At 52.3% G+C, this 111,766-nt stretch overlaps 3 protein-coding genes across 6 annotated transcripts; 1 reads left to right on the top strand and 2 right to left on the bottom strand.

Moving 5' to 3' along the window:
• On the top strand, positions 17,520 to 54,039 carry ADGRA2 (adhesion G protein-coupled receptor A2). 3 transcript variants are annotated; one of them, XM_018041969.1, is made up of 20 exons: positions 17,520 to 18,420; positions 30,238 to 30,309; positions 41,741 to 41,812; positions 42,061 to 42,132; positions 42,272 to 42,343; positions 42,606 to 42,769; positions 43,112 to 43,325; positions 44,121 to 44,285; positions 44,899 to 45,097; positions 45,572 to 45,721; positions 45,842 to 46,003; positions 46,970 to 47,194; positions 47,376 to 47,592; positions 48,215 to 48,423; positions 49,398 to 49,525; positions 49,795 to 49,918; positions 50,343 to 50,488; positions 51,131 to 51,220; positions 51,415 to 51,935; positions 52,119 to 54,039. In XM_018041969.1, exons 1-20 carry the CDS (start codon positions 18,155 to 18,157, stop codon positions 52,673 to 52,675), a joined length of 3,825 nt encoding a protein of 1,274 aa, XP_017897458.1. In that variant the 5' UTR covers positions 17,520 to 18,154; the 3' UTR covers positions 52,676 to 54,039. The 3 variants fall into 3 exon arrangements, with proteins under 3 accessions (XP_017897458.1, XP_017897456.1, XP_017897455.1); XM_018041967.1 differs by having other exon boundaries at positions 47,048 to 47,194; positions 51,415 to 54,039; XM_018041966.1 differs by having other exon boundaries at positions 17,521 to 18,420; positions 51,415 to 54,039.
• On the bottom strand, positions 54,193 to 58,539 carry BRF2 (BRF2, RNA polymerase III transcription initiation factor 50 kDa subunit). The gene is made up of 4 exons (XM_005698825.3): positions 58,298 to 58,539; positions 57,548 to 57,607; positions 56,317 to 56,638; positions 54,193 to 55,508 (listed from the first exon to the last, which is right to left on the bottom strand). Exons 1-4 carry the CDS (start codon positions 58,449 to 58,451, stop codon positions 54,779 to 54,781), a joined length of 1,266 nt encoding a protein of 421 aa, XP_005698882.2. The 5' UTR covers positions 58,452 to 58,539; the 3' UTR covers positions 54,193 to 54,778.
• Positions 64,270 to 99,666, bottom strand: RAB11FIP1 (RAB11 family interacting protein 1). Of its 2 annotated transcripts, XM_018042002.1 has the most exons (6): positions 99,215 to 99,666; positions 81,177 to 81,613; positions 79,100 to 79,889; positions 76,186 to 77,916; positions 75,415 to 75,523; positions 64,270 to 67,459 (listed from the first exon to the last, which is right to left on the bottom strand). In XM_018042002.1, the coding sequence occupies exons 1-6, from the start codon at positions 99,589 to 99,591 to the stop codon at positions 67,241 to 67,243; spliced, it is 3,663 nt and encodes a 1,220-aa protein (XP_017897491.1). In that variant the 5' UTR covers positions 99,592 to 99,666; the 3' UTR covers positions 64,270 to 67,240. The 2 variants fall into 2 exon arrangements, with proteins under 2 accessions (XP_017897491.1, XP_017897492.1); XM_018042003.1 differs by lacking the exon at positions 76,186 to 77,916.

The following is a 111,766-nucleotide window of genomic DNA, read 5'->3' as shown; positions in this document are numbered from 1 at the left end:
TTTTCCAATGAGTCGGTTCTCATCAGGTGGCCAAAGTACTGCAGCTTCAGCTTCAGTGTCAGTCTTTCAATAAATATTCAGAACTAATTTCCTTTAGGATTGACTGATTGGATCTCTTTGAAGTTCAAGGGACTCTCGAGTCACAGATGCAGCCAAAGCCACACTGCAGATAAAAGGAGGGATTCTGAAGTTCAAGGCCAAAGCCTTTGACTGTGTAGATCACAATAAACTGGAAAATTCTGAAAGAGATGGGAATACCAGACCACCTGACCTGCCTCTTGAGAAACCTGTATGCAGGTCAGGAAGCAACAGTTAGAACTGGACATGGAAAAACCGACTGGTTCCAAATAGGAAAAGGAATACATCAAGGCTGTGTATTGTCACCCTGCTCATTTAACTTCTATGCAGAGTACATCATGAGAAACGCTGGGCTGGAAGAAGCACAAGCTGGAATCAAGATTGCCAGGAGAAATATCAATAACCTCAGATATGCAGATGACACCACCCTTATGGCAGAAAGTGAAGAACTAAAGAGCCTCTTGAAAGTGAAAAAGGAGAGCGAAAAAGTTGGCTTAAAACTCAGCATTCAGAAAACTAAGATCATGGCATTCAGTCTCATCACTTCATGGGAAATAGATGAGGAAACAGTGGCTGACTTTATTTTTCTGGGCTCCAAAATCACTGCAGATGGTGATTGCAGCCATGAAATTAAAAGACGCTTACTCCTTGGAAGGAAAGTTATGACCAACCTAGACAACATATTAAAAAGCAGAGATATTACTTTGCAAACAAAGGTCCATCTAGTCAAGGCTATGGTTTTTCCAGTGGTCATGTATAGATGTGAGAGTTGGACTATAAAGAAAGCTGAGTGCCAAAGAATTTATGCTTTTGAACTGTGGTGTTGGAGTAGACTCTTGAGAGTCCCTTGGACTGCAAGGAGATCCAACCAGTCCATCAAGGAGATCAGTCCTGGGTGTTCATTGGAAGGACTGATGCTGAGGCTGAAACTCCAATATTTTGGCCACCTGATGAGGAGAGCTGACTCATTTGAAAAGACCCTGATGTTGGGAGGGACTGCGAGCAGGAGGAGAAGGGGACGACAGAGGATGAGATGGCGGGATGGCATCACCGATTCAATGGACATGGGTTTGGGTGGACTCAGGGAGTTGGTGATAGACAGGGAGGCCTGGTGTGCCGTGGTTCATGAGTTTTCAAAGAGTTGGACACGACTGAGCAGCTGAACCTAACTGATTACTATAAGTTCTAAAGGCCAGAAAGTTAAACGTTCACATTTCAGGAATTATGAAGACAAAGAGGTGGCCTCTTGCTGATAAGAGACTCAGAGCTACCTGTAGGTGGCGACATTGGCTAACCTGAGGGGCAAGCATTGGGGTGCCACTGTTGGCAAATTACCCTGGGAGAGACTCATCTAGCATCACCCTGTTTTTAATAAATGTATTTATTTATCAGGAGAATGGTTTCTAATGGAGATTATTTATTTGGCTGCGTGGCATGGGAGATTTAGTTCTTTGACCAGGGATTGAACCTGGTCCCCCTGAAAGGAGAGTAGAGTCTCAGCCACTGGACCACCAGAGAAAGTCCCATCCCTTCTCTTTTTCAACTTCATCTGAGAGGGTATAGATCTGAGAGAGGAGCCAGAGTCAGGAAGGGCACCCCGCCCACCACACTCACAGCATCTGCCACCTCCCCCTGGCTGCCCTCCGGGGTTCTCCAGTCACCCCTCACCCATTCTTTTTAAGTCAAAACAGAAGCCAGGAAAGACACGGTTTTCCCAAGCGATGTGGCTGACTTCTGCAGAGTCACAAGTTTCTTCCAGATACCTCATTTTTTTGCGAACTCAGCTGAGGGTTCTGAGGGTTCCACAGAAACTTTCGGAGAGACATAGTTGGAACAAGAGACCCCTCAGGCTTGTGCGTGTCTGCAGATCAAGAAAAACTAAGGAGGGGATCCGGGGGGAACCCTGGGAGGCTGATTCAAACCCAGATCACTAAAGGAAACTGAAGTCCAATATGCCCACCGCAGGCCGGGACCTCTTGCAGAGACAGCCAAGTTGTGACTGTCTTGTGTTACGTGGGCCAGGCATGAGTATTCAGATTTCCGTCAAAACCCTGACAGCGTCCACGGCAAATTTCCTGAGCGACAACCGCACGCCATCCTGGATCACACCCACCCGTGCAGCCTGTCTCTGACGATGCTGTCCAGCCCCTGGACCTTGGTGGGCCTGGTACCCAGCCCCAGAAGGTCTGGACACGCAGAGATCCCCCAGTGAATCCTTCAAGGTTTTGTCTTGGGGAAGTTGCTCACAAATTCACCGCATCTCTTAACAGAGCAACCTCTTAATATTCAAATGGTTCTCCTCCATCCCCTTTTATAATCATTCATGTCACACAAATTACCATCCCTACATCCTCTGATTCTGCCCTCACGGCAGCCAGTAGGGTGATTTAGGCTGCTGGGCAGTGTCCCTTTGTGCATGGGGCACCAAGACCCAGGAAGCTTCTGTGTGCTCCTTCCCTGAGGTCAGAGTGGGTTGGTGGCAGGACAAGAAAGAAACTCAAGACCTTTGATTCCTGGTCCAGAGCTTGATCACCACACCAGCCTGGCCTCCTCTGCTGTCTCAGCCTTTAATAATTAGTGAGCGGCATATCCTTAGATTTATAAGCTTCATTTAGTTTATTACTGTTTTGATTTCTTTGGCTGCACTGCTCAGCTTGTGGGACCTTAGTTCCCCAACCAGGGATCGAACTGATGCCCACGGCAGTGAAAGCTCCAAGTCCTAGCCACAAGGGCCTCCCTAAAAATGTCATATAAAAGAAAATTCTTACCATGAAAGAAATGGATGTTTTCCAGCCTGCAGCCATTGTTGAGAACTGACAAGTCTTAATGCAGAACAAATTTTGGAACCCCAAGTAGAGAGGATGGGATGGGAGGGAGGGAGGGAGTGAATTAAACCCAGCCTGATTGGACTCACCCTTTGCTTTCTTTTACCCTGTTTCCCTCACGTAGATGCAAACTGTGTCACAGGCTGCAGGGCTCAGAGTGTGTGGATAGTGCCCTTTAGCCCCCATGGCCAGACAGGCGCTGAATTCTGTTCCCCAAGGCTGGGCCAGGAGGAAGGAGGTCAAGTGGGGCATTCGGAAAATAGGACATCCTTGTCCTTGAGATGAGAAGTGTCCCCAAAGCACCGAGGGTGGATGCCTCGCCCCCCTGTTCCTAGAGGGCTTCGATGAGACTAGAAGTGCAGCGGTGCAGTTGAGCTGATCTGTGCTGGGAGCCGTGGCTGTCTTTACCATGAAATCAGTTGAATGCTATTACATCAGCCTCGTGACTAAGGGCGAAAGCATCCAACCGTCCACGAGACAGTTTTTGCTAATCTGCCCTCCCCTCAAGCAGCACGTAGGTAGGGAGACGGTCTCTCTCTCTCTCTTTTTTTTTCTACCCACTTTGCCTCAACCACACCCAGTTGTACCCGGCTTTATACCCAGTTTGTAGATATCTCAGGCCGCCTGTGGCTGAGTCTTGATTCGCAAGGTCGAGTCCCTCTCTGGGAAAAAAAATCATTTCAGGGTCCCAAAAGGGACCTCAGAGCTAACATTGTCTTCTGTCAGCTCCAACAGAGGGGGCTGACACGGCACATGGTGGGTACGGAGATGGGGTGCAGGGTGACGGTGGGGGGGGGTACTGTAGGCAACTTTTCTTGTATTTAAAAATCAATACACTGTCCAGCTCCTGAGCTTTGAGACCCCAAAGGAGCAGAAGCCATCCTCCTAGTGCTGATGGCCTTCTGGAAGGTTCGCTCCGAGAGCTGGCTGGCTGCGCTCCTGCCTGGAGCTCCCCAGCTTCAGAGCTAGGCTTGACCCAGCTGCCAATCTCCAAAATAAAATCAATGTGTGACCTTATTCACCAGCTGCACCAAAGAAACTAGCGCAAACCAGGGCCAACTTTGAAGCCAAAAAGGGAAGATGAGAAGTTAGGGGAGAGAGAGAGAAAGAACGGGGGTTGGGGGGAGAGCAAAACTTGGCTGGACATGAAAGGTGTCTTGTCTGTCTGTTCCCCATTAGGCTCGATTCTCTTGCAATCTGCAGCCTCGACATAATTCTCTTGACCAGAAACTCTCCGGAGAGATAGTGTCAGAAGGAAAAACAAACAGAATAGCATCTCGGACAGCAAAGTCACTTACAAAGCTATTGGGGGGTGAAGGGCGGTAGGGAAGAGAAGTCAGCTCCCAGGGGAGGGTGCTCCTCGCAGCAGGCCGCCCATGGAGGACCACTCCCCTGGGACAGAGACCCAAGAGAGAGGGCTGGTGGGCCAGGCGAGGAGGCGAAACCCCAAGTCCTCTGCCCTCCCAGCCTCTCTGACACCTCAAAACCCACCTTGGCTGGCTTTCCCAGCTGTGCACTCAACACAAAACCCCACGGTGCTGGGCTTTTCACAGCCCGCAGCGCATGGAGGGGACTTCAGAAGGATTACCTGAGAAAAAAGTGGGCCCAGTTTGTCCTAACTCCACTTCTTGTTTCTGACTGCTGCCAGCAGCCAAAGGCTGAGAACTATAAGCTGGCAGCCAGCTCCCCAGGCTGCAAGGCCTGTTCCCCCAACCCCCTTCGACTTGCCTTTGAGCAAAGCGACTTGCCTTTGAGCCTTTGAGCAAAGCCATCGAGTGTTCCAGGCCCCACCCGCGCCTGCAGGAGCCTAGGGGGGAGGTTAGGACTTTGGAGTCAGGGAGCAGTTCTGCACTCAAGTTTCTGGGGCAGGGATCCTGTGAGAGGAGAGGGTATTGGAAGAAAGACTAATCAGAAGAAAGTAAGAGCTTTTCCCTGCCTTTCAAACTTGTTTATTGCTAGGATATCTGATTTCAGCGGAGGAAGCCGGCACTGAAGCAAGATTTTTATTGGCCCCAAGCAAGAGGCATTTGGGGTTTGCCTTTGAATTGGTTTCCCCAAACCTGGAAGGACAGAAGTGCCCTCGCTGCTTTGATGGTACAGCTCTGTCCTTTGGGGGCCCCCGGACTCCCTGTTTTCCTTAGCATCCTCTAAATGCCCCTTGGAGGATGAGGCGGGGAGCTAGGGGGCCAAGAGCGGGAGGTGGCCTCATGGATATTTCAGAGAGGAGAGTAGAAGAGGGGACAAATAATTAAAAAGTTCAGGAATTGGCTCCAGGGCTGCGCTCTCTGCCCCCCTTCCCCCGAGCAGGGACCTGGAGGAGGGAAGGTCTGGTTTGGATGAAAGCTCAGTGTCTCTAGCTGATGGGGCTAGGCGGGCTGCTCGTAGGGCCAGGCCTGATGGTTTCAATGTGTGTGGAAGATAAAGCCAGATCTGCAGAGGCAGGCCCTGCCCACGGCCCTCCTCAGCTGGGCCAGCGAGCTCCGGGGAGGGGGTTTGCCCAGCTGGGCCATAGGCTCCAGGGGCTGCTGCCGACCCCTGCCCCCTCCCTGGACTCCCCACAGATACTTTCCTGCCCAGACAGCAGCTGCTTGGGGGCTGGAGGCCCAGCTCGCCTGATCTGCCCTTGGGCACAGGCTTCCTGCCTTTCTCTGGCTTCCCAAAGGGGCATCTCCTCCCCTGGAGAAAGAGGGGGGTACACCTCCATTTGGGGGCCTCTGGGTGAGCCCAGCCAGCTCACCTTTTACCCTCTCTGCATCTGACAGCTGGCTTTCCCTGGGATTCCCCCTCATCACCCTTCCCCCTGCAAACCACAGGTGACAGGAGGGGCCCCTAAACGGAGGGCTCTAAGTGTCTTTGCAGCTTGATCCCTCCACGGGTGGGAGCTTGCTTCTAGGGGTGCCAGGATTCTGGGGTGTGCGCTGATGGTGGAGGGCAGCCCTCTGCCAGGAAAGAGCCTCTGCCCTGGTATGGCCCTCTGCCCAGTCCAGGTTGGGAGCCAGGAGGTCCACAGAGAGCCACCTTTCCCCCCACCCCCCCAAGGGCTCACAGTGTCTCTGTGTCTGTGTGATGGGTTCCTGCCCGCCCCCCCACCCCCCTAGCCCGCTCCCAGAGTGCTCTGCTCACCTGGGACACCCAGGCCCTCTTTGGCAGCCTCCGTGGCGTTTGGCGCTCTGAGCTGAGGCCCGGAGCCTCCTAGGGCAGGAGGTGGGGAGCAAGGAACAGGCCTCTCACTGTGTCCACTGCGAGGAACCCAGGGCCTCAAAAGGGTTTTATGGAGTGAGCTTGGGAACCAGCTCCCAGGGAGAGGAGCTGCAGGCATAGGAGTAGAGGGACTGCACTGGGGGAGGGGAGCTGTGTGCGTGTACACGTACTCACACACATACAGGCACACGCGTGGCCACGATGCTTGCTCCAAGACTGACACCCGTCTGTCTGGGTCCGAATCCCCAATCTGTCCCCTGCCAGCCACATTCCTTCGAGCCAAAGACTAGCCCCCGTGGTGCCTCCGTCCCCCCAACCTGTAAATCGGGCCTCATGGTGTCCTTGTGACGTTTAAATGTGATAAATCCCGTCACGTGCTCTGCACATAGTAAGTGCTCATTGAGTATCAGGGGCCAACGGTGGACCCAGCCCGGCTCGGCTTTGCAGTCTGCTAGAATCTTTGCAGAGCAATGGGGCGAGCGGAGCGCTGATGGATGGAGCAGATAACTGTGGAAGTAGGGGGGAATCGAGGCAGGGGGAACTGCCACCTTCCTTCAGAAATGAAACAGGAGCCTCTGAGGCTGAGGAAGGGGACCCTCCAAGAGGCAATTAAAGCCCTGAGAGGCCCACCGTCTCCCCTTGGGCGTCTGACACTGAGAGGGTCACGGGGGCCGTGGTAAGGCCACGTTCCCCTTCACAAGCCAGCCCAGGACAGACACCCAAGCCTCCCCTTCCAGTTCCCCTAGCTTGAAATGAAAGAGCCGGCTGGAGACTGGGGCGCGAAAACAGCAAAAGCTGCCCAGAATGAAACCAAAACTCCACACCATCTCACAGGAGAGGAAAGGAGAGAGAGAAGCACACAGAAGGGGACCTCCCTGGTGGTTCAGTGGCTAGGACCCCTGTTTCCCAAGGCAGGGGGTCCCAGGTTCAATCCTTGGTCAGGGAATGAAGGGCCCACATGCCAAAGGTCCCACAGACTGCAACGAAGATCTCAGATCTCGTGCGCCGCAGCTAAGACCCAGGGCAGCCAAATAAATACTAAAAAAAAATAAAAAGAAAGAAAGGAAGAAGAGTACAGAGAGGAACAAAGAAGCAGAGGGAGGTGACAAGACAAACACCAAAGGACCAGTTCCAGAGCCCCCTCAACCCCAGCCCCACGGGCCCACCAGGCGCCAAGAGGACAGCTGCTGCCGGAATCGAGGTTCCACGCAAAACCCAACTTTTCCAGCCAAATAGAAATCTACGGAATTCCCTGGAGGTCCAGTGGTTAACACAGCCAAGGGCCCCGGGGTTCAATCCCTGGTCAGGGAAGTTAAAAAAAGAAAAAGAAGTCCACTCTGCCAGGCTGTGTGAGTAAGGACGTTTCTCTGAGATCCCTTGTGACTGGAGGGGCTTCCCACGCGCTGCAGGCAGCGGGAAGTGACCTACGGGCAGGGGGTGGTGGCGCTGGGAGAGGGTGACAGTGACCCAGAGGATCGGGCTTGGGAATCTAAGGACCGCCTCTAGGAGGGGCCGCTCCAGAAAGCCCGCGGGTTTCCAACCCACCCCGGAGGCCTCCTTCCCAGGCTGCGTCTACAAAGAGCAGAGAAGTCAAAGGAGGACCAGGTCACAGCCGCCACTAGGAGCAGGACTGGAAAGAGGCCCTGTCTTGCTTCTCTTTACAAGCTCTTTCGCACTGCTCCACTTCTTCACCATATGCGTGTATTCCTTTGATAAAAATAATTCTTGTAAATAGTGGTGAGGGCTGGAAGCAGGCTTGGCTCTAGACAAATGTTTGAGGTTTGCCTCAACCTGGGCCTCCCTGCCACAGGCTTTGAAGAGGAAGAATCACCCCCCACGCGGCCCAGAGCCCCAGGGGGTGACCCCAGACACACCAGGCCAGCCTGGGTCGTCCTCCCCTCCACGCCTGCCAGAATAACGCCGCACCCTCCACCACCAGCCGTCTGCTCCTCTTCTGTTTGCCTCAGCCTCCCTGGGGTACGACGGCGGGGGCGGGGGGGGGGGGGCGCGGATGTGCGAGCCTCAGCCCTGGGGTGCAGAGACTGACCAGGGACTGATACCCGCCCACCACAGGGTACTGGGCGGCCGCTGTCGGGGGGGTGTCCTGAGAGCCGGGCCCACCCAGCGGCTCTGCAAAGCACCCCAGCACAGCATGGAGAGGCAGGTGGCCAGTGAGCCCTCCCCACCACACACACACACACGCTCACACACACACACTCATACACACCCAGTCACACATGCACACACACATATACTCACACACAGTCATACACACAATCACACACACATACACACTTACATACACACACAGACATACATACACTCACACACACATACACTCACATGCACTCACAAACACATATACACACACTCAACACACATACACACACACATACACACATACATACACACACATTCACTCACACATAAACACATACACATACATTCACACATATACACTCACATACACACACATACACACACATACACACACTCACACACATTCACTCACACACACATATACAAACACACTCATACATTCATACACTCACACACATACACACACATGCACTCACAAACACATACACACACACACATTCACTCTCACACATACACACACATACACACTCACACACATATATTCACAGTCACACACACACACACCCCGTCACAGACGCACACATATATACTTACACACTCATACACACAATCACACACACACACACTCACACAAGGCATACATTCACACACACTCACACACACACTCACATGTAGTCACACACACATGTACACACTCATACACACACATACACACACATACACATGCACTCACACATACACATACACACACTCATACAGTCACACACACTCAGACACACACATACACTCACACATACACACACACATTCATACACACATACACACTCACACTCATTCACACACACATTCACACATATACACACACACCCTGTCACACACACACACACTCACACACTTGTGCCCACACACATACACTCACACATATTCACACACACATACACACACACCGACATACACTCACACATACACACACTCATATACATACACACACTCACATACATACACACATACATTCACACACGCACTCACACACACATTCACACACATAATAGACTCACACACATACACACACTTGCACACACATACACACACTCACATACATATACACACTCAGACACACACTCACTCACACACACACACACACTCACACACACTCTTCTGTCCAGAGTTGCTTCTCCCCGCTCTAGGCCCTGAATACTCTGACCCTGGTAGGGCTCCGGGAGGGGTTGCCAGCCTGGGACTGGGCCCCATCCTCTTGGCGCCTCTGAGGAGAAAGGCTGTGGCTGGCGCAGCCCCTGCCTGAGGGTTGGGGAGGAGGATCTAAACAACCGTTACGGGCCACAAGGAGCCCCAGCACCAGGTGGGAAGTGAGAAGTGATGGGCACCAGGAAAGCCCCCTGAACCTTGACCTGCCAAGAGGCCCCCTGGGAGATCCCGGGCAAGAGAGGCGCAGCGTCCCCGAGCTCTGGGGCGTGCAAGAGCTCACGGGGGGCTCGAGGGCTGGCCGGAGAGAGGCAGGAGCAGGAGGGGGCCCTCGTCCACCCTCCCTGCCGCTGCTCCCCACGTGTCCTGAGCCCATGGCGCCACGCTCCTCCCAGCCCCAGGCCTGATCATCCTCCAGGCCGCTGAGCTGCCACCTCCTCAGAGGCCTGTCCTGACCCCTCAGGGTTCTCCGGCCCGTGGAGCTCCCGAAGGCCCCCTCCCCTCCCCAGCACTCGTCACGGTGTGTGATTGGACGCCCATTCGTGCCCATCCTGGCCTCTCCTAATGGGCCCATCGACTCCACGAGGGCACCAAGCTGGACTCCCCCAGCTCCAAAGAGTGATGGACCCAACACTTGATTTTCTCCCCAAATCTGACCCTTCCTGAGTCTTCTCCAGTTTCATAAACAGGATTCCATTCTCACAGCCTAAGCCAGACACCTAGGGGACCCTCCTGGACAGGTTCTTCTCACTCTGCTCACTGTGTCAGGGATCCCAGCGGACGCACTTTCCACCCACACCCCACCTCCCTCACCACCAAGGACTTCACCCACCGAACTGTCACCCCGAGCTCTGAGCGGGTCTCCAGGCCCTGTGGTCCTCCCACCAAGTCATCCTCCACACAAGAGGCAGAGAGGAGATGTGAAAGTCCATCTCGGATCAGATCATTCCTCTTTTCAAACCTTCTAGACCTCTTCTTGTTCAGAATAAAATCCAACATTCTTCCCATGACCTTCAACGTCCTACGTGATCTATAACTGAGGTCTAGGATACCATGTCCACCGCCCTCTTGCCCTCCCTCTCACTGCCGGAGGGGCGGCCACGCTGGCCGCTGGCTCTTCTTTGATGGGTCACAGCTGGGGACCTCCCACCATGCTGCCCTGTCCCCCCAAATCCCTGGGCCACTTCCTTCATTCCTTCAGAATTCTGCTCTAAGATCACCTTGTCAGAGAGGTCTTCCTCACCACTCTTTTTTTTAATTGAAGTATAATTAATGTACAATAGTATATTAGTTACAGGTGTACCATATAGTGATTCACAATTTTAAAGGTTATATTCCTTTTTTGCACGCATGCTCAGTCACTTCAGTCATGCCTGACTCTTTGCCACCCTATGGACAGTGGCCCACCTCCCCTGTCCATGGGATTCTCCAGGCGAGAATAGTGGAGTGGGTTGCCATGCCCTCTTTTGCGGGGATCTTCCTGATCCAGGGATTGAACGTGCGTCTCCTGCGTCTTCTGCATTGCAGGTACATTCTTTACTGCTGAGCCACCAGGGAAGCCCATATTCCATTTATAGTTGTTACCAAATATTAGCTATATTCCCTACATTGCATAATATATCCTCAGAGTTTCTTTTATATGTAACTGTTTGTACCTCTTACTCTTCTACCCCTATATTGACCCTCCTCCCTTCCCTCTCCCTACTACTGATAACCACTGATTTGTTCTCTCTATCTGTGAGTCTGCACCTTTTCTGTTATATTCACTATTTTGTTACATTTTTTAGATTCCACATGTAAGTGTGCTATTGTGTGGCATTTGTCTTTCTCAGTTTGATTTATTTCTCTTAGTATACTTCTCTCCAAGATCACTATGCGGTTACAAGTGGCAAAACTTCCTTCTTTTTTATGACCGAGTAGTATTCCACTGTATATATACACCTTCTTTATATACTCATCGTTTGATGGACACTTACGTTGCTTCCATTCCCCCATTATTATTTCCTTACCCTGTTTAATTTTGCTTCATTGATCTTATCCTCACCCACTAGATTAACATATTCACTGGTTTATTTACATATTATCTGGCTCCCTCTGCTATAACATTACCTCCATGAAACCATGGACTTTATCATCTATGCACTGACTGCTGTATATTCAGTGCTCAAAACAGTGTCTGGCACATAGTAAACACCCAGGAACTGTTGTTTAAATAATTAAAAACTCAGGAACACTTTGCTGAGCAAGTTAATTAAATGTCTCTTCTATTCATTGGTCACTAAAACAGGCTGGAAATCATAGAAATAAAGAAAATAATAGCCTCTTCTTGGACCTTCTGTTCTAGTGGAAGAGTGAAATAGATAAGCAGTGAACTATAACAGGACAAAACCAAGCAGGTTCCAATAAGAAACACACCAGCCGGCCCTATTGACATTGACTGAGCATGTGAATGTGTCAGGCTGGGGTGTTTTGTTTTGAATTTACTTTTATTTATTTGGCTGCATTGGGTCTTAGCTGCAGCATATGAAATCCTCAACCTTCCTTGTGGCATGTGGAATCTTTAGTTACAGCATGCAAACTCTTAGTTGTGGCCTATGGATCTGGTTCCCTGACCAGGGATGGAACCCAGGTCCCCTGCACTGGGAGTATGGAGTCTTAGCCACTGGACCACCAGGGAAGTCCCTGGGGTGTTTTCTGACTCCAGTCAACTCCCCAATTCTCCAACCCCTACTGGGAGTCCTATAATTTCATTCAACTTTGACACTGACTACTTTACACAGACCACACAAGCTAAGAGCTCAGTTCCCCAAGACTGCCTCTACTTCAGATGTCCTGGGGCGCCCATACTTCTGACCAACTGACTATAAATCAGAGATTCTCGTGACCCCCTTTTCAAGTTCTATAGTTTGCTAGAACAGCTCACGGAACTCAAGAAAACACTTTATTCACATTTGCTGGTCTGTTATAAAGGATACCACTCATAAGTATACCTATGGCTGTTTCATGTTGATATATGGCAGAAACCAACACAATATTGTAGAGCGATTATCCTTCAATTAAAAATAAATAAATTTAATTATATATATAAAAAAGGATACAACTCATCACTTCCACTTCCAGCCAAGTGGAAGCAATTCGTAGGGCAGGGGGTGGGCAAGGGGGTGGGGCATGGAGCTTCCACGCCCATCCTGGATGGGCTCCCTCCCCACCCCCGTGACTGTTCACCAACCCAGAAGCTCTCTGAATCTTGACCAGCCCCCATCCTGAGGCTAAGAGTATAACCCTCATTAGCATAAACTCAGCTGTGCCCAGAGGAATATCAGAAGATACTCCTGTCCCTCAGGAAATGCCAAGGGTTTTAGGAGCTGGGGGTCAGGAATGGGTGGGGATGAAGACCAAACACAGTACTTCACTGGTGTCCAGTGGTTAAGAATCCACCTGCCAATGCAGGGGACACGGGTCCCATCACTGGTCGGGAAGATCACACAGGCCGTGGAGCGGGAGCCGCAACAACTGAGTCCACGCTCTGGAGCCTGTGCTCTGCATCAAGAGAAGCCACCACAGCAAGCAGCCCACGCACCACAACCAGAGAATAGACCCCCGCACCTAGAGGAAGCCCTCACTCAGCAACAAAGGCCCAGCTCAGACAAGAAAATAAAATTCATTCATTCATTTCTTTAAAAGACTAAATCTATTTTTATAGTATATCACACAGGCACCTTTGACAAGTAACTGACATCATCAACACAGCCCTCTGAAGTAAATATTTTTTCACCCCATTGCACAGATGAGAAAACTGAGGCCAAGGCAGATTAAGTGAGTTGCCCAAAGTCTCAAGACCAATAAAATGGAGAGCCTGGGATTTGCATCTAGCTTCATTTTCATGCTCTTAAGCATGATCATCATGGTGCAGAAACTCATCCATCATTTCACTTAAAGGGTGAGTCAGGTTTTTATGGAGACAGAGATTATGAGTCCCTCCTGTGGGAGGGTCTAAAGTATACACAGGCACCTCGTAGGGGGCGATGTCTGATCTCTGAAGGGAAGTCCTTAGAGGTCCAGATACTTATCTGGGTAGCTTCCCACAGTTCCTATTCATTCCTCCTGGTTGAGGCATGAGCACTCTGCTATGAACCCTCAGTGTCACAGTTCCAACAGGATGGGCGGCTTAGCAGAGTCCCCACGGGGAAGTTCAGGACAGGAAAGAGAGGACAGAGCTCAGAGGACCACCCCAGAGAGCCTTCCTGGTGGGGAGGTGGGATAAAGGTGTAGTGTTCACGGGCTCTGAGCCTCCATGTCTCTAAATTAATGGCGCCCTGGAAAAAAGTCATGCTGGCATTATCGATCCAATTATGGGCCATGACCTCATCCACTGTTATCCTGGGTCTGTGTTAGGATCCTGCCTCTGGCATGAGAAGGCACAGAGGGAACTGGAAAAACTAACAATTAAATTCAGACATCCCGAGTGGGGCCTCTGACGGCCGGGAGAAGAAACCAGGGCCTGGAACCGGGAGGTGCTGGATATTGTGAGCTCTGATTCTGTATGTGTTTATAATCTCTCATAGCCTTTTTTTTTAATTTATATATTTTTATCTTTTGGACAGGCTGCGAGGCTTGTGGGATCTTGGTTCCCTGATCAGAGATCAAACCCAAGTCCCCCTGCATGGGCAACTCAGAGTCTTAACCACTGGACTGCCAGGAAAGTCTCTCTCATAGTCTTTAGAGACTATTCTCTTCTAGCCACGGTGTGGAGCTCCTCGGGAAAGTCTCTGTCTCCCTTAACTCTGCTAGAAGAATAAGGACTGGGGATCCCTGTTCCACCACTAGCTATGGTTTGAGGGGTAGATGTCTGTAAAGGTTCAGCTCAGAGAGGGCCAGAAAATAAAAATGAGACAACCTTAAGCAGAAGTGAGGGGATTTCTTGGGGTGATTACTGAGGGCGCCTTCCTACCCCAGAAATTATAAAGCTCAGTGGTTAAAACCGGACTCTAGGACTTCCCTAGTGGTCCAGTTGTTAAGAATCCACCTGCCGGGACTTCTCTCGTGCTCCGGTGGCTAAGACTCTGAGCTCCCAATGCAGGGGACCCAAGTGCAATCCCTGATCAGGGAACAAGATCTCACATGCTACCGCTAAGACGTGGTGCAGCCAAATAAATAAAATAAAATAAAATTTTAATTAAAAATAGTTAAAAAAAAAAAAAAGAATCCACCTGCCAATGCAGGGGGGCATGGATTTGATCCCTGGTCTGGGAAGATTCCACATGCCACGGAGCAACTAAATTCCTGTGCACAACTAAAGAGCCCGTGCTCACGAGCCTTGGAAACGTAACTACTGAAGCGCCAAAAGCCCGTCCTCCACAACAAGAGAAGACACCGCCCGCTAGAGAGTGGTCCCCCTGCTACGACTAGAGAAAAGCCCACGTGGCAGTGAAGACCCAGCACAGCCAAAACAAGTAGATAAATACATTCATATTTAAAAATCCTGATTTCCATCACTTCCGGGCTGTGTATCCTCGGGTAAATTTACTATTCAGGGTGCCTCTTCCCCTTTTGTCCATTAAAACAGCCATCCTCACCCTGGTATGAGGACAAAATGAGCTAATTCTCGTAAAATGTAGTCGCAAGTGCCCGGCACATAACAAGCCCTCAGTAAACGCTGGCTGCCCTGTGCTAGCTCTGGTCTGCTCTGGGCTTGGAGGAAGGGGACACGGATCGTGACCCCCCCATCTCCCACTCTCAGCTGCCCCCAATGGAGGGTCTGGTCAATCGTGGGAAAAGAGCCCCCCCAGCCACTGCCTGACGAAGGGGAATGGATCAGCATTGCGGGTGGAAGCAAGAGAGAGGCTAGCCAAGCAGCTGGCACCCAGCAAAGGCACACTTTTTCTTTTCTTTTTGGACATTTTTTTCCTCTATTTGTTTATTTGGTTGAGTCGGGTCTTCGTGGCAGCACGCAGAATCTTTGTGGCGCCTCACGGACTCTGTCTTTGCAGCACTCAGATTTAGTTGCTCTGAAGCACGTTGGATTCTAGTTCCCCTACCAGGGATCAAGCCAGGAAGTCCCGAGGAAAGCTTCTTTAGAGAGGGCTTAGAGGATGCGAGCCCCAGGGCCCTTAAGGGGACAACAATGGTCTAGTAAATTCAGGTGAGTTACATTTCTGCCCTAGATTGGACTAACATTTTTGATCAGGCCTCCCCCACCCCCACCCCCACCCCCACCCCATTTTGTTTCAGGCAGGATTAATTCAGCCTCCTCCCTGTATCACGCTACCTTATCCCGAGTTCACTGAAGAGGTTATCCCACATGATCAGGGCCCAGCTTCCTAACCAGATGTCTTGAGGGTGGGAACTCAGCTTGAGTCATCTTTCTATCCCAAACAAACTTCAACACATGCAGGCAACTCATTCATTCCAGCCTGTATCTCTGAGAACAGATAACCAGGAAGGTTTTTCATGAGGAAAGCTTTGAGTGGCTCAGAGAAAACAGCATGCAGAAAAAGGAAGCGGAGGATAAGTCCCCAACACTGTCTCTACCGCTCATCCATCACCTTTCTGGATGCGAAGAGAGATCAAAAGGGATGACCAGCAGGATAGGACAGCATTTTGCAAATGTTTCCTCCCCGCGCCTCATTCCCACCTGTGAGGAATCACTGCCTCATTAAATGTCATTTGGCCTCGATTCAGCCTCAGAAAGTGGCTGTTGCAGTGGAATTCCTTTCCAGACTTAGAGTGTCTCCGCTGAGCAAAAAAAAAAAGAAAGAAATGACAGGAGAGCTGTGTGACCCAGGACTGAGGCGTCCCCTGCTCTCCTCTCTGAGAAGTTCCCTGGCCTGGGAACAGGAGGGCCGGGTGGCAGACCTGCCCGTGGGCCGTGGCTCTGTGACGACCCTTCCTAGGAATGCAGGCCTGGCCCCTGCGCCCGCCCTGAGGAGGGCTCCTGCTGGGGGGAGGGGGCCGTCCCCTTCTCCCTTGCTCCATTTGCAATCACTATTTATTTATCTTTGGAAGTTGAAGGAACCAGAGCCTGCAACTGGGAGAGGCTTGTGGAGCCAGAAGAAGTCCGTGTCTGGGCTCAGCGTCTGCCGCCCACACAAGGGAAAGAAACCCTTCCCAGGAAAGGGGGTGGGTGGGGGGAACCCGGCTGAAAGGTCACCGTGCTGGAAAAGGTACCACACACACCCGCGGCACCCAAGAAGGCGGCAGTCATCAGACCACTTTGGTGGCCCAATGGAGGAGGGGGAAAGGGGGCTTGCCTCAGGGGTCCCCCAAACCCCAGCAGCCTGCATCTTCACCGCAAAAGTGCTATTAAGTGGCAGAAAAGGCCGCCTTCGTGGGGAAACTGAGGAAGTAGGCACACTGGGCCACACCTCACTCTACCCTCTGTCCCCAGCCGGGTTCCTAGCCTGCATTCCAGCCCATCTAAGACCTACTGAGAGTTTTCATAGCCACCAGGAGTGGCCCCCGCCCACTCACTCATTCTCAGGCCAAAACTTGCAACTGGGTCACAAACTAGGGGGTGGAAGGGCCCCTTTGGACTGCGGAGATTTGACACCCCAGGATGTTAGGGACTGTGTCCTTAGTCAGAGCCGCCCAGACCGGGCCCTCCTGACTCAGTGCAGCGCTCTTCTCACAGCCAGCGGGAATCCCTGCTTTTGCCTTCTCAGTTCTGCTCATTCCCACCCACCCACGCCCCCCCTGCACACGCGCGCCTGCTCGTGTGGATGTGGAAAAGATAGGCCCCTAGATCAGATCTGTCTCGGCCTTTGACCCCTCCTGGCCCAATGACATGCAACCCCCGCTGGGCGAGGTCACCCGGAGGATCCGAGAGCCTCCTTCGTCTCCAGCTCGTTTATATCCTGCACTGACTGGAGCAGGGCTGCGAGAGTGAGCGCCGGGCTTCTAGGCTGGCCCACCAGGTCAGGGGTCAGGGGTCAGGGGGAGCCGAGCCTCAGCAACCCCAAAGAGGGGTGCAAAGTTCATTACCGCCCAGGGACATCTCTGGTCAAGCCCGCGGGTCGATGAAAGCCCCAGAAGCGTCGGGGTGCAGGCTGGAAGGGCAAGAGTGAGGCAGGATTCCGTGGGAAGTGCTAGCGGTTGGCTGGGGCTGTGGAGAGGAAGAACCTCGGCTCCGGGGAGAGGGGCGGCCGGGAAACGTCCAGGGGTCAGGGCGGGCGCGGAGAACGCGCGGTGCCTCCCGCCGGCGGGCCGGCTGCGACTTGGAGGAGGGAAGCGGCCTGGCCGCGCATCGGGAGGCGCTAGGGCCTCGCGGACGGACGAGCTGGCGAGGGGAGGGCGCCCTCTCCGGAGGGCGGGCGGGGACTGGAGGCGGCGGCAGCGGCGCCGCGCCGAGCTGCCTCCATCCATGGCACGGAGAGGCGGCGGCAGCGGCGGCGGCGGCAGGAGCCCGGCGCGATCCGCTAGGTCCCAGCCCCGCGCAGAGCGAGCAGGCGACGCGGAGGGGCCCGGCCTCATCCAGCCCGGGCGCACGGCGCCGAAAGTCGGGCCGCGCCGCCGGGAGCCGCCAGCGCCGCGCTGACAGCCGCGCCCGCGTCCTCCCCGCCGGGGCGCTCGCCGGACATGCCCCCGGGGCGCGGCGGCGGGGACCCCGGGGCTCGCCTCCGCCCAGGGCCCCCCGCCCCGCCCTCGGGCGCCCCGGGCCCCCGCTGAGCACGCCTCCCGCCCGCCCGGATCCCTCCGGCCGGCGCGCAGACGGGCCCTGGCGCTGTGGGTCCCCGCGGGGAGATGGGCTGATGGGCGCCGCGGGACGCAGGATGCGGGGGGTGCCCGCGCGCCTGCTGCTGCCGCTGCTGCTGCCGTGGCTGCTGCTTTTGACGCCCGAGACTCGGGGCGCGCCCGGCTGCCCGGTCCCCATCCGCAGCTGCAAGTGCTCGGGGGAGCGGCCCAAGGGGCTCAGCGGCGGCGCCCCCAACCCGGCACGCAGGAGGGTGGTGTGCGGCGGCGGGGACCTCCCGGAGCCTCCCGATCCCGGCCTTCTGCCGAACAGCACCGTTACCCTGTGAGTACCCTATTCGGCCCGGCCGGGCCCCAGTCCCGACGAGGGCACGACAGGAGACCAGACGGGAGGGCTGGGGAATGGGGGACAGAGACGATGCCACCACTTCAGAGACTTCGGGCCTGAGTCCAGAAGCCGAGAAGGGAGGCTTGGGAGAAGCAGGGGAAAGATCAAGGCTCCAGGCGTGGAAGGAGGAAGGAAGGAGCACTGGGGACGGATGCGCCCCAAAGAGAGGCACCAAGGGGCGCCCACTCACCTGCACAGGTGAAGGGGAACGCGCGCTGGCGGGACGCCCAGACCCCTTGGCTTTCTAGCCCTGGCTGGTGTTGCGGACTTTGGGGACCTGAGATGGGTGGGATGGGAGGAAGGCTCAGCGGAGATGGACGCCTGCGGCCCAGTAGGTGCCTGTGGTCGTCACCACCGCGGACGCGTCCCTGGCCGCACTGGGGGAGTTTCCCGGGTTCAGCCCGCCGGCCTGGATCCTCCAGATGGGGGCGCCCCATCCGACCCCGGGGCCTGCCAGCCCCGCTGGCAGCCCGTCTCTCTAGCTCAGATAGCAGGGTTGGTTCGGAAAAATGTCTATCCTTGGGGTGCAGGCGCTTCTGATGTGAACGAGACCCCCCCGGCGTCCCAATTCCTCTTGGGCCCCTGTCCCGCCGCGCGCATCTGTGAATTGACCTGTGCTTCTAGTCCTGCATCCCTTCCTCCTCCCTTCCTCCTCGGATGTGAAGACGAACTTTGGCCGTTTCTCGATTGACTTCTTCGCGCAGATTGCAGAGAAGGAAACCTGGCGGAGGGGAAGGAGGCTGCCTCCCAACCTCCCTCCGTCATCCCGTCGTTCCCTTCTCAGCCCGGGCCTTATTAAGCCCTCATTGGCAACCGGCTCTGCCCGCTGCGCCACAGCCCGACCCCCAGCCTCCCCAATGAGGGTCCGAGCCAGCCCGCAGGAGAATTACGGACCGCTCCCCACCGCAGCGATTTCCTGCGCGGACCACGTGCTCGGAGCTCCACGCATGCCGTGGAGTGGGGGGTCCGGCCCTGGCGGCGGCCCCTTCCTGTCCTGTCCTAGACCCAGCCTCCAAGCCGCTTCCCCTTCCCTGTCCTCCTGACCCCGGTGGCGACCGTTTCCCCACCACCCCTTGCCCCGGAGTTGGAGCTGGCTCAGGGTCTATCCGATTGTGTCCAGAACAATACAGTAACGACTCTGGTTGGGTGAGTTCAGAGGCTGTGCGCTTCCTGACAGGACACGACTGGTCAGCCTCTGACGTTGGCCGCCTGGCCTGCATTCTCCCCAGCCTGGGGTGGGTGTGTGCCTGTGTGTATTAGCGCGGTGGAAGCCGTGTCCCTCTGCTCTCTCCCGGGTTCCCGCCGCCTAGGGGACAGGGCCATGGCCTGGGAAGACAGCTGTGGCATCTGATTCCCATCCCCCTGAGAGTCCACTGGTGTGGAAGTGTCCAGACAGGCCTGGGCATTCCCCAGCCCACTCAGTTCTGGAGGAGAAAAATACTTGCTGTGTGGAATGATTGGGCCAGTGTGTCTGTGTGAGTCCCTGCTGGGCAATGAGAATTGAGCTCCAAGAGGGGGTGTGTGTGTGTGTGTGTGTGTGTGTGTGTGTGTGTGTGTGTGTGTGTGCGCGCCCTGGATCTTTCAGCCCTGCTCACACACATATGCTGAGATTAGGACATCCTAACGTACTGACGACGGCAGAAAGAAGGGGAAAAACATTAAAGGTGGTTTTGCAGTACATCTTAGAATGATTTGGCAACTAATGCTTTCCAGCCACAGCTAATTCCCATGGATGCCACTCCAAGGAGACAGAGTGGGGTGAGAAGATACATTCTCAGCAAGAGAGACGCTGGGTGAAAAGATATGAGGACAGGGTGGCAGCCAACAGGACCCCTAGCTCACCTTCCCATCCTTAACCATCCCCAGAGGAAGGGCCGCCCCCCTTTTGTTCCAGGCCACTGACCTACCTGGCCCAAGATACCTTCCAAAGAACAGCCCCCCATCCCTCAGCCTGGCCAGACATCTCAGCCCGTCAGCCCGCCCCGGGGTAAGACTGGGACCTGCTGTGGACATTTGCTTCAGAGACCACCCAACAGACTCCACCTAATCCAGATCCAGACTGCAACCCTCCCCCAAGCTGGCTTCTAAAGGGAAAGAGCCCACATTCTCCTTCAGCAGGAGCTGTGCACGGATTCTCTTCTGGGGGCTCAGTCCCCCCAGTAAACCCATCCCTAGCCAGCATGCATCTCGAGGGAAGAAGGGCTGGGAAGGGGCTTCGGCCACTCCAGTCTGGCTGCAAATGGAGACTGAGAGTGCGGAAACCACACCCTTCCAAACACTTCCCTCCTTTATTATTATTTTTTTCCCCCCAAATTTCTCCTTTCCCCATTCTGCCCATGACCTAGGGCAAACAATGGACGCGGGCCAGTAGCCTTTGCATTATAGCTTTCCCCTCTCTCCTCCTGTTTTCCTCCAGAATGGGCCGCCAGCTGTCAGTCCCCTCCATGCACCGCCCTGCCCATGTGGGTCCTGGGTGGGCAGGGGGAAAGTCAGGCCTCCACCTTGGGAAGTCTGGCAGGCTCTCCAGGCAGAGAAAGTGCTAGATAAGGTGCCCGTCTGCAGCCAGCCTCCAGGCTGATCAGGGGCAACCCTGTCAACAGAGCCGCTCACCTCAGGGAAAACCCTTCCGCTCCCACCCTGTTATCTGCAGTCCCGCCTTCTGTTTTGCAGGCCCCTCTCCACCCTTGGCTTTTTTTTTTTTTTTCTTTCCTCTAATGGATTTTCATTCGAAGTTTTTCCAGGAAAGTAGAACTCTTGGCTTTCTTCCTGATCTGTCTGCCCACCCCACCCCCCTAGTCTCCCAGCTGGACCAGGGGGCAGCTGTGGGCATGTCCCTGCCACCCCACCCCCTCCCCAGCCCAGAGCAGGAGCCTTTATGGGCCTCCCTTGAGCGGCAAGTTCTCATGGGGGAGAGTGGCTTATCACAGGCAGGGGATGGAGACACAGACCACTGTGAGCCCCCCGCTCACCCCTGGGCAGCAGCTGATGGGCCTGTCCTCTGATCCTGGGCTCTGGGAGTTACAGAGATGGGGACAGTGGAGAGGGGATATTCAGGGATTCCACGAAGAGACTGACCAATGGGTAACTCTAGAAGGAAATCTCCCCTGAGGACCTCCCAGGACCTCTGAGCAGGCCCTCAGAAGATACCGGGCAGTGTCATAAGTTTCTGGGGCCCCTGGACCAAAAAGGGCCTTAGAGACCAGCGGGTCCAGCCTCTACATGAATATCTTACAGCTGAGCAAACTGAGGCCAGATGGGGAGAAGGCCATGTCTTGCTCCAGAGCCGCACAGCTTAGCTGGCTGATGCCAGCGTCAGGATTAGCTGGTGGGGTTCCCCTCGTGTTCCTTTCAGGTAAGAGAGTCAGTGTTCACCTGGCTGGACTTGGGAGCCAATGGACACAAAGGCTGATTTAGAAAACCTGGTTCCTTCCCAGCAGGACCCAGGCCCCTTTGACCTGGGAACATTCCAAGGCTGGGTGGGGATGGGAGGCAGGCATGGATGAACCCTCATCCACTCAGTCTGGGGGGCTGCCCACCACATAGGCTGCCCCCACAGGAGAGAAGGAGCTTGGGCCCTTTGCTGTGACTTTAGTGGTCTTCAGAGCACCATGGGGGAGGGAGGCCCCTTCCCAGCCCTCCCCCCACTCCCCTTGTGCCCTCCCTTCAGCGTTCCTCGCCCCAGCTGTGGGGTCCAGTTGGGGGAGCTGGGGGCAAAGTGTGCCAACGGCCTGCAAGGAGGGGAGGGGAGAGATGCCGACTGAAGGGGCGGGCCCACGCGGCCTCCCCACCCCCTTCCCTTCCACCCTCTTTCCCCCATATGGTTCTCATAAGGTCTGGGCTCAGAGACAGCAGCCAGAGGAAGTGGCTGTGTACAGAGAGCTTTTGTGCGGGAGAGGAGGGGGAGGGGGAGGGAGAGAGGAGAAAGGAGGGAAGGAAGGAAAGGAGGGAAGAGGCCCGGGACTCCAGCACACTCTTGCCCTCAGCGGGGCTCTGGGACCCCCCGCTTGTCTGAAGTGAGGAGCCCTGAATCCACGTGCCTCCCTGACTCCCCCAACCACCTCCTGGCGTTGCTGGAGGCCACCAGAGCCCAGGTTCCTGGACTCATCAGCCCTTCCTGGAGGTGTTAGGAACCCTGCCCGTAGGTGCAGGGCCCAGGGTTTCATCTCAGAAGCACTAGGCAGACAGCAGAGCCCTCCATGCTTCCCTGGGTTGAGTCCTTCTTGCATCCGAGACAGTGGACCTAAAATTCAACCCCCATTCATCCCGAGTCGGGCCAGGACCCAGAATGGGTTATTTGCAGAATTATTCAGAACCCATGCAAGAACCCAGCCACTCCTGACCCCCCAAGGAAGTCTGTTTTTGCTACTACAGCTCACCCCTCTGGGCTGGGCTTTGGGGGAGTGGGGAGTGGGCTGGGATGCAATCTTCAGTCCTGGTAAGTCTGAGAATTTCCCCCAAAGGCACAGGCAAACCAGTGTAATTTGAACCTCACCATAAATTGACCCTTAAATTTGGGGTCATGTGTTTAAAGGGAGCGAGTGTTCCTAAGTTTATGCCACATGGGAGTCATTGGGGTAAGAACTCTTTCCTGAAGGAGAAAAAGTTCCAGCCACCTCTGAGTTGATCTCCATCCTTCCATTCTGGCAAGCATGTCATCCCCAAAGCCCAGAGAGGGGAGGCGAGTTCCCCAAGGCCACACAGCATGGACTAAGACCCCCCTTCACTCCCCCATTCCACCCCCTGCCCCCCACCCCGAGGTAGAGCCTTGGCCTCCAGGGCCCCAGACGGAGAGCAGGGGAGGGGAGGGGAGGGAAATGGCCCTGGGCTGGGGAACCAGAAGGAAAATCCGGTTGACGGCTAAGACGGGGCTGTTCAGAGGGGCTGTTTATTTTCATTCCCCCAGCCCAGCCGCTCTGTTCTATTTAGAGCTCAGACACTGACAGGACAAAGCTGCCTCCTCCCCTTCCTCCCTCCTCCTCCTCGGGGTGGGGGTGAGGGGCCCATCCTTCCCAAACTCCAGAACATTCCTTTGCTTTTAGGACTGGGTGATGGGGGTGGGGGAGCAGAGACGCTGCGGAGTGTAGCTAACGCCCGGCGGCCTCCCAGGACCCCGCTTTCCCAGCCCTGGGAGTGGGGAGAGGCCGCCTGGGGGAGACGGGTGTGCAAGATGGATGGGGCCAGGTGAGGGGCAGGGGACAGTCTGTCACGGTGGAGCAGGGAACCGGCTGGAGGGAGCAGCCCGGGAGGCAGTTCCAGCCTGAGCTCGAAGGCCCAGACGTCTCCCAGCTGGAAAGCAAAGAGGAGGTCGCGAGCCCCCACCTCCCGCTTCTCTCCCTCCCGCTCCGCACCAACCCCCCCCCCCCCCCGCCCCCAGGGCGCTTCGCCTGCTGGGAGTTGTGTGTTGGAGCAGAAATTCTAGATTTCAGGAGACTCAGGGTGCGAAAAGCCATCACACTAAGGAGTGGGCGTTTCCAGTCCAGACCCTTCTTTTCCTAAGAAGGCACCCCATTGCGGCTGACCTGCCCAAGGTCACCCAACTCCCAGCCAGATCCCTTGACTCCAGCTCCTGGTAAACCCCCTGTTCCCACACTGACCAATCGGAGCCGTCCTCCCTGGGGACCGGGCAGGGAGATAATCAATCTGCTTCCTCCACGTGGATAGTGAGCCAGGAAGAGAGGCCCCCACCCACACTGTGCTTAGGGGACCACTGTGCAACATCACTGCACAGAAGACTTGGTGGGGAAGTGGAGGCAAAGAGGAAACTACCTCCTGACTTGGGAAAACTGGGGGTTCGTGGACCACCCCCACTTCCCCTGGAGCTGTACCCCACCAGACTCCCGCCCACCCACCCAGTCCTGCAATTGCCTGTGCTGTGTGTCTTGCCTCCACTGCCAGGAGGCCATAGAGAGCTGGTCTCTGCCCTCAGGGGGCCATGCAGTCTCTCGGTGAAGGCTGGATACAGGCTCACAAAGAAGGAAGGAAGGGGAGCCTCCAAGTTCCCAAGGAAAATCTCGAGTGGAAGGATTAAAGGACTAATTTATGCTTAGGTGTAAAAGATTGATAACAGATCCTTTCAGGTTTATTTGTATTTTAAAAAGAAAAAAACCACTTTATTTGCCTAAAAGTCTGAGTCCCCAGTGGTGAGATTTTAGGCCGTGTCTGCAGGAAGTGTGACTGGGAGTAAGTTCCCAGCTTCCTGAAACCAGGTGGACACAGCTACACAAATAGTCCACCCTGTCTGACACACATTCTTCCACCTTGCCTGAGTGGGAAATGGTAGACACCAGGTCTCATTTGTGTTTGCAGTGCTGGTGTGTTCGCCCAGCACACAGTAAGTGTCCACGTAGGACTGAATAATGAGTGAGTGGATGCCCAGGGGTGAATGCTCACAACAGACTCAATTCCAGTGCTGGGGGCTCCCACATCCCAGTCAAGGCATATCAACTACCCACCATGAACAGCTGCAGGTTCGCCTTCTCCAGTTTCTTGGTTTCTGCCTGCTGATCGCCCAGATGCAGTGCCCCTGCAGAGAGGGCAGGTTAGAGAAGAGGACCGCGGGAAGGCCCCGTGTGTAGGAGCCATTGCAAGACAATTTTCCCTCTTTACCTTGACCTTAGGCCCTGCCTGGACAGCTCAGCTTCAAGGCTGAGGTCAGAGGCTATCTCAGGACATGGCCCTCTAAAGCCTGGGGAGAAGAGGCCCCACCTGGGTGACCTCCTAACCAGTAGGTGTTCAGGGCTGACCGGACAGTCTTCCAGCCAAGGGAAGGATGGCAGGAGGTCTGGGAGTGCTGTGTCCTCTCCAGCATTTCTGTGCCCCGCAGTCAGGCTCAGTGGACATGGGCACAGCCTTTAGGCAAAGGTGTGTGTTAGAGCCAGGCCCATGGACCAGAGGCAGTCTCACGTTTGGAGGCCCCATTGTCCTATCAGTCATGCTAAACCGCACCCACATCCTTCATGAAACTGAACGATGATTGCTAATTGGCAATAATATGACATTTAGTAGTTCTGTAGTTAAACTTTCATTAATTTACACTTGCAGCATCTATATTCAGTAGTGATTTTTTTTTTTTTTTTTTGGTTTCAGATGCCCTTGTGGGCCTGGAAATGCTCCAAGGCCATGGGTACTGTGCCCACGGGAGGGGACTTAGGGGAGAACAGTCTCACATTGATGGTTATGAGCCTGGGGCTCTTCTTGAGTCAGCAAGCAGACCACCCTGCTCCCCGCACTGACAGTCTCCCAAAGACACAGCCAAGGTGCCAGCAGCAGGTGTTGGCGACGGGGCCCTCCCAGCCCAGAGGACCCTGGCAGCAGCCTGCATTCCAGGCTCAGGATTCCTGGAGAGCGTGGGGCCCTGGCATGTGTGTGTCTGCTGGGTTGGGTGGGGGCTGGGAGGGCGACACGTGTGACTCTTCCAGCACGTGTGAGGCCCCTTTGGTGCAGGCATGCGCTGGTCCCACGCCCCACTGAGCAGGTCCTGCGGGACCCCTACAAGGGTCATCTTGGACATCAGGCCAGGATCTGGCGAGTTCTTGCGGCTGCCCGGAGGCCACAGGGCCCCAGCCGACACCAGCTACTCGCTCCTGTGGCCTCCAGCCTCGTTAGCAGTAATGCTGCTTGCTCCTCTTCCCTAAAATAGGACCTGGGCGCGGACAGAGTTCTGGAATGGACGCTGTGCGTCCCCTCTCCTTGGCCAGGTTTCAAATTCTGGAGTAGAGAACAGGGGCCTCCAGAGACTGGCCCCCTCTTCCTGTGAAAATGTGACCCTGGGTGGTAGTCGGGGGCGGGGGGAGGGAGGAAGATGTTGAGGATGCTGGGCTGGGCCAGCTGGAGAGGCAAGTGGCATGGTTGGGAAGAAAACCCACCTGGTGGGTACACTGTGCTGGGGCTGGGAAGGCTGCTGCTGCTGAGGCTCTTGGGAGAGCAGGGTGGCTGAGGGTATTAGGAAGAAGGGGTCAAGACTGCACCGTGTCTGCTACTCTGGACAGAAGCTTGGGGCCGCCCTGCCTGTTTGCCTCCCATGGGAGCTGAGTGTGGTGGGAACATTTTGCTTCCTAATGGGTGAGGCTGTGTGTGTGTGTGTTTCATTTACCCCCATGAGCAGCCTTGTGATTGCCAGCTTCCTACCTCCCCCAAACGCTGTCCCAAATTCCTGGCCAGACACACAAGGGGCACCTCCAAAGAACTGAACCCGCAGGCACCATTATCTCATTCCCCACACTCTGGGACAGAAATAAAATCTCCTCAGCCCAGTCTAGGTTGTTAAGACCAAAAGATCCAATTTTGGGTACTTGGGGGCTAAACCATAATGGTATCGGTGACATCTTTCCAAGAACTGGAGATGTGGAAAGAAGGGGTCCATTGGAGGGGGAAGATGCAGTGATGTTGGCCTGGGGTCCCCACTTCTGTGAGTGGCTTAGAGGGTAGGGGATCGGGAGAGCATGTTCTCAAACACAAGAGGAAAAAAAACAATCTCATTTCAAGACTCTCTGGGCTGGGAGTTTGCACTGGGGCCGGCAGCTGCGTGGGCTGCAGCCGACCCCTCTCCCACGCCGCTGTGCCCTCTCCTCCCCAGCCCACAGAGCCCGCTTCAGAGTGGGGCGGGAGCCAGGAAGGAGCTCTCCTGGACCAGAGGCTCAGCCTCACCTGCCTCGGGTGCTGGGCCCCATCCTTTGTGCTGCTCCCAGGCCCCACGGACACAGACACACACAGACACACACAGACACACAGACATACACACACACACACACACAGCACCCCGGCTGCCTCGGGATCTCCCCGGCAGCCCAGACTTCCTCATGGGGGCCAGTGCTGGCTACAAGCAGACTAGGTCAGGGATGAGGGTTAAGGTCACCAGCCCCATGTGACATCCGAGTACTTGCAGTGTGGCTGGTCTAAATTAAGTTGTGCTGGAAGAGAACAGTGCACACCAAATTCCAAGACAGCACAAAAAGAAGGAACATAGCTCGTTCATAATTTTTGTTATGTATATAATTTATATTGTGTATTTATAATATATAAGCGTATATAATATATGTAATGTTTTCTATTTATAATATAATTATATATTTATAATACATAAAAACATATGTATTACATGTTAAAATGATAACATTTTGGATATACTGGGATAAGGTCTATTATTAACTTAATTTTTAACTTCTAAAAAGTGTGGCTGCTAGAACATTCCATTACATATGCAGCTGGCTTTGTATTTCTATTGAGTGACTCTGGGTTAAATTTGGGGCATGTGAAAGGTGTTCAAGGGTTAAAGGCTAAAGAGTCTGGGGAATGTGGGGTACCTACTCCCCAGCACTACCTCTAGACGTGTCTGGATGGGGTTCTCCAGTTACGATCCTGAGTTTTAATATCAGGGATTTGGGAGTTGGAGACTTTTTTAATTTTCTGTTTTCAGTTCAGCGATCTGTAAACAAAAATCTTTTAATGATAATTTTGAGATAATTTTTTCTTAGAAGGTATTTATTTTCATTCCTGAGGTCAGTGTTTCTCGAACTGGGATCCACAGATATATTTGCAGGAGATAAAGCAGCTTTCCCCTCCCTTTAACAGGTCCATACGCCACTCAAGTTTGGCAGTGTTCTTAGGCTTCCCCCTTGGTGCTCTGGGCTGTGATAACCTGGCTCCCCCATTCCTCTGTCCTTCCATACCCCTGACCCCTCTCTGTGCCCCCAACCCCCATCAGCATCCTAATCTGTCTTCCTCCCAAGACCCAGGCACGAGTCATCTCTCGAGAGACCTTGGGGTGGGGGAGGCTGAAACAGATGCCCTTTCTCACCCTTCCTCCTGGTATTTCAGGATCTTTCCCCCACATAAGGATACTGAGGGTCCTCTCACCTTTTTTTTTGACAATTAATGCAACCTCTGAGCCTCAGGCCCTGAGGCTGTATGAAGAAATGAGGTGCAAATGATGAGGGGCAGGTTTGGATTTAAAACTCACACCATCAGGAGCCTGTCACCACCAAGGGGGCAACCTCAGCCCCACCAGACCCTTAGAGCTGTAAGAACTGACAATATTATTTACAATCAGCCACCATAGGTAATGGGAAACAAAACTGTCCTCGGGAAGATCGCCTGGAGGAGGAAATGGCAACCCACTCCAGTATTCTTGCCTGGAAAATCCCATGGACAGAGAAGCCTGGTGGGCTACAGTCTGTGGAATCGCAAAGAGTTGGACACGCCTTGGTGACTAAATGGAACAAGAACAAAACGCATAAAATGAGAATAAAGGGGTTCAAGAAAGTTCTAAGTATTCATATGATGACTACTGTGATGTGCTTTTTGAAATATCAAGGTGTGTGTGTGTGTGTGTGTATGTGTGTGAAGCACTTTGGAAACAGCACTTCCCCGGAACCTGTGCACACAGTCACTGTGGATGATGAGATGGAGAGACAGTGAGGTGGGGTCCAGGAGGGGAGGAGGGGCCTCTCTGCAGAGCGGAGAAAGCGGAGAAGGAGATGAGCTGTCCACCTCTTTCCCTTGACCCACAAAGCCCTTCCCGTCCATGCCTCCATCTGGCCACAGTCTATCCTCCACGTGCCCCTTGAACTTGGAGTAGCGCAGGTGTCTGGGGTCCTCTCACTGTTGGGCTGGTGAGTGCACCCATCCACTTCCAGGAGGCTTTGCGCAGAGCTCCGACAGCCCCTCTCATGCCCAGTCCCTGCCCCCTGCCCTCTCTCTTACTGTCCAGCCCTGAGGCTGCCCACTGGAGAGGAGGCTGGAGGCCTGCCCCTCTGGCCTTCCCAGGTCTGCTCTCCACCACGCTGAGCAAAGATGGGAAACCCTTTGCAAGAGCTTGAGCTGAGAGGCTCATTAAAGCCTTTTTTTTTTTTTGGTCTCACATGGCATGTAGGATCTTAGTTCCCCGACGAGGGATCGAACCCACGCCCCCTATAGTGGAAGCGTGAGTCTTAAACTCTGGACCACCAGGGAAGTCCCTCATTAAAGCTTTTTAATAAGCAATTAACTCAAGGGATGAGCCCTTTGACTGGTCTGGATCTCTCTCCTCCCAGCGGGGAGCCTGGCAGAGAAAGACTGAGTGGGTGGGCAGAGTGGGTTCTGTCAGGAGCTTGGGGCCCCCTTTCGGCCTCCTGCCAGTACAAACGAATAAATAAACAAAGACTCAGAGGCAAAGCCTGAGGCTTGGGCTCCCTGGGGGGGGCCCAGGACTCCATCAGTTTCTGGTCAAAGTTGTAGACAGGGACACATGGGCACTCTGTTCCTCTGAGTTGGGGGCCTTTGAGGGCAGGGAAGGAGGGGTCACCTTCTGGTGAGGCCCTGAGCTCCCAGAATGATGAAGACCCCAAGGAAGGGCAATCCCTTCCACTTGCCCCCACACCTACTGGGTTTCTTGTTCTACTTGCTAGACCCTTCTCCCCATCACTGTCCTCAGGTCAAGGCTGATAGCTTGAGCAAGACAGAGCTATTGGGGCTGGGTAGGGGGGAAGAAAGGGCGGGCTGTGGGCGTGGCCCTGTGATTCCCAGGTGGAAACGGGGTGGCGTGCCTGCTTATATGGAGCCCAAGTCAGATCCAGGCGTGGGATCCCGGGCAGGTTGACACGGCCGGCCGAGCTGGGGCTCAGGGGGCTGACTATATTCTGCCTGAGCTATTGGCTGGCTCCTCCCCATGGTCTCCTGGAGCCCAGGGTGGGGCTGCTCCTTGCACAACCTCAGGGGGCGCCACTTACACGGAAGGCAAGTGTTCTTCTCCCATCTGTGTTCTCCCCGGTCCTCCAGGCTCTTGAGCAACAACAAGATCACCGGCCTCCGGAGCAGAGCCTTCCTGGGACTGTCCCTGCTGGAGAAATTGTAAGTGCTTGGGCAGGGTGGGCCAGGGAGGATGAGGGTTGCTAACTGCCAAGGGGCACCTCGACCCAGAACCTGCTGGCGGAGCAGGTCCCACAGTCAGACTTGACCACCAAGTGGAGGGGCTGCTCTGGGAAAGAGAGACCCGCTCCCTCCCCGGGGACAGCAGAGAGGCCTGAGGACACCTCGCTGGTCCAGGCAGGGATGGGGCTGTGGGAAGCTCATTAACGCTCTTTAATGAGCAATTAGCTCCAAGGGCCGAGCCCCTTAACTGGCCAGAAGCCACCGCCCCCTCCCAGCTGGGGGCCCAGCAGACCTGGCAGAGGGAGGGTTTAGTGTGACTGGGGCCTCTTTCCTGCTTCCCTAAACACCAATAACCAAGCTCCCAGGGGCCAGAGTCCCGGCCAAGGATGGGGACAGCGGGTCACATCCGATTCTTCTGCCCCCTGTTCCCCCACCACCCTGATTACTGTTGCATCAGCTGCCCTGTGGGGCTGGAGGTTGGTGGTGGGGCATTAGGTTGACAAGGGTCCTGCTAGCCTGAGAGAAGCTCCTTCCCCGAGTTGGGGACCTGCCTCCATCACGGGTAAAAGAGGGGATTGAGTCGAGCCCTCTCTCAGTTCCCCGTTCAGTTGGCAGCTTCTGATCCACGGCCTGTACAACAGCTTTGGGTCCTGTCTTCTCCACGGGACACCTGGGCCTCCTGTCCCCGCTGGAGCCGGACCCTCTCTAGCTCCCCCACCTCCAAGCCCTCCGCCGCCATCTCCCATCTCTGCTTCCACCCACTGGGCATTCCCAAGTCCTCCAGCAGGGCCCTGTCCCCTCCAGTACCCTTTTGCCTAAAAAGCTTAGATCAGAGCGATGGAGGCTATTCAAGGATAAGGCGGACGCCTGCTCTCAAAGAGCCAAAGAGATTACCGTCTCGTGAGACCACAGACCATGCCATATATGGAAAAATGAAGCAGGTCAGTCAGGGTTTCTGTGAAGTCCAAAGGAGGGCTCAGGGAAGGCTAGAAAGTTCAAGGGTAGTAGAGAAGCAGTATCTACGTGACATCTTTAACTGGGACAACAATCTCATGAGGTTGTCTCTATGATGCCCACTTCCCAGGAGAAGGGCAAGCCCCTCTCCCAGTCCCCCTGGGGCTCGGGGAGAGCTTGGTGGCCACCTGGCTGGGTTCGTTGGGGTGGCAAGGCAGAGGATGTTCCGTGTGATCCGGGCATCTTGGAGTTGGAAGGGGTCCCGGGCTTGCTGGCCGTGAACACACACAGCCATGACCACTCCTGCTGACCATCTGCTCCAACAGGGAGGAAGGGCTGCCACCAAACTCCTTTTTAAAAGACTCATTACGGACTTCCCTGGCAGTCCAAGTGGTTGAGACTCTGAGCGTCCACTGCAGGGGGCATGGATATGACCCCTGATCAGGGAAGTAAGATCCCACATGCCAAGTGACGCAGCCAAAAATTAAAAATAACTTAAAAAAAAAAACATTTGTGGAGATAGAAATGGAAACCCACTCCCCTGTTCTTGCCTAGGAAATCTCATGGACAGAAGAGCCTGGCAGGGTAGAGTCCATGGGGGTCTCAAAGAGTTGGATATGACTTAGCAACTAAAAGATAACAAGTTTGCATTTTATAGTTATTTTTTCACACAGAGTATTTTTTTAAAAACAAAACATTTTATTAATTAAAAAAAAACTTTGTATAAAAGCAAAAAAAAAAAAAAAAAAACCGACAAAAAACCACTCGGTAGGTACAAACAAAAAGGGAAAGATTTTCTCTCCCAGGAGCAGCTAAGCACTCGGGAGCTATAATTCCTGCACTCAGCCCAGGTCTTAGAGGGCTGAATTGCCAGAAACCAGGTGCTCCCTCCAGGGATCTTTTGGAGAAAGACTAACCGCAGAAGCCTCTAGAAGCCTCTAGGACATCCTTCCAGCTTTACCATCTTGCCTCATCAGCCCCAGACATGCTAGGTCTGCCCACTTGCTGGGTCTGCCGGGTCATCCTTCAGTCCCAGGAGGGTAGATTTTCTGATGAAGATGAGAAGATGGCCCTCTCCCCCCTACCCCATGCAAACCTATAGTACCCGCAGGGACCTGAATCGCTGCACTGCAGGTGTATTCAAACCACGGTGAAAGTGAAAGTGAAGTTGCTCAGTTGTGTCCGACTCTTTGCGACCCCATAGACTGTAGCCCGCCAGGCTCCTCCGTCCATGGGTTTCTCCAGGCAAGAGTACTGGAGTGGGTTGCCATTTCCTTCTCCAGGGGATCTTCCCGACACAGGGATCAAACCCTGGTCTCCCGCACTGCGGGCAGAATCTTTACCGTTTTGAGTCGCCAGGGGCGCCTGTCAAACCATGGAGGCAGGCAGAGAACAGTGGGACGGGAGTTGGGAGTAATGACTAAATGCTCCTGCCCTGTTAGGAACCACCTAGTCGTCCGCTCCCGAGATATTTCTTGAGCCCCCTCTGTGTGCCAGGCTGCATGCTGGGCATCAAGAATGAACACAGCAGGCCAGGTGCCTGCCCCATGGAACTCACCTGCCACGGACAGGACCCAGAAAATAGCCAAGAACTGAACAATAGATCGGGAGACCAGGAATGCTGCAGAGAAAAACAACCAGCTGGGGAAGGGGGACAGAAAGCACTGGAGTGGAGATGCTATTTGATGTAGTGAGGTTAAGGCCACGCTGGAGGTGATGGAGTTTGAGCGCGTGGGAGGGAGGAAGCTGACCTGCAGGTAGCCGTCTGGAGGCAGAGGCAGAGGCAGCAGCAGGTAGGAAGGCCCTGGGGTCCAGTCTGGCTGGTTTAAGTTTGAGGCGCCGAAAGAGGGCAGCATGACTGGGGAGTGGTGCGAGGTGGGGTCAGATGGAGCCTTAGGTTTGCTCGATGGTTAAAAGTGGAGAGACAGGGTGGTTTCTAAAGTGCCTTCTGGATTTTAAACTCTATGATCCTTGGGTGTGGGCGATACCCACGGTGTTGCAGGAGAAGGAAAAAATATAAAAGAGCCCAGTGACACGGCCATCTGGGCTTTCAGAGGAGGGGAAGCAGAGCGGGTGCTGCGTTCAGCAGGCGCCCGCACTTCCCCGGGATGGAGAGGCAGTGCGGGGCTGGAGGAGCCCAGGGCCTCGAGCCTGGCTGAGCACCACTGTATCAGTCAGCCTTCTGCAGAGAGACGGCACTGAAAGGAGGTGGATGTGTGTGTCTTTCTATAAATAGGCAAAGAAATTAGTCAGTTGGACTTCCCAGGTGGCACTAGTGGTAAAGAATTCACCTGCCAGTGTAGGAGATGCAAGAGCCACAGGGTCAATTCCTGGACTGCGAAGACTCCCTGGAGAAAGAAATGGCAACCTCCTCCAGTATTCTTGCCTGAAAAATTCCATGGACAGAGGAGCCTGGCAGGCTGCAGTCCATGAGGTTGCAAGGAGTCAGACATGTCTGAGCCTGCACACATACATTTAGTTAGTAGTTACATTTTTTAGCTGTGCAGCAAAACTTTCTAGATCTTAGCTCCCTGACCAGGGATTGAACTCAGCCCCATGGTAGTAAAAGTGCCAAGTCCTAACCACTGGACTGCCAGGCATTCTAAGAAATTATTTCTTTATCCACCTGCTAATGCAGGAGACTTCTGTCAAAGTGGATTCGATCCCTCGGTCAGAAAGAGCCCCTGGAGAAGGAAATGGCAACTCACTCCAGTATTCTTGCCTGGAAAATCCCACGGACAGAGAATCCTGATGGGCTACAGTCCATGGGGGTCTCAGAGTTGGATGCAACTTAGTGACTGAACAACAACATAAAGAAATTTACTTTAAGACAATGGCTCATGTAATTGTGTGTGTGCGTGTGCATGCGCTCAGCTGTGTCTGACTCTGTGATCCCATGGACTGTAGTGTTAATTGTGGGGGCTAGCAAATCCAAAATCTGTAGGACCGGTCAGTAGGTTGGAGAGTCAGGTAGGAATGGATGCTGCAGTCTGAAGGCAGAACTTCTCTGGAAAACCTGGGTTTTACTCTCAGGGCCTTCAAATGGCTGGATGAGGCCCACCCATGTTAGCAAAGTCATCTCCTTTATTTAAAGTCAACCAATAGATTCATCAGTAGATGTTAAAACCACATCTTCAAAATACCTCCACAGCAGCACCTAGATTAGTGACTGATTAAGTCACTGGGTGCTATAGTCCAGCAGTCCCCAACTCTTTTAGGTACCAGTTTTGTGGAAGACAAATTTTCCACGGACAGGGTGGGGGGTGGTTTCTGGATGATTTACATGCATTACATTTATTGTGCACTTTATTTCTATGTAGTGGCAATCTCAGGATATTCCACCTTGATTTTAGGGTGAGGGTTTATGCTCCTATGAGAATCTAACGCTGCCACCGCTGATCCGAGAGGAGGCGGAGCTCAGGCAGTAATGCAGGTGATGGAGAGCAGCCATAAACACAGATGGAGCTTCAGTTGCTCACCTGCCGCTCACCTCCTCATGTGCAGCCTGGTTCCTATGGGCCACGGATTGGTACCAGTCTGTGGCCCTGGGTTAGGGACCGCGGCTACAGTCTGACACATAAAGTGATCATCACAGTCACTCCCCAGAGGTGGAGAGAGGCCCTGGGCCCTGGTCCTGGAGATGCTACTGATCAGGTCAGCAAGGGCCTGGGAATCGCTGACAAGGTAGGCAGGCGATTCTCATGCTCGTCGGGGTTGGGAACCAGCGGACCAGATGACCCCTACACTGTGAGCCTATTCATTGCAAATGAGACGCCATGGCCTGGTGTGCAGTTGGTGCCAGGAAACACTGATCTCTCTGTCCTCTCGGACTGGGCCGTCCAGGCTGCCTTGGTGAATCCAGTGGCAGCTTCACATCCCACGGGCCGGGCAGCAAGTCCGATAACTCAGTTACATAACTCCCATAATTCAAGTCCTGTAACTCCACCTGGTAACTCAGTCTGTGCTGCTCCAGAAAGTGCCAGAATTGCCTGCCCGTGCCAAGTGCCCCTCTGGCCTCTGCGGATGGGTGGGGTGTAAGGGGCCCCTGTTTTGCAGTGCAGAGCCCCGAGGTAGGAGAGTGGACACAGAAAGGGCACCCCAAGGGAACGTGCCTGAGACGATCCCATGGGTGGACCTGTGGCCCAGGGAGGGGTAGGGTGGGGTGGGGTGGGGAGACACACCTTTATCAGCTAGGCAGGCTGGACAGGAGAACCTGAAATAGCTTGGCAGAGTTCAAGGATAGTCCAGGCCTGCGGCTGAAGAGCCCAGACTTCTGACGCCCTGCCTCTGAGCCCCATGGCCCACTGCCCCTCAGCGTGGACTAGACTGTTGTCCAGGGGAAAGACCTTTGGGTGAAGGGACGGATGATGAAAGGGCACAGGACTTTGCCCTGGAGTGAAAAGAGACTGGGATGGAATTGCCCCTCCATCCTTCACCTTCCGGGTGCCTGTGCAAGCCGTGGGCTTCTCGCATGGATCAAGGGGCCAGGCGCGGCTCCCTGATGGGCGATCACGGAGGTAAGAGGCTCTCACCCAGCAAGACAGCAGGGGGACACTTCAGGCTCTCAGTACAGGTGGTCCCCTGCTCCTCAGAAGAGTTATAAGTGGCAAGATGTCACACCAGCCGCTCCTGATCGCTTGATTCATCCGCAGCCCCCAGCCCCGGGCATGCGGTGGTGGAGACGAAGTGTCTGCGCGAAAAGGTCTCGCCGGCGATCGGATCATTTCTCGGGTCCCGCGCATCTCCGTGCCTTCAGCAGGGACCCGGCCACCGGACTTTCCCAGCAGACCCAAGCGGGCCACGGGGCAGACAGTCCCCCCGGGGGGTGGGGTGAAGGCCGAGGGAGCCCCGGACTGGGCGTGCGGGCCTGCGTGTGGGTCCGCGTGGATGCGCGCACGGCCCCAGTGGCCTGAGCACGCCTGGAGCCGAGGGCCCGGGGTGGGAGCCTGGAGCCGAGGCCCGGGATGATTTGTCGTTGCCTAATGAGATTAATGAGCCCCGGGGGCTGGTATGCGGCGGCGCTGGGGCTCTCATTAGACGCGGATGTTCACGGGAACGGTGGGGGGCGGGCGGGGGGCTGAGGCTCCCCAGCCAGGTGGCTTCCATTAATCTATGGGCGGGGCCGGGGGCCGGGCTCTGGCGTACCCCCCTCCCCCACTGCCCTCCCGGCCGCGCGGCCGCCGGAGAGGAACGCGGTGCAGAGGCTGCCCGAGGGCCCGAGCAGGGAGGCTAATGGGTCCGGGGACAGCCCTCCTGCTCGCTGCTGTAGGCCCAAGGCCTGGCACGGGGTATGTGCTCCATAAATACCTATTGGATGAGGTCAGAGACAAGAGGGGCCCGGGGCGCGCGGGTGGGAGGGAGCCTCGGACCGTCTGGGTTTCCCTCCTGGCCCCCAAGACCTCTGCCTTTCCCCGCCCGCCTCCCCTGGACAACCTCTGTACCTGCAGGGGTGTCGTACCCACTCCGCAGCCAGCCCTCCCCCCCCCCCCCCCCGGCCCACTTTCTAAGGAACCCTGAAAGTCCTGGAGGGCCCAAGGGAGCTGCTCTGCGGCCTCCAAACCTATAATTTGGTTTTCAAACCCACAAGCAGGGAGGTCTGTGGGGGCCAGAGGGAGCCAGCTTCGTGCTGCCCCACCCTGTCCGAGTGTGGGTACACACTCACACACATACACACACACACTCAAATACATACTGTCATACAAGCTCACACACTCAGTAGTTTAGTGAGACCTAATTTACATACCATAACGTTCATCCGTTTAAAGGGTAAGATCCAGTGGTTTTTGAGTACACTTACAGCTATGCATTCATCATCATAATCTAATTTTAGAACATTTTCATCATCCCCTAAAGCAACCTTGAATCTTAGCAATCACTTCCCCCATCCTCCACCTTCTGTATTTCCCAGCCCTGAGCAAACGCTGGGCTTCCCAGGTGGCTCAGTGGTAAAGAATCCGCCTGCTAATGCAGGAGACTCTCTGGGTCAGGAAGATCCCCTGGAGAAGGAAATGGCAACCCACTCTAGTATTCTTGCCTGGGAAATCCCATGGACAGAGGCACCTGGAGGGCTACAGTCCATGGGGTCCCATAAGAGTCGGACACAACTTAGTGACTCAAACAACAAGTAACTACTAAGCTACTTTCTGTCTCCGTAGATTTGCCTGGACCACACCGTATGTGATCTTTGGTAACCGCATTCTTTCAGGAAGCATAGTGTTTTCCAAGTTCATCCATATAGCATGTATTAGCCAAGTTCATCCATATAGCATGTATTAGCACATCATTCTTTCAGGTTTATTTCATTATTATCTTTGGCTGCATTGTGTCTTAGTTGTGGCACACGGGATCTTTGTTGTGGTGCGTGGGCTTAGTTAACCCACGGCATGTGGGATTTTAGTTCCCTGACCAAGGATTGAACCTGTGTCCCATGCATTGGCAGGCAGGTTCTTAACCACTGGACCACTAGGGAAGTCTCTACATCATTCTTGTTTTATGGCCAAATACTGTTCCATTGTATAAAGATACCATATTTTATTTCTTCATAAGGTGATAGACATTTGCGGTGTTTCCACTTGGGGCTTATGAATAGTGCTGCTATGAATATTCCTGTGTATGTTCTTGTGTGCGTGTGTGTTCACTTCTCTTGGATGTGTGCCAAGGAGTGGAATTGCTGGGTCATGTAGGGCTTCCCTGGTGGCTCAGTGGTCAAGAATTCGCCTGTTAATGCAGGAGACACAAGTTCAATCCCTGGGTCGGGAAGATCCCCTGGAGAAGGAAATGCAACCCACTCCAGTATTCTTGCCTGGGAAATCCCATGGACAGAGGAGTCTGGCAGGTTCCAGTCCATGGGGTTCCACAAGAGTCAGACACAACTTAGCATCTAAACAACAAGACAACAACAAACAATGGTAGCTTTAACTGCCAAGCTGTTTTCCAAAGTGGCTGTGCCATTTTACACTCCCATCAATAACATATAAGGATTCCAATCTCTGTTTTTTAAATTATAACCATCTTAGTGGACAAGTATTTCCCTAATGGTGTTGAGCACCTCTTCATGCATTCATTGGTCATTTGATTTGCAAATATTTTCTCTCATCCCATGGGTTGCCCTTTCTTGGGTGATATACTTTCAAGAGCAAAGCTTTAAAATTTTCAAGTCCAACCTATCAATCGATCTGCTGTTTTATTGCTTGTGCTCACACAGTCTTACACACACAGCTCCTTGAGCTCCTTTTTCCCAAGAAGGGTATAGGGTGAGATTTGTTCCCAGGAGTCCCCTGCCCCCAACTTCTGCCATAGGGGGATCCTGCTCCTCCATGTGGGCACAGATAGGGGGAGAGGGATATGTCTGGAGGCGGGGAGCCTGGTCTGGGTTAAGCGTGGTGAGAGGGTGGAGAGGGAGGTTCCACACATGAGCTGCCTTTTCTCCAGGTTCCAGGACCAGGGAGGGCCCTGTGGAAGCAGACAGGGGTGGGAGATTACAGAAGGATGCACATCATGGACGAGTCCGTGCGTCCTTGTGACCTCACCTAAGAGATGAAGGGGTCGGATGAGAAAGACCAGAGCAGGGGTTTGTAACCTGGGTTCCACGAGCCTCTGAAATCAGGTGCATAGTACTGGGGGGTAGTGTATTCTTCTGGGGCGGGACTCCATAGCCTGCAGCAGATACTCAAAAAAGGATTCCGCTCAGCCAGGAAGGTGCTGAACCACCAACCAACCGGTAGGGGCCTCAGAGGCCCACAGAAATACCCAAGTTCTACCTGAGCATCTCCTCCTACCACTTGGGAGGGTACAGCCCCAGAGCTGTGCCCCTACCTTGGGGACCAGGAGGCCTGAGCTGCTGGGGGTGGAGGGGGGCAGCCCGCATCGGGCTATCAGTTCAGTGCAGGGAGCTGCCCCTGACCCTTGCTCCCCTCCCCCTGGAGAGGACCGGGACTGGTAGATCCAGGCCAACTCTGAGGGCACTCTGTCCGAGGGCTGCCTTGCCCACCCCGGAAGCTGCTCTGCGGGTGTGAGACTAGGGGGTCAGGACTGCAGATACTCGCTGGAAGCTCCCCTTTCTGAAGGCCCTGGTGGCTGGCGGGGGCTGCAGGAAACCCGGGGCAGGAAGGGGCTGGGCCCAAGCCGCCTGCCTTGCTCCCATCTGTGGAGCATCAGTGGGGCAGCTGGGTGGGGGTTCTTGGGGGGGGCAGGGAGGAAATGAGAATAAACACAGTGAGCAGAGGGGGAAGGGGCGGGGGGCTGCGGCCGGGCCCCTTGGCAGCCCATGAAGGGAAGTGACACAATGAGGAATGTGTTTCCCCCGCGCGGGGTGGGAGGCAGAGCCCTGAGAACGGCCAGACCCCCAGAGGGGCCAGGGGGCACAGGCCGAGCTGCGGGCTGTGCGGGTGGGGCTCTGGGCAGCAAGGGGGGCGGGGAGCGGGCAGGAAGGGCAGCTCGGGGTGGGGGCCATCCCCATCTCCAGACTCCACCCTGGAGGAGCCTTCTGGGCCCTGCGTTCTCGCACATTCCCTGCCTGCGCCCTGGGGGTGGAAGTCACCCCGTGGGACCCACCCTGGTGGCTGCCTCTTCTTTCTCAAGGGGCGCAGGGTTAGGAGGCCAGGTCCTCGGTGGGAGAGGGCGAGGAGGTGTGAGGCCCCCGGGCCAGGGGCAGGGCTGGGCAGGGGACATGTTCCATTTCTCTGTGTTTGTCTGTCTCTCTCTCTTTTTATGTCTTTGTCTCTCTCTGTTATTGCCTGTCTCCATCTCCCTGTCTCTTTCTGTCTGTGTCTGTCTGACTCCATCTCTCTGTCTCTCTGTCTCTCTGTCTCTCTGTCTCTCTCTCTCTCTGTTATTGTCTGTCTCTCTCTCTCTCCCTCTCTCTCTGTCTCTCTCTGGGTGTTTTTGTCCCCAGCTGGGCTGGCCTGTGTGAAAACAGGCCCCTTAGTGGGAAGGCGCCTCCCCATCCTGGACACCCATTTCCTCTCCCCCAGCAGGGAGCTGGCTCAGTTAACCCCCTCCTGCCCAGAATCCAGAGGTGCCCCCGAGGCTTTGGCCTGCAAAGCCAAGAGCCCCTTCCTGGAGCTGGGGCTGGGGGTGGCCAGGCCTTAGAAAGCAGGTTGGCCCCACTGGCCGAGCTAGTTCAGTTACTCCAGGAACACCACTGCACCCCCGGCCCCCAGCCATGCTCACCTCTCTCCTGGGCGTTCCGGGGGGCCTGAGAGGATACTGGAGAGCAGGAAGCAGAGTGGAGAGCCTGCAGCCCCCTCCCAGTGGGTAGTGAGGCCTCCTGGTGGGGTCTCTGTGAGCCCTGAGCCTGTGCTGGTTTGGTTCAAGAAAGACCCAGGTGGGCCTCGGGGATCGTAGGCAAGAGGCTGGTCCGGCCAGCCCCTCTCCCGCTGCTGTGACTGCACAGAGGATGCGGTGCTGACGCAAGCCAGGGGCCAGCCCTCACCTTGGTGGTCCCAGAGGGCTGCCGGGCCTGGTGGGGGTGCTGGGACCAGGTGGGCACTGGCTGGTCCCCAGGGATGGCCTCTCCAGTTTCTGCCGCCCCTCTGGGACGTGACGGAGGGGAGGGAGAGTGACACTCTGGCCCTGCGGTTAAGTCTGAGCCGCAGACTCGGCCACCCTGCAGGTCACTCCTCCTGGGGGGTGCCCCTTGGCCCTGGGGAGCCCCGGGGGCGGTCACCATCTTTCCTTCCATCCAGTCTGTGACCTGCTGGAGGCCAGCCTGAGGTGACACTTCCCCTGGCGCCTTCTGTCTGCACTGGGGGCTCCGAGGAGACCTGGCGGAAGCTGGCCCGTGGCCCCCGTGGCCTCAGCTTCTCCAGCTGAGGGCTGAGGGGTGCGGCCGGGTGATGGATAGCAGGCAGCATCCCGCAGCAGCCAGCCAGCCGGGGACTCTTCCTCACCTGCCAGGAGGAGAGGGCCACAGGATTAACTCCAGAATACCTCCCTGCAGCCAGGCTCGAGGAGACTGTACCTTTGTGTGGCAGATCCCCGTGGTCGGAGGAGGAGCCCGGCGGGCTACAGTCTGTGGGGTCACAGAGAGTCGGACACAACTAGGGGACTGAGCGCGGCACGGCAGCCCACAGAGGACTGTCATGCCCGTTTTCAAATGATACAACAGCAGCCCTGAGAGATGGAGAAACTCGGGGCAGCTCGTGGCAGCTGGGGCCTCCTGACACCAAGCTCGGGGCCCTCCCCTCCCATTTCCACAGGGTTTGCCGCCTCGTTCGTCCATCCAAGGCCCTTCTGCACCCTCCCTGCGCTGGTCTGACCTGGGAGCCGGGGAGGCCTCGGGCACCCATCTGAGGGGCCAGGTCCTTCAAGCAGCCTCCTGGCCGCCACTGAGGACACCAGGGATTTCGAGGGCAACGGAGACCCCAGCCCCGACTAGGGCAAGAGCTGCCCACCCAGGTGGGCCGTGTGCCCCCGAGTGGGCGAGGTGTCAGGGCCCTCCGCTTGTCTTCCGCAGGGACCTGAGAAACAACGTCATCAGCACGGTGCAGCCCGGCGCCTTCCTGGGTCTGGGGGAGCTGAAGCGCTTGTGAGTGGTGTGTCCTGACCACCGTGCCCCCAGGCCCCGCATACCTGAAGGAGGTCCCGTGGATCCCAGTCACCCACCGTCCCTCTTCACCATACATACGGGGTGGGGGGGCAGACGCTTCATGCCCCAACCCCATCCCCTTTTTCTCCGCTCCCCACACAAGCCCCAGCCTCACACGTGTGTCCCTCATGGGTGGACCCATGTGCTGCCACGTGGCCAATGTGCTGAGGGTCTGCGTGTCTCTCCAGGGACCTCTCCAACAACCGGATCGGCTGTCTCACCTCCGGGACCTTCCAGGGCCTCCCCAGGCTTCTCCGGCTGTGAGTGCGGGGCAGGGAAGGCCGGGGCAGAGGGTGGGGTGTGAGGGAAGGCTCCCCAGACCCTCATGGGCCCTGCATTCTAAGGGCTCACCCCCAGCCCAGGGAGAACCTAAGATCCCGTCTCCCTGTTCCACTGCAGAAACATATCTGGAAACATCTTCTCCAGTCTGCAACCTGGGGTCTTTGATGAGCTGCCAGCCCTTAAGGTGGTGTGAGTATCCTTTCCCCAGGCCCCTGCTTCCTTCCTCGGCCAGGAGGGGGACACATAAACACTGCAACCACGTGGCCAGCCTTCTGAGGAGGCGGGGCAGACGATGGGCTGGGCGAAGCCCCACCGTCTGCGGTGATGCAGGGCGCAGGCTCGCACGCAGAGTTTGCCCTCTCCAGCCTCAGTCTCTCCCTGGGGCTCCATCCCCACCCCGGGAGCCCAGGGAACCCCTCTGCTCTACCCTGGGTCCCTCCACCCTCTGCAGGGACTTCGGCACCGAGTTCCTGACCTGCGATTGCCGCCTGCGCTGGCTGCTTCCCTGGGCCCGCAACCGCTCCCTGCAGCTGTCGGAGCGCACGCTCTGTGCCTACCCCAGCGCCCTGCATGCCCAGGCCCTGGCCGGCCTCCAAGAGGCCCAGCTGCGCTGTGGTGAGCTGACCCGAGCCCTCAAGGCTCCCGAGGCGGGGGGCTTGGTCTCCAGGGCGTCCTCTCCCTTAGACCCCACTGGGGACCCGTCCTCCATCTGATTTTCTAAACTTCCTGGGGGAGCGCTGCTTGGTTCATGTTTTTCATCTGGTCCCACCTCTTGGGGTGACAAAGCATGCTATGGAAAGATGCACTTTTACTCGTTCAAAACCTGCCTGCTCCTCTTTTCTGCTTTAATCTCTGGAGACACTCCAGCCCCCTTTTTCTGAACTAGGGTGGGCTCCAGACAGAGGGGCCTGGTCCTCACCTGACACTCAGGCTCACTCCCGGTGTCCTCGCCCACAGAGGGGGCCCTGGAGCTCCACACACTCCACCTCATCCCATCCCTCCGCCAAGTGGTCTTCCAGGGCGACCGGCTGCCCTTCCAGTGCTCGGCCAGCTACCTGGGCAACGACACCCGCATCCGCTGGTACCACAACCGGGCCCCCGTGGAGGGCGACGAGCAGGCGGGCGTCCTGCTGGCTGACAGCCTGGTCCACGACTGCACCTTCATCACCAGGTACAGGCCCTGCAGCCCCTTCTCAGCCCAGAGCACGGGCAGGGGGAGCCAGAACCCTCACCCACCCACCCACCCCCGAGAGGAGCTGGTCTGCTCCTGGGAATACCTGTGGGCGCGTTTATGCAGATCCAGAACTAAGTCAGACATGGTCCTCGTGAGGGATACAAATTGAATTGTTGTTTTAGTCACTAAGTCATGTCCGACTCTTCTGCAACCCCATGGACTGTAGCTGCCAGGCTCCTCTGTCCATGGGATTTCCCAAACAAGAATACTGGAGTGGGTTACTGTTTCCTTCTCCAGGGGATCTTCCCGACCCAGGGATCCAATCAGTCTCCTGCAGTGGCAGGTGGATTCTTAACCACTGAGCCACCTGGGAAGCCCTACAGATTGCCTGATAGGAAAAAAGCTGATTAAATCTGACATTTCTTCAGTACCTTTACAAGGATACAGAGGGTCTCACCTGTATTGTTGGACTTGCTCTCTGCAAACGTCTTGCAAGAGAGGCTTTATTACCTCCATGATGAGGGTGGGGAGATTGAAGCCCAGAAAAACACTATCGTAAGGCCAGCATTAAAGGAGTATGAGCCTGTACCCTTGGCTCAGAGCCTGGGGGACTTCCTTGGTGATCCAATGCCGGGGGGCCCAGGTTCCATCTCCGGTGGGGGAACTAAGATCTTGCATGATTCAACTGAAAAAAAAAAAGAAAAGAGCTGGCACCCGGCCGCTCAGGGAGGGTGGCGTGGCCGCCAGGAGCGCCTCCAGCCAGCCCTCACCCGCCTGCCCACCCGCCCGCAGCGAGCTGACCCTGTCTCACATCGGCGTGTGGGCCTCAGGCGAATGGGAGTGCTCCGTGTCCACGGTCCAGGGAAATGCCAGCAAGAAGGTGGAGATCGTGGTGCTGGAGACCTCGGCTTCCTACTGCCCCGCTGAGCGTGTCGCCAACAACCGCGGGGACTTCAGGTTTGGGACCACCCCTGGCCGTCCCCCGCTCCCCACCCAAGCCTCTGCGATGCGAGTGAACAGTGCCCCCACCTGCTCTAAGATGGAGAAAACACTTCCTCTTGTCATTCAGCTCCGAGTCCCGTTGGTGTGTTTAGAGACCATATATCCTTTTGTATAAAATCACCCTTCAAGATGTGCTGTGCAGAACAAACAGGGGTTTGGGGTTTTTTTGGGGGGTGGGGGGGCGGCAGTTGCTTCCCTACGTGGATAGTTGACAAAACTCTCCCATGAGAGATGTCACATTTTAATATCCCAGGGGCCTCTCCCTTAGTCAGGACAGGTGTTATTCTCCCATCCTATAGTTGAGAAGACTGAGGCCCAGAAAATATAAGTGACCTGAAGTCAGGACTCCAAGGCCAGCCTCACAGCAGTGACAGCACTGTCCCAACAAACACAGCTTAAGAACTCAGGGGGAGCTTGGGAAGCCCTTGAAGTCCAGTCCACACGGCCTCTTCTGGACCCTGCCTCCAGCTCCCAAGGGGTCTGGCCTCACAGTTGTCAGGGCAGGGAAGGGACGGACCCTGGCCCTGAGGAGCCTGGGTCATCGGCAACTCTCCACCTCTGCCCCCAGGTGGCCGCGAACTCTAGCTGGCATCACAGCCTACCAGTCCTGCCTGCAGTACCCCTTCACCTCGGTGCCCCTGAGCGGGGGAGCCCCTGGCACCCGAGCCTCCCGCCGGTGCGACCGCGCTGGCCGCTGGGAGCCGGGGGACTACTCCCACTGTCTGTACACCAATGACATCACCCGGGTGCTCTACACCTTTGTGCTGGTGAGGCCGGGGCGGGGGTGGAGGCCATGGGGAAGGGGAAGGGGAGAAGCTGGCTGGCCCCACGGGGCTGGGGCCCCTGTGTCCTTGGGAGGCACGGCGAGGAGCCACAGGGCCAGCGCTGTGTCTCACACTCATCTCCTTTTCCTGGGGATTCAGACTCCCCAGGGCCACACTCGGGACGGGAGGGCCACCCCGATCATCTTTGTCCCCCAGTACAGCAAGGTCCGCCTTAAGAGGAAAGCGTGAGGTCATCCCATTGTCCTTAGGGGTGGCGCAGCTGGAGGGTGGCCCTGAGTCGTGCAGACCTCTCTTTACATCTGCCTCTCCCATCGGGATCAGACTCAGGCGTGGGCAGGACCCTGCTCCCCAGGCCCCATCGCCGAGCGACAGCCCAGAGAAGGGGGCTCCTGGGGGGCATTTTGGGGGAGAAGGAGCCAGATTGGATGGTGTCCTTTCCTCCCCTCTCCAACTCAGATGCCCATCAACGCCTCCAACGCGCTGACCCTGGCCCACCAGCTTCGAGTGTACACGGCCGAGGCCGCCAGCTTCTCCGACATGATGGACGTCGTCTATGTGGCTCAGATGATCCAGAAGTTTCTGGGTTATGTTGACCAGATCAAAGAGGTGAGATTCAGTCGGGCCTCTGGGTCCCTTGGAAGTCACCCACCCGCCTTCAACTGCTCAAGCCTCTGTCGCCCCAGCCCTGCTCCTGCCCGCCGTGACTCCCGCCCCTCCTGCCCCCAGCTGGTTGAGGTGATGGTGGACATGGCCAGCAACCTGATGCTTGTGGACGAGCACCTTCTGTGGCTGGCCCAGCGCGAGGACAAGGCCTGCAGTGGCATCGTGGGCGCCCTGGAGCGCATCGGGGGAGCTGCGCTGAGCGCCCACGCCCAGCACATCTCCGTGGTACCGTGGGCCAGCTGGGAGGCCGCCCCAACCGGGGAGGCACAGGGAGGGGCCTTAGAGGTGACAGGGGTCAGCCCCAGCCCTCATCATCCAAGTTCAAGTGTGGGCCGGGCGTGTGCCCGATTTATCAAGAACCCGAACATGACTAGGGTCCCATCCCGGTCATGTGGCATCAAATTCCAGCTTGTCAGGGGCAGTGCAGAGGAGAGGGTAGGCCAGTGACACCACAGCAGTTACCCAAGGCTTCGTGCGGGGAACCGAGTTGAAAGGCTGTGTCGTTGTTTAGTCACTAAGGTGTGTCCGACTCTTTGCAACCACATGGACCGTAGCCCGCCGGGCTCCACTGTCCATGGGATTCTCCAGGCAAGAATACTGGAGGGGGTTGCCATTTCCTTCTCCAGGGGCTCTTCCCTGCCCAGGGGTTGAACCCACCTCTCCTGCCTTGGCAGGAGGATTCTTAACCACTGAGCTACCTGGGAAAACCCTGAGTTGAAGGGCTAGACGGATGGAAACACACAAGAAGGGGCAAGGAGGAGGAGAAGAACCAGGAGGAGGGTTTGGAAGCAGAGGGCAGCACTGGGATCGAGTGGGACCTAATGGAGACTTCAGATCCCCAAGAAGAGGGGACGTGTCCAGTGAAGGGTGGGGAACTATTAACAGTCAAAAAGGAGGCCACCACATCTTCTCTGGGCACCGGGGCTGGGGGGATACGAGGAGGTGGCACATGGCCCCTGCTCTCCGGCTTAGCTGGGGCAGGAGGACCAGGGCGTGTGGGGAGCTGAGCGGGCTGCAAGGTGGGGGGTGAGTGAGCGGGAGGGAGGGCGGAGCAGCACTGGGGGGACTCCACAGCCGACTCGGGGCTCCCAGGCCCTGGGCGACGGGCAAGGGACCAGGGGTCGGTCGGAGCAGGTCTGTGGTCTCGAGCAGGAGCAGGCCAGGAGAGGGTGACGGGGTCCCTGTCCCTAGAACTCGAGGAACGTGGCCTTGGAGGCCTACCTCATCAAGCCACACAGCTATGTGGGCCTGACCTGCACGGCCTTCCAGAGGCAGGAGGCGGGCATGCCCGGCACGCGGCACGCGGGCCCCGGTCAGAGCCCGTCGCCGGAGCCGGAGCCCCTGGCCGACCAGCAGCTCCGCTTCCGCTGCACCACCGGCAGGCCCAACGTGTCTCTGTCAGCCTTCCACATCAAGGTGGGCGCTGGGGAGGCAGGGTGCTGAGCAGGTGGGGGGCGGGTGGGAGGCGAGGTGCCTAGAGGGGGCAGGGGGTGTGAGGGGATGCAGGCAGGGGAGGGGACACGTGGAGATGGCCCTGGGGGCCAGCAGAGTCCCGGGGACCCCAGGCGTCTCTGAGGAACTCCCGTGTCCCCCCCAGAACAGCGTGGCCCTGGCCTCCATCCAGCTGCCGCCCAGTCTGTTCTCGACACCCCCGGCGGCCCTGGCCCCTCCGGTGCCCCCAGACTGCACCCTCCAGCTGCTCATCTTCCGCAACGGGCGCCTCTTCCGCACTCTGGGCAACACCTCCCGCCCCGGAGCCACGGGGCCTGGGAGGAGGCGCGGCGTGGCCACCCCTGTCATCTTTGCGGGGACCAGTAAGGGCCTGCGCCCCGCCCTACACCACTGTAGGGGCGGCCGGGCCCCCGCCCTGCCTGGCCTTGCCCTCACCCCTGGAGGCAGGGGACGGTGGCTCCCGCACCGTTTCTGAGGACGATGCTGGACAGGGGCGTCCCGTGAAGGAAGGGATGGGTGGAGAAAAGGCTCCAGGCACCCAGGGTTTCACATCCCAGACTCGTCACATTTCCGAAGGGCTCCAAGCACAGACCTTCCACCCGCATGGGCCTCCCTCTCCTCCCCGTCATCACCTGGTGCCAGCTGCCCCCGCAGGGTGCCTGCCCTCCGGTATCCTCCCTTCACTCTGGCTTTTGCTCCCTTGGTGTCACCTTCCCCCTTCTTGTCCCCGACCCCGAGTCCTCCCTTCCTAGCCAAGTCACCACTCCCTTCCTAGCCAAGTCACCACGACCCCTTTGGCACTAAGGAGGGCCACCAGCTCGCCGTGCCTTTGTTTTGATTCATCCTTGCAGCTCCCCAGTTAGGCTGAGGCTCCGGGGTAGGGGGCGGGCCTGCATGTGGCATCTAAGTCTATCCCCCAGGTCCCCCCAAGCCCCCACACACCCACCCAGGCCTGAGTGGACCCCCATCCCCTTCCCACCCTAGGTGGCTGTGGCGTGGGGAACCTGACCGAGCCAGTGGCTGTCTCACTGCGGCACTGGGCTGAGGGGGCCGAGCCCGTGGCGGCCTGGTGGAGCCAGGAGGGGCCAGGGGGGCCCGGGGGCTGGCGCTCTGAAGGCTGCCAGCTGCGCTCCAGCCAGCCCAACGTCAGCTCCCTGCACTGCCAGCACCTGGGCAACGTGGCCGTGCTCATGGTGAGCCGAGTGGGCACTGGGGGTGGAGGGTGGCGGGGCACCCTGACCGCCTGGGGCCACAGGGAAATACGGAAAGAATGGTGGCCTGATCGGGCCTCGTGATGGGGAGGACTCGCAGGGACCTGTCCCTCTGGTCTGCCCCACACCTCTTCATCTCGCAGGAGACAGGGAGGTCCTCAGGCCCTCTATCAGGAAAGTGAACATGTTAGTTGCTAACTTGTGTTTGATTCTTTGCGACCCCATGGACTGTAGCCCGCCAGGCTCCCCTGTCCATGGGGATTTTCCAGGCAAGAATACTGGAGTGGGTCATCATTCCCTTCTCCAGGGGATCTTCCTGACCCAGGGATCAAACCCAGGGGCTCCTGCATTGTGGGTGGATTCTTTACCGTCTGAGCCACCAGGGAAGCCCCAGACCCTTTTGTGGGGGGAAAAAAAGGAAAAAAGCCCCACAGCCTTTTGGGGGGGAAAAGGAAAAAAAGAAGATAGACAGGGAGGTCTTCTATTCCCATGTCTAGAGAGATGGCTCAGGAACCACCAGGGGGGGGTCTCCACATCCTCTGACACCCAGGTTGTTAAAGTGAAAAATGAACCTGGGCATGTCTGCCCTCTGTCCCCCTCCCCGCCCAGCCCTGTCCAGCCCCTCACCTCCTGCACTACACTTCGTAGCCCGAACTCCCGGATCCTGAGCAGGTGTGTGGCTGTACCATGCATAGTACCTTCTTTCTCTTTCCTCATCTCTGATTTTCAGGCTGAGAACCTGCAAAGCTCCCAGAAAGGCAGGTCAGAAATGCCACCTAGACCAAATGTGGTGGTGCTTCCATCTTTGCTACCCGGATAGCAAAGGGCCAAAGTTGGAGCCCAAGGCTGACTGGGCTTGGGAGGGGAGAACCGGCCTGGGGGACCGGGCTGGACCCCACAGAGGGGCCTCGCGGCCCCTGGCTTCCTGTTGCTCACTCCCTGTCCTGTCTTTCCAGGAGCTGAGCGCCTTCCCCAGGGAGGCGGGGGGCTCCGGGGCGGGGCTACACCCCGTCGTGTACCCCTGCACGGCCCTGCTGCTGCTCTGCCTCTTCTCCACCATCATCACCTACATCCTCAACCACAGGTGAGCTCCTGCAGGGGGAGCGGGTGTGCGGGGAAGGCCAAGCGGGTCGCTCAGCCCTGGTGAGTGTCCCTTCCCCAGGCTCCTGCCCAGCATTTCCTGCAAGCGTTCTGAGGTTGAAAAACACGTCTGGGGCTTAAGGTGTCTGTCCCGTTTCACACACGCACACCAAAGTCTGCCTTCTTCTCTTCGACTCTACTGGTGGTCTTGAGGGCCCAAGGGCCCGACCTTGGGTTGTGCGGTCCACTAACTTGAGACTGTTTCTGCGGCAGCTCCATCCATGTGTCCCGGAAGGGCTGGCACATGCTGCTGAACCTGTGCTTCCACATGGCCATGACCTCTGCCGTATTTGCGGGAGGCATCACGCTCACCAACTACCAGATGGTCTGCCAGGCGGTAAGCAAAGGAAGGGCTGGGGTCTCCAGGATGGGTGCCATTAGCCTGGGCACAGAGGAGGGAGGCACACAGGCCGGAAATGGGAGTGGGCCATGGGCTCCAGCTCCACGGTTCTGAGTCCAGCCTTGTTTTGGAGGGCGGGGGGTGAGAAGCAGAGACACTAGGAGCAGGGGTGAAGTGCAGGGTGGGGGGCCTGCGATGGAAGAGCAGTCGGGGACGAGGCCGGTAGCAACGACAGCCACCCTGACGCATGGAGAGCCCTGGGCTGGAAGTAGAGAGGGTAACAGCAGGAACGCAACCCTGGGGAGGGTCTGGGTGGAGCTGGGGGCGGGGCACGTGGGAGGCAGGGGAGAACACTGTAGGGGCTGAGGCTTCAGGGTGGCCGGCCCGCCGGCCCCCCAGCCCTCAGCCCTTGACCCCACAGGTGGGCATCACCCTGCACTACTCTTCGCTGTCTACACTCCTCTGGATGGGCGTGAAGGCCCGCGTCCTCCACAAGGAGCTCACCTGGAGGGCGCCCCCTCCACCAGAAGGGGACGCTGCCCCGCCTGCCCCCCGACCCATGCTGCGGTAGGCACTTCCATCTGTCAGCTTTGCGGTGGGGAAGGGCTCCGGGGGTGCGGGAAAGACATCAAAGGCTGTTCTCCCAGGGTGGATGCGGGGTGGATCCAAGGTCCTGGGAGATCACACTCCCAAGACACAAGAGGAGGTGGGGGGCTTCCCTGTCAGTCAAGTGGTTAGGACTTGGTGCTTTCACTACCATGGCCTGAGTCCGGTTGCTAATTGGGGAACTAAGACCCTGTGGCCATTAAAAAAAAAAAAAGGCAGGAGAGGCAAGGGCCTAGGTGGCACCAGGTTTGCCCAGTGCCATGGAGGGGGTGCCTCCTTGGGGTTTTGAGGCATACCACAGCAAGGAAGTAAGCAACTTTGCAGGGCACTGGGCAGGGATCCTGGGAACCAGAGCGGCACTGGGTTCTGTGCTGTTTAGAGGGACAGAAAGCAAATCTGGCCTCTGTCTCTTAGAGCAGTCTTGGCCAAATCCCTTAGGGACCTATGACCTGCCCTAGAGGGGCCTTGCATCCCTGGAAAAAAAAACTCGAACACGACTTTCCGGGGAAGGAGAATGGGGCGGAGACCCCTCGGTGAGGGTTCTGAGTACCAGGTCCCCTCCTTGTTCCCCATCTCTCTGACCCCCAAACCCCCTCTCTCCAGGTTCTATCTGATCGCGGGAGGGATCCCACTCATTATCTGTGGCATCACGGCCGCTGTCAACATCCAGAACTACCGGGACCACAGCCCCTAGTGAGCGTCTTGCCCCCGCCACTGACCTCCCTGCTTGGCGGGGTGCCTCCTACTCCTCATCACGAGGGGGGGGTGGGGGTAGCACCCACCTGCCCAGCCAGTCACCCAGCCCCAACCCCTGCATGTGGCCCGAGCCGCCTCCCCACCCACCCGGCCTCGGGGCCCCACCTCATACACGCCGTGTCTCCCCGCAGCTGCTGGCTGGTGTGGCGCCCAAGCCTAGGCGCCTTCTACATCCCGGTGGCTTTGATTCTGCTCATCACCTGGATCTATTTCCTGTGCGCAGGGCTACGCTTACGGGGTCCCCTGGCACAGAGCCCAAAGGGGGGCACCGGCCGGGTCTCTCTGGAGCCAAGGGAGGAGCTGAGGGGTTCCACCAGGCTCAGGAGCAGCGGCCCCCTCCTGAGTGACTCAGGTTCCCTCCTGGCGGCTGGAAGCACAGGGATGGTGACGCCCGGGCCCCCGGAGGACGGCGACGGCCTCTATTCTCCGGGAGTCCAGCTGGGGGCGCTGGTGACCACGCATTTCCTCTACCTGGCCACGTGGGCCTGCGGGGCGCTGACGGTGTCGCAGCGCTGGCTGCCCCGGGTTGTGTGCAGCTGTCTGTACGGCGTGGCGGCCTCCGCCCTGGGTCTCTTCGTCTTCACCCACCACTGTGCCAGGCGCAGGGACGTCAGGGCCTCCTGGCGCGCCTGCCGGCCCTCGGCCTCGGGATCCCGCGCCTCCCCGCGGGCCGTGCCTGCCGGCCCCGAAGACGGGTCCCCGGTGTTCGGAGAAGGACCCCCGTCTCTCAAGTCGTCCCCAAGCGGCAGCAGCGGCCACGCGCCGCCCCCGGGGCCCTGCAAGCTCACCAACCTGCAGCTGGCGCAGAGCCAGGCATGCGAGGCGGAGGCAGCGGCCCGCGGGGAGGGGGAGCCCGAGACCCCGGGTCCCCGGGCCGGCCTCGGCCAGCGCCATCCCAATAACCTGCACCACGGCCGCCGGGGCCACAAGAGCCGCGCCAAGGGGCACCGCGCTGGGGAGGCCGGGGGCAAGAACCGGCTCCGGGCGCTGCGCGGGGGCGCGGCCGGGGCGGCCGAGCTACAGTCAAGCGAGAGTGGCAGCCCGCACCACAGCCCGTCCGAGAGCTACCTGGGCAGCAGCCGCCACAGCCCGGGCGCCGGGCCCCGGCTCGAGGGCGAGACCGCGCTCACGCTGTCCGAGGGCAGCGACACGAGCGCAGCGCCGCCCCCCGAGGCCGGCCGGCCGGGCCAGCGCCGCAGCGCCAGCCGCGACAACCTCCGGGGCGGCGCGCTGGAGAAGGAGAGCAAGCGCCGCTCGTACCCGCTCAACTCGGCCAGCCTCAACGGCGCTCCCAAGGGCGGCAAGTACGATGACGTCCCCTCGAGCGGCGCGGAGGCGGCCGGCGGCGGCTGCATGAAGACTGGCCTCTGGAAAAGCGAGACCACCGTCTAGGGTGGGCGCGGGCGCCGCTTCGGCACGAGTTGGCCGTGCGGGCTCCTGACCCCGCTTCTCGCGGAGGGGCGGGGGGCGCCCCAGAGACGTCGATCGGTACGCCCCCAGGTTGGAGTGGAGGTGCCTCGCTGCACCTGGGCTCTCCAGCTGTAGTCCTGGAGGCCGGGGGAGGGAAAGGCGCAGGCCCACCACTACGGGGCGGGCCCCCCCGGCGTAGCGACAGACAATCCCTGGACCGCGGGCGGGGTAGGTTTCCGTCCCGGCCCAGGCCGGTTTTCGGCAGCACCTGCCATCCAGGCTTGCGGGCTAAAGTCCTGCCGGTCTGCGGTGCGACCGAGAGTGGCGGGGACAGCTCGGGCGGGCCCCTTCTAAGGTACACCCGCCTCACTGGCGGCATCCGCCTTACTGGGAACACTGTGATGGAGCCTGAGTGAGGCGTTCTTGCCTAACCGCCCTCCTCTTAAGTCTCCCCTCTGTGCCCACACCCCAGAGCCTCTCTCCCACCCCGACTCTGGCTAACTAGGGAGCCTAGCAGATGAGCCAGGTGACCAGGACAAGCCAGAGGGAACAAGGTGCTGCTTTTTGGAATTAACTATGCAAAAGGAGAAGGCGGGCCGCGTGAAAGGCAGCTGGGACCAACCAGCTCTCTGGAAGGGAGGGGGCAAGTGGAAGGAGGGGTACAGGATTAGGGCTGCAGGCCATTCCCACAGGACCGGGACAAGACCCACACGGGAGCGCTCAGGGGGCATTTCAGGACAAAGCTAAGGTCTTACACCTAAGACGCTGACTGCCAGGTACCTGGGGAGGACAGCAGAGCTAGTACTTCGATTTGGGGCTGAAGGTAGTCCTGCCTCAAACCTAGTCCTACTGAAAAAAACGCTCTGAAAAGGGGCACCGCTGCCAGGCTTCAGGTGGTGCTGGAAAAGCATTACTGTTAATGGCACAGCCTTCCACCTCCCAGGGACTAAGAGGCCTCCCCACCTCCACGAGGCCAGACAGGAGAATCATCAATGATCTGATGTCTAGGTCCATATCAGAAACCTTCAAAAAAATAAAACCAGCTTCCTGCCCCACTGAAGCCCAAACCAAATCCCCAAGGCAAAGGGTAGGATCCCTGCAAATCACCTGGGACCTGTGCCTTCACTACTTTTAAACTCCAACACTCATATTTTCCCCAACCTAAAGAGCAACCACCAGCCTTTGATTACCGCACATGACCAAAGCGGAGGGAAACTCAGCCCAGTCTCCATATCATTCCAGCCTGATAGCCAAGGGGAGAGCAGACAGACAGGGGAAAGGGAGAAAACCCACACGCCCTGAGATGGATCCTGTTATTTATGCTTGCTGCACAGACAATATTAGAAGAAAAAAAAAAAGGCAAAAAAAAAAGCTTCATATTATTCTTCCACGTATGCTGGCTGCTGTTTACATACCCCGCCAATGCCTTAGCACTGGAGAGCTTTTTGCAATATGCTGGGGAAAGGGGAGGGAGGGGATGAAAAGTGCCAAAGAAAACATGTTTTTAAAAGCTCGGGTTTTATACAATAGAATGTTTTCTAGCAGATGCCTCTTGTTTTAATATATTAAAATTTTGCAAAGCCCTTTGAGCTATGACCTTACTCCTCCACCCACGGTCCTTTTGTGATGAGAGAGGATCTTTAACACTGTACACATAAGCCCACAGGGTCTGTGAACAAACACAGGGCCGAGGGTTGCTCAGTTCCCATCCTCTGAGGGCTGGTAATGCTGGGAATACCCACGATCCACACCAGCATAGGTTCCACCAGCCCCGCGGCAGCCATGTATCCAATCCAATCCAGGAGCGGAAGAGCCCCTGACGCTGCCCCAACAGCCCGAGAGAAAGCCAGCCCACAGAACCTGGAGGGAGGCAAGCCGCTCTCTTGGACCAAGGGATGGGACTCTCTCCAACCCGGGCGTCCCCACGCTCCTTCTGACTTCACCTCTGGGATGCACAACCCCTCTTGGGTCCCTTAAATCAGAATGGAAACACCCGAGGGCTTGTGGACAGTGATTCCTCTGGCTGTATCAGGCCAGTTAGCAAGTCATCAGATGAGGGGAAGCACCCTCAATGCCCAATGTGCATCAGGTGGGGTTTGGAACACTCTGGGCGGCTTGTCTAGCTGCCTGGGCCTTCTGGAAGTCCCTAATTTCCTGAGGGGTACGCAAATACTGCTCGATTTCACTATCAGAAATGTCCTCATCTCCAGTGACCGTGGAGACAGGGGGGATGGGGCAGACTCGCTTTGGGGGCTTCAACATGCAGGGTGGGAGGAGGAGGGCGGGGCTGGCGGGCCGCTTGCCCGCAGGCAGCTCTAAAGAGCTACTCCCCACATCCCCATCTCCCAGTCCTTGCCCCTGCCCCTGGCCCTGCGGTTCCTTCTCCCCAGCATCCATCTCAGCTGTTCCGTCCCGAAAGGCCTTGCGGACCAGCATGTGGCGGTGCTGGAGGAGGTCGCCGATGTGCTTGACCACAGACCGTTTGTCAAGCTTCAGAACCTGCAACCAGGGCAGCTGCTCGGCCATCCGCAGCAGCACAGCCAGCAGCTCCTGCAGGCGGGAGGAAGCGGGGTAGGGCAGGTCTACATTTGCCAATTTACAAAATCGGGCAAGGGAACAGGTCAGCCGATCTGAAGGCCGCAGGGACTGCCACGCCAGGAAAGTGGCGGCAGTGATGACGGGCAAGGGGTGCCGCCCAGTCACCAGCCACGTCTCATCGGCCAGCTCCACCAACTGCAGTGTTCGAGACAGCATCTTCTCTTTGTCTTCCACGTACTTGGCTGGCACAGATGGGGAGGCTTCAAACAGCTTGAAGCTGAAATAACCAAAATGAGGGTCTGGTCTCAGTACCTCAGGGAGACAGCTCTTTCAAAGCGCAGAAGATAGGCAAGCTATGCTAGTCTTTCAGGAACACACAAGCCTGCTGGGTAGCAACTTTATTCAGGTACCAAGAGAGATCAGGGAGAGTCTCCTGCAGGAGAGGTGAAGGGCAAGAGAGTGCGGAAGGGCACTAACGTCTACTGACAACCCTGCCCGCCCCACCATCAGCCCTCATTCTGAGTGAGTGCTTTACAAAATGTTCTTTAATCTACTCAACAGCCTGTTACGTGCATTTAAGAGTCGAAAAAACTTGCCCACAGTCATCCACCTTAGAAGTGACCAAGCTTCAAACTCAAGGTCATTCGACACTGACAGCCTTTGCTTTCTACCATATTTGTCAGAACAAAAAGAAAAGAACACAGCTACTTATTAAATAAAAAAATTAACTTCTAACTCCAGCTCTGTCAGTTTGCTCATACTCTTTCAGCTCTAATCACACACAATGTGATCCTGCTGAGGCAGGGCTGTGGCATTTAGTCAAGCAGGCCTGAGTGGTAGAACCCAGAAGCCCCATGCCAAAGCTGATACTTAACCCTCCTACAGCATCAGGCTGCTATGACAGCGAAGGGGTTTGAAAATGATACAACATTCTAGAAACGTAAAATGGGATTCACCCGACCAGCGCCAGGCATAGGAGGAGAAGTCCATCCTCGTAGAATGGACTTGGTCAAAAAGAGACAGCCAGAAGTAAAAGGATTCAGGTCTGAACCCATGCCACCCCCGTGTCTCCCCCAGGCAGGTACCTGCTACAGTAGGTCTTTACCAGATCCACCAAGCACAGAGATGGCACATCCAGCCCCAGGAGCTTCACTATCTGCATGTAGGTTCCAGAAAACACATCCAGATCTGCATACAGCAGGGTGCAGATGGTCCCCATGGTCAGGGGCCAGTTACGCTGCCGGCAGGTGATTAGGACGCAGCAACCAGCCAGCACCTCCTTCTTCTGCAGCCTGGCTGTGCGGATGCCAGCGAGCTGGTGTGCCTGTTGGTAGTAGGCAACTGCCGTGTCCTCAAATGTTGGTGGCAGCTGCAGCACTCGACAGAGGTCTCTCACTCGGCGAAGACCTAGGAAAACCCACGGCAGGAGTTAGAGACATTTCCAACAATATGTTAACAGGATCAGACAACTGGATTGAGTGGGGTTTATCCCAGGGATGCAAAGATCAGTGTGATACACCACATGAACAAACTGAGAATAAGCCATATGATCATTTCAATACATGCAGAACAAGTTTTTGATAAAATGCAACATCCATTTACAATAATAATAATAATAATAATATCTCCAGAATGTGGGTCTAGAGGGAACAACATATAATAAAGGTCATATACGACAAACTCACACTAACATCATACTCAATGGTGAAAAGCTGAAAGCATTTCCTATAAGATTAAGAACAAGACAAAGATGCCCACACTCGTCACTTTTATTCAACATAGCTTTGGAAGGTCTAGCCATAGCAAACAGAGAGGAAAACTAAAAGGAATCTAAATTACAAAGGAAGTAAAAACGTCACTTCATATCATGTTTGCAGATGACATGATATTATACGTGAAGGAGTCAAAGGAGCTCCCAGCAAGTTCTGTTAAACTCACCTCAGATACCACATGCACAAATAATGGACCTTTCTACAATGATAAGAGTGACACTTGGTAAGGCCATTGGAAAAGCACAAAGACATTTGTGGAAAGAAGTCAACACTTCAGTGCCTCATCTTTTGGAAGCTGGTTTGATTTGTGACCAAGCTTTGACCTGGGTTCCTCGAATCTACCTCAAACATACGCAAGCAGACTTAAACCTTCCACCTAACTGCTACCTCTCTTAGAACCACCTCAATCCTTTATTTCTAATTACCATTCTCTTCTTCTCTACCTTTACATAATAATGCTGAAAACAGAAAAGACAAGCAGACGAGCTGGACCATAAGGAGAATTTTCTTTAAAGCCACTGTGTCATAAAAGGTAGATTCTCACCTCGTTGCTGGCTTCGACTAACTTGTTCGTTTTCCCCGGTGCTTCGAGAATATGTTACTTCTGTAAGATAATGGACAAAAAATAGCTTGTTTAGTCTCTATTCACCCACCCCTGCCCTCCCACCACACAAAACCAGGGAGCAGAATCCAAATCATCAAATATCCACTCCCCAGCTCACAGAAGGTGCTCATCTTTGCAGGTAAAAGGTCCATCTGGTTTTCTATAACCACAAGCAGTACCAAATACACAGAAAGCTTTAGAAGATTAGGACTAGCATTAAAGCAGTTCCAAGTGTTCCAAATTTCCAGCCACCCCTCCTGTACATTCAATTCAGGCAATTTTCCTGCCTGTAGATTTTGAGGGCTGCACTGGTCAGGGACTTTGAACACAAATGAAAAAAAGAAAAGTAAGTTTTTGCCATTTAGTTTTCAAAACTGCTTCGGGGTAGTAGTATTTCCCGCATTCTCACAACACTGACCTATTGATATAATGCTTCCAAATAGGCAAATTAGGTAAATTCAGTGGAACTTTGTTTCTCTCTGTTTCATTTACTACATGTAACAGATATGGTGCTAAGAAAACAGATAATGGCAGCCCCTGATCTGCAGTTCACTCGTTCACTTTCACTGTTTTCTCCCATATCTAAGTGTGCTCATGACAGGGAGACGGCAAGAGATAAGAAGCATCTGACGTCAATCCCTCCATCGCCCCAGGCTGTATCCATGGCCTCCGAAAAGCCCTCACAGGTACCTCGGAGATTGCCCTCGTCACTGAAGGTGGTCGTAAGAACGCCCTCGGTGACCACGCAGCCGCAGTCGGAGCACACCAGCTGGTTCTGGGAATAGTGCGAGTCTTCCACTAGCTCAGCGGAGCCGCAATCGGGACAGCGGCCTCCACCCGACATCGTACAAGCGGTCCAGAGCCCAGGCAGCTAACCGCCCCTACCGCCCACAGCAGCAACTGTGCCGAAACAGGAAGTAGGAGCGGAGTCTTGTATGGTTGCACCTTCCTCTTCCGGCCAGCGTAACAGCCGAACTGTAGGTACCTTCTCCGCGGCTTCCGGTCCGTTCCTCTGCGGACTCGGGTAGAAACGTGATCGAGGAAAGGAGGTTCCTGGTCTGGACTGTATCTTCGGATTCCCCGCCATCTGTACTTAGTTTGAGGTTGGCTGTCTAGGCTCTTGAGTGAGCTTTCTACCGCTGTGGACGCGCGTAACAAACAAAAAACTGTTGCCAGCCACAAACAATTCTTTCTAAAGCGCCAAGGGTATCGCCGACTCTCCTTTTTCTCTTCAATTCAGTTTAGTTCAGTCGCTCAGTCGTGTCCGACTCTTTGCGACCCCATGAATTGCAGCACGCCAGGCCTCCCTGTCCATCACCAACTCCCGGAGTTCACTCGGACTCACGTCTATCGAGTCAGTGATGCCATCCAGCCGTCTCATCCTCTGTCGTCCCCTTCTCCTCCTGCCCCCAATCCCTCCCAGCATCAGTCTTTTCCAATGAGTCAACTCTTCGCATGAGGTGTCCAAAGTACTGGAGTTTCAGCTTTAGCATCATTCCTTCCAAAGAAATCCCAGGGTTGATCTCCTTCAGAATGGACTGGTTCGATCTCCTTGCAGTCCAAGGGACTCTCAAGAGTCTTCTCCAACACCACAGTTCAAAAGCATCAATTCTTCGGCGCTCAGCTTTCTTCACAGTCCAACTCTCACATCCATACATGACCACAGGAAAAACCATAGCCTTGACTAGACGGACCCTTAATAAATGTTGATTCTGGCCATAGTACAAAATTTGTGGCCTAAAAGGGAGAGTAGTGTATTGAGAGAGCAGGAAATTGTGTTCTTTCCAAAGCAGCTTCCCTACAAGCACGTTGTTTCCTCTCTTTGCAGAGTGACAACCTGGGAGGCTTCCAGAGACTAGGCAAGAAATGTCTAAGGGAGTTGGAGAGAAAAACTATGGAGGTTAGTGAGGCCCTTGGCAGTCTGAAGAATTTAAGCAAATTGAGATGTTTTTAAAACCTTAAGCTTTAAGATGCTCCAAGATTCTAGCTCCGAAGTTCCTGGTGTGGTATAGTATAGATCAAAGAATCAAGCAAAAATGTGCCTCTAGTAATGTTCCAGAAACCAAGCTCACAAATGAGAGATTTTGTATGTCATGTTTGAATATAACATAAGTGTCAGCAAAGAGGATGTGTTTTCTCATAAGTAAATCCCAATTGCACTCATCAAGAATAAAGGTTTTCAGGAATTCCCTGGTAGCCTAGTAGTTAGGACTTTGTGCCTTCACTGCTGAGGGCCCAGGTTCAATCCCTGGTCAGGGAACTAAGATTCCACAAGCCATGTGGTGTGGCATAAATACATAAATAAATAAATGTTTTTTAACACTTTAAAGTTTTAGAGTCAATTATGTTTGAAAAATAAGACAATTGAGTTAAAGTTACAAAGAACTGTGGCCAGTCCCTCTGACTCCAAGAAAACAGACGGGCGTTATCACAGCCTGTGCTGAAAGTATGTGGGGAATTTCTGCTTCTCTGTTTGATCTTGGAGAATTTCAGGCAGTCTCTGGCATTAGCAGATTTTAGAAGATGTTAGTTTCAGACAGTGCAATCGACATCCTTACTGGGAGGGTAAAGTGAAAGTGAAGTCGTTCAGTCGTGTCCGACTCTTTGCGACCCGTGGACTGTAGCCCACCAAGCTCCTCTGTCCGTGGGATTCTCCAGGCAAGAATACTGGAATGGGTTGCCATTTCCTCCTCCAACTGGGAGGGTAAACATGTCCCTAAAAGGAATATAACTGGCCCTGGGAGTATGTCTTTACATTCCCATAGAGAACAGTATCCAAGGCCGCTCATCCCAGTTTTGTGCAGATCATGAACTTAACTGCATTTTTTTTAAAAAAGTGGGATTTCACTACAGAGTCATCTACCCATGACAGAAGCCCTGAAATTCTGCTTTCCCTGACATTTCTCATAGTAAAGTGGAAGAGCAGTTTTATGATCCGGCAACTCTGGGCCTTCCAAGGTGGCACAGTGGTAAAGAATCTGCCTGCAATACAGGAGACGCAGGAGACTCGAGTTCAATCCGTGGGTCAGGAAGATCCCCTGGAGGAGGAAATGGCAACCCACTCCAGTATTCTTGCCTGGAAAATCCCATGGACAGAGGCGCCTGGCAGGTTTATAGTCCATGGGGTCCCAAAGAGTCAGTCATGATTGAGCACACACACAGCTAGCAACTCCAGGGTTGGAGAGGTAATTCTCTTCCAGCTGCAAGTGTGTGATGCTCTCAGAGAGCCTCACCCTCAGACGCAAACAGGCAGGGAGGTAGTCAGGACCCAGGCCAGAAGATGGCGCGCTCTCCTAAGACATGCAAGTCTAAGGTTCACGTTCTCATGAAGAAAACCATTTATTTAGGAAATTAATTTGTCTTCCTCTGGGAAATCAGGACATACATATCATCCTTGGTGCCTTTCCTTCCGATACAAACTCTACTAAGATTTAGGGCTGCCCTGGTGGCTCAGACAGTAAAGACTCTGCCTGCAATGCAGGTGGCCCGGGTTAAGAATTAAGTGTCCTTCAGTGACAGTGATGATCTGTTTAACAGATGCTTCTCAAAGCCTTCTCCCCAGCTCCTCCCCAAGCCTGTGAAGCTGGAGCCATGTTTCTTGTCCCTAAAGCCAGAGCCCACAGGGTACTTGGCACATCAGCTTTTGGAATGCTGAGTGCCCAGATGGGCTGGATTAGAGCAGAAAGCTACTGAGGAGTGAAGGTCATTGGAAAAGATGCCTCAGACATGGTCCAGATATGAAATTCTGACCTCAAGACCAGAGTTCTTTCTGGAGAGGAGACCAGAGAGGAAGGCCGATGGAAGGCCTCTGCCCTGTCATCTCTGGTTACATGTGTGTGTTCGTTAGTGGTCTGCCTGTCTGACTTTGTTACAAGTCTCCCTGGGAATGACCTGGCTGTCTCATCCCTGTGTCCCAGGAATGCCTGTTACACCAAAAGGCTGTTCAGCTCCTGTGGACACCCGTCCTGGGTAGGCCTATCAGAGGCCACACATAGATGGAATTCCTCAGTGGCAGGATCATTTTTAGTCTGGAGTGAGTAACTGGGGGGAGGTGGGGTTGGGCTTCTCTCAAGGCCTCACCCCGGGCTTCTTCCAGCTCAGATGACTCTCTAACCCAGTTTCACTCTGAGCCTGGAGGATCCACTCTCCTCGCCAACCTGGGCCTTGGAGCTTTTCTGACTAGGTCCTGGTCATCTCAGCTTTTCAGCAGATGCTGATTGTCCTCTGACAACAGTGGTGACAGCCTCAGTCCAGGGCATGACCAGGGCCCTCGCTCATATTCACTTTCCCTTTTCCTGTTTTTACTCTCTCCCTCCCCCTGGCTGAGGATCACTGTGTTGGGTTTCTTCATCTCCCGGGAACAAAGGCACCTGGCAACTCTGAGGAGGTAGCCACAGGCCTAGAGCTCAATCACAGCCGGAACTTCCCTCCTCGGGAGCCGTGGCTTATAGGCCCTTGCTTGAGTGGGGTTGGGTCATGGGTTCCACTTTCCCTGCCTGTTCCCATCCTCCAGTATTTCAGGTCACTCAGAATATTATCTCTTTGGCCCCCCAAAGTAATCCTAGACTGGGTGTCCATAGACATTTTCCTAAAAGGGCCCGAAAGCAAATATTTAGGTTTGGTGGATTCGAAAGTTTTTGTTTTAACCACTCAAGTCTGCTTTTGCAGGATGGACACAGCCATAGACAATTACTCAGACATAGACAATGAACTCAGCTGTATCCCAATAAAATTGTGTAGACACTGAAATTTGAGTGTCATGAATTATTGTTATTTTGATTGTTTAAAAAAAATGTAAAAATCTCCAGTATTCAGTGCAATGCTGTTGACTACAGTCATTCTGGCCATTTGATCTCTAGACTGGTTCATCCCACATTAAAAAAAAAGAGGAGAAATCATCCTTGTTTTTTTGTTGTTGTTGGGGTTGTTTTTTTTTTTTTTTTTTGGCGTATGGGATCTTAGTTCCTTGATGAAGGATTAAATCCAGGACCATAGGAGTGAAAGGGCAATGTCCTTCCCCTGGACTATTAGAGCACTGCCAGGAAAAATCATCCTTGGTTTGAGGGCCACATGAACGAGAGTGAGGTCATAGTTTGACACCTGTTCTAGAACCCCAGGTTGGATAGGTGAGTTCAAATCCTTTTTTAACTACCTGCTCTGGGACCCCAGGCAAACTCCAGCTCTGATGCCTCTGAAAGTCTCCGTTTCCTCATCTGCACAATGGAGATATTATCTACCTTGATGAGAACTGGAAACAGTGCTCAGCAGTGCTGAGTGAAATGCAGGAACTCAACAAACAGGCCTTCCTTTTGTGGTCAAGTTTTAGCCTGAAGTGAGCACTTGATGTGCAAGGACGGAGCAGCTTCCTCTCAGTTCTGAGGACCTGCTGGTGTCACCAGGGTGACTGTTTCTAGGGCTCAGGATACAGGTGTGTGTAAGATAGTCAAACATCACAAGGCCACATGAGGACATCTTCCCTTGGAAGGTTTTGTGGCTTTGGGAACCGCTGGCCCCACAGAGCTCAGCTCAGAGCTTTGAAATTCAAAGAGATTGTTCCCACCTTCTCAGGATGGGGAGACTGCAGAGTCCAAAAGATGGCACCCCCGATCGGCTTAGAGGCAGGGTCTGAGGGCTGGGAATGTGCATGGTGCTGATGCTTTGGCTGTGGTCAGAGTGGGAACGGTACCCTGTGATGTTCTCCATGGGGAGGTAGGTAGGGTGCCCCCCCAAAAAAGCAAGGGAGATGAATCTCAGGGGAGAGTTGGGGGTCATTTGTACAAACATTCCTTCCTTGGAGACCCTTTCCAGAGAGATTTTTGATTCTTTGGACCAAACCTGGAAGGTTGTATGTTTTAAGAGAAACCAGCTTTGTATCATTTTACACGGTGGTTCCACCATCTACATCCGGTTGGGTAACAGACCCCTCCACCCAAACCGGGGAGGCCCTCAGGAAGCTTCCCCCACCCGACCTGGAAGCAACGCGGGTCCACCTGCGTCTGTCCCTCTACAATGTGACTTTCATCCCTAAGAGCATCCCCTCCACTCGGAGAGCTTGGGACCCTGGGTTGAGGCAGGCAGACCTCTCACTTCTTCGGGGAAGAGTTGGAGATTAGTAGAATGAGCTCAGGAGGAGTCTTTTACAGCCACAGTCCCCTCTACTCAGAAATGAATGAGCTACACTTGTGGAACCAGAGACCTGGCTCCTAGATCTGGGCAGTCCTGAACGCAGGGTGAGTTCAAACGAAGCTCCGAAAGTCAGGATTTCACTCTTTGGGAAATCAGTGGGATGGGGGTGAAGAGGTGTGTGTGTGTGGTGGGGGGTGGTGCAGGCTGGTGCAGGGTGGAGGTGAATCAAGAACGTGGCTTGTTCCTCTGCTCAGCTTAAGGAAAAGGTGTTAGCCTGTATCACTAGGGACAGGAAATTCAATGTTCAGCTGGTAAATGCCCAAAATATGGGTTGTGTCATAGGGAGGTCATCAGAGATATCCCAACCCCCACAGGAGAAAGGGCACTGGGGCCCCTGGGCACCAGATAGAGTGGCAGCAGCAGGAACCCAGGCAAGAGACCCTCATGGGCTGAGAAACACTGGTCACCCCCTAAGAGAGATTCTGCAGGAAGCCAGAAATTCTTATCATACCCATACAAAACCACAAACACAAAACTTTGAAAGGTAGTACCAGTACCATTTTATTTAGTGTTGTAGGAAGTTTTTAGGTTACTTCTCAAAAACAAAAGCAAAGAAATTCAAAATTCCCAAAGTAACAAGGCAGGAAATAAGAATTCTATAATCCAGAAATGCTGGGTGAGCTTTCAATCAGAGGGAGGAAGAGGTCACGTCAGTAGCTCACACGATAGATACTGAGAAAACCACAGGTTTGAGATTGGTGTAGAAACTGGAGGGGTAAGCTCTCCGCCCCGCTGAGGGCAACAGATCCTTCAGCCTTGAGGGACCATTCATCGGTGAATGGGTCTAAAAGAGAAGGGGCATGGGGAGTGAAGATCGCGCCTAATTTTACAACAAGTTGCCTCTGGCCTTCAGTCTGGCAGGTGGCTAAGGGTCGTGGACCCTCCCCACTCTGTGCCCTTCTGAGCCCCCACTGTCAGCAGAGCTGGAAACCACACACGTGTGCCACTCACTGCCCACACACCCTCCACTCCGGGTCAATGGCTATTCATGTGGCGAAGGGCAGACTTTCTTGCTCTTCCCTCCCACTACCTGGGGAGGCTAACCCACAGGAAATAAAAACGGTGGGCAGGACATATGTCAAAGTCCAGCGACAGAGATGATATGAAACAACTGGGCAAAGGATTGACTATTTTTTTCCTAGATGCTGACCTCCAGTGAAGTTCATCACAAGGTGTTTGGTATTTCACTGGATGCTTCCCTGAAGTACTGACTGGTCTTCTGGGGGTGGGAGGTGGGCAGCCAAGCAGGGCCTCCCAGGACTCATCAGTTCAGTGAGCATGAACTCAGCGGCCAGAGGCTAAACCAGACTCTCCTGGTGCAGATACGTGGGTGTAAGCCCTCAGACCAACACTGGCTGCAGGAGCTCCAGCCCTCCAGTCCACCTGCCCCTGTGAACAGCTCAGAGCTGTTGCTCCAGCTTTCCCAACCGAGTTCTCCCTCACAGCAGAGTCCTCAAGGACAGGTGTTAACCAGCATCCTTGAGAGGTGCAGGAATGCCACCTGTGGAATTTTTTTCCAGCAGTTGGTAGAAACCAGGCACTCTTGAAGTTGATTGTCCTTCATTCTCCAGAGTTCTCGAGTGGCATCTCAGAGCAGAGGAATTTGCTCTTAAACACGGACCGGGTCCCATCCCCGAGGTCCTAGCAGCAGATCTCCCACGACAAAAAGCTTTCGGGAAGAACTCGGGTCTGCACGTGAGCTCTTCCTGGGAGAAACCACTCAGGGCCCCTGCCACCCAGTGTACGAGGGTTATCACAGTCCAAGTACACTGACATCAAGTACAAAACACTGCATAACAAATATATACACGTATATCTCCAGAGTTCAAGCAAACATCCAGTTCTCTTTATAGGGATGTAAATAAATCTCGTAGCGCTACAAAAATACAAGTCGTCTGAGAGGTTTACAGTGGTCCCCAGTATGTAGGAAGGTATTAAATAAAACAGCTATCGATAATTAAAAGTGAATTAGTTCAATCAAGTTACAGTATCATCCTTCAGATTAAAGTGCTGATATTAACTAATGTGGCAGCAGATGTGATCCTGAGAAGGAATCCCACTGCCAATCATCTTGCCTCTTAACTTCAATACAAGAATGAACACAGAGAGTTCCATTTAATAACTGCTCTCTCCTCAAGCCCTACCCACACCCTTGGCCTATGACATTCTCTCCCGAGGAGAGATGTCGGGATTTGATGAGATTCTGTCTCAACTGGAACAACAACAAAAAATGAGTAATATAGAAAACATTCTAATATCGGGTTACTAACAATGAAATTACCTGAAGAGTCTCCAGGGGATCTTCCCAACCCAGGGATAGAACCCCCATCTCCTGCATTGGCAGCAGGATTCTCTACCGCTGAACCACCAGAGAAGCCCTGAAGAATCTGAACTGGTGCTATTAGTTAAGGGGTCCTAGTTTAAAAAAAAAAAAAAAAAAAAAAAGTGTGTCAATCTAGTTTTAAAAACACAGCCATCTAAAAATAGATATCATCTTGCTCTTCACAATGTTATACTAAGGAGGGAAGAGGCCACGAAGAGCTGCCAAGGAAACCAGGGAGCCAAGCGAAGACATGGGGGGAGAGGGCCAACGGACCCCCTGCCATCTCTCCACACCTGGTAGAACCATTTTAGCAAGCGCCTGGGGCACTCGATGGCTAATCAAGGCACTGCCTCGGCCACTCCTGTCACAGGGGCTCTGTGATCACCAGAGGAGGGGTTTTGACCAATTCCCTTGAGTGCAAAGTGACTCTAAGTCCCCTGGTCTGCTTCCCTCCATAGACAGTCCCTTTCCATTGATAAAGAGCAAATTTTAAAGGCTACTGTGGTGTAGAGGCTGATGTCTGGAAAAAGCAGCTTGTTATAAATCTCAAAGGCACACTCTGCACTCCTCTGCTCCAGTCAAAACAAAATACCAAGTCCGAGGAGTCAAGTAGGTTTACACGGTATCAAAAATTTAGCGTCTGCAGCCAAAACGCCATGCCTGAGCTACTCAAATGCCAAGAAGGTATGTGCAACACAGCCCCAATCGCCTGGTCCTTGTCATCTCACCTGAAGCTTTAAAGACCGGGGGGAGATGTACTTTAAAAATCTCAAATTCAAAGAAAGAAAATCCCAATGTTTAAAATACATTAATTAATACCCCCCAGCGCCATCTGAACCTCTGGGCCAGGATCAGATCTTATGACCATGTCTCCGGTCGGACCATAAAATATTTACAACGTGGTTAAAGGCACAGTGGCATTTAAAAATGAAACCCTGGGAATGGACAGTGAAAAGATCCGTTGTAGTCATTGACCTGGCTTCCGTGGGTGGGAGGGACTCCTGCCAGATAACCTAGGAGGAAGATGGCAATCTGTGCCCAGCTGTCGGGCACAGCGAGTCCTCGGCCTCAGGAGCTGGTGGAGACAGACTCACGGCAGAGTCTCGATGCTGGAGGCCGGCAGATCACATCTTTCCTGCTTTTTTGCCGACCTGAGAGGGAACCCGGAGGATGTTCGGGGTCTCCTCCATGACCCTGACCAGCAGGTTGTCGATGTAGTCTTCCAGTTGGCGCACCTGACATTCCTTCTTGCTGATCGTTTCCTTCTGTTTGAGGACCAGCTGAATGAGCTCGTCGTGGGTCAGCTGCACGTAGGCAAATGCGGGGTCCGAGGGCTTGTATTTCTTTGGTGGGGGGGGGGGGCGGGAAGGGGAGACGACAAGAAAATTGACAAAGTCAGCCAAGAGGTCAAACATCTCAGAGAAATACCGGGACTCCCTTGGTGGTCCAGTAGCTAAGACTCCACGTTCCCAATGCAGGGGACCCAGGTTCGGTCCCCAGCCAGGGAACTAGATCCCACGTGCTACAACTAAGAGTCCACATGGCACAACTAAGACCCTGTGTGGCTCAGCTAACACCTGGCATAGCCAAGTAAATATTTATGAACAAATAACTAGTTATAAGTAAATAAAAGAAATACAGAAGAGGTAGCTTTTAGTGATTGAGTCTGTGATCTGAGTCTCCTGGGAATTCCTTTGCAATTTCAGTGAAAACCTGTGCCAACGAAGCTTTCTGTAAACGGCCAGAGAGTTAGTATCTCAGGCTGCCCAGGCCACAGATGGCCTTTGCTGCATGTTCGTCTTTTGGTTTGTTTTTTTTTGTTTCATTACCTTTTCTTTCTTTTTTTTTTTTCCTTTTGGCCCTACCACGAGGTTGGTATATTTAACTTATATTTCACTTATATGCAGAGTACATCATGAGAAATGCTGGACTGGATGAAGCACAAGCTGGAATCAAGATTGCCGGGAGAAATATCAATAACCTCAGATATGCAGATGACACCACTCTTATGGCAGAAAGTGAAGAAGAACTAAAGAGCCTCCTGATGAAAGTGAAAGAGGAGAGTGAAAAAGCTGGCTTAAAACTCAACATTCAGAAAACTAAGATCATGGCATCTAGTCCCATCACTTCATGGCAAATAGATGGGGAAACAATGAAAACAGTGACAGATTTTATTTTCTTGGGCTCCCAAATCACTGCAGATGGTGACTGCAGCCATGAAATTAAAAGACGCTTGCTCCTGGGAAGAAAAGTTATGACCAACCTAGATAGCATATTGAAAAGCAGAGATATTACTTTGCCAACAAAGTCTGTCTAGTCAAAGCTATGGTTTTTCCAGTAGTCATGTATGGATGTGAAAGTTGGACTATAAAGAAAGCTAAGCACCAAAGAATTGATGCCTTTGAACTGTGGTGTTGGAGAAGACTCTTGAGAGTCCCTTGGATTGCAAGGAGATCCAACCAGTCCATCCTAAAGGAAATCAGTCCTGAATATTCATTGGAAGGACTGATGCTGAAGCTGAAGTTCCAATACTTTGGCCACCTGCTGGGAAGAACTGACTCATTAGAAAAGACCATGATGCTGGGAAAGACTGAAGGCAGAAGGGGACGATAGAGGATGAGATGGTTGGATGGCATCACTGACTCAATGGGCATGAGTTTGGGTAAACTCCAGGAGTTGGTGATGGACAGGGATGCCTGGCATGCTGTAGTCCATGAGGTCGCAAAGAGTTGGACACAACTGAGCGACTGAACTGAACTGAACTGAGGTTGGTGGGATCTTATTTCCCCACCCAGGGATTGAACCCGGGGCCCTCAGCAGTGAAAGTGCAGAGTCCTAATCACTGGACCAGTGGGGAACGACAGATTGAAAGTGTGAAAATCATACTTGACTCACAGCCTGCAGACCCTTGGACTAGCCTCTAGGCCTGGGATTTAGAGACATCACGACTAGAGGTCTGTGAACATCAGAACTGGCACAACCAGGTATCCAAGCGGATCTGAGCCCCAGGCTGGGGGGACCCATGAAGAAATGCTAGCGGCAGATGACGCAGTAGGCAACACTCTCCTCCCAGTACAATACGTGGATGTTTATCCCAGACGGTCTGCTACTGCCTCCACTATGCTCAGGAGGCCTGGCGATTAGGAGGACAGCCTGGGAGACCCCAGTCTAAGTCATCTCACTCTCAAAACCTATGCAGAGTCAAAGCCAAGGGCCAGCAAACAGCCATTGGTGGTGTCCTCTTGGGGTCCAGTGGCCGCAGCTGGAGCGGCCGCCCCTCTCCTGACAAGAGCAGGAGCCCCAGGGATTTCGATCATCACCTGGGAGGCCTGGAGTTTGACTGCAAACTGCTCAGGCCCCAACCATGAGGAGACACAAGATAAGCGTTATGCAAACTAACATGTTGTACCAAGTCTCCAGAGAGATGGGGGAAATTAAAAAAAAAAAAAAAAACCCAAAATAACTTTTCCTGAAGTCTATGACTCAGGTTCGAAAGTTGAAAGAGATGAGGTTGTGGGGCAACCTCAAGACAGTTTTGCCTGCAGAGCTCTGAGGGAATCATGGTTTCGCCACCGTGAGGGTCAAATAGTTTCACTGAGGAAGGCCTAGAACTACCTGCTCCAAGAAGCAGTCACGTCAGGAGCAGGTGAACCTTGACACAACATGAGAGAAGCCCCTGTTCGGTCCAGGGATGCAAACTGCCTGCACACCAGCCAGAGTTCCAGAGAAATTGTGTCCCTCTTGTCCTGGCTACAAGGAACAGCACAATGATGGCTACTTAGAAACTCCTCACACTTCCACACATGCAGCAGGCCTAACTTCACACAGGAGGCCTGGAAACAGGTGAGATGGTGGTGGTTGTTTGGTTGCTAAGTCGAGTCCTATTCTTTTGCGACCCCATGGACTGTAGCCCGCCAGGCTCTTCTGTCCATGGAACTTCCCAAGCAAGAATACTGGAGTGGGTTGCCATTTCCTCCTCCAGGGGATCTTTCTGACCCAGGGATCGAACCCATGTCTTCTGCATTGCAAGTGGGTTCTTTACCACTAGGGAAGCCCCTGAGATACTGGACTACTTGTCAAAAACGGTTTCTCTCTTTTAATCTTTTTTTTTTTTTTTTTTAGCTTGTTGAAGGCAGACTCACAGGGTCCCCCCCTCTGGACCTCCACATCCTATTTGTGACTTCCACAACAACCCTTTCAAAACAGTTGCATGTCTGAGAAAGAACTCTGGAGATTGGTTGTGCAACAATAGGAATGTCCTTAACACTGCTGAAAATGGACACTTAAAAACAGTGGAGGGGGTAAATTTTATGTTTATTTTATCACTTTTTTTTTTTTCAAAGTGGCATGTCTGTTTACATATCCTACCAAGAAAACAAGTAGTCTTTGTAAAAACAATAGCCAAGAATATATCCTCAAGGAGTTTTAGATTATACCTCTGTCACAGAAGGATTTTTTCTGTTCAACAATATTGATTATAGGACTTCCCTGGTGGCGCAGTGGATAGGAAGGCAATGCAGAGACACAGGTCCCACCCCTGGTCGGGGAAGATCCCATGTGCCATGGAGCAACTGAACCTGCACACCACAGCTGCTGAGCCTGTGGCCTAGGTCCCGCCAGGCACGACTACTGGAGCCCACACGCCCCAGAGCCTGTGCTCCCACTAGAGAAGCCGCTGCAGTGAGAAGCCACGAGGAAGAGCAGCCCCTCCTCGCCGCAACTAGAGAGAGCCCTCGGGCAGCAACGAAGACCCAGGGCAGCTGAAAATAAATAAGTAACTTCCTCTTTAAAAAAAAATAAAAATACTGATTACAGAAGACGTTCGCAGGAGCATCTGGGGGATAGAAGCAGAAGCTGACATCTGGAGGGAGAGTACTCGTCGAGAGGAGGCACCAGGCCCCAACAGGGTCTGACACACCTGGGGCTTCACCTGAGGTGCAGGGCGTCAGGGTCCAGGCGGACAGGATGTGCTCCAGGAGCTGAACAAACCAGAGACCCTGGCTTCTGGGTGATGGGGGCAAGCTTCAAAGATGGAGTAGTAACCACTGGCCCAGACTCTGGAGATGAGTTAGCATTAATTTTCTGATCATGTTTGACAGGAAAAAAAACAAAGTTCTGTAAGGCAATTATCTTTCAATTAAAAATTAAATAAATTAAAAAAAATTAATTTTGCCTGCTATAACAGAATCGTGTTTTGAACAGTGAAAAACAATTTATTTATCATAGAAAATCTCAAATCTAGAAGAAGGGAAAAAATTATTACCCATAACTCCAACACCTAATACTTGGGTCTCTTATTGGTAACAGGTGTTCTTTGTGATAACTTTAGCCTCACACAGAATCAATTTTTATGGCTTTTGAAAATTGGGTTTTTTGTGAGCATTTTCCCATCATTAAATTTTAGAAAAATTGCTTTTTAAATGGATGTTTTAAACTTAGTTGTATTTTAACCATCTCTCTGTTGCTGGTCATTTAAGTTGGTTTCAGTTTTCACAATTATATAAGAACATATTCAAAGGCATTAACATAAATCTTTGGTCATATCCATAAACATTTCCTTAAGACCAAGACACAGAATTGAAATGGCACGCACACTTAAGGTACCTCCTGAGTGTTAGTCGCTTAGTCGTGTCCAGCTCTTTGTGACCCCATGGCCTATAGCCCACCAGGCTCTTCTGTCCATGGGATTTTCCAGGCAAGAATATTGGAGTGGGTTGCCATTCCCTTCTCCAAGGGATCTTCCTGACCCAAGGATCAAACCCAGGTCTCCTGCACTGCAGGCAGACTCTTTTCCATCTAAGCCACCAGGGAAGACTAGCGGGACCTCCTACAAACTGTCAAACAGCTCTTCCATTTGGATTCTGTAATCTGAAGAAGAAATGATGCAGGACTTTGAAATCATCAGAAATTCCTATTTATGTGATGACTAAAAAAATTAAAAAGCAATCCAGCAGTCACAGAAAGTGAGCAAGGGCCACGGAGAGGAAGAGGTGCAAAGAAAATACCCATTAACTCAGGAAACGATAGTGCCCATTGTCACATATTTCCTTCCAGGACTTTCACATTGGACTTTTCCCCTCATCGTTTTACCAATAATGACGTATATTCACATTGGTCTCCCACTTTTCCCATATAATTTGACAGAAGACTTTTTGGCTCTAGTTGGCTGTGTTATTTTTAAATGGAAGTGTGGAAGCCACCTGAATAAATAATACATTCCTAGTTATTAATCATCTATAAAAGATGGTGGCCTTAACACAATAACCAAAAAAGAAAAGAAAAAAGCCATTAAAGTAATGATTCAGCTAGGTTTCCATAACTTTAGCTATGCAGTTTCTTTCCCTAACCTCTCTCTCACTTTGCAACATTCCAAAGAGTAGTTATTTTCATAAGTACTGTTTATGCCTTAGTACAAAGCGCCTATTCTATGGCCGGCCAATGGCAGTCTCCAGGAACACTTCCATATTTATTCAGAGGAGTTACCAGGTCTGGTCCAGGACCAACAGCTCTGTTACAGCCTGGCAGAGGGGCAGCAGCGGGGCTTACAGATCATGAGCAACATAAGTAACGGTTGCCTTGGTTTTAAGGCAAGTTACTGTCAGTCGGGGCCTGGAGATAAGCCCCTGATTAAGTGAGCTTGGATGAGTAAACAGAGCGGGGGACCAAGGGTCTAGCTGACTTCCTGAAAGCTAGGTGTTTGTTTCTCTTTGGAGCCAAGATGCATTCCACTGTTAAAGGAAGAGGGGTGGGGAGCTGCGAAATGACCCTGGTTTTTGTTATTGTCCCTTTCGTGCTGTTCTTTTGCCCAATTTCCTGGTAAATATCATCCATGCCAGGAAGACAAGTGCTGCTGCTTCTAACACAACCAGAGAAGCCAGCCGAGCTGGGCTGGTGAAGTTACAGCCAGTCCATCTTTAGGCTGGGGCTAAAAGACCATAGGTACACAATTCTGGCTACAGCTGATCATTTTCAGGCTGGCGCCCTGTTAGCACGGACTACAGGGAGGAGAAGGCAAGATGGCTAGAAGATGCCAAGTGGTTTTCAGTAACAGTTCCTTATTACCACTCTGTCTCTTGACCCGAACTCAGATCTCTGGCTTTCAGTGGACGATCTTCAGCCCAGTTCCTAGAGTGGAAGGTGCAACAGAGCCAGAGGCATCAGCCCATCACCCCGCACTTAAAAATACCTGCAGGAGTGAAGGACATGTGAGCAAAAGTTTTGTTTTTAAAAAACACAAAAACTGGGACTTCCCTGGTGCCAGTGTTTTAGAGTCCACGCTTCCACTGCAAGGGGCACAGGTTCGATCCCTGCTCAGGGAACTTAGATCCTGTATGCTAAGTGGTGCGCTCCCGAATTGCCCCCAAAAACAGAAAAAAAAAAAAAACACAAAAAAAACCCACAAAAACTATTTGACATCCTGGAATCCGTGGGACTGTACAATCTATGATTGAGTGAAACTTCTAGACACCTGCAGTAAAACAGAAATGAAGTTTATGTCTCCCAACTGTAGTCTGCAGGGTCAGAAACACAACACATCTCCTCTCATTAACAGTCCCCTGTCACTCAATAGATCATTCTTCTCTGTCCGTGTGACAATGAGTGAAAGACGAAAAGGTTGGTAGCAAGGCAGGACTCAATCCCTCTGGTTCTGGAACCGGAAAGGGCAGGATGGAGACACTCCCCAGCAGAACTCATGGGGGTGGGAGGTGGGGGGTGGCTTTGGTTTTGGGGGGAGGAGCTGCTTTTTTCAGTGGTAGCCACTCAAGCTTTTTTACAGAGCAGAGATCCTTTCATCAAGCAATAGTCTTCCTGGAAATTCAGCTTAAGGAAGTCAACTACAAGAAGGGAAAAGTCCTATGCAAGAAACTACGGACTACAGTGTTATTCATACAGAAAAACAGAGAATAAGCTAAATAGTCAATTACCCAACTGGGGAGTGGGTAAGTCTAGACTAGTATAACCATTTCAAAAAATAATTAAGTAGCAACGTGCAGAAGTGTGTATGATTAAAAACTAAGCGAACAAGAGGATTTCAGAGGGTTTCCACGCAGGCGATGGGGCTGGAGACCCATTCTTCTGCTACTACCTTACATTCATCAGTCGACATTGAGGCCTATGAATGGGAGGTTGATAAAGAGCAGGAGGTTGCATGGCCTGAAATGAATTCCTCACACATTTCCTACTAACTGTGAAGGGGAAAAAATAGCTACTCTGCACTGAATAACCCAGTGGACACCACCTAAGCTAAGTCACCAAGTTAACACCCCACTAAGAGGACAGGGTGCCGTGGGCCCTTTACATGATGCACTGGGAAGGGCGTGTTTTTCCTATAGTTAATACTAGCCAAAAAGACCCAGCCTCCATCAAACTACGAGTAGACGTCAGGCAAACCCAAATGGGAAAATTCTACCAAAGAACTGTTCTAAACTCTTGAAAAAGGTCAACGTCTCCAAAGACAAAAAAAAGCCGAGGAACCGTTCCAAAATAAAGGAGATCCTTGAGACAAGACATCAGGGTCTCTTGGTGACCCCGGACTGGGAAACAAAGAAGAAAGGCCACCACTGGGACAAACTGGTGACATTGAAATACAGATGACAGATGAGAAAACAGTGTGATATGCCTGTTAAATTTCTTCATTTTGATAAATGTCCTTATTCTTAAGAATTACACACTTAAGTATTTAGGGGTAAAAGGAGCATGACGTGGGCAAGTTACTCTCAAATAATTCAGGGGGGGGAAAATGTATGTACATACAAAGAGGATGGAGAAGGAGAGGGTGAGCGTGATAAGCAAATCTGGTGAAATGCCAACAAGCTGGTGGACTGGGGTGAAAAGCGTACAGGAGTTCTTTGTGCTACGCTTGCAACTTTTTTCAAGTTTGAAATCACTTCAGAATAAAGTGACAAAAAAAGGCTATCTGTGCCACAGTTACAACTACAAGAATTTTGCCTTCTTGCCAAAAGATACGAAAGGATGCATAGGGAAAAGGAGAATGTCTATTTGGCATGACCCAGGGTGGGGGTGGGGGTTGGGGGTGGGTGACATTTCTCATTAAAAAGAAGTACTGGTTGCCAATCATGTTGCTTGACACACACACACACACACACACACACACATCCAACAACAGCCAAATAACTACGAGGGGAAAAGTTGAGTATGCCATGGGAGGTGTAGGGGTTTCCAAAGATCGGCCAAAGTAGAGATGTGTGGTTGAGTCATCCCAGGGTTCCCCGCTGCCCCCAGGAGCTGTCTGCCATGGAGACTCAGACTAACCTGGCCGCTCCCCGAGAAGACATACCTTCATCCCGGCTTCGTTGATCAAGTTCTCACTCACGATCGCGGCAGTTCCCGAGGTGGAGTTAGAGACCCTGGGGGCTGTGGTGTTCATCGGCTTCACGGGATGAAGTCTGGAAGAGAAGGGGGAGAGGACCCTTAGACCTGCGGGAACCACAACACGGAGGGACCACCTCTCTCAGGGGGTGGCAACCAGCGAGGCAGGCAGCAGGGGAGCCTGGAGACATGCGTGCTCACACCTCCGCCCTGGAGCCCTGCAAAGCTCCCAAAGACAAGCCAGCTTCCCACCGGGCGGGGTTTTTATAGAGTAAGCTGTCCGCCGGACTGGCTTTTCCCACTCAAGTCTCAGCTGGTCTCTGAGACCGGGAAAGAAAACTCGGCTCCTGATGCTTCTCTGCAAGGAGAGCTCCATATCAGACAGGGCAGGACAATCCCCACTCTGCCTCTGAGGATGGCCGCTGCTGCGACTTTCTTGCTCCAAGCAAGAAGGGGAGGGAGGAGGGGCTCCATCCTCCAGCGGGGGGCCGTCCAGCCTGAGGGGGAGAGGGCGCCCAGTGAGGAGGCTGGCGGGTCAGCAGCCTCTCCAGCCCAGAGGACGGCCTTCCCAAAGACGCCCTGCTGTCAACACCGGGGCGGGGTGGGGGACATACACCGCCAGGACAGCTATGCATGAGCAAGCCCTCACGCCGGAGACAGAAGCAGGGGTGGGGAGTCGGGGCTGGGGGGCTGGTGTACACTCCCGAGGACGGTCCCCCCGCTCCACACCGGCTCTCACCTGTGCTTGGCCGGCCTGCTTCCAGCGCTCGGCTGTGTCTCTGAGGGGGAGACCCGGGCCTGAAGAAGCGGCTTCCTCTTGCCGGGATTTTCCACGTTACCCGCGGAGCCCTCGGCTGTTGCTTTTTTTTGAGATTCTGCTGTATTGGTGTGGGGGGTGTCAGAGTGTGCAGAGAGGGGAAAGGAGCGTGTGGCAGGAAGCGGGGGAAGGGTGGGGGAGCTGGACACAGGGGACCCCAGGGCAGCGGCCGGAGGCCGAGGCAGGCTCCCATCTCCGGCTGGTCCTGCCTTCCCACCATCGCCGCTGGGGCCTGGGGTCTGTTCTGCAGAAGCCGGGACGGGCGCTCTGGGTGCTCCCGGCGTGGGGTCATGCAGGCTTCCTGCTGCTGACCCACCAGCCTCCTCACTGGGCGCCCTCTCCCCTTCAGGCTGGACGGGTCCCCTGCTGGAGGATGGAGCCCCTTCTCCCTGGCCTGCCACCAGGGCCGCCCCTCCACCGTCTTCAGGCTGATCGCCTCTCTCGTCCTCCGACTCGACCTCGGGGATGGAGGGCAGGGTCAGGTCCAGATGGGCCACGCCTGGGGACTTGGCCTCGCAGGGGGCCTGGAGGCCCCCCAGGGGGTCGGACAGCAGACCTTCATGGTCACTGGCTTTGCTCTGGTTCCGTGCTATCCGGGTGTCGTCTCCCTGACTCCTGAAGAGGGGACCAGCCCTCCCTGAGCCGGTCGCCCACTGGGGAACCCCTGAGAAGCTCCCCTTGGAGGAGGGGCGGGGAGCACGAGTCGCCAGGGCCGAGGGTCCAGTCGCGGCCGCCCCCTCCTGGGAGTCTCCCGTGTCCATCGCGTTTCTGGGAGTTGCCCCTGGTGCTGTTGGCTCCTGTGGGGCCCCTCTGTCCCCATGGACCAGCCTGGGGGCCTCCTCCCCGGCCTCTTCCGCAGAGAGCTGCTTGGAAAACAACGCCTGCTTCTTGGTATCCTTTCCGCTGTCACGGGCATCCAGACCCATCTCTTCATGTTCCTGTGTTGTCGAGGAGTCGGGTGTGGGGGCCGACTCCCCCGTGTGGAGGAGGGGCGCCGTTTCTTTAACTGCAGGACTCAGCCTGCCACCGCCACCTGCGTCCTTCGCAGAGTCTGGGTCCTCCCTGCTTGGGGGCTTTCCAGCGGGGCTGCCCCTCCTGCCTCTCCCGGGCGCAAGAGCAGATACTACTTCCCGGGCCTCGTCCGATGAAGCGATATCATCTTGTTGTTCTTGCCAGGGAGAGCCCAGAAGCCCTCCTTCTTGTCCCTCTTCAGGCTGTGTACGCAGAGACTGTGCCAGGTCGTTAGTACTGGTCTTCCCTGGTGAATAGTCTTCCCTCTCTCCAGTCACCGGAAAGGGTGTCTGCTTGGAAAGTGAGCCCGCAGCGTGGGGATCAATATTTGGAACTCGGGTCCGAGTCTCCTTTTCCAGCTCTAGTTCCAGGAGCGAAGGCGGTTCTTCGGAGCCAGCTTGGCCCGGGTCTGCAGAGGGCCAGTTCTTAATTGGGGTGGATGTGGAGATGGGGGCCGCTATGGGAGAGGAGACAGAGGAGGAGCCCGAAGGGGACTCAGAGGACGGTGTCTCTGAGTCAAGCCCCGGTTTAGAAGAGACAGGTATCTGCCCAGAGCCGGAAGCGAGAGTGGAAAGAAAGAGGCGAGAGTTAGTGGAAGGAGGGGGCCTGGGTGCGGGCTGAGCCTCTGGAGACACTTCTGGCCTGCAAAAAGGACAAAATAAAACCTGCAGGTCAGTTGCAGATGCAACATGAGAGGCAAGAGATGTGTAAAACTATAGTCTTTCCAAAGACAATAACTTTTTTTTATTTTTTTAATATATACTGGGGGCAGTACCTTCAGAAGTTAAAGAAGGAACACCAATATATATATTTTTAAATATATATTGGGGGCAGTACCTTCAGAAGTTAAAGAAGGAACACCAATTTGTTTTTTTAATATATATTGGGGCAGTACCTTCAGAAGTTAAAGAAGGAATGCCAATACTTAACCCATAAAAGGCAAGCTTTTATCACCAAGCACATCTGCTACAGAAAGATCTGTTGCAATAGAAACAGAAAGGTCCTGGGAAAGCAACAGCCTGCAGTCTCTTCTGGTGATAAAAAAAACCATCTGAAAAAACTCAAACCCATTCGAGGCGCACCACAGGGCAAGAGGCAGATTTTGAAGGGGAACTCTGTGTGTGTCTGTGTCTGTGTCTCTGTCTGTGGGTGTCTGTGTCTGTGAAATCAAAATAGGCAGAATCTCAAAAAAAAGTCTCTCCCACCCCAGCCAGTAGGAATATCATGACAGTGAATATGAGTCATGCCGAAAAGCAGAACCCCCGAGGCTCTTGCAACAAGGTGCAGAGCGAACACACAGAGGACCACCCAGGCACACTCGACAGGGGACCAAGGGGCTCTTGTGTCAGCAAACCCACACCAAAGTGCAAGGAGGAGAGAATACATCTGCCTCCAATGAAATACGCAGGAAGAGTGGACTGATCCCCAGTTTGGCACACACCACCACCACGCAAATCTGTTGTTTTTCGCAGACCCTGACACTCAGAATCTGCTACAAAAACCTGGGTGCTCCACTGAGCTCTGCTTATCTCACTGAGATGGACAGACCAGTCCTGCGTACTTTTGCCAGAAGCAAAAAATATTTGAAGGGAAACACTTGTGGCCAAGATATCTGGGGCAAAGATACTTACGGGGGATAGGCCAGACAAGGGACAGACCACGCCTGCTGGCAGAGGCCCCGGGCTGGGACACACAGGGGCTGGCTAAGAGCAACTTAGACTAGTAAACCCCCGCCTGCTACAGGGACCACCACAGACCAACAAGCAAGGCCTGCTCTACAGTAGGCCTGGCTGCCAGGGTCCCCACAGGGAGGGCTGAGACTCACCGGGGTTTCACAGCTCTGGTCTGGGGAGCCCTGGGCGAGAAAACAGGTGGGACAGGTGCAGCCTTGGGCTCTGGGTCAGCTTCTGGTTCTGGGAGCTGCTCGTCTTCAAAGGGGTTCGGCGCTTGGCCTAGTCCAGAGGCAACAGGCACAGCCTCTTTGTCCAATCTCTTCACAAGGTCATCGGCAGGCCCCGGCTGGTGCTCCCCGGCCCTGAGCGCAGCGGGCACTCCCTCCCTCTCCTTCCCAGAGGCGGCAGTAGGAGGGCTTTCGCCCTCGCTGCCCTTGGCCGTGTCCTTCCTTCCCGGCACCAGGAAGAGCAGAGCCGGCTTCTTGTTCTCCTGTTTCTTGCTCTCTTTGGTTTCCTTTGCAGCCTCCAAGGTTGCTGGGGCCACATTCTCCCCAAGGTCCCTGCTGACCTGTGGCTGGTAGGACGGCAGGGACATAGACTTGAGGGCGTCCTTTGTGGAAGACTCGGAAGGCACCGCGCCTACTTCCCCAGGCTCCCTCCAAGGCCGAGAGGCCAGGTTTTCCATAGATGAGAACCACCGCTTCTTCCTGAGGTCTTGAGGGGATGGGGATGGGGACGGGGAGCTGTCCTTGGTCTCGGTCTTGGCCTCAGGCGGCTCCACGTAGACGTGGTTCCCATTGATACAGACATTCGAGCGGGAGAGGACATCGTTCTTAGACCGGAGGCCGCCCAGGAAGGAGAGGCCTTCCTTCTTGGGGAGACTGAAGCTGACCTGGTTCAGCTGCTTAGGATCCGCGCTTGCTGTCCTCTTGTGAGACAAGACTGCGGGGAGAAGACCCAAGAACCAAGGGGGTTAGAAATTAAGGGAAAGCAGCACCTGAGTCCTTTTTTTGGTTGTCACAGCTGAGTGGGGTGTGCTACTGGCATCCAGCAGGCGGAGGCCAGGATGCTGCTAGAGATGCCGCAAAATACAGGAAGGCTCCAGTAACAAAGAGCTATCCACCCCAACTGTCAGTGGTGCTGAGGTCAAGAAACTCTACAAGAGCCAGGGAGAAGGGCAGCGCTCTTGGCTGGGTTGCAGAATCTGGCCAGTAGTAGGGAACTGGTCACTGAATTTTAAAATACCTAGTTAATTCAGAGTTAACGGAATTGGATTCCTCAGCTTTCATTAGGAATGTATTTCATGGAAGCTCAATATAATACCTGGTGAATTGATGAACTATCAGAATTATTGTAAGGTTCTATGGTTTTATCTAAAAACAAAAAAGCAAAACAAAAATATTGCATGCCAGCCCCAAAAGCTTGTATGAATGCTCAACAGTTATAGAGCCAGACATTATGAGAAAGGAATTTACACATTCCTAGAAACTAGAGGGGAGAAGGCAATGGCACCCCATTCCAGTACTCTTGCCTGGAGAATCCCATGGATGGAGGAACCTCGTGGGCTGCAGTCCATGGGGTCGCTAAGAGTCAGACACAACTGAGTGACTTCACTTTGACTTTTCACTTTCATGCATTGGAAAAGGAAATGGCAACCCACTCCAGTGTTCTTGCCTGGAGAGTCCCAGGGACGGCGGAGCCTGGTGGGCTGCCGTCTACGGGGTCGCACAGAGTCGGACACAACTGAAGCGACTTAGCAGCAGCAGCACCAGAAACTAGAGGACTTAGAGAAGGCTTCCTAACCTTAGTTAGTACTCTTAAGTACCCACCATCATCATCACTATGACCATTGGCACCAGCACCAGCATCTCCAGCACCATCAGTAAAAGCACAGTCCCCACCATTATCATCACCACTACTGTAACCACCACCATCTACACCATCCCCCAACACCATCCCCATCACCATTACTGTAACCACCACCATCTACACCATCCCCACCACCATCATCATCACTACTGTAACCACCACCATCTACACCATCCCCCAACACCATCCCCATCACCATTACTGTAACCACCACCATCTACACCATCCCCACCACCATCATCATCACTACTGTAACCACCACCATCTACACCATCCCCTGCCACAAGATTTGTTCGTTTCTTCTCTCCCAAAGCAAAGGAGGGGGAGAAGCCAAGTGAGAAGGAGGAGGAGGAGACTCACCATCCGAGGCAGAGGAGGACTTGTCCTCGTCATCGTCCTCCCACCGGGACTCAAAGTCTCCAGGACGAAGCATCACTTTGTCTGACTTTGAGGTCGGCAGGACGGACATGGACTGGGAAAGCGGCGTTCTCTGCAGGTTGGACTTGGAAAACAAGGTCTTGATCTTTGACTTCTTCTTGTCTTTGGAAGGAGACTCGTCATCACTGTCAGCCAAGGGCGTCACGTGGGGGACGATGGCTGACACCGTATCAGACGCGCTCTCCTTATTCTTGCCCTTGATCTTGTCCTTCAGTTTCCCAAACGGGTTCCGAGACTTGTCTTTCATGGAAAGGTCAAACATGCTCGCAGTCATGTTGTTTCTCATAAACTGGATGTCAACCTCAATTTCTCCTCGCTCTTTATCCTTCTTCCCCGGTTTGGATTTCAAGGTGTACCACCTAGGAGGAGAAAGGCTGAGAGGTTACCTTTGAATCCAAGAGCCTAAAACAACGCTCACAGTCCTTTACGTGGTGTCTCCTCTCTGCTACTGCCAGCCTCATATAGAAACACATGCTATGCTCCCTTCTTTGGGGAATGGGGGGAGAGGGGAGGGGAAGGGAGGGCAGAACTCGTAGTTTTATTTCCAGGAAGACATCCACTAGGCACTACAGGATCTGATTCTGTACTTAGTGTATGAGTGACAGTCACTCAGTCATGTCCGACTCTTTGCAACCCCACAGACTGTAGCCCGCCAGGCTCCTTTGTCCATGGAATTCTCCAGGCAAGAATACTGAAAAGGGTTGCCATTTCCCTCTCCAGCGGTACTTAGTGTATAGTCACCTAAAATCCTGACTGAGTAGAGAGTTATTTTCAAGAATAATATACACATTCCATCAAATCATTTCCTATGACTGGCTCTGACAGGTTTCTTCCTTCAAAGGGGTAAAACAGTTACAAAGATAAAGTGCGAATTTACAAGAGTTTCTCAGAGAAAAGCAAGAGTTTGTAGAACAGTCCCTGCCAGGGAGTAATGGAAACTGCAAAACAGAGTGAAAAATATCTATTTTTTTAAAAAAAGGGTGAAATAAGCCAGAAACAAAGTGACAAATACTGCATGATGCCAGGGATGTGAGGCTTTCCCTGGGTCAAAGTGTTCCTCGCTCAGTTGTGCCCGACTCTTTGCGATCCCGTTGACTACACTCTGTCAGGCTCCTGTGTCCATGGGATTCTCCAGGCAAGAATACTGGAGTGGGTGGCCATTCCCTTCTCCAGGGGATCTTCCCGACCCAGGGATCGAAGCCGGGCCTGCTGCACTGCAAGCAGATTCTTTGCTGTCTGAGCCACGAGGGTAGCTTAAGGCCCCTCGACGAGTCAAAATCAGAGACAGGAAAGAGAACGGTGGGTGCCAGGCGCTGGAGGTGGGAGCGAATGAGGAGTTAGTGTTTCACGGGTACAGAGTGTCAGCTGGGGGGTAAAAAGTTTTGGACCTGGGTGGCGGGGAAAGTTACACAACAATGTGAAAGTAAGTAATGCCACAGAGCACGAAACATGGTTAAAATGGTCACTTCTGTTACGTGTATTTTACCACAATGGGAAAAAACAAGAACCTGAGAGGAGGCTCTCATCTCCAGCTTAATGATCAGAAAAAGCAGTTTCAAGCATGATTCAAGCATTTCACTTGGTCCTTTGCAAGCAACCTCACGATACGGCAAATGATATTCTATCAGCCCGTGAAAGACAAACTGCAGAGGAAGGAAACCTCTCCTTGGTGTGTTCCATCGGGTGAATTGCAAAAATATGAGCCCAGTAAATGGCACGATTTCCACTGAACAAACAACTCCAAATACAGGGCCTCCCCACAGCCACCCCGGGGTCACACTCACACGCTGAGAATCACACTCTGAGGCTCTTTTCGGTGACCTATTTAAGAGCTGAGGGCTATGGACTTTAAGGAAATGATGGTTTTGCCCAAATAAACACAATTTCCTCTTTCACCTTCAGCTTGTCTTACTCACCCGGTGGATTGCTGCCCCCACTGTCTTAGCTCATTCAGCACTTAAAGGCACAGAGGGAAGCAGAAACACACTGAGAAATGTCCTCCTTTAAGTCTCATGAGAATGGCATGAAGTGAACAGTATACCCACTTTACAGATATACCCACTTTACAGATGAGGAAAGTTGAGGCTCACAAGTTAGATAACTTGTACAAAGTCTTGCAACTGTTAAAAGGCACAGCCAGGACTTTGAACCAGCTCTGCAATCTCCCCAAAGCTCCTTTCTCTACACCAAGATTCCAACTTAGCACTCTCTCTGAACTCATCCTGGCTGGGCCATCTTTTACGATACACAGGGAAAAAAAGGGCTGGAATTAACATTCTTTTTGAGGGAGGCTTAAGCTTCCAATTTAAATGTTCTAAGCCAAAAGACAAGAAGGGGGAAAGCCCCTATCGCCGACCTCAGCCCTAAGTCACAAGGCTGTACGTAAAGGCCAGACTTATACTGGGTTGGCAAAATACAACCAAGACCTGAGAACATGGTGGGAGCTGCAGTTTTGGACCTTTAGAAGAAAGCATTTAGGATTTTCAAAACTACAGTTCACAGCTGGAGGGGAAGGGAGATGCACAGGCTTTACAGACAGCCTCGCCTGCCAGCCTGGTGTCTTTCCATTACACCTCCAGGGCCTCTAGGAGAACAATTTGCATATCTGTCATTTAGATGTTGAGAGGATTATTTGTATCTTTCTCTCCTGATAGTCATGTGCTGACATGGTAGCCTTGGTGATGAGGAGTGGCTAGCCTTAGTAAATACCAAGGGTAGGCACCTGAAAAGGGGAAGTTGCTGAGAGCTGAACTCGGAGGCTCAAATGACTACACAGGCTACAAGCGGAGACCTCACTTCTCCACCAGGGCCTCCTCCCAGCTCTTTCCCACAGTCTCTTTGCTCACCCTCCCAGGGGATGCAGAGACTCCCGACCTTCAAAGAATACCACTTGCCCATTCTCCTGGATGGGGCTGCCTTCCCCAAAGTATCAACACCAAAGCCTGTTTATTCTGAGTGAAACTGCAGCCAACCCCAGGATCCTCCCCGAGGGCCTATTACCACCTGATCCATGGGTTCAGTCCCTGGGCACAAGAATGGGATTTGTTTTGGAAATTTCCAACACCACCAGGAGGTGTGAACATGCACTTTTGACTGTTTCTGTCGCTTATTTTCACCAGCAAACCCCAAACCAAAAACCAGATAGCCAAGAACAACCACTGGGCTATTTAAGGATGTGAAAGGCAGGCTGAATCACAGGCAAGGAGGCAGCCCCCTCTCAATCTGTGCTGGATTTATCAAAGCTAGAAAGGAAGACAGAAACCGTTTCAGCAGCATTATCCTGACCATTAAATGCACACAGCTGAAGCAAGGGAGTTTTGAAACAAGCATAACTTGATAGTTCATGAAAACCATGATCCAGAAATGTCTCACCCTAAAAAATTTCAAACCAGGACATATTTGTGGGTTTCAACACTGAAGCATCGGTTCAGTTTTTCAGTGTTTCTGTGAGTTTGATTTTCAGTGCACTTAATTCCAGCATGTCAGGGAAGTAATTCATAAATAATCAGGTCCCAGCGTGGCCACATAGCATGTGATGTCAGCCTGGGTAGGACCCAGCACCACCCTTCACGTCAGCCCAGAAAGTTTGAGTTATCTCAGAAATTAGGGCTGGGTTTTCCCAGTACAAAGGGCAGAGTACAGACAGAAAGCCATAATTCTAATGCAGAAGGTTTATTTTTAAGCCTCTATTCTTAAAAAAAATCCTGCAACCTAGCAAAAAAAGTGAAAAGTAAAAGGATCCCCTCTATAAGCAGTCATCTTTACTTATAATTAAAATTTAGTTCTTCCAAAGTTAAGAGGATCTTTGAATATACAGCAAGTGATAGGACACACATATAAACTATATTTTAAAGTAATAACAGCAACTGTGATTTTACAATGATGCTTTTACAGAATGAAGATTTTCAAGAAGACTCGTAAAAAGAACTTTTCTTAACAAATGTAAGTTTCTGATAGCCTTTAGATAAGACCACTAAACCAAGTAACAAATGACAAAAATTTTGCTATGCTGTGCTCAGTCATGTCTGACTTTTTGCGACACCATGGACTGTAGCCCTCCAGGCTCCTCTGTCCCTGGAATTTTCCAGGCAAGAGTACTGGAATGGGTTGCCATTTCCTACTCCAGGGGATCTTCCTGATCCAGGGATCAAACTCTCGTCTCCTGCATTGGCAGGCTGATTCTTTTTTTTTTTTTTTTGGCAGGCTGATTCTTTATCACTGCACCACCTGGGAAGCCCAATAAATGACAAAACTCGACTGAAAAACCTGTTTACTTCATCCAGATCAACAGGAGTCAATTACATGGAACTGAATGAACTGACGAGTATGGTTTACAACTTTATGACTTTGTGGAAACTATACTAACTTTAATCTTTGTTTCACAGAAAAACCTTTCCTCCTATGCTATGACCTACAACAAATTGATAAAGTATACCTCTGTAAACAAACAAATGAAAAAGTAATAACAGGCATAGGGTAAAAATCCAATCATACAAAATGGTCCAAAATGAAACTTTAATCTCCATGTCCCTCAGTCAGTCGAGGTGTCAGTAATGCCTAACTCAGGAGCCGCGTTAGGCATTACTGACAGCGAGGGTCTTGGGAATAAACATTCAAGCAAAAAATGCCTGTTATCCAAACAGGCTGCCCAACTGTTTGGGGGTTTTTTGGTTTGAGGTCTTCTTGGTCAAACATAAGACAAGGCTAAACAGCTAAAAATACAGAAAAGTTCATTTCAGGCTTTTACCCTTTCAAAAAGATGTCTTATGAAGAAAGCAGCAAGGGAATGTAAAAAAGGAAAATGAACAGGGTACAGGAAGGAAAGCATACAGAATGCAGGACACAGGGCCTGCCTCCCCAGGGGCCTGGCTGGGGGACTGGAGTCCAGATACGCACTGTCAAATCTCCTGGGTTTTTAAACACTCAAGTTTTGAAACGGCTAAAACAACCCAACCATAAGCAATTCTCAGGGCTGGTTTGCCTCAGCATGCAGGTTTCTCAGGACAAGGAAAGCTGATCCCAGGGGCCCTCCATCGGAATGTGGGCAGTGTGGTTTCTGCTCTGGGGAAATGAAAGGTCTCGCAGTGCATCCCAGCAGACGTGCGGGTTTACGGTTGTGTAAAGGACGGGCCGGTATGCCTCCAAAATAATCTGTCTGCAGCTGAAGCAGACGTGTTTTTTCCTTTAAAACATTCCACAGGGTAGACAAAGAAAAAAAAAAATGACAGCTTCAGAGATCCAAGGCGGAGACAGGGAAATAATGGCTACAAAGACGTGATCCATGTGCTCTGGCACATCGGCCACTGGAAACACAGAGCCAAGAGGCCAGACAGTGGGAGAGGGGACCGGCTCACCCGACGGTCACGGAGTGTCTGTTACACTGAATCAAAGGCTGTTTTTTCTTTCTGATTATGAAGTGTGAGAAAATAATTTAACATGAAAAGAAATTCCTGCGAGCATATACAATTTCATCACAGATAAGGACATGTGTGAAGTCACTCAGTTGTGTCCGACTCTTTGTGACCACATGGATTGTATGTAGCCTGCCAGACTTCTCCATCCATGGGATTTTCCAGGCAAGAATACTGGAGTGGGTTGCCATTTCCTTCTCCAGGGAATCTTCCCAACCCAGGGTTCGAACCTGGGCCTCCCGCATTGCCGGCAGACTCTTGACCCTTTGAACTACCAGGGAATCCCACAAATAAGGACTGTCATACACAAAGAGAAGGAAATGGCAACCCACTCCAGTATCCTTGCCTGGAAAATCTCACGGACAGAAGAGCCTGGTGGGCTGCAGTCCATGGGGTTGCAAAGAGTCGGGCATGACTGGGCGACTAACACACTTATACACAAAGAAGTTTCTCAGCTAAGTGAAATCCCAAGGGGCTATAAGAACCACCTACTTGGGGACCCAGCAAAATGAATTAAGCCTCTACCCTCCCATCAGACATAGGAAGCTCCAGGAAATACAAAGGCAAAGACGACCACCAGCTCCTTGTTTTAATGTGTTAGTGTTCGTTTCAAGGGATCCTGTCTATATGGGCTCCAGGGTCAAGGGTGGACCGCCTAGTTCCCTTCCGGTGCAATACCTCCACCCTGACTCGTAGCATGAGTCATCCCCATGGTAACTGAACTTCAAGACACAGGGGATTATGGCCTCGGGTGAGGGGAGAAGCAGGAAGAACAGAACAGCACCTGAGTTTCATGTGTTTGAGATGGAGGATGCACTTGATGGAAAAATTTTAAAAATCAGTTCCTTCATTGTCTTCCCTGAGGAAGAAAAATAAGGCTGAGAATCTCGCAGGGTCAGCAGGGGAGGATATCTAAAAGGGGTTGTAAGAAGGAGTGACTCCACGTGGGTGAAGTGTCCAGACTCTTCTCTTGGTAGTACAGAAGCAATGCATAGCAAACAGGGACAAAGACGTTTAAGACCTTTAGAACGCCTGTGGGATGTACCCGGCAGAAGCTAAGCAGTTTAACAGGTTTTGTTACTAACCAAGATAGCTGGTCCTCATTACCTAACTCTGAATACAGAATCACTGATCAGCCATTCTTGCCGCCCCACTCCCCTCCCCAGGTGGATTTTCCCATCTGCCCATCGCCAGCTACTTGGTGGTAAATTATGAAGATTGCAAATGGTTCGTTTTTGACCCTAATCCCTGAAACAGCCATTCTGCAGCACTGAAAGGCTATCTGTAGCCACCAAATTCAATCCTAAAAAGTTAGAAAATGATACGGGAAAGGAGAGATCATATAAAAAGCAGGTTGAAAACGCTTTTGATCTTCCCATACTATTTGCTCTACAGAAAGTCCCTTAGAAAGTAATTAAAGCAGGTTATAGGGAAAAAAACTTAACTGACTCTCTCTAATGCTAATTCAACCATTCCCTTTTGATGTATTTTCTTGAAGTCTTTTTCCTGCATGTTTTAACTGAGAGACATCAGACAAGTTACTTGACTTCTCTGGCTCCTCTGAAACAAAGTTAAAAGCACCTACGATAAGGTGCTTACAAAGGATGTTACAAAGATTGTGTGTGCTTAGTCGCTCAGTCCTGCCCGACTCTTTGCAACCCCATGGAGTGTAGCCCACCAGGCTCCTCTGGCCATGGGGATTCTCCAGGGAATAATACTGGAGTGGGTTGCCATGTCCTCCTCCAGGGGATCTTCCCAACCTAGGGATCGAACTCAGGTCTCCCACATTGCAAGGGGATTCTTTACCACCTGAGCTTAAATGGCTTAATATATGTAAACAGCTTAGCACAGTGCCTGGCACTTAATAAACACTTGGTGTTAGCTATGATCATGACTTGGTAATAACCAGAGAACACATGCAATTCTATTTGTAGTGTGTTAAATATAGCTCTCATACAGTCCCCACATCCACCATTTTTAATGGCTGCATGGTATTCGGGGAGTGCATGTATACCATTGTTCAGCCATGCACGTGGTTCTCAGAAGGGAATTTAAGATACCAACAGTTCAGACTGACGGTAGTCCTAGGGATCCAGACTGACACCATCAAACACAAATAACAATGATTTGCATTTGAAGGGAGTGGAGAAAAAACTCAATTATAAAATTAGTTTGTATGATACAATTTCCAAAATTAAAAAGCAGATATGATATTTCAAAATATCATGTTGTTGCTCAGTCGATCAGTCGGGTCCGACTCTTTGCAACCCCATGGACTGCAGCATGCCAGGCTTCCCTGTCCTTCATGAAGTGAAGTGAAGTGAAGTGATCAGTATGTAATCCTGTAATTTATCATGAGATTTAATGACCCTCAGAACTCTTCAGAACTTCTACGGAACTTCTACGGAGGTGGGAGAGAGAAGAAACAGAGGGTCCCCAAATGATTTCAGGCACATGCCAAGATGACCTAACTGGCTGACGTGTAAGGATCAAGGCATATTTTCTAAGTTGAAAGCAATACTCCACTCCTTGTAGGTAAAGACTACAGGAAATAACCAAGCATCAGTATTTTAAGATTCGCTAAGAATTAGAAAAATTGACACATTTATAAACAGGCAGTCTGCCACTCCTCCTATCATCTAGTTACCAATGTTCTACTTGACCATATCGTAAAAAGCCACAAATGTTAATGTTCTAGCACCAGATCGGGTATCTTGCCTTTTGCCTCAAGGATTTCTTTGGAAGGAATGATGCTAAAGCTGAAACTCCAGTACTTTGGCCACCTCATACGAAGAGCTGACTCATTGGAAAAGACTCTGATGCTGGGAGGGATTGGGGGCAGGAGGAGAAGGGGACGACAGAGGATGAGATGGCTGGATGGCATCATGGACTCAATGGCCGTGAGTTTGAGTGAACTCCGGGAGTTGGTGATGGACAGGGAGGCCTGGCGTGCTATGATTCATGGGATCGCAAAGAGTCGGGCACAACTGAGCGACTGAACTGAACTGAACTGAATGTATTTTATGTGATCTGCCAAAGAAGGGTCTCCGTGGGGTCCTTTGTCACTCAGGCACAGAGACCCTTAAGGATGGAAAAAGGAAATGAGATGGTCTGGTTCACCACCCCCTGGCCAGGACAAAAGAAACAAACTTCAGCACAGTAGACATCAAAGAGCTTTCGGTCCTCTCTCAGCCCCCTAGACAGACACACTTCTTTCCTTGGGAACCCCTGGTGGGGAGGGTGTGTGTTAGTCACTCAGTTGTGTCCAACGACTCTTTGTGACCCCACGGACTGGGGCCCCGCCAGGCTCCTCCATCCGTGGGATTCTCCAGGCAAGAATACTGGAGTGGGTTGCCATTTCCTTCCCCAGGGGATCTTCCCGACCCAGGGATCGAACCTGGGTCTCCCGCATCGCAGGCAGAATCTTTACCATCTGAGCCACCAGGGGAGACTCTGCTTCCTGGTGGGGAAGCAGAGCATCTGACTCATCTGGTTATCAAGGTGAGTCCCAAGGAAGAGGGGAAAAGAAAACACATACTGAGAGCATTTCAAAATCCAGTTCTAACAACAAACTTCAGTAAGAATGCCCAGTGCTGGGGGAGGCGGCACCCTTGAAGAAACAGCCCTGGGGCCCACCTGTCCCTCACACAGGACACGGTACTCCGGATTACAAGAGGCCTTTTCAGACCAGGCCTTCTGGAGGCCGTGGTGGCTCTCCCTGGGCTAGCCACATCTCTTTTAATAAACAAGAAGTTTAAAAATGAAGCGTGCAGCCGTCACACCTCTAGAAAGTTTTTCTGGCATTTCTTATAAAACCTGTTCCCTCAGCTCCACTAGGGAGGGCAGCGTTCAGGAAAAGACACTTAATTCCAGCTGCCTTTTTTCTCCCCATGGGCACATTCCTAAATGTGTCCCTCAGGGACACCCTGGAGACGAGAGCCCTTGATTTCTCTCTAACAGATTATCTACACGCCTCTCACTGCAGGAAAGGAATTTCTCATCTCATTAGTGCCTAAAAGCGGCTCCTTTGCCAAAGGCACCAGCGAGCCCCCGAGCTGCAGGTGACCTGCTTCTCCCAGGTGACCTGCTTCTCTGGTGCTAAGCAAGCCAGACCCCAAGTTCACACCGAGGCCACCCTTCATCTCTAATCTACTCGGCTAAATGTAAAATGGCTTAAAACTCAACTTTCAAAAACCTAAGATCATGGCATCTGGTTCCATCACTTCATGGCAAAACAGAAGGGGAAAAAGTGGAAACAGTGACAGATTTTATTTTCTTGGGCTCCAGAATCACTGCAGATGGTGACTGCAGCCATGAAATTAAAAGAAGCTTGCTCCTTGGAAGAAAAGTTATGAGAAACCCAGACAGCATATTACAAAGCAGAGATATCACTTTGCTGACAAAGGTCCAAATAGCTAAAGCTATGGATTTTCCAGTAGTCATGCATGGATGGATGTGAGAGTTGGACCATAAAGAAGGACGAGGGCCGAAGAATTGATGCTTTCAAACTGCGGTGTTGGAGAAGCCTCTTGAGAGTCCCTTTGGACTGCAAGGAGATCAAACCTGTCAATCCTAAAGGAAATCAACCCTGAATATTTATTGAAAGGATTGATGCTAAAGGTGAAGCTCCAATACTTTGGCCACATGATGTAAAGAGCTGACTCACTGGAAAAGACCCTGATTCTGGGAAAGATTGAAGGTGGGAGGAGAAGGGGGAGACAGAGGATGAGATGGTTGGATGGCATCACCGACTCAATGGACATGCAACTGAGCAAACTCCGAGAGTTGATGGTGGACGGGGAGGCTTGGGGTGCTACAGTCCATGGGGTTGCAAAGAGTTGGGCACGACTGAGCAACTGAACGACAACAACAAATTTTTGAAATTAGAACACTAATATTAAACTTCTTGTTTATTACAAGAGACGTGGCTACCCTGGGGAGAACCACCACGGCCAACAGAAGGCCTGGTCTGAAAAGGTCTCTTGTGATTCTCTTGTGATCCTCTTGTGAGTACCGTGTCCTATGTGAGGGACAGGCTGTTTCTTCAAGGGTGCTGCCTCCCACAGCACCAGGCTGTAGGGTTTCCTCTTACACGAAAGGAACTCTTCTTTCTTACTGAAGTTTGTTGTTAGAATAGGATTTTGAAATGCTCTCGGTATATGGGTTTTCTTTTTTCCTCCTTGGGACTCACCTTAACCAAAAGAGTCAGATGCTCTGCTTCCCCACCAAGAAGCAGAGTCTTCCCTGGTGGCTCAGACGGTAAAGATTCTGCCTGCAATGCGGGAGACCCAGGTTCGATCCCTGGGTCGGGAAGATCCCTTGGAGAAGGGAATGGCAACCTACTCCAGTATTCTTGCCTGGAGAATCCCATGGACAGAGGAGCCTGGTGGGGCCCCAGTCTGTGGGGTAGAAGTGTTTAACAAAGATTAAACACTTCTCCACATCCCACGGGCAAATGACTGCCTGCCCTATGTCTCCAAGGACTGTAACCACTTACTTGCCCGTTCAGAGATGTCAGAACACCTGGGCTGGGTCACACAGCAAATGAAGAGATGGAAGTGGGCCCTGGACAAGGGGAAAGAGGGCCAGCTGGCCTGGTCTCCTGCTGGGCCAGCTGCGGCACGAGGTCCGACCTAGGACACCTTCAGGGAAGCACAACCCGCTCACCAAGTATTTCCACACAGATGCTGGTTTCCTTCAAAGGCTGATCAAGGTTCTGGTTGTTAACCCTGTTGGAATTCAAAGGCCCTGAGGCTTAGAGATACAAGTAGGTTCTGAACCAAAGGCCACCCAGGGCCTGGTTGTGAGATGAAATAAGGCCTTAAATGCCTCATCTAGAGCTAAACCACGGCCAGCATCCTTCCCAATGTACAGGGTGAGAAGCAGCTTTCTCAGACATAGAGCAATTAAAAACCAGAGCAGCGAAATGGAGACCAAAGATTATTGTCCAGGGGGACGGAAGGATGATGTCAGCAAATACAGGTTGGAGCTGATGACAGTTTAATAAGCACGTGTATTGTTTTTAATGTCATCATAACATTTTTAAGTTAATAACTACAATTAAAATGACAGAGATACTATTTATAAAAAACCTTCCTCTGATGGTGGTTGTAGATATACAACAGAGGTCTTTGTAACCAAAGGGAAGTTAAGCCAAACAAGGCTCTTTTGTACATTCACCTTCCCCTGATGAGAAAAACCTTTACATGGTTGGAATGGTTGACTTACTTGCCTCCAAAGCTGTGTTTTTCATTGACGGGTTTACTTCCCCTCGTGTTGTGTATCATTTATTTTTTCTTTTCTTGGTCCTCTGTTCCTTGTGGCAGTGACTCCACCCGCCGTGTTGGCGCAACCGGTGAGGTCACATCAGTTACGCTATTACAGAACAAAGACTTGGCCTGTGCTAAAACTGCAAACACTTCAGGACACACATGTACACGCCCTGGTTTCGACGGGGTTTCCTACTCATTTGCTCCAATGGAAGACTCGACACACAGGCCTCATGGCCCATGTTGTCTTTGCCAAGACATGTTGACCTCACTCTTGTATCACGGTGACTGCTGGGGAAAGCAAGCCGTCACCGTTTCCTGGTTCACGTTCAACAGCAAGTTCTCCTTATTTTATTTGTTCGTTCTTATCACTTCCTCTCACTCTCCCCCACCCACATCCAATCCACCACCAGTAAGGCCAACTGAACCTCGGAAATATTTCTGAAAGCCACCCACCTCTGTCCATGCCCACGCCTGTCACCCTACTCCTGCCACAGCCTCCCAGCCCACCTGTCAGGTTCCAGGCTAAACCTGCTCCAAATCTGCTCTACATCAGATAGCCAGACTTTCATAAACTGGATCACGTCACCCCTCTGCTTTCAACGCTCAGCGGTTTCCATTGCTCTTAAAGGAGGCCCGGCCTTCCTCTTCAGCCTCAACCTAGGCAACCTCTCCAGCTTCCCAGGTCTTCCTGCCTCAGGGCCTTGCACAGGCTGCTCCCCTTCCTCTACTTTTCACTGGAAAAATTCCTCCAGGTCTCTGCCTCAGAGAGGCCATCTGCAATCTTTGCTCTTTTCTCTTATGATACCCTGTTCTCTTCCTCTACCACACTCATCGCAGCACAAGATTACTCATCTTTGTGTTCATCTGTGTTCAGTCGCTAAGTTGTGTCTGACTCTTTGAGACCCTGTGGACTGCAGCACACCGGACCTCTCTGTCTTTCACTATCTCCCAGAGTTTGCTCCAATTCATGTCCATTGAGTCGGTGATGCCATCCAACTATCTCATCCTCTGTCACTCCCTTATATTCTTGCCCTCAGTCTTTCCCAGCAGCAGGGTCTTTTCCACTGAGTCAGCTTGTCGCATCAGGTAGCCAAAGTATTAAAGCTTCAGCTTCAGCATCAGTCCTTCCAATGAATATTCATGGTGTGTTTACTGTCTATCTCCCCAGAAGGCTCTGGGCTTCCTGAAAGCAGGGATCACCGTTTATGCTGTCTACCCAGTGCCTCAAAAATAGTAGGTATTAAAAAGTAATTACCAAAAATATGGATGAACTTTAAAAACAAGGGGGAGAAAGGCAGTGAGAACTTTCCGCATTGCTAACTGAATGCCTTGTAAATGAAATCACCATCAAATCATATCACAAAAAGCACACCTTTCACATCACAGGAACCGTGACTGTGATGCACCCTCCCCTTTTGAGTCACTCCATTCCCCTGCTGTGAACAGGCTGGAGTTACTTCTTCCAGAGCCCATAGATCAGCCGGTGACTGTGACCACCCCCCCCTTTTGAGTCACTCCATTCCCCTGCTGTGAACAGGCTGGAGTTACTTCTTCCAGAGCCCATAGATCAGCCGTCCTGGACACTGAGCTATCAGTTTCCTATACTGGGTGGGAGGGGTCTCTGCCAGTTTGGAGGTGGGAGGGTTTCCAGTAAAGCCCCAATGTCATCTTTAAGACGAATCTCAAAAAAACAAAAATACTTAACCAGTAACAGCATTGCTCAAATTTTCCAGTCCATTACAAAAAGCCGAAAAGTGCTTAGGAAACCCAGAGGTATTCTATTAAGTGCAAACACTGACGGCTCAGAGTTGTGAAGCTGAGATCTCTGTGCTCATCTGCAACTTCTCTGCCTCCCACTCTCCCAGAAAAACAATGGTCTCACCCTTCTTCTTAATCACCTGAATTTCCTTTGGTAACATATTACACCATCTTACTACACTTACAGTTCTTCAAAATGTCTAATCTTTACAGTATCCAAATCCGTTCATATGCAACCAAATTCTCTTTTGAATCTTTGAGAAAGATGAGAAAATGACCCTCCATCTTTCACTCTCTCTCCATATCTGAAAGGCTATTGTGGTATCAAATTTCATCCTATCTGGTTACACAATGGCCTTCCAGTCACCAGCCTCAATATTTATTTTAATCTGTCTTTAAGCGATTACTGCCCCCATTTTTATTGCTGTTGGTATTCTTAAAAGATGCTTGGTTGTGAGTTTGGTGTTTTTGGTCCAATCTAGGACCCTTAGCTACTCAAGACCAGACAGCAGAGGAGACCACATGTTGATCCCCTTACTCTGCCTCTCAGAGTCATGTCTGTTTCATGATCACGGGACTTAACTGATTTCCATTTAACCAAAGCTCCTCAGCTGAGACCACAGAGAAGTATGGATGAGTCTGCCCTCTGTATCCACAGGTCCTCAGATTCAACCAAAATATAAATATCTCAAAAATATTCAAGAAAAAAACTCCAGAAAACTCCAAAAAGCAAAACTTGGATTCATGCACTGGCAACTATTTATATAGCATTTCCATGGTATTTACAACTATTTACAAGAAGCCTGGCATGCTGCAGTCCATGGGTTTGTAAAGAGTTAGACACAACTGAGCCACTGAACGACATGGCATATATATCATATTAGGTATTATAAGTAATCTAGAGATGATTTAAAGTATACAGGAGGATGTACAAAGGTTATACACAAATATGAAGCCATTTTATATAAGGGGCTTCAGCATCCACAGATTGTGGCATTGGTGGGGGAGCTGGAACCACTCACCCTTGGATATGAGGGACAATGCATTAATATCAGTGCAAAATCAGTTTATTTTGATTTCTTCTTACCTAAAGGGGCCACGCACTCTTCCCTATTAAGTGGATCGTATCTATATGTCCATCTCTGTCTAGTGTTTTAAAGATATGTATTATCACACTGCAGCCATGAAATTAAAAAACACTTACTCCTTGGAAGAAAAGCTATAACCAACCTAGACAGCATATTAAGAAGCAGAGATATTACTTTGCCAACAAAGATCCATCTAGTCAAAACTATGGTTTTTCCAGTTGTCATGTATGGATGTGAAAGTTGGACCATAAAGAAAGCTGAGCGCCAAAGAATTGATGTTTTTAAACTGTGGTGTTGGAGCAGACTCTTGTGAGTCTCTTGGAAGGCAAGGAGATCCAACCAGTCCATCCTAAAGGAAATCAGTCCTGAATATACATTGGAAGGACTGATGCTGAAGCTGAAATTCCAATACTTTGGCCACCTGATGCAAAAAAATGACTCAGTGGAAAAGAACCCGAGGCTGGGAAAGATTGAAGGCGGTAGGAGAAGGGGATGACAGAGGATGAGATGGTTGGATGGCATCACCAATTCTGTGGACATGAGTTTGAGTAAGCTCCGGGAGTTGGTGACGGTCAGGGAAGCCTGATGTGCTGCAGTCCATGGGGTCGCAAAGAGTCAGACAAAGCTGAACGACTGAACTGAACTGAACTGAACTGATCATCACCCTAATCTGAGGTCGGCAAAATCTGAGTCATTACAAAAGCATAGTCTCTTGATTCCAAATATGTGATATGTGGGGTCTTAATAAGAGGACAAATGAAAATATCAGCACAGTTAGCTCTTAACACCTTGAGTTTTAACTTCTGGATCACAACTGTTTTCTGTAAAGATTAACATACATGCAGACGCGCGCACACACACACACACACACACACATAAAACTACAGGCCAAGATGTGAGCTTTTCTTTTGATTTTGATTTTAATGTCTAAGGTAAAGTCAAGCCATTAATAACCATTCAAATGATCCTCCTAGCCCAACCAGTTTCTTTCTGTTAAACTTCCACCTAACAGTGTATATCTCATGCTACAAATCGCAGCTATCTTGAGCACCCGAGTGACATAGCAGGATACCAGACAGGCCTGGTTCAACTGAGTTCCCCCAGCATTTTGGAAAGTCCCAGGAAGTGACAGATGGAAAGCTTGCGATTTTGCCTACTGCTGGAGGAGCGAAGAAGGCTTCCTTTGTAGTTATTAAGAAATCAGCTAAGCACGGTTTTCCTACAAGCTGATATTGTGACTAAGTGGTCACAAGCTCATATAATAGGGACAGGAGTAATCACCAAGGTTTAGAATTACATCAGAGAGGATGAGAAAAATGAAGGCGCAGAGACTGAACCCTTCCTGAAATAGGGAACTTGAGGAGGTTTTCGTTCCTCCCAAAGCAGTAACAGGACCTTTTGAATCTACACATGGGGTTCCATTAATCCAGGAATCCAGAAACATCTTATAAATATCAGCTAAGTCTGGCCACAAGCTCCACCTGTACATGGGGAAACTTGGGTATTTAGAGACGGAGCATCCTGAAGCCCAACAATGAGTCAGGGCCAGAGTGGGCACCAGACCCAGAGATCTGGAATCCCTATCTCTAGCAGGGAGATCCAATCTACTTTTCAAGGGAATAAGAAGAAACAGACGGTAGAGACAGACATGATATCCACACATTTGGGATGGGACAAGGCAAAGGACAGTAAATCCAAGGCCCCAAATGTCATTTAATCAAGCAGAAAGTTAGGACTGCTTCGGCCCCTGGTTAGCAAAGATGCTGCTGCTCACCTTACAGCTTGTAAGCTGATGCCACAAAGATACCCCATCCATCCTCACCTCTAGGCTCTCCCTTTTTATCTGATTCAAGCTCAGAAATGCCTGTTGATCTTTGGCTGGATAAAGGAAGCAGTGATAACATTTGCAAGAACCTACAGAAAAGAGTCTGGTAACAGCAAATCTTCTGGCTCTTCCTGCTTCCTCCCCAAGGGAAAGTTAAAATACCACGTATATCTAAAACATACAGCGTGAATCAGAGTGCTTCATAAACCACAGAAGTTAGGTGATAACATGACTAGCATATTTAAGGTCCAGCAAAGCAACCAATTAAGCTAAGCGAGGCTGTGTGTGTGTGTGTGCTCAGTCATGCCCAACTTTTGTGGGACCCCACGGACTGTAGTCCACCAGGCTCCTGTGTCCATGGGATTTCTGGGCAAAAATACTGGAGTGGGTTACCATTTCCTTCTCTAGGGGATCTTCCCCACCCAGGGATAGAACCTGCATCTCCTGCCTTGGCAGGTGAATTCTTTACTGCTGAACCAGAGAGGAAGCTCTAAGGGAGGCTAGCTCTGGGTATACCAGATGAGCATAATCAAATGTTCCATTCCAAACACTGAGAGAACACAAACGATTAACAGTTCAGAATGCACAGGGGTTTGCTTTGCTTTCCCTGAAGGAGTGTGATACCCTAACACAAACATCCTAAGGAGAGAGGGGAGCTACAGGTGGGCAGCCATCCTGCCCCCCCAACCCCCTCCCCCCTCCACTCAGTAGGACCAGAGAGAACTTTGCAAACTCCAGAGCGAAATAAGGCCTACTTTTCAGTTCAACCTGGCCAACCGCAGGCCCTGGTTCCAGCCATCACTGGGAAATCCTTACTAATTTGGTGCCGAGGGCAAACATGGTTAGTGTATTTCAGTCTGAAAGTTAAGACCAAACTGTTCTAGCATTCCTAGAGGAGGAGAGGAAGGAGGGAGGGGCAAATTCTCCCGATCGACCCTTAAGGCGTTGGTGAGATGGGGGTAGGGGATAGCCCTCGCTGGGCAGCCCCGGTTCCCCTTTCCCCACCCCTCACCCACACCCACCCAGCACAGTAACGCCCCCAGCTCGGCCCCTGAGCGAGGCTCTAGGGCTTTGGTGTCAGTGGATCTAACTGCTCCAGTTGGTTTTCCCAGTGCCCCGGCCCAGCCATTCACAGCTCGATGTCCAGTACAATGAAATACCCAGGAGGCTTTACACGTAAGCTGATGCCTACATCAAATATACACAGCTACTCAGCTAATAAGAGGAATTCGTCAGCCCACACATAGTTTCAATTCATCAAAAATTCATGAAGTGATTACTAAATGCCAGACGCTGAGCTCCGTCCAGCAGATTCAAAAAAAAAAAAAAAAAAAAATCCCTAAGTACCGGAACCCACCTACTGGGAGAGCCGGGGCAGGACACCCAAGAAGGAGAAGCTAGGCGAGAATCCTAGAACCGGCCGAGCGGGTGGGAGGATTGGGGGGAGAGATTCGGGGGGGGGGGGATTGGGGGGTCCCCCTCTGCAAAGGCGTGGCCCCGGCTGTCCCCTTGGGGAGACACATTCTGGAAGGGTCTCGGCGCTCCGGCCAGGCTTCGTGCTCGCTCCGCCCGTCTCCCCGCGCTCGCCACCCGCCCGCACACTCACTGGGTCCTCCGGCGGCCCTGGTCCTGGTGCAGCCCCCGCAGGTCCACCTCGGCGCGGCCCAGGAACTTGTCGAGGCCGAGCAGCGCGCGGTGCAGCACGGTGAGCTGCAGGGTGGCGGCGGCGGCGGGCGCGGCCTCAGCCGACAGCAGCGGCGGCAGCTCGAAGGTGGCCTCTTCGCGCCACACGGGCGCGCCCAGGCTGCGCTCCGACACCGAGGTGGCGTACTTCTCCTTGCCCACCTGGATCACCGCATACGCGTCGCTCGTGCCCCCGGGACCCTTGGCCCTCAACCCCCGCGCCTGCAGTACCGTCACCTGCACGTGCGTCGGGGACCACACGGCCCCGGGGCCCCGGCCCGCCGAGGCTGCCAGGGACATGGTGACGGTTCTGCGACCCAACCGAAAAGTAAGGAGGTGATCGCCGCAACCGGCGGCCTCTACCGCCCGCCCCAGTCGCCGCGGCCTCTTTAAGGCTTCCGGTCACGCCCCCTCGGTGCCCCGCCTCAGCCAGGCCCCGCCCACCGCCCCACCTGCAGGACCTGGCCGACTCCGCCCCTTAGGGCCCGGGTTGGGCCGCGCGGGCGGGGGCGGGCCTTGGAGACTTCTACCCTAAGGGGTGGTCGGTTGTGTTCAGTTCACTCTCAGTGGTGTCCGATTCTGCGACCCCATGGACTGCAGCAGCCCGGGCTTCCCTGTCCATCACCAATTCCCGGAGCTTGCTCAACTCATGTCCGTGCAGTCGGTGATGCCCAGAGTTGATGCTAAGAGGTGGAAAGGTGTCCCCAACGGCCAAAGGTCGCCCAGCCCAACCGGATCTGGCCGGAGCAGCGATTAGGCGAGGCAGACCTCATTTCCAGTCTGGTCTTGCACTCTGGCAGGTGTTTGGCTTTGTACAGATTCCTTAGTTACCTTTGGGTCTCAGTTTCTTTATCTGTAAAATGAGAGAGCAACCACCTCAGAGACTGCTGTTAAAAAAAAAAAAAAGTCATGTTACCTGGCACAGGGCGAGTTCTCAATAAATGGTAGATATGAGGATGAGTGGTAAAGTATCCGCGTGCAGCGCAGGAGACGCAGGTTCGATCCCTGGGTGGGGAAGATCCCCTGGAGCAGGAAATGGCAACCCACTCAGTATTCCTGCCTGGGAAGTCCTATGGACAGAGGAGACTGGAGTCCAAGGGGTCGCAAAAGTGTCGGACACGACTTAGCGACTAAAGAACGAAAACAATGCGAACGACTGCGAAGGCGATCCCAGATTCGTTGCTCTTCCTACTTTGGCCGCTGGGGCCATTACTCTGGGGGAAAGTCGGTCCGGGGAGGGTGCCAGGTGGGTGGCAATTGATGAGGATGTTCTGAAGGCCTGAAAAGGGGAAGCAGGGGGCACCTGTGGTGGCTTGGGAGCGTTCTACTTTGCCCTACCCTCACCAAATAAGGTGAGGCCGAGAGGCTAAGTCGGGAAGGGGACTAAAGGAGGAACTGGAAATGGGATTGCCACACGGACCTCCTCGGGAGCAGAGGCCCTCCCTCCACCCCCACCCGCGCAGTTCCCCATTTCTCCTCGCTGGACCCTCTGCAGTCTCTCCTCGCTCTTTAACCCTGGACTCTCGATCAGGCACTTCCTGGTTCGCAGTTTCCTTTAGATTGGCGATTCCCTTCATTTCCAATATCCTGGGGACTCAAGTATCTATTGAGCATCAGATTGCAGAGGTCGCAGAAGGTTTTTAGATTTTAGAGTTAAGGAAAGGCCCAGAAGTGATTTGTTCAAGGCCCTACAGCAGAACCAGGACTAGAGCCCGGGGTGTCTGACTCCCATCCAGTGTGTTTGCTGTATCCCTTACTTCTCCCAGATCCTCAGAACCCGGATCTTGGACTGCTGTCTGTAGGCTCCTTTCCTCTTGAGCCACACTGCACATTGCCTGCTGGGAATTCTGCAACATTACCTCCCCATCAACTGCGTTAACCTCAGACTTAACAGATATTCAAGGCATTCCTATGTGGGCCCCACCCTGATTCCCTCTCCTCTATCTCCTGAATAAACTGTAGCCCAGATAAACTTCCCACTTCAGCCATTTACTCACTAGGCTGGCCCGCGGCTGCCCGGCACACCTCTCTCTCTGGCCAACCCACATCCTATCCACTGCAAAGCTTCACTCAGGTTTCTCCAAGCTTTTTCTTCCAACAGTCCTCTTCAGGGCAGAACCAGGTGGTGACTTGTCTCTTCCAGCAGAAACCTGGACACACAGTAGGTATTCAGGAAGTGCTACAAAATTGAAGAGTTGGCAAGTTATGCCAGTCAACCATGTTGTGCTTGCTTTTTACCATGTAAGAAATTAAAAGATGGGGACTTCCCTGGTGGTCCAGAGGCTAAGGACCACCTGCAAATGCTGGTGGCCTGGGTTTGATCCCTGGTCAGGGAACTAAATCCTGCATGCCACAACTAAAGATCAAAGATCCTGCTTGCTGCAACTAAGACCTGGTGCAGCCAAATAAATAAAAATTTTTAAAAAAGAAAGAGAAATTAGAAGACAGACATTTTGCCTCAGGTTTCCTCCTGAGAGGTGCTACAGTGTGGGAAAGGACTATTTAGCACATTGTAAATGTTTAACGGTGATCGGAAGGGGAAAGGAAAGGAGGTACCAGCCATCTAAGAGGCAGGAAAACCTAGCAGAACTCTGTTGTTTTAGTGCCATTTCCCCTGTGTGACAATCTGTTAACCTCATTCAACCTCGTGGCTCCAGTCATTACTTTGAAGATTTATTGAGAACTTACTTGGCACCCAGCATGTGCTGGGTGCTACTGACTGAGAGCACACAGTCCTTTCAATGAATCCTGGTCCCTCAGCTGCTGCTGCTGCTAAGTCGCTTCAGTCGTGTCCGACTCTGTGCGACCCCATAGACGGCAGCCCACCAGGCTTCCCCGTCCCTGGGATTCTCCAGGCAAGAACACTGGAGTGGGTTGCCATTTCCTTCTGCAATGCATGAAAGTGAAAAGGGAAAGTGAAGTCGCTCAGTTGTGTCCGACCCTCAGCGACCCCGTGGACTGCAGCCTTCCAGGCTCCTCCACCCATGGGATTTTCCAGGCAGGAGTACTGGAGTGGGGTGCCATTGGTCCCTCAGCACACCCTGACAAATGCTGTAAAGGGAGTCCTGTATCCATAAAATGCTTAGGGTATTTTGAGAAGATCGTGATTTCTCTAAGCTAGTGCATTTTTTTAAAATCGTAGTTTTTTACAATGTTGTGTTAATTTCTATTGTACTGGGAAGTAATTCAGTTATACACACATTCTTTTAAAAATATTCTTTGTTATGGTTTATCGTAGAATATTGAACATAGTTCCTCATGCTACACAGCAGGACCTTGTTTATCCATTCTAGATATAATACCTAACATGTATATAGTCAATTGATTTTTATGAAGGAAGTGACATTGAGCTGGGCCCTAAAGGAGATGGCAGATTTGACAGGCAGAGAAGGGAGCATGGAGGAAGGGCTTTTCAGGAGAGAACAGAGAGTCAAAGCAAAAGTGTGGGGGCCAGGGTACCCCGCTGGGGCTGGACTGTGGGATGCTTTAGGAGGACCCTGTGGATGGGTGAGGGAGATAAGACAGCCCTGATAGATCAGCCCAGATTGTGCGGACTGTGGGCACCAGGCTAAGGAGGGTGCACAGAGTGCTGGACCAGGTGAGCAGGCCTCCAGAGGACTTTGAGCAGTGGTGTGATCAGCCCTTAAGGCAGTTATGAGCAGAAGCAGCCCAGCAGCCAATAGCAGAGCAGGTCACAGCCAGATACCTGCCTTCGGGACTTCCTGCCTCTGGCTGTATTTCACCCCACCTCTGATCCATCCATGGAGACGATTCTAAGTTGTGGGCGTGTACTCAGTCACACAGATGTGTCTGACTCTGCCACCCCATGGACTGCAGCCCGCGAGGCTTCTCTGTCCATGGGATTTTCCATGGCAAGACTACTGGAGTGGGTTGCCATTTCCTCCTTCGGGAGATCTTCCCAACTCAGGGATCAAACCCCTGTCTCCTGCATTGACAGATGGGTTCTTTACCACTGAGCTACCTGGGAAGCCAGTTGTACTGATTAGATAACTCATACCATGCTCCCCTCTGGTTGCCCTGCCTATCCCCTGCTCCCCTACGTTGCACCTGGACAAAGAGATTTGACATCAAAACTGACCCTGGTAGTCAAGGTTTTCATCTCCGGCCTCCCCTCCTCCCCCACCCTCATGAGGTTACAGCCGCCCCCACAGGAGACAGAATCAGGAATGAAACCCAGCAGGACAGCCCCACAGGCTGAGTAGGACTCCGAAGCATCGCTTCCCTTCAGGGAAAAGAGTCGAGGACAGAGAGAGGGGGTGGGGGAGGGGAGGAGAAACCTGATGACCTCATGTGTTTGGGTTTCTGTCAGACACAAATAGTCTCTGTGGTTAAACAGAAGCGGGAGGCTGGGGGAGAAGAGGGCAGCCTGGCTACCCCCTAAAACTCCCCTCAAGATCCTTCTCTCTAGACGCCGGACACGGGCAGGGGTTAACTCAGAGGAGGGGGAGGCCGGAGTTGGAAACCCGTCAGAGGAGAGATGTCAAGAGGTCCAGCCCAGGGTGTGCTTCGGAGCTGGCTTCCTGCCCTCCACATGCCTCGGGGTGACTTATTCCCCTCCTCCAGGCTGAGCACATTGTCGATCGAGGCCATCCAGAGTACAAGAGGCTGTCTTCCTCCGGCTTAATAGACCCAGAGTCCAGGTGTGGAGGCGAGGGCCCCAGCAACAAGAGCAAGGCCGGCGTCAGGCCTGTGCCCCCCAGTCCCCGGCCCGCTGACCCCTGGCCGGCTCACTGGATTCCCCAGTGTTTGTAAACACCTCCCACGCCCGCCCGGGTGTGGAGGAGGGTTGGCTGCTCTTCCCTCTCACTCCGCCTGCCCGGTGCTCTGACGGGGAGAGGAAGGCGGTTCAACAGACAAGGTGCCTGGCAGGTTGGACTGGCCGGGTCAGCCGCTTGTGTTCCCAGAGCAGCAGAGCAGAGAGGCCCGGGGCCTCTCCCTGGGCAGTGCCAGGCTTTGCAGTGGGTCTCCAGCACAGATCTGCTCTTCCGCTCGGCTGGAAGGCTCTCTCTTTGTAAGATATTGTGCAGGTCCGGGCCAGGTGGGAGGCAGGGCCTGGGAACCACAATCGTCACCACCCTGTTAACTTTGGCCTCCCCCTCACCCCCAACTCCTGTCCCCTTGGCATCCCCCAGCAGCAGGAGCACGACCTCAGAAGTCGTCCTGGGGACCCTGGATGCGCCAAGGTGCTTGCCCCCCACGGAGGATGAGGCAGGGGCTGGCAGGGCTGTGGGTCTTTCTCCTCCACCTCAGTCTCTGGGGTGTGGCGACAGCTGTCCACACACATGACTCACACCCTGGGCGCCGCCCAAACAGCCCTCTGGCTTCTCCTGCCCACTCGGTGGACAGAGTTTCCTTCAGAGAAGCAAGCGCCCTTTCTGGAGTCAGTGAGCACCACACTCAGGCTCTTTTCCCTGTGCCCAGGGGGCTGGGAGGAGGTTGAAACCATGGCCAAAGTACCATTTCCCTCCAATCTCCACGACAGTGGTACTTGGTTTAACAAAGCTTGCCTCACCGATAAAGCAAACGTATAGCGTTTCCAACTTGTCAGGTCCCTTCAAAAAAGGCCCCCAGACCCTGCCGCTGAAAGACTACAAGGAATGTCCAGCCCTCCCCTTCCCCCTTTCTGCACAAAGCTTTCTTTCCCTCCTGCCTTTTCTGCCCACACGAAGGCATGCAGGATCTTGGTGCCCAACCAGGGACTGAACCCCTGCCCCCTGCAGTGAAGTGTGGAGTCTTAACTACTGGATCACCAGGGAATTCTCTCTAGCTTATTTCAGGGCTTCCCTCTGAGTACAGCACCAGGTTCCAATGAGTTTCTCTCCTTAAAAGCCTCCTGCTTCCTGGCCTCCATCATACATACCTCTTACAGAGCTCTGTGCCTCTTTGGGAAATCCTATTCCTTACCCATCCTAAGATGGGTAACACCACTCCTAAGTCTGAATCATGCACCCTGGAGTAGCATTCCCACCCCAACTATCCACACTCCAGGTTTGGAGGATGCCTTTAGCCAGGAAGTGTAGTGACACTAAACTCTTAGAGAACAGTTGGGGAAACAAATTACAAAATAGTCTGTTCCATGGCACAATCAGATCCTCCAATTCAAGTTTTCTTCAAAACCTTTTGGACCAGAAATACATACACATGTCCCTTAAACAGACATTCCTGAGAGAGGGTACCACCTAAACCCATAATGAGAATGAAAATATTGTCATAACCATTCATAATTCTAATATACATATGTATTAAAATCTAATATGTTCATGAAGGGCTTCCCTGATAACTCAGTCAGTAAAAGAATTTGCCTGCAATGCAGGAGACCCCAGTTCGATTCCTGGGTTGGAAAGATTCCCCTGGAGAAAAGAAAGGCTACCCACTCCAGTATTCCGGCCTGGAGAATTCCATGGCCAGTCCATGGGGTCGCAAAGAGTCAGACACAACTGAGCGACTTTCAACAACAATATTCAGGAAATGAAAGAAAGATGCTTATATAACATAAGAACAGATTTTTTTTTTTGCTTGCTTGTTTTCTATTTTTTTTAACTTTTTATTTTGTATTGGGGTATAGCCAGTTAACAAACAATGTTGTGATAATTTCAGGGGAACAGTGAAGAGACTCAGCCATACATACACCTGAATGCATTCTTCCCCTCCCATCTAGGCAAGAACAGATTTATTTTATTTTAGCCACACCTCATGGCATGTGGGATCTTAATTCCTCACCCAGGGATTGAACCTGGCTCCCCTGCATTGGAAGCAAACTCTTAACCACTGGACTGCCAAGTAAGTCCCAGGAACAGATTTTTTTTAATAAACTTTATTATAACATTACATCTGAGCTATAATCAAGAAAAGAAGAGGGAAATGTACTGTAAATGTTATACGGAAAAACATACAAAAAAGATGTCCAGCCTGGTGAATTTCACCACCCAGATCAGGACGCAGAACAGGGTCAGCCCCTGCGGAATGTCCTCTTGGCTCACCCCCAGTCACTTGGTGTCCTCCTTCCAAATGTAAGCATCACCCAGACTTCTGTCCCACAGATCACTCTTGTTATTTTTTGAACATGACGTAAATGAGTCATACATTAGGTATTTATTTGGGGCCTGGCTTCTTTCAGTCAGTATTATGTTTAGGAAATTCACCAATGGTGTTCGTATAGCTGTCATGGGTTCATCTTTATTGTTTTGTAGTATTCCACGGTGTGACTATACCACAGTTTTTCATTCTACTGTTGAACTTTTGGCTTCCAGAACTGACAGCCAGAGAATAAAGTACTAGAGCTTTAAGCCACCAAATGTGCAGCCACTGGAAACTAACACAGGCTTTGTTGCTGTTGTTGTTTAGTCATGTCCAGCACGATGCAACCCCATGGGCTATAGCCCACCAGGCTCTTCTGTCCCTGGGATTCTCCAGGCAACAGTACTGGAGCGAGCTGTCATTTCCTTCTCCAGGGGATCTTCCCGACCCAGGCATCCAACCTGCAGCTCCTGCATTGTCAGGTAGATTCTTTACCACTGAGTCACCTCCTCTAGTAGGAATAAATTTGCTGGACATTCTCATATGTCTTTTGGTACATATGAGTAAACATACACACACAGCAAAGGATGCAATTGCTGGGTCACAGGGTGGATGTATGTTTAGCGCTAAGAGAGATTGCCAAATCATTTTCCAAAGTAGTGATACCAATTTGTACTCCCAGCCACAATGTCTGAGAGACCCAGTTTCTCTGCCTGTTTGTCAACCTTCGTACTGTCAGTCTTTCCTACTTTGTCATTCTGGTGGGTGTGAAGTGGTTTTGATTTGTACTTTCCTGATGACTAAGGGGGTTGTGAGCTTGGTTATTGACCATTTGGATATGGTCTTCTGTGATATGCCTGTTCTTTATATATAAATATGTAAATTTTTAAATTTTATTTCTTTTTGGCTGCGCTGGGTCTTGGTTGCTGCTTGGACTTTTCTCTAGTTGCAGCAAGGGGGGCTACTCTCTCGTTGTGATGTGCTGGCTTCTCATTGCAGTGGCTTGTCTTGTTGCAGAGCAGGGGCTCTGGAATGTGGGCTCAGTAGTTGCGGCTCCCAGGCTCTAGAGCAGAGGCTCAATAGTTGTGGCACATAAGCTTAGTTACCCTGTGGCATGTGGAATCTTCCCAGATCAGGGATTGAACCCACGACCCCTGCATTGGCAGATGGATTCTTTACCACTGAGCCACCAAGGAAGCCTGTCTTATTGATTTGCAGAATATATATAATATATATGCGTACATTATACCTTTGTAAAAAAAAAATCTAATGCAAATATTCCCTCCCACTCAATGGTTTCCCTTTTCACTCTCTTCGTGGTGTTTTTGGTGAAAAGAGATTCTTGCATTTAATGAAATCTGAGTTATCAGTCTTTTATAGTTGGTGCTTTTGTATCCTATTTAAGAAATCTTTGCTGCCTCAGAGTCAGAAATATCAGCTCCTTTATAGTCCTCTAGAAGCTTTATTGTTTTACTTTCACTTTAAGTCAGCAGTCCATCTGAGATTAACTTTATTATGAACATAATTTTTCAAAATAAAAAACGACTCATACAGATATAAAAATGAACAAATGTTAAAGGTTTACTTAATGAATTAAGAAGGAAAAGTGGCAAGGTTGAAAAACCTTGGTTCCGAGGTGAATCAAGAAGAGACACGTGTACACATCAGGAATACTTTAATAAACGTGCAAAACTGAAGCAAAACCAGTTTTTTTAAGATTGAGGGTGTGTCCCTCCACCAGATAGAATTCATTTTCATGAGTTTTGTATTTCTATCAGTAATCTACAAGTTGCAGAGTTTCTGTTTGTTTGAAGAGGGATTTTACTTGGCTGAGCAACACGGCGTGCAGGATCTTAGTTCCCCAGCCAAGGATCAAGCCAGTTCCCTTGCAGAGGAATCGTCCAGTCTTAACCACTGGACCACCAAAGAACTCCCTCAGAGTTCTAAAACAGCCACCATAAAATCAAAATCAGATAACCCAGAGAAGATGTTACAGAAAATGCAGTTTTCCCTGAAGCACAAAATTTTCCCTACCAGATCGTATCAGATAGAGGTCAATCTTCCATTGGTCTATTAGTCTATTGGTGGGGGGAGGTATTTTTATACATTTATTTATTTTATTGAATGAAAGATTATTTGAATTCTATAGTGCTTTATAGTTTTTAAAAGTTTCACACACATGATTTCATATAGTCCCATGATAACCCTTTTTTTAACCTTCTACCTTGTAGCTCAGTCGCTAAAGACTCTGACTGCAATGCAGGAGACCTGGGTTTGATCCCTGGGTGGGAAGATTCCCTGGAGAAGGAAACGGCAACCCACTCTGGTATTCTTGCCTGGAGAATCCAATGGACAGAGGAGCCTGGCAGGCTTCCGTCTATGGGATCGCAAGAGTCGGACACGACTGAGCAGCTAAGCGCACAAAGCACAAAAGCACTGCCTTTATACTGCCCCTGTGCTTCCCTCTCCCGACTAGTGGCTACTAGGTTACTCTCTGAGTCTGCTTCTTTTGTTTTATTGACTAATTTGTTGAAATTTTTAGATTCCATACATAAATAATATCTTATGGTGTTTGTCTCTCTCTGTCTGACCTATTTCACTTAGCATAATGCCATTTGCAGCAACGTGGATGGACTTGAAGGGCATTATCAGTCTACTCTTGAACCAGTGCCACACTGTCTTAATTATCATAGCTTTTTAAATACATTTAGAGTATAGATACCTAGATTTCTAGGTATCTAGTCACATAAAGTCTCCAGCTTTGTCCTTCCTTTGTTTAGATTTCTTGGTTATTCTTGGCCCTTTGCATTTTCATATATATTTTGGAATCCATGTTTCAATTCTTTGAAAAAAAATTTTATTGAAATTGCATTGTGTTGATAGATTCATTTTGGGGAAATTTGACATGTTTACAATATCGAATCTTCCAAATAATGAACAGGCTGAACTACACCTAACCTATCCTATAGAGCATTTATGAAGTGAGGAGAAGGCTTCTCTGGTGGCTCGGTGGTAAAGAATCCACCTGCCAATGCAGGAAACACAGGTTTAATCCCTGGTCCAGGATGATCCCACATGCCATAGAACAACATGCCAGGAAGCAACTAAGCCCATACAACTAAGAGTAGCCCTGACTTTCTGCAACCAGAAAAAAGCCCGCATGCAGCAACTAAGACCCAGCACAGACAAAAATAAATAAATAAATAAGCATAAAGAAAGGAGGACCTCACAGTCTACCATCATGAGCTATTTTAAGTAAGCATCATTAAACATTCATATTGTACCAGGAATGATCTTTATAAATGTTAACCCAAAAACAGAATAAGAGTAAATTCTTCTCAGAATTTATGTCTAATAGAAAAAAAAAGAGGGAAACATTTGATAATACTTTCCAAAATTTCATAAGGAAAGGGAGAAATGGTTACAGCATCGATGGTCCTTGATTAGATCTTTGGTCTCATGTCAAAAGTTTACAAGTTGAAAAAACTTTTGGCAGGAAATAATTTACATGCAAACATTAAAATGAAACCACAATAAGTTCTATGAGATATCTCTTGCCAGCATTTTTCAAGATGTTTTGACTAGCACTTCTCCATAAAATACAGTCTCCTTAGGACCTACAGGACTTAATACTGTAAACTTCTCTGAGAGTAACATCCAGAGGATGAATAGAAGTTAAGTGGATGAAGAATGGTCCAAGCAGAGAAAGCAATATGTGCAAAGGCCCTGTGGCAGGAGAGAGCAGTGATGGGAGGCATTGTAAAAAGAGGCTAATTGATTGGATCTAAAGAACAAGAGCAATCATTGCATGCAAGGAGGTTGGAAAAGTGCTCAGAAGCCATGGCAAGAACACTTGCCTTAGGATCAGATTTGTGTTTTGAAAAGATCACTGGCTAGAGTGGAAGACAGAGGTCAAGGGAGGTGAGTTAGGAGGCTACTGCAACAGGTCCAGTGAGAAGTTATGGGAAGTGGATTGAGTAGCAATGGTGGAGAAGGAGGGAAGTGAATGCAGTCCAGAGACTGCAGGCAGTAATTAAAACCCACTCTGTTCCGTGCACTGTTGTAGGTCTTGAAAATACAGCAGAAAATAAGACAGGCCCAGGTCCCTGCCCTCCAGGAGATTATAATCTGGCTCCAGGCTGCTGGCTTGCATAACTGTGTGGGCGTTGGTGCCATTACTGAGCTAGGGAACATGGGAAGAGGGACCAGTTTCCAATCTGGACTTGTTGAGTTTTGGGTACCTTTGAGACATCCAAGAGGTTGGTAAACAGACTGGTGGAGAGGAGAGTTCTGGACTGGAAATGCATTTCCTTCATCAGATGTACATAGAGTAAAACCAAGGGTTCCTTATGAGGCCACTGTGGAAAAAGTGACTTTAAAGTTTTTATAAGTCTGGCTTTTTCACAGAAAGGGTGAAAGTTGGCTTCATCTTTACCCTGAAGCCACATTTTCATGACAGCACCATATAATTGATTTTCCCTCCCCTAAGCCCTTTGTACCAGAGAAGGTAATGGCACCCCACTCCAGAGTTCTTGCCTGGAGAATCCCAGGGATGGGGGAGCCTGGTGGGCTGCCGTCTATGGGGTCGCACAGAGTCGGACACTACTGAAGCGACTTAGCAGCAGCAGTAGCAGCTTCCCTAGTGGCTCAGACGGTGAAGAATCTACCTGCAATGTGGAAGACCTGGGTTCGATCCCTGGGTTGGGAAGACCTCCTGGAGAAGGGAAAGGCTACCCACTCTAGTATTCTGGCCTGGAGAATCCCCATGGACAGAGGAGCCTGGCAGGTTACAGTTCATGAGGTCGCAGAGTCAGACACGACTGAGCAACTAAGCGCAGCATAGGCCCTTTATAACTCTTTGAACCCTTTGCTATCTGTAAACATTGTCATAGCGTTTCTCCAGGGGCTCCTGCAGTGCAGAAGCTGCAGGAGACTTGGGTTCAATCCCTGGGTCTGGAAGATCCCCTGAAGGAGGAAATGGCTGGAGGAGGAAATGGCAGTCCCCTCCAGTAATTTTCCCTGGAAAATTCCATGGACAGAAGAGCCTGGTGGACTACAGTTCATGAGGTCACAAAGAGTGAGACACCACTGAGCAACTGAGTGCCCACACACGCACACAAACACTGTCATGAACTCTCTATATCTCCTTGAAATTCTACCTGAAATACATAACAATTGATACAATTAATACAGTGTGATTTTTTTACCGTTAATATGACAGATTATCTTCAATGAATTTTAAATATTGATCAAGCCCTACATCACTGGAATAAACTCCATTTGTTTGTAGTATATACATATATATATAATACATATAAAAGCTGAAAGTGACACAAGAATTCATCTCAGATGATGCCATCTCTAGAGATACTACTTATCTCTACACATATAACGATATACCCATACATACTTACACACATTGTTAGCAGTAACAATG

The sequence above is a fragment of the Capra hircus genome, chromosome 27, assembly GCF_001704415.2.
Source record: "Capra hircus breed San Clemente chromosome 27, ASM170441v1, whole genome shotgun sequence".
Taxonomy (NCBI): Eukaryota; Metazoa; Chordata; class Mammalia; order Artiodactyla; family Bovidae; genus Capra; species Capra hircus.
This window is presented reverse-complemented; position numbering and strand designations above follow the sequence as displayed.

Excerpts from the sequence above, each read along its gene's own strand:
- RAB11FIP1 (XM_018042002.1), bottom strand. The coding sequence starts at position 99,591 with ATGTCCCTGGCAGCCTCGGCGGGCCGGGGCCCCGGGGCCGTGTGGTCC. Across the intron at positions 77,917-79,099 it reads ACCAGAGCTGTGAAACCCCG|GCCAGAAGTGTCTCCAGAGG; the intron begins GTGAGTCTCAGC and ends TCCTTTTTGCAG. Across the intron at positions 75,524-76,185 it reads AGCAGGCCGGCCAAGCACAG|ACTTCATCCCGTGAAGCCGA; the intron begins GTGAGAGCCGGT and ends CTTCTCTTCCAG.
- BRF2 (XM_005698825.3), bottom strand. The coding sequence starts at position 58,451 with ATGTCGGGTGGAGGCCGCTGTCCCGATTGCGGCTCCGCTGAGCTAGTG. Across the intron at positions 57,608-58,297 it reads TGACGAGGGCAATCTCCGAG|AAGTAACATATTCTCGAAGC; the intron begins GTACCTGTGAGG and ends ATTATCTTACAG. Across the intron at positions 55,509-56,316 it reads GTAAAGACCTACTGTAGCAG|CTTCAAGCTGTTTGAAGCCT; the intron begins GTACCTGCCTGG and ends TGGTTATTTCAG.
- ADGRA2 (XM_018041966.1), top strand. The coding sequence starts at position 18,155 with ATGGGCGCCGCGGGACGCAGGATGCGGGGGGTGCCCGCGCGCCTGCTG. Across the intron at positions 47,195-47,375 it reads TGTCAGCCTTCCACATCAAG|AACAGCGTGGCCCTGGCCTC; the intron begins GTGGGCGCTGGG and ends TGTCCCCCCCAG. Across the intron at positions 47,593-48,214 it reads TGTCATCTTTGCGGGGACCA|GTGGCTGTGGCGTGGGGAAC; the intron begins GTAAGGGCCTGC and ends TTCCCACCCTAG.